Raw genomic sequence first — 104,617 nt, 5'->3', positions numbered from 1 at the left:
TGCCAAGGAATGAGAAATTCTTCTTGGTCTAAGTGAACTAACTCTAAACCACACTACTGGACACCACAGTCACCAAGGGAATGCCTTGCTCTGATTGGCTGCAGCCTGAGTCCCTGAGCCACTCACCAGAGGGATGGTGATGCCATGACCAGCTTGAGCAATCAGGAAGGAAATAAGGAATTATTATTATTATTATTTTGCTGAGTTACTCAGGCTTCCTGAGAAAGGGTTCAGAGGGTGTGCTCCCTGCCTTGAGAGTTTGATGAGAGCAAGAGACCTTAAACCAAGAAGCGAATAACGATTGTCATATATGCTACAGAGGAGCATGCAGTGAAGTTTCTGGAAATGGTTCCCTGAGGAAGGGTTTATCGGTCTGAGATGAGAGGATGAGGGGGCATTAACCAGTTGACAGGTGGAGGGAGTGGTCCCTTAAAGCAGCAGAAAGGCCCTTCCCACAGGCCAAGAAGGTGGTACATCATGTGTTTGGAGCAGGGACCCTCAGCCTACAGAGGACATGAGTCAGCCTCTCACCACCCTCAAAATTTGAACTCACTTGTCCTGGTACAGGGCCCAGGAATCTGCATTTAGAGTCAGCACCTTGGTGCTTCAGGTGAAAAAACTTATGGATCTCATTGTGAGAGACACTAGTTCAGAAAAAAAAACAAGGTCATTGTGGCTGGCACACAGAGATGTGGGGTAGACCTAAACCCAAGGTGGGGCAGATGCTGATCCTGCAGGACCTTGCCTATTGGGGGTGACGATTTTCTCTTCACTTTAAGAGTGGTAGAAAGCCATTGGTGGGTGTGAGGCAGGAGTGATCCAATTGTATTTATATTTAAAAAGATCCTCTCCAAGAGTGTATTAGTTACTATTGCTGTTTAAAAAAACACCTTAGAACTTATAATGAACCTGTTTTGTTTTGCTCACAGATTCAGTGGGTCAGTAATTTGGAAAGGGCAAAAAAGGGATGGTTTATGTAGGTTCTACCATGTTTGGGGCCTTCAAGGCTGTAGTACCTCGGAAGCTGAGAGGCTGGAGTCATCTGAAGACCTGCTCACTTACATGCCTGGTGAGGCAGGATTTGAGGACTAGGACTGCTGACTGGAGCCCCTCAACGGAGCCTCTGTGGCTGGGGCATCCTCACAGCACGGTGGCTTCAGGGTAGCTGCGCTTCTTATAAGGTGTCTCAGGGCTCCCAACACAAGTGTTCCAGTGAACAAATGGAAGCTGTGTGGCCTTTTCCGACCTAGATTCAGGACTCCTTCATTCCTCAGTTTAACCTGCATTCATACCCTTCAGTTTCCCCAGCTGATCTTTTACTTTTGTGCCTTTAAGTAAAACATAACAACTGTTCAAGTAAGCCAGGTCCTCTAGTGTTGGGAGTGTATTTGCCCTTGTGGTTTTTCTGATCTTGGGTCACTCCTGCAACTTCCCTTCATTGGTGTGGCACATCAGGGAGGGGAATCTCATCTCTTTCCCTGGTTTAGGGTAGAAGAGACACTGTGGGCACCTCTTTGTGGTCCCCAACTCCTTGCTGTGTTCCATTTGTATCATCACGGGGTCCAATGAAGAGGGGCTGAGTGGGAAGACAGGAGCTCACATGACTGTTTCTTGGTGATGGCACTGATCTAGCATTTTCATAGGACTGCAAAAGAGCAAGTGGCTGGGTTCCCTTTTCACTGAACTGAATTGGAACAGAAGAGCCTTAACATCTTTCCTAACTGTCATGTTCTAGGATAAGCATAATATCCTAGAGAGCCTGAAATCTGCACAACCAGCATTAGATATTTCTACATGGATTTAGGAGTTTGTCATGCCATTTTCTTTAAGAAACTCATCTTCAGAGCACACCTGGTTTCCTTGAGGATAAGAAGTTACACAAGGGAAAGGGAGGGAGGACAAAACAGATGACCAAAGGACCATGGCTCTTGACCCTTGTCCAGTACAGCTACCGGCTGGCTACATGTGTTGACTGAGCACTTGAAATGTAGTTACAGTAAATTGAGAAGTGCTGCAAGTGTAAAATGCACACTGGATTTCAAAGATGTACACAGAAAGCATGCAAAGCATCTCATTAATTTTTAATACTGACATGTCAAAACAGTAATTTTGGGGATATGTAGGGGAAGTATTAATTTCACCTGTTTCTTCTTTTAATTTTTTTTTTTTTTTTTTAAAGATGACTGGTAAGAGGATCTTAACCCTTGACTTGGTGTTGTCAGCACCACGCTCTCCCAAGTGAGCTAACCGGCCATCCCTCCTTCTTGCTTTTCAAATGGGACTACTAGAATATTGAGTTACCAATGTGGCTTGCATTGTTTCAGTTGGACAGTGCTGCTCTCCACTATTTATTCTGACTTTCTTAAATGGCTTTTAAATGACATGTTAATTACTAAAAAAGACATTCCACAAGGGCACTGAAGAACAGTATTGGAAGACTGTTTGCAACATGGTCCCTCCAAAAGAGAAATTTCAAGTTAACTGGTAACTTATACCCCAGTATTATGATTAGGAAAATCAAACTGACTGATAAAACCACAATTGATGGCTGAGACCAAAACCAGCCAATGCGATTTCTAATGAGGGTGGCAAGTCACTGTTTAAAGGCTGTGACTGTCAGGAAGACTGTTATTTGTGGATTCAGGGAACAGTGAAGTACTATGGGCCTTCCAGTTAAATTGATAAAAGCAAAAGCTTACTAAGCAGGATGATGAATCAATGAAAAAACAGTTCAAGAGAGGATTAACTTGTACATTTCCCAAAAGAGATAGATCTTCCAAAACAGAAGGATCCACAATGAAGCCATTGCTCATGAGATGATGGCATAACAAATAGAAAAATCTCCTTTTGTAAAACAGCAACACCTGTGTTCCAAATGCCTGTGAGCACTGTAGAGAAATTTATAGTGAGAACAGAGCAGCAAAAGCCATCTTAGAGTCTGTGAGACTCCACAGAAGTGGCTTTACATTTGGAGTTTTCCCATATAAAGCTTTTTGATCCCATTGCATACAAAGGTTAATTTACAGCAAAATAATGCAGAGAATAACTTCAAAATCTGTTTACAGTGCACTGATACTTTTAGTCATATAAAATTCAAATCTGTGGGACTGGCAGCCACATACCATGATCAAACAATTTATATACAAATCAGAAAGCATTGTACTGAGATAGTCAAGTATCCATGGTGATTCCATAAAGATGCCACTTTCATCTGTGGAACGGTCTGCCATAATGCTTTTTTGGAGAATATTAGTCAACTTGTACTATTCATAAGCACTACCCCTCCCCAAGAATGTAATGTGCAATAAAGGCAAATTTTGATTTCAATTGGTTTTTATATGAAAGGCATTTGCTGGGTTCCTTACCACTTTGAAAATCTCTGGTTTAGAATATGCTGAATCCTTGGACAGAGACTATCCCCAGATCCACTACCTTTGTTCCATTTCTCTTGTGTAGGCACTGTAACGTAGCATTAATGGGCACTCAAGGTTGAAGGTCCTCAATGTTGATTATCTCCACATTTCCCAACTCTTTGGATCTGGGGATGGATGACTAGAGCTCAGTAGTCCCACAGTCATTTCTGTCAGTGTGAATTCTGAGGGTGTCTGAGGAGTGTGTTATGTGTGAGGGCCTGTGTATAAATATGTTGGTGGTGTTTCTCACATCTAGAAAGGGGTGAGCTATGGCTTAAGGCTTTCCTACATCCCCAGCACATGTGGAGTGGGTCTAGCCAGTATGAGTTCTCTGGTGCTTGGTGAGGGAGGAACTGTGTGTAAAGGCCTTCCCACAGTCCCTGCACTCATACGGCTTCTCTCCTGTGTGGATCCTCCGGTGCTGAGTGAGGTGAGTGCTCTGCCTGAAGGTCTTTCCACAATCCTGACATTCATAGGGCTTTTCCCCAGTGTGTGTCCTTTCATGCTGGCTGAGTGATGAGCTGTGACTGAAGGATTTCCCACATTCATTGCACCCATAGGGCTTTTCCTTTGTGTGGATCCTCTGGTGTTCTATGAGAAGGGAGCTCTGGCTGAAGGCTCTGCCACACTCAGTGCACTCATAGGGCTTCTCTCCTGTATGGATCCTCTGATGCTGAATGAGGGGAGCAAGTTGGCTGAAGGCTCTGCCACACTCATTACATTCATAGGGCTTCTCCCCAGTGTGGATTCGCTGATGTTTGGTCAGTGATGAGCTGTGGCTGAAGGCCTTGCCGCAGTCACTACACTCATAGGGTTTCTCCCCTGTGTGGATTCTCTGGTGCTGAGTGAGGTGTGTGCTCTGCCGGAAGGCCTTCCCACACTGACTGCACTCGTAGGGCTTCTCTCCTGTGTGCGTCCGCTCATGCTGGCTGAGTGAGGAGCTGTGGCTGAAGGTTTTCCCACACTCATTGCATCCATAGGGCTTCTCTCCTGTGTGAATCCTCCGGTGCTCAGTCAGGAGTGTACTCTGGCTGAAGGCTTTCCCACACTCGTTGCACTCGTAAGGTTTCTCCCCAGTGTGTGTTCTCTGATGCTGAATCAGTGGCGTGATCTGGGTGAAGGCTTTTCCGCACTGGTGGCACTCATAGGGCTTCTCTCCAGTGTGGATTCGCTGGTGTTTGGTCAGGGATGAGCTGTGGCTGAAGGCCTTGCCGCACTCTCCACACTGGTAGGGTTTCTCCCCAGTGTGGATACGCAGGTGCTGGGTGAGGTGGATACTCTGCCGGAAAGCTTTCCCACACTCGCTGCACTCATAGGGCTTCTCACCTGTGTGAGTCCGCTCATGTTGGCTGAAGGAGGACCTAAAACTGAAGGACTTCCCACATTCACTGCACTCATAGGGCTTCTCACCTGTGTGAGTTCTCTGGTGCTGGATCAGTGGGGCAATTTGATTGAAAGTCCTCCCACACTGAGTGCACTTATAGGGTTTTTCCCCAGTGTGGATTCTCTGGTGTTTGGTAAGTGCTGAGCTGTTCCGGAAACCTTTCCTGCATTCGTGACATTCATAAGGTCTCTCACCTGTGTGTGTGCGGTGGTGTTCAATGAGTGCTGAGCTGTGACTAAAGGCCTTCCCACACTCCTCACATTTGTAGGGTTTCTCTTTTGCACAGGATTTCTGCTGAGCATTTGAGTCTGGTTTTTCCCTCTTTCTATGTGTTCCCTCCGTGTGAGGGCCCCGTCTTACGGGAGTCATTAGTTGAGTTGGGAGACTGGGGTTCAAATGCAAGTTTTCCACAAACTCATTTCCCTGCCGCTGCTCCTGAGTGGATGTCTTCAAAGGTGTGGTGGCTGCCTGCACCACACGGCTCCCTGGGCTCTCACAGCTCCATTCACATTGGCCCTTGGTGTCCTCACCCTTGAAGAACCACAGACCATCCCACAAGAACCTTTCTACCAGGACAACGCTGTTGGATATTTCTTCAGTGATGACTTGCTTTGGAGCTGACAATTTGTTTTCAGGTGTGGTTTCCAAGTCTAAAAGAAATGAAAACTTGTAATGTCCCTTAATCCCTGCTCCAGGGTAAAAGAGTTTGTGGTGGGTGGGTGGGAACAAAACTGATGATTTTGAAAGGTTTAAGGCACAAGTAGTTTCGACAATTCAAAAATACAGTTTTGCAAACCAGGAAAGGAGCAGAAGGGAGAGGAAACAGAGAGCATAACCAGGATGAGGCTCGTATAAGGGTTATATAAGGAAGGAGTTTGCAAGGGAACACAGAGAAGGAGGGTGGGGAGACAATGCTGAGGAGGAAACATTCAGGGAAAATATCTACCGATGCACCAGGCTTGGAAGGAACAATGCAACAGCTGTGCCCTGGCTAATGTAGCCCCCACAATGCCAGGTGGCAATGGGGAAAAAGCCACCAAGTCGGGAAGGACAACTCAGCCCAGCCCTCCCATCGCTGAGATCCAGTTTCTTCTTGGTGGCATATCATTGTTGTACCACCTCACCCCAGATGTAAAGAAAACTATCAGCTCCCCAAAACTGGAAATAGTTGCAACAGCCATCACTGGGAGGATGAATAAATGACCTGTATTACAGGACTTTGATCTGATTTATTTTATCTGCCTCACTAACTGGGATCCCCCAAGGGCAGGAACTTCTGTCCACCTTGGCCACCAATGTACCCACAGCTCACAGCAACAGCTCAATAGACATACTGAATCAACAGTTACCAAATGCTCCTCCTTCTTCCTGGCAGACTGCCTTTTTGCCCTGGTACCCAGTCCTTTTGGCACAGCCATGGCTTCAGGGTATGGCCTAGAGGAGTGATATGGCACCTTTCCCGTAATATGTCATACTCCAGTGAAAAGTTAAAAAAAAAAAAAAAAAAAGGTAAAGCCAGGTGTGGCTGGCAAACTCGTGGTTCCCAAAGATGTCCATGTCCTAAACCCCAGAACCTGTGAATATGCTGTTATCTTATATGGCAGGGAGGAACTAGGATTGCTGATCATCTGACATTAAGATGGAGAGATTATCCTGAATTATCTGGGTGGGCCCAGTGTAATCACAGGGTCCTTAAATGTGGAAGAGAAAAGCAGGAGGGTTAGATCAGAGTGACATGATGTGAGCTGATCAGCCATTGCTGACTCTCAAGATGGATGAGGCCATGAGCCAAGGAATGTGGGCAACCTCTGAAAGTGAGAACATGCAAAGAAATGGATGCTTCCCTTGAGCCTCCAGCAGGAACACTACCCTGCTGACACCCTGATTATAGCCCAACTAGATCCATTTTAGTCTTCTAATCCCCAGAACTATAAGATAATTTGCTTTGCTTTAAGCTTCTAAGTTTGTGGTAATTTGTTACAGCAGGAACAACAGGAAGCTAATATACTGGGTGAGGGCTGACTGTTACTGAGTCTGGGAGATCCTTTTGTGACCCCCACCTCCACTGGCCATCCCTTTTGGAACCTGGGGATGGGCCACTGTTCGAACAGAGTGAGGGCCTGATGCCAGCAGGAAACTGCTGGTCAGGGAGCAGGGATGCCCCCACTTCCTAGAGTTGCCTGCTGGTCCCAACAGCAGAACCACCCAGCCAGCCTACAGGCAGAGCCCAGTCTGGACCTACCACCCACAGATGTATGAGTCATAAGTGATTCTTTGGTTTACACCACTGAGGTTGAAGTGTTATGCAGCAAGAGCTGACTGATGCATCGCCCCAGGGCCTTTGCACTTGCTGTTCCCTCTGCCTGGAATGCTGCTGTCTCATACTGTCTCATGACTCAGGCTCCAGCTCACATGTTGCCTCCTTGGAGAGGCTATCCCTCACCTCTTTGCTAAAGCCCTCCCACCTGCAACCTGGTTTCTACCTTGTCACTGACTTTCATCTTCTTAGCCATCATCACAATCTGTAATCATCATTCATTGTTGTTATTATTTTATCTATTTATTGTGTGGGACCCCCAGCCCTCCAACCAAGAATATAAACGCAGTGAAGACAGGAATTTGGTCTAACACCAAAATGGGTGCTTGGTGAACCTTCACTAAAAGACTGAGATGTCAACTTGCTGTGAAGAATTAGAGAGCAGACACAGAGGGAAACCTCGATGAGAGGTGGACAGGCTCCTCCTGGCCCTTCAGGGCTCCTGCCTCACCTGGACACACGCCTTGGGGAATGCTGGAGTCCACTGCCCACGGTTCTGCCTCCTGCTCCAGCAGGGAGATGACATCCGGCTTCGGAAACCAATGTCCTGCTCAGGAGGAGATCCACAGGGTGAGCGTTTGTATCCCAGGACCATCTCTGACCCTCTACCTACACTATACCTTTAGTCCTGCAGGTCCCAAGGGGCTGGAGCCTCCAAATGGCTGCAGCACAGTATTAGCCCCTGATGTTCCTTGGGGACTCTATTCCCCCACTCTCAGTCCTTGATCCCACCCTGGTTCTGGGGTGGACGTGACACAGGCCTGATCACAGAGCTCTGCTTTCTCCCCTGCCTGCTGGCAACAATGACCATTGTGAAAGGGACCTCGTGACCAAACCAAGACCTGGGACCTTTGATAGATGCCTGGAATATAGACCCTTTCTTTTCTGTGGGTCTCAGAGCCACAGAAGGCACCCTGAGAGCTGTCTTGTCACCTCCAGAGTGGTTCATCTGGGAATGGAACCAGAAAGAGGTTGCTATGGTCTGAATGTTGGTGTCCCTCCAAAATTCTTATGTTGGAATCTAATACCCAATGTGATACTATTAAGAGGTGGGGGCCTTTGGGAAGTGATTAAATCATGGGGGCTCCACTCTCATGAATTGGATTAGGCTTGAGGGAGCTCTCTTGCCCCTTCCACCATGTGAAGTTGCAGCAAGAAAGTGACATAATGACAAAAAGACCCTCAGCAGACACTGAATTTGCTGGCACCTTGATCTTGGGCTTTCCAGACACCAGAATGGTGAGCAATAAATTTATAGTTTATGAATTAATTGTTAATGAATTAATTATGTCTAAGGTATTTTGTTATAGCAGTTTGAATGGATTACAATGGAGGTGCAGAGGGAGGAGTCAAAGGTCTACCCAGGGATTTTGCAGTCATGTGACCCAGTGCGTCTCCCTCACCCCATGCTTCTCTGCTTCAGGAGTTTTCAGGTTGGGTCTGGTCTGTGGCTGCTAATATCGATCCTGATTGATATTTCATACACTAAAACAGTCAGGTTCCTGAAGCCAAGACACAGCCCAGGTATTTGGTTTTAAAGCCTAGCCCTATACCCATCTCTCACCCAGGAGAATTAGAATCTGTGCTGGGGGCAGACCATCAGGACATGGTGTGGCCTTACCCACAGAGACCAGGAGCCCAAAGGTCTCCAGCATCACATCGCGGTACAGGGTCCTCTGGGGGGGTTCCAGTTGCCCCCACTCCTCCTGGGTGAAGTCCACAACCACGTCCTCAAAAGTCACTTGCTCCTGAAACATCATACACTAGTGTCTTCAGCCAAGCCACACCTGGCACTGGCTCCTGGTAGGGACAGCAGTGATTGGGGGCATCAGCCAGGCTGGGGAGGATGGAGTTCTCTTGGGTCTGGGGGTTTGGGTCAGGTTTTCCTGTGGGGCCTGTTGGGCCTGCTGATGGGAGGGGGTGTCTTAGGGTGTAAGAGGCCATGACCCTGTTTCCTGTGATTTAGCCAGTGAAAAGTCTTGAAATAAGAAATAGTGCCAAAGAATCAACAATAAAGGAAAGGGGGTTGGCCAGTTAGCTCAGTTGGTTAGAGACTAGTGCTGGTAACACTAAGGTCCAGGGTTCTATCCCTGTACCGGCCAGCTGCAAAAAAAAGGAGGGGACAGTCATGGGTGTGGTGGGGCTCAGCTCGCCAGGAACTATGCTTTCCCAGAGGTACCCTCAGAGTCGGCAGCTGTGTCTGGGCAATAGGGGAGGGGGACATCTGGAAAACTGTCAAGTGTAATGGGAAGGGAGACAGGAGCTCAATCAAATAGCTCAGCTTCAAACTACGTCCTGATATGGGAAGAAAGAAGCCCAAATTAGTGAGGAAGAGAAGGATCACTCAGAAAACATAGTGGTGATAACTGTTTAGCCATTTAGGGGGAAAATCTACCTAAATCCTCACCTTTCACCACACCCTGGAATATATTCTAGACGAGTTATTGGAAATTTAAAAACCAACTCAAAAAAACCATCGCCCACATTACTAAGGGTTGCCCATGCCAGGCCCAGGGCCAGTGCTTCATTACATTTAATCTCATCAGCATCTCCATGAGGTTTGTGCTGCTATGAGCCCATTGTGGAGAGGTCAGGAGAGATTAAATGTCTTGCCCAAAGCTATAAAGCTAGTAAGTAGCAAGTCCCAGGATTAAATCTGGGTGACTTTATTATGAATTTGTTTACTATATAAATTAAATTCAAGTATATGAAGACCTACGTAGAAGTGGGAAGTCAATGTGGTAACCGGAGCATTTCAAATCAGTGAGCACATTGGGTCAACTAGCCATCTGTTTGGGAGAAAAATTTGCTGCCAAGCACCAGAAGGGCAGACTGAAAGGCACAGCTTTGGGCAACCTTACAGATGGGAAAAATACCCAAACTGTGGGACATGCCCAGCACGGTACTATCTACGTAAAACAAAACAAAACGAAGCTCTATTCCTATCTGTCCAAAAAAGTAAATGATACTTGAATTAAAAAAAGGGTGGGGGGGGGCTGGGGGAGGAGAACCGATAGATAGTGCTGGAACGCGGAAATAAAACCGGGTGGGGGGTCTCCGGCAGCAGTCCTCTGGTCTTTCATTTAACACTTAAATATTGGGGTAAAAATACAATCCTCGAGAAAGGCTGTGCGTTGGTGCGTGGTCGGGGGTGTTCCTGGGGTATTTCCGATTATTACACTTTCATGTGATTTCTGACATTTCCACAAGAGGCTGGTTTCTTCCCGGTGGGTGGGATTAATGTTATTATAACAGGGCAGGTTCCACCCCTTCTGTCTCTCTGCCCCTCCTTCCCTCGAGCTTCCTCTCTAGGGAGGCGGCATTCGAGGCACCATCTTGGAATCTGAACCGCCAAACCTGCTAGCGCCTTCATCTTGGACTCCTAAACCTCCAGAAATGTGAGTAAACAAATCTGCGTTCATTATAAATTACCCAGCCCAGACAGGGATTGATGAGCGATGTTTTCCAGCACAGCATGGGGGGAAGTCTTTTCGGGGGAGGTCCTTTCAGAGGAGGTGACTGAGACCGGGGGACAGGCTTGGAACTGGCTAAAGCACGCTCTTGGCTGGGTGAGGGCAAAGGCCCTGAGGCCAGAACAAGTCTTGAGGGCGCCCCAAGTCAGGGCTTGGGAGGCCTAAGGGTGAGGATGGCGGGATACTCACTTGGGCCCTGGCGGTGCGGAGCCCAGCGGTCATTCCCTCCTCCTCCGGAGTCTTCGCGGGAACATCAGCTTCAGTTCTGTGGGGAGAGGGGATGTGAGAAGTTGCATGGGCCCCTGTGGTGACTAGAGACCCCAAGCCCCAGAGTGGGGTGCAGCTGCGCGAGTCTGGAGCCCCGCACCCAGGGCAAATCCAATAGCGGTGGAACTTTGGCTTGGCATTTCCCAAGCGCCTGCTGTATGCTCGGTGTTATCCCAGGAGTTATTCTGGATGCTGGTGAAGGACGATCTCATATTTCCCACCCGTTCCACAGATAGGGAAACTGAGGGCTGGGGAGGGCAAGAGGGACACCCCACAGTTGAGCAGATGATTTCCAGGGTGATTATTTCCGTAATTATGACGGAATGCCAGATCATCTTGCTATCGCTTGGTGTGCCTCAGTTTCCGTCTTCCATAAAACAAGATGGTGACCCAGCGCCCATCCTATGGGGCCGTGGTAGGGATTATAGGAATTAAGGCATGAAAGGGGCTGAAAATGGAGCCTGGCAGCAGTATATGAGAGTCTTCAAAAAGTTCATGGAAAGACTCATATTATCTTTTAATTTCTGTTTTTCCATGAACTTTTTTTTGGTGCCTGGCCAGTACAGGGTTCCGTCCATGAACTTTTTCAAATATCCTCCTATACATATGATGGCGATTGTTGCCATGAAGGAAGGCTGTCACTTCAGTGAGCATCTATTTAGCATCTAGTGCATGCAGTGCGGTGCAGGCTCATAGATGACTCCGTGGTAGGAGCCACCCTCCAACCCCGGACGGTCCACCAACGCAGGGGGCATGCAGGTCAGGCTGGCTCCAGTCTCTGAAGGGTCGAGCCTGTGCCCCCTAGGCCCGCAGCGCCCGTTCCCTCCCGCCAAAGCTAGGACCCCCACCCCTAGCCCAGCCCCTCCTCTCGCACCCCGAGATCCCCTAAAACCGGGCCTCGCCCCCCAACACCACCGAAGCGACCCTCTCCAAGCCAAAGCAGCGAAAGGAGTAGACACAAACGCGTGTGGGTGGGTATCCGACCCGGCCGGGGCTCCGGGGAAGACCCTGAACCTCCTCCCGTCTTGGCCTCCCCGTCCTCGGCTTCCCAGATCTCACCGGCCGGACGGCGAGACAAAGGCCACGGCGCCACCACCTGGGACTGCGCCTGCGCACGAGAGCGCCGGACTACATCTTCCAGAGGGCCGCGCGCGCACTTTGTTTTTCACGCACTCATTCCCCCCCCACCCCACCCCCCGTCCGGGATTTTGGAGCCGCGGCAGCAAGGCATGGGAGCTGAGCGCGGACTCGCGGACCCCTCCAGAGTCACTTTTCCGTCCCCACTCACGGCTAGACTGTAGGACAAAGGCCAGAGCTGCACCGCGCAGATGGGCTCCAAACTACAACTCCCAGAGGACCGCGCGCTTGCTTCCGTTCGTCTCCTTGCTCCGGTGCACCCTGCTCGCACTTGGAGTGCGGCCCCCAGACCCCCGCCAGGCTCAGCCTCGCCTCCCTTCCCCAGAACACTCCCACAGCACACTCCCTTGTCAAACGGCAAGGCCACGTCGACCTCCTGGCCGCGCCTGCGCAAACGGGTGTCGAACAATAATTCCCGGAGGGCTCCGCGCGGCTCGCTGTGCATCTGCCCCGCCGGTCCGATTCTTGTGGATACGTAGTTTGGTCACCCCCATCCCCCCCAGCTTCGTAAATATTCGCCGCCCGCCCCCGGCATGAGGGGCGTTGCGAATGTCGTTCCAGCGCTTGTGGAGCGGGTGACTGACTGGGGCGTTAATTTAGACAGGGCAGTCAGGGAGGACATTGAGCAGAGGCAGTGGAAGGTCTTGGGGTATAATCTCGCAGGCAGAGGACACAGGACCTGCAGAGGCAGAGGTGGGGAAACGCCTTGGTGTGTTTGAGGAGTGGCAGAGAGTCAGTGAACAGGATACTGGGAATATGCTGCTTTCATACTGGAAACCTTACCATGAACTTTATTGTAAAACAAAGCAGTGATTAAAACACACATTTTAAAACAAAAATATTCACCAAAATCCCAAACGCAGGAGCCATTTGCTCTTTGCCGCATTGATCCGGCCATGGACAGTTTCCAGGATGTATATTTATTATGTGGTCACAGGAAACATCACGTGCAAGACACTTTAACATTTATAACTACTTTCTACATTAACATGTAATTGTCGAAATTGTGCATTTGAACAGCAGCATAATAATCAAAGCTGATGTGCCCTTGCTGACTGAATTGCCATTTTCTGAACATTCACCAGAGCCTGCCTGGCGGCTAGGTGGGGACATTCACTATTACCCTATTAGAAGTGGACTCACTTTCACCCATGTACATCAAACACCCATCGAGCAATGAGTGGAGATGATCTAAGAAAACCAAGGCTAAGCTATGTGCTTTTACCCTTTTAAGAGAGTACTGACTGATTTCAGTCAGGCAGGGCTTGGGAGCTGGATTTGAAGCTGAGAAAAAGGTTCACGACATAGGCTTTTTTTTTGACTGAAAGAACTCTGACTCCAAAAACAACAGAGAAGACGATAAGAATTCTCATGTTAGGGAAAAAAACCTAGCTGGTTACACTTTCTTTACACACACAGACACTTGTAAAGAGTTGGCTGGTTCACACATGTTAAAGACTTTAAATTTCTTAACCCCCTAGAAACAGTGTTATGAAAAAATAGGATCAGGGCCGGCCCGTGGCTCACTCGGGAGAGTGTGGTGTTGATAACACCAAGGCCATGGGTTTGGATCCCATATACGGATGGCCGGTTAACTCACTGGTGAGCGTGGTGCTGACAACACCAAGTCAAGGGTTAAGAACCCCTTACCGGTCATCTTTAAAAAAAAAAAAAAAAAAGAAAAATTAGGATGGCTCAAAGTCATAATGCACTGATGTAAACAAAGCAAAGGCAAACTTACTGGCTTTTCTTTAAAGGTGTCCTGTATATTCAAAGACCATAAAGTCCCACATTTCTGAGTGTCATACTGAAAGCCAGCCTACTCTTTACTGCAGTAAAAAGCTTTAGAATATACATTAAAATGCCATTTTTCAATTTCCTCATCCACAAATAAATGCAACAAATACGTTTTTTGTTAACTTTTTCTTCTGTAAAATGTGTACTCTTTTGTCTTTCCCTCAGCTTCCTTTTTTTTTTGTCTTTCTCGTGACCGTCACTCAGCCAGTGAGCGCACCGGCCATTCCTATATAGGATCTGAACCCGCGGCGGGAGCGTCGCTGCACTCCCAGTGCCGCACTCTCCCAAGTGTGCCATGGGGCCGGCCCCCTCAGCTTCCTTTTTACTGGATCAAACAGCATGTACAAACTTATAAATCACGATGAAATCTTTTTTTCCGAAAGGCCTGGGTGCTTTTTTTGGGCAGCTGGTCAGTGCGGGGATCTGAAACCTTGACCTTAGTTTTGCAATACCATGGTCCAAAACAGCTGAGCTAACTGGCAGAGTCCCAGTGATGAACCACACCTGTGTTGCCACACTGGACTTGCCTGCCCAGGAGGATGCACCCTGGCCCTGATGTGTGGCCAGGTTGCTTCGTCAAACTCCCTCGGACTTGCCCGTTTCCTTCCTCTACATTCTAATCCTTGCTTTTTCCCAGCCAGGTTTCTTAAAGTTATATGCCTGTAGGGGCTGGGCCCTGTCTAAAGGGGCAAGGCTACTTGGCTCCAGCCAAATGGTAACATGTGGACTGGTAAGCTCAGTGTCCCAGGTTTGGATTTCTCAAAAGAAGACAGATCTGGATTTCTGTGTGAAATCTCTTGATTTTTACAAGCTGGCAGGGATTTCAAAGGTTTTAAAAACACTCTGCCAGTCATATAAGCTGAAAGCTGCCCTTGTGCTGCCTGCCCTCATTGTGGGTGGAGTCTCTTCCTTCTCTCCTGCCCTCTCCCTTCAAGACCATGGTATAGCCACTGGCTGGGCCCTTTTCAGGCCATTCTTGGCTTCCTCTCTTAGCTCTGCCTGCTTCCTCAATGCCAGCACTCTCTGCATCTACAGCGCAGTGGTTACCTCTGCATGGCCTGAGACAGAACCACCCCCCCCCCCAACGAACCTGAACAATTGTGCTGCAAATCAGTATAGCTTTCAAGCAATTCTATCAGCATAGCATGGATAGCGCAACTGTATCACATTGCATTTTTGTGTTAAAAGTTAATTCGTTCAACATATACATTTAAAATATACGGCAACATTTACAGCTCCCCAGATGTTCTTTCTTTTTTTCTCTCTCTCTTTCTTCATTGTGGGAGTTTCAAAACCTAGCAGTGTCCAGCCCTTCTCTGATCCTAGATGCCTTGGCTGGGATGGGGAGGAAGGTGTTCTCCAAGACTTTGTTCCTCCAGGGCGTGAGCATCCAGAACCGGGCCGAGCAGTTGCTCTGTGACAAGGGCTGGAGAGTGTCACAATGGGGGAGGGGGCGCTGGGGTCTTTTGGGGGATGCTGACAGAGGAAGGCACGGGGGGTGGGGGGGAGCCAAGCATGCTGAGATGGCTGTCACAGGTAGGATGAACATAAAGAGAAGAGAGGGGCTGGTGCTCTAGCTCATTATGGCTTGGGCAGGGTCTTGGGACTGGGCAAAGAACTCAATTTGGTGGCTTGCGTGAATCAGGGCAGCCGCTGTGATTCTGAGGAGTGGCTCTCCAGGCCCGGATTCTGAGCCACATCCTCGCCTCTATCAGCCTAGGCAGAGAGCATAAGTGGCCTCCAGGGCGCGGCCAACTTGCCTCCACAGAGGTCCATGTAGGGCTTCCCTGGCTGATAACCCCAGTCAGAGTTAGCGTCTTAGCAGGCGCTGAAGTTCACTTACTCATTCATGCACCGCTCATCTAGTCACTCCAGAGGGAGAGCTCTGTGCTGGGTGCAGGAAAAGTGTGGCAGTAGAGACTGTTCTTGACAGAGAGACAGAGGAGGCAGCCCACAAGGAGACCGGGGTGGGGTGGGGGGTGGGGAGTCAGCGTGGAAACAGGCCGAGGCAGAGTGGGTTAAGGATGCTAGCCTCCGCCACCGGAGTAATGGGGGCTGCAGAAGCACACTGGCAGGGAAGGACATGGTGGAGCTGGTCTGCTAGGTGTTATGTATTTCAGTGTCTGCATTTTTGAGGGACCCTGGGGGCTGCAAGCTAGGGATGGGACAGAGGGGAACGGCTGGAGGCAGAGTTTGCGTAGAGGCAGCTGCAGACTTTCAGGAAAGGGAGAGAAAGCCTGGGGTAGGACAAGCATAGGAGAAAAGAACAGAGATGGGTTGGGAGGGGGGTTTCTAGGGCACGCTATTGTTGCCCAGGGTGTCATCAAGAATTCTCTAGGGACTTGGAGTGTACTTGCCCCTCCAGGGACAGTGGGAACCCCAGAGGGGAGGCAGTTGGGTTTTTGTTTGTTTTTGCACAGTGAGAAGATGATTTCTTTGGACAAGCTCAGTTGGGGACGGAGGGACAACAGGCAGATACCTCTGGAGGGCAGTTGGTCTGTGGGACGCCCAGGCAGACATCTCTGGAGAGCCCCGTCTGGGTGTTCGGGGCCATGGCAGTGGAGGGAGCAGCCTGGCATGGGTCGGGCCGGTCAGTGCCCTTTGGGCAGCGGCACCCCACCCACAGAGCTGTGAATGCACCTTCAGTTTATGGGGATTGAAGTGGAAACTGCATGGAACGAGCCCCTGGCTCCCCGCCCCCAACAAATGTGGACACTCGCACTCCGTTCTGTCTCCAAGTATCCTGTACCTGAGGACAGACTCAGAGGGCTTTCAAGGGTAATGGGTTAACTGTGGGGCTGAGACGCTCCGAAGGAGAAGCTCCTCCTCTGCCGGATGGGAGAGATGGCTGCCTGGGAGGGGAGCTGGTGCCCACCAGCAATTAAGGCAGGGGGTAGAGCCAGAATCCCCTGTTGGGGACTGCAAGCAAAAGCTGGGGATGCCAAAGAGAGCCAGGAAGGAGGTCTGGAGGCCCAGCTGGGGAGAGTTCCGAGAAGGCAAGCAACAGAAGGCAAGTATGGTGGCGAGTGATGTGAAGGCAGCGGAGGGTCTGGTGGGACCTGTACTGCCCATGAGGAGCGTTGAGGAACAGGTCACGGGTGGGGGCGACTTGGTCAAGACGCAGCAGCGGGCAGGGCTGGGCAAGTCCAAAGGCTTTTCCAGTTGAAAGGCGACTTAGGAATGATTTAAATGACGTCTCTGCTTATGTGGATTCAAAGTCAACCCAACATTCTGTACGTCCAAGTGAAGTTGGAAGGAAAAAAGAAAAAGACGACAACTTTTAAGGCTTTCATTTGAAAGGGGATGGCTGAGAAGCTGAATCCAGGTGGGGACAGTCTCCCTACTGGCAGTGGGGCATGTGGACACCAGCCACCTGAGCCCTGCTCCAGCCAACCTGGAGAGGTGGCCCCACTCTTGGGAGATTATCTGTTTCTTCCAAGCAGACCAGAAAGCCAGATTTTTATGGTTTTAAAAAATGGCATCTATCATCAAAAAAAAAAAAAGTCATTCTGTGAGTAAAACAAAACATGCAGGTCAGTTTTGGTCAGATCTAAAAACCTAAAACTCGTAGAGACAAAAGCAGATTAGTGGTTATCGGAGGCTGGAGGGAGGGGGATGGGGAATGAGCGCTGATGCCTGCGGGGTTTTCTTCTGGGCAAGGTGAAAACATTCTGGAGCCAGGTGGTTGTGATGGTTGTACAACATTGTGAACGTACTTAATGCCACTGAACTTGTGCATTTAAAAATGGCTAAAGTGGTAAAATTTATGTTATGTGTATTTTACTATCCCCTCACACCCCCAAAAGAAGGGAAAAAGGAAAAAAAAGAAAAACAACCTTGTCTATCTGTCAGGTTCCCAGTGGTCTGGGCTGGTGGGAGGGAGGCAGGGGTCAGCTAGCCTGCATCCTTCAGAGTTGGAGCTGTCCCTGGCCAGCTCTTGCCCTCACCAACCTCTGGGAGGGATATGGACAGTGAAATGAAAACCCAGTGGCGGAAATCGCCGCCAGGTCAAGTGCTCACAGGGAAACTGGGTCCCCTGGAAAAGGCTTCTGAAATACAAGATGCTAATGAACCGCTTGCAAAACACAGCGTGCAGGATTACTGATGAGCTGAGACCCCTGGGGAAACCTCCCGTTGTGGAGGAGATGATGGAGGTTGCCGAGCAGTTGTCCGTGATCAATCCCGAAACAAGCATGCACAGCCAGTGTCCTTCCCAGAAGAGTCCCGTCGGTGGGAGAAAGATCGGTGAGGGCTGAGGGGTCTCCCCCGTCTGCTGGGGCCTGTCAGTCCCCCCTCCCCAAGGGACTCAGGGCCCAGGGGAGACAGAATGGCCCATCTCGAGGTTGGCTGGTCACATGTGGTCATTGGGTGCGTGGAGCTTCTGGTGGTCAATGAGGTGGATCATCCAAGGGAAGGCCTTCCCGCAGATGCTGCATTGGAAGGGCCTCTTGGAGTTGGGAGTGGCTTCACCCCCACCACCCCGGCGCCCCTGGGCCTGCTTCCTGGGCCTCTTGCTCCGGGAGGGTTTCTTCCTGGGCAGCTCCAGCAGGTGGATCTTGCGGTGCTCGGCAAGAACGGAGCTGTGTAGGAAGACCTTGTTGCACTCAGGACACGGGAAGGGCCCCTCCTCGCGGTGTATCTTCTGATGTTCGATGAAGTGGGTGACCCAGGTGAAGACCAGCCCGCACTCAGCACACTGGAAGGGCCGCCTCCTGGAGGGTAACTGTGGCACTCCTGAGACCCCTGTGGCGGCCTGTTTGGTGCCACCTTTGGTGTGTTTGAGAAATGACAGGTGGAGGCTGCTTTCTTCAGCATTCTCTGGTTTCTTTCTAGAACCACTTTTCAGAGCACTCAGAGACTTGGGGCCTGGAACCACACCAGACTGGGGGCTCTGGGCCATGGGCCCCTCAAGGGTGGGTCCTTTGCCACCCATCCCCTGAAGCGCGGTATCCATGGTGCCCTCTTCTGCCTGCTGGTCTGCACATTCCTGGACCAGCCTGTCCCTTCCACAAGGAGGCTCATCCCAGATACTAGGCTTCAGAGGAAAGTGAGCCAGGGAGCCTGGGGAGGGTGAGGGAGATGGGTTAACTGGTGTGAGAGGGACAGGGGCTGGGGATCTCCCTGGGACCCTGCAAGGGGTGTGGAGGGTCCCGCTGACTGAGCCAAGAGGCTCTGACTCTGCTCAGTAAGACCCCCATTCCCTCCATTCTGTCCTTATTTAAGATAAAAGGGCACATATTTGTGGGGGGCACACACCAGAGCCCTGACCCCTTGGTCCTCTCCTGGGCCAGCCCACTGGGCAGCTCCCTGCTCCAGCATCCTCAGTCTTTCCACCTTTGGCTTGGCCAGCCCATTCAGGCTGGAAGGCCAAAGCCCTGGTCATGGGGTGGAACAGTGTGAGTGGCTGTTCTGGGGGGTGTGGTGCTAGAGAGTCTCCAGATCTCAGTCCTCACAGTTGGTATGCACCGTTTCTAGGAGAGATTTGGAGTTCACCACCAAAGTCTCCAATCCCACCCATGAGCAAAGCCCCTGGCTGCAGGAGTGAGGTGGGGGTTAACATTTGGTCAGGCCCAACCTCCATTACAGGAGTCAGTCACTCACCGAGGAAGCTGGGGATGCAGGGCGCCTCAGCCTCCGCCCTGGAGAGCAGACTCCTCTGGGGCTGGGTGGGCTCTGGCCACTCGCCTTCCTCAGGGAGGCCCGAGGGGGCTGCTGCTGCTGCTGCTGCATCCAGGATCTGCTCCAGTGCCTGGAATGGCAAACACAGGCCTGCTCTGCTGCTGCCCCACAGCAGCCATCCTCCCCGACCGCAGAGTAGGAAGTCTCCTACCAGTCCTCCTCCTGGGAGGAGACTGCGCTACCGGTGAAGAGCAAGAATCCAAAACGGATGGGTCTGGCTTTATGTCCTGGCTCCAGCTACACTTGCTGTGTGACTCTGGCCCTGGAGCTTTCCCACTCTGGGCCTCAAAGGATGAGGTCCAGGCAACGTGCTGAGTCTGGCACCGTGCATGGGCTCCATAAACCTCCGCAAGAGGAAAAAAACATAGCGACATCTATCACTGCAAATCATGAACGTTGGAGAAAGTGTGTTGGGATAAACAAAAAGTGAGAAGCAACCAGGATTTGGTCAAGAACACATTGACAAGGCCTGTCTTGGATTGTCCTCTCTGCTTTCTGATGCCCCCACCCTACCTGGTGGCACAGGAGCCTGAGCCTTCTAAGGGAGGCCTGTGCTGACCCTGAGGGAGGGAGGGAGGGACGGAGGGAGCTGGGGGTGGAGTGGGGCAGGAAGGAGTTAAAGTATAAGATTCTTCCTGCTCTCAGGTTGGGAATATGTGGATGCTGTGTTTGCTGGATTATTGGTTTTTATTTCTTACTAAATGCTAGTTTTGATTGGAAGACAAACATCTGTGGGATTCTAAAATAGTACCCAGAGGAGCTGCCATCTGCAGGTACAAAGGCAGGACTCGCTTTAGTCCCTGGCCTCTGGGACCCTCATCAGTGTAGTCCAGCCTCCTTTCTGCTTCTTCCCACTTGGTGGCAGAGACTGTAATCAATGACAGGGGAGGCGTTGCATGGAAAGAAGAGTGGGTGATTTGTGTGTGTGTGTAGAGATGGGCATTTTTCATCCCTCTGACTCTAAAGCAAGGGCTGCCACTGAGAGCATCTGAGGAGCTAGTGACACACACAGGCTGGGCACAGAAGCCAGGACATCCCTGGAGCCATATCTGTACCTCCAAAAACAAAAACATCCCCATAGTCCCGTTGGGCCACGAGGATCTGACCTGACCTGAGTTCTGATCATTCCAGGGGGGCTCAGGGTAGTGAGTGAGTGGGACTCAGAGATACAGATCTCAGGGACTGGGGAGACTGGAGGGCGAGGAAGATGCACGGGAGAGCAGGCGCGCCTTGGAGGGTCCTGATGCAAACCAACCAACCCAGAAATAAGAAAGCAAGGATAATGGGGAAATACGAACACCTGCTGCTCACTGCTGTTGCACGATTACAGCTGACCCTTGAATGACGCAGTGTTAGGGGCACTGAACTCCTGCGCAGTTGAAAATCCACATATAGTTTTTTTTCCTGTGTGACATCCCCAAATGGGCACATTTATTTTGTATAAAAAGAAAACAAGATCTTTGGGGTTTGCGAGAGAGAAAAAGATTGGGGGAGGAGGGAATGGAGATATTTTCCAATTCACAAGACAGGAAAAAAAAATCGCTCAGGGACCTTAAAATAATTTGAATTTCAGTGTTACAAAGACATGTATCCCATGTGACACGCCAGGCAGGCAGTAGAAGTCTTTTCTAAGTGCGTTTGTTTTTTGTTGCATCCATCAACAAGATCGCTTTCACAATCCCGGGAGAGGCCTGTTTGTTCGTCCACTCCCACTTTTGAAATTTGGATAAAAGTTTGAGAAAGCTAGACACCCGCGGCTCTGACGCAAACCAGCAAGGAGCATGGGGGAGTGCATCTCTTCTCTCTAGTTTTCCGTCTCCAGGTTCCAGGCCTTTTTGACAAGCAGCGTTGAGCTTCCCACTTCTGCGCCTGAGAATTAAGAGCTATTCCGGGGAGGGGGATTTGGGTCCTCACTGACGCTTTGCAAAGGTGCACATCTGCAGAAAGGTGTGCGCCTGCAGAAGGGAGGTTGGCGGCTCGGTGGAGGTGACAAACTTCCATCCTCTCTTGTCTTTTTTGTGACCGGCAGCACCGCGCTCAGCCAGTGAGTGCACCGGCCATCCTTATATAGGATCCGAACCCGCGGCAGGAGCGCTGCTGCGCTCCCAGAACCACACTCTCCCGAGTGCGCCACGGGGTCGGCCTTTCCATCCTCTCTTGAAGGAGCAGTTGCTGGGCCTGGGTACCTGATGGACAGGCCGAGAGGCTAGAGACCCACTTGGACCCGCTCGCTCTGCCCTTGCATCTGCCCGAAGGGGCTGCGTATAATTTGTGACTCCCCCAAAACTTGACTACTAATACCCTCAACGCTGCCGGCACCAGGAGGAAAGAGGGGGCTGCAGAGTTGGCCTCACCTGGAAAGATATGAGGGCTTTGGCATCCAAAGCCTTGGCACAGAGCAGGGACTACCTCCGTGTGAACTGGATGGTGGCCGAGTTGGTGCAGTTTCTGCTGAAGGACAAGAAGAGTCCCATCACACGCTTCGAGATGGCGAAATACATTATCGGAGACCTGAGGATCTGTTGCCAGAGATCACCACAGGGGCGGCAGAGCATCTGCAGTATGTCTTTGGTTTAGAGCTGAAACAGCTTGACCAGAAACATCACACTTACATCCTGATCAACAACAGGATGTAACACTTCTTGAGGGGAAGGATCTGGGAGAACATGGCCCCAGACTGGGTCTCTTAGTGAAGATCTTGGGTCTTCTCTACATGAAAGGTAATAGCGCTAGGGAGGCCCAGGTCTGGGAGGTGCTGCCTTGGTTGGTGGTGCACTCCTCAAAGTATCACTTCCTCTTTGGGTTGCTGAAGAGGCTTATTACAGAAGATTTTGTGCAGCAGCAATACTTCAATTACAGGCGGGTGCCTTGCACCAATCCACCCGAATATGAATTCTCTTGGGGTCCCCGAAGCAACCTGGCCAAGCTCCATAAGGAAGAATCCCAGCACTGGCCAGCGCAGCATCTTGAGGTCCTAGCAGATGAGGCTGACAGGGCCAGAGCCAAGACCAGCATGAGGCTAGGTCCAGGGCCAAGACCAGTACTAGAGCTGGCATCTGCCACTAGTGAGGGCTGGTGAGAAGGTGGCCAGTGGGAGCCTGGTGGGTATGGAAGCTACTGTCTTGAGTCTTATGTAGTATAGGTGGAGGCAGGGCCATTATCTGTAAAAATTATGTAACTTTAGGATTTAGGTTTTATATCTTGTTACGTTTTGTTACATTTAATAAGCTGTTAAATTGCAGTTTATAAATGATATTGGTGTACTTTTTCCTGTAGGGTTTTGTTATAGAATTTTGCTGGTCTTCTAAAACGGATTGAAGAACTTTGCATTCTATTTTGTGATCTTGAAAGATTATGCAGCATCGTAATGCTGTACTTTAATGTTTTGAAGGAACTCAGCAGTATGGTGATCTGGTACCAGGAAAAAAAAAATAGCCAGTGGGTGTCTAGCTTCCCAACACTTTTTGCCTAGTGTATTAAGAAAAACTGACTCACATGTATTTCTATCTGCCTAGCTATTATGTGTAGAGAAAAATTAAAATGCAATAAATTAGAAGTATACTCTGGTACAGTTTTTTAAAAAAGAAAATCATAAGGAAGAGAAAATACATTTATTGAAAAAAATCTGCATTTAAGTGGACCCATGCAGTTCAAACCCGAGTTGTTCAAGGGTCAGCTGTACCTTTAATGGTTTTAGTTGAGGCAGCAGTGGTGCTAGGTTATGCTGAAAAAAGGGAAAGAGTGGAGTGACATCACCAAATTGGTGGAGTAGGAGATACCAGCTATCATCTCTCCACAAAAAGTCAACTACAGAGAACTATTCACAAACCACAATTGCCCAGAGGGCTCAAGGGCTCATTAAAGAATCTGCAACAACACAGTGGAACAAAAATTGGAGAATACACACATAGAAGGGATCACTGGTGAGATCTGCATACCTGAGAATGCCAGGAGACCACTAAGGACTAAGAAGAGAGAAGGAAAAGATCAGCATCAGCCACCCAGTCCCACCCGGGACCCCAGCCATATGCTTCACAGAAGACACCGGCATCATTTGCCACTGAGGTAACCAATAGCCACTGCTGCCATCCACATGGGGACTCTAGGAGCAACCTACACAGGACCTTGGGGGTGCTACTCTTTGGGGAGCCACCTGCCAGGGCCTTGGGGAGCCACATGACAGGGCTTCGGGGTGCCCCCACCAGGACCTCGGGTCACCACCCTTCAGGACCTTGGGTTGCCACCTGCCAGGACCTCAGGGAGCCACTGCCAGTGCCTTGGGTTGCCACCTGCCAGGGCTTTGGGTTGCCAACCGCCAGGGCCTCAGGGAGCCACCTGCCAGTGCCTTGGGTCACCACCCACCAGGGCCACCAGAACCTTGAGGAATTATCTGCAAGGACCTCGGGGTGCCACTCCCCAGGATGTCAGGGAGCTACCCACTAAGACTTTGGAGAGCTACCTGCCAGGACCTTGGGGTGCTACCCACATGGGGACTCTGGGAGCTTCCCACATAGGGACTCTGGGGAGCTACTCCTACAGGATTTCGGGCAGCTTAGCTCCATGGAGCTTTGAGCAGCTACCTTCACAGGGCTTTATGGAGCTAGTTCACAGTCTTGCCCTGGAGCCAAGCGATCCAGGGCTAAGTGATTGCTGAGGGTGCCTACACTCTGCACAACAGCTTAGCTGCTGTAGACATAGAGAACTAGGTCCTGCCCCAACCCCAGAGCTGCTCTAACTCTTTACTCGCCTATGCTCCCATTCTCGCCTGCCATTCTCAGCTCCAGGCTGCTTGACAAGCAAAGCTGCCTCTCATATTATCACCAATGTGGCAGCAGGAATGCCTGTGCTCCGGGCACCGGTGCCACTACTGCCCCGGATTTCAGGGCTGTAGTCCCATACATGCATCAGGCCTCAGTTCTGTGGCTGCTCCATGGATGCCATTCATTAGACACTAGTGGATGTCACTGTAGTTGAGCGCATAAGCCAGACTCAGTGCCAAGAGGGATCCCCTTAGTCACAACTTCACCAGTTGACAGGAAAAGAGATTGGGAGGACCTTAGCTGCCATCCCTATTGAAGATCTCCAAAATAGGAGTCCTTAAAATCCAGGCAACTCCCTGTAGTGAGGGGGGACGTCATGCGAGCACATCTGTGATTTCCGTGGTGAGTCTGGGATCTGCGGGCAGATGCCACAGTAGCTAGTGGTGGGCAACTGTGGTCCACCCAGGGCAGATTCCCCCATTAGTGCTCAGGGCCCACGAACTTTATCTTGGGGGAGGGACAGAGTTTCTCAGGATAACGTTTTAATTTCTTTTAAAATCAGAAGGGAGGAAAAAAAAAAAAAACACAACATGATTACTCCAGCCTAGAATATATTCATCTTTCTACCAGCATGGTCATAAAACATAATTTTTAATATTTTAAATATTATGGAGGCTCACTAACCGAACTTTCGATATTATTTTTATGGGGGTCCATAAAAGCAAAAATACCTAGGAATCATAAAAGTCATAAGGGAATGCCCTGGGTCCATTACTCTCCTGTGTGTACTTTGGTGTATGTAGTATATATTTGTTTTCCTATCGCTGCTGTAACAAATTATGATGAGTTTAGTAGTTTAAAACATACACATTTCTCTCTTAGGGTTCTGGTGGCCAGACACCTGAAATCAGTTTCACTGGGCTGAAGTCAAAAGTGTTGGCCAGGGATCCTTCCTTCTGGATGCTCCGGGGGGAAATTCCATTTCCTTGCCTTTTTCAGTTTCTAGAGGCCATCACATTCTCTTCCTTGTGGCTCTTTCTTTCATCTTGGACTGATGGACAGTGACCCTCTCTCAGTCACAATGTGACCTCTGGGAATTCATGCCTGCTTGTTTTAAACCCAATTAGCACTCCCCATAGGAAACATGCTTGAGTAGTACCCTGGACTCCATAAGGCTTTGGTCTTCAGGTCTCACTTTGTCTTGTTTCCCATGATTAATATCACTCACTCCAGGGGAACTACTGGTTAGAGTGAAATGGAGGATATTCTGAAGGCCTTGCTGGGTCTGAATAGCTTGTTGCTGAGGCAGAAGGGGGTAGCCTCCACCGTGGGGCTCTCAGGTAGATACGGGGCCAGTGCAATGGCTTAGCAGATTGTGTGTGGGACTCACACACTGACTACCTACTGAGTTGAGGAGGCAGTATTTGAGGCTAGATTTTCCTCATAGGGATGGGGTCATTAGGATCTGCGATCCCTATGTCGCAGCCTTTTCTTGCTTCTGTAGCGCTTCATCCCCTGACCCTATCTATGGGTTACCAAGGGTCTAACCTCTGGCGCATGATGGCAAAGTACTTAATGACTCAAATTAAAAGGCCGGAACATCACATTCCCAGCCATCCCAAGACCAGTGAGGAGGTAAACAAACTATTAAAGAAATGTAAAGTGTCTACCCGGGGCGTCTGGGCTCTGCTTGCTGTAGCAGCCCATCAACATACTAATACTCTATTGTTGTGCTTGGGAGGGCGTGAGGCCGCGCTGCGTGGTCCTGCCACAGTTACACTACTGGGGCAGGAGCCAAACCCAAGGTCGACTGGGACAACCCAGAGAGGGAGGCGGTTGCCTGCAAACGGTGCCAATGGGAACCACTGGGGTCATTTGAGACCACCAGGAACTTGTCACGTTTATATCCAACAAGAAGCAGGGGGAAGAAAAATATTTTAGAACTGGCTGGTTAGCTAAGTTGGTTAGTGTGTGGTGCTGATAACATCAAGTTCTGGGGTTCGAACTTTGTACCGGGCAACAACAACAAAAAATTTAGCCGCTTAGAAATATAAGCCATTCTAAGGATTTTACTTTAAGGGAAAAAAAAATGGTGAGAAAGGGACTGATTATCCTGTGATGGGGGCTCCCCAGGGAGAGGATACTGCCTAGAGAAACTGGTCCCCTCTTCTTCTCCCCCTTATCCACCAGAGACAAAAAAACTAAGAATTTGTGGCTTCAGGCAGCTAAAAGTGCAAGAGGGGAAAAAAGGAACTTTAAATTTTAAGTATTGAGTAAATGCCAGGTTGAACAAATGTAATGCTGCTAGCTCTATTTTGATTACTTATTGATTTGCCGATAAAACTATAAGAGCGGCAGGGAAAAAAAAAAGGTAATTAAATAGATTATAAATATATAATAAATAGATAAATTGTGTGTATGTATGCATAATGTATAACAACATTAAAACAAATTTCCTTATTTTGATCCAGTTGGAAATGCAAATTTTGTATACTAATTTATATACTAAAGAATTTATATTACAAAAGATAAAAAAAGGGCAGTGATTGGCTTTTATGCCTGTACAACACAGGTTCTAATCCTAACATTTGCTAAAATGCACATATTGACAAAATTCATGGCCTCAATCAATACTGGGGCTGTAATTATTGTTATATCTGGGGATTCCACTAAGTTTAAACCCTCTGCCCTATGATCTTGAGAAGGTAACAAATACAACATTTAAAAAGTGGGTATGCTTTGCATTCACTGTAGCCTTGCCTGCATTTTTCTCAGTCATAGTCTCCATTGCTGTAAAATATTTTATATTGGGCATAGATGCTCTAACACAATAAATAATAACATTAAAATACGTTTTTGTCTCTTACAAATTGTCTAGATAAAATAGGACCCCATGAGCACCCAGGTAAAGTAGTTAATATGGCCCAATGTAAGTTAAAACAGGGCCTGCATGGATGAAGACTTATTACTGTATATACGGAGCACTTCGAAAAGTTCATGGAAAAATGGAATTAAAACATAATAGGAATCTTTCCATGAACTTATTTTTCCAGATAGGCTGGACCGCTTAGATAACACATGCCTCAGGCTTCAGGCTCCCTGACTGTTTCCAATTTTGCTCCTGCTTGTTTCAAATTGCCCAAGCCTAGGGCGTTCCTTGGACACTTGTGCACCCCATCCTGGACCCTAATAAAGGCATGTGCCTCGGACCCTTGCTCGCGCTCCCTCTCTCTCCATGCGCTCCCTGAGTACTGTGTGTGTAAATAACAAAATCTTTATTTCCACCTTGTGTCTCTTCTAATCACTGAAGGAGTGCTTTTTTTTTTTTTTTTTTTTGTGACCGGTAAGGGGATTGTAACCCCTGGCTTGGTGTCCTCCACACCACACTCAGCCAGTGAGCGCACCGGCCATCCCTATATAGGATCCGAACCTGGGGCCTCGGGGCTACCAGCGCCGCACTCTACCGAGTGAGCCACGGGGTCGGCCCTGAAGGAGTGCTCTTCATTTTAAAGATCCTAAATTAAAACAGTCCCCATCCCCAATACCCAACATTATTTAAGTTACTGATTCTATTCAACAGTTGGTAAATATTTTGCGCTTATAGATTAATTAACGTGTTCTATTCAGTGCCTATTTTGACAGCCTTTCAACTCCACTCTGCCTTTGCCGCAGAGGACTCAATATACCTTTTCCAGGCTACCCATGGGCTACCTCGACGGCTTTGTCACCGCACACAATCTTTGCAGACAAGATCGATGACATCCTCCTTTTTCCGGGACTCATTTGACAACTAAGCAACCCATCTTCCCAAGTTCTCTTGGGGGAATGCTCCTGCCACACTTCTGGTGTGACTCCAGCCGTGTGTTCGGCTGGTGAACCGCCATCCTAACGAGTATGTACCGATGTGTCTCATCGTATTTTTAATTTGCATTCCCTTGATGGCTAGTGATGTTTAGCATCTTTTCTTGTGCTCACAGGAACGTTTTCATTTTGAAAAGGGAACTATGAGACTCCTTTCCGCCTTCCAAGCATGCACGTAGAGAACAGGTGGAAGCCAAAGACGCTGTGAGGCTGCATGAGGATGATGTGGAGGGGCTTTGAGGGGAGGATGACAACCTCAGTCGTGGCCCCACACAAGAGGTGGGAGCATCCTGGGGTTGACCAGGCTGACGGGGGTGTGCTGGAGGGACTGAGGTCCCGACACAGCCAGGAATTGGGAGGAGACAGGATATAATGAGAACATGGTCCTGAAAGTCTGCTCAGTGCTAGAGGAAAGGGGGAAGTGATTTATTTTTGTTGCTGCTGTGGTCTGGATGTTTGTTTCCCCACAAATTCATATGTTGAAGCCCTAACCCCCAAGGTGGTGATGGTATTAGGAGGTGGGGGCCTTTGGGAGGTGATTAGGTCATGAGGGTGGAGCCTATGAATAGGATTAGTGCCCTTATAAAAGGGATCCAGAGAGCTCCCCATCCTTTCCATCCTGTGAGGACACAGCAAGAAATTGCCGTCTGTGAACCAGGAAGGGGTCCTCATCAGACAGTAGATTCACCACACCTTGATCTTGGACTTCCCAGCCTCCAGTATGATGGGCAATAAGTTTGTTGTTTATAAGCCACCCAGTCTATGGTATTTTGTTACAGCAGCCCGAACGGAATAAGACAGTTGGGAAAGGCAGTCTCACGGGTACAGTCTTTTGATCCATTTTCTAGATCACATGAGTTTAGTTAATTGCTGTGGGCCTAGAGCACTTCCTTATCAAGAGTTCTCACAGTTTGTGCTGGGCTTTTTGCCTTTGTGTGGGGGATATCTTTCCCTGTTTCAGACTCAATGTGGGGTTTGTCATCCTGCTTACACGTGTGCTTCACCTGGCCCCTGGCCCACCCACTGCTAGGTCACACCCTCTGCAGGGAGCAGGCGGGCTCCTCCTGCTGCAGCGCAAGAAGGGTGGCATAGCTACTAGCCCTAGAGCGTCTGCAAGGAAGGACCTGCCGGCCCCAGGGCATTGATGCCCACCACGTACGCTGTTCTTGCTTTGCCTCTTCTCTGCGTGAGGAAAGCGTTGTTCCATCTGGTGCTTCACTGTGCTGCGTTTCCCTTGGCGACTCCAATACTAAGATGCAGTGGGCAGAAAGTGTTGGGACTTATACTTCAATAGGAGGGACACATGCTGTTTGTTTGACAGCTTTTACATTTTTGTTCTTTGCGATTTACCTATTAATGCTGTGCCTCCCACATGGGTCTGCGTGGTCCAACCCCCAATTTTAATCTCCCTAGCCATACCAATGTTCTCTCGGTTCTTGACACACACCTTTGTGTGAGCAGGTCTCACTGCTGGGGAGGCCCTCTCAGCGTCTCTTTCCCAACCCCCTCCAAGAATCCACAGAGTTCACTGGGAGAAGATTATGACAGACACTAACTCTACAGGTGAGGTCGGGGCAGCACCAGGAATCTCTTGATATAGCCAGCATCTGGCATGGTTACACCAGATATGAGGACAGGGATCTCACTGCATGGCTAGTGCCTGGTGAACGACTGACTGAGGGCCGGGGTGGAGGTGGACAAGGATGTGTATGGTGGGATCTGTGATGGCTGGCTTGGCTAACCCATACTTACTGCCTCTTGCCCAGCATTAAATCCCAGGACTTTTTGGGATTTGTGGGGCAGGTGAGAGGTATGGAGGCTGCACTTCCTGGAAGTGCTGGGGACAACCTTGCACAGTCCTTGAGCTTGTTGGAGCGGTGCACACGCCCCATGGATGCAGGAGCACGGAGCTGGGGGCCCCGGGCTCACCTGGGATGGGTCTCCCTGGGACCTCACGCTCTTCCTGTCTTCCTCCTCGCTGATGCTCCTGTCCTGGCAGTTGGCAGAGTTCAGAGATGCCAGAACTGGGTGGGAGAAAGGGATGGTGAGAAAGTCCTGTCCTTCCCAGAGCCCCCAATTCTCTAGACCTCCTTTTCAGAGGGCATCCCTACCCAGGAACATCCCTGCAGACCCCCAGTGAGGCCCAAGCAGTGTGCCAGAGCAACAGCAATGCTACCGCTTCTGTCCCTCCAACAAGTTTCTAGAAGCAGCCCCATGCGCCCTGCCCCAGACCTTGCCCCTGCCATGGCTGCTGTATATGAGCCTGTGGTGACAACAGGGGCAGCCAGGACTAGTCCCCTCCTCACCTGACACTCCACCCCAGAGGCCTCACAGAATCCCACGAGTACATTCACTGCAGCACCAACTAACTTGGGGAGCCTGGACACTAGCCTAAGCTTCCCCAACCAGACAACCTTTAAATGCATGCTGAAATATTACTGCGTGGGCGTTGCTGTCTTGCAGGAACAGTGTACAATGCGCAATGCACACGCTGAGTGTACAATGTGCAACGCACAATGCACAGGCATAATGTACAACACGTAATGTGCACTGCACATGCACAATACACAGGCAGAGTGTATGATGTGCAATGTACAATGCACACGCACAGTATGCAGTGCACACGTACAACGTAGAGGGAGAAAGTGCACAACGTACACAACGTGGAGCGAGAAAGCAAGAGCAGAATGACATGTACGGAAGGACACCATTTACAGAGGGGCCTTGGGAAACAGAACTATATACAGTCAGCCTGTGGGTTCTGCATCCATGTGTTCATCCAACTGCGGATCAAAAATATTTGGAAAAAAACGGATGGTTGCGTCTGAACTGAACATGTACAAACTTTTTTTTCCTTGTCATTGTTCCCTAAACAATTCAGTGTAACAGCCAGTTATGTGTCACTTAACAATGGGGATACGGTCTCAGAAATGCATCATTAGGGCCGAGCCCGTGGCGCACTCGGGAGAGTGCGGCGCGGCGACGCTCCCGCCCCGGGTTCGGATCCTATATAGGAATGGCTGGTGCACTCACTGGCTGAGTACGGGTCATGAAAAAGACAAAAAAGGGCCGAGCCCGTGGTGCACTCGGGAGAATGCGGCGCTGGGAGCGCAGCAACGCTCCCGCCATGGGTTCGGATCCTATATAGGAATGACCGGTGCACTCACTGGCTGAGTGCCGGTCACGAAAAAGACAAAAAAAAAAAAAAAAAAAGAAATGCATCATTAGGTGGTTTCCTCATTGTGTGAACATCGTAGAGTGTACTTACAGAAACCTAGATGGTATATAGCCTGCTACACGCCAAATCTATATGGTATAACATTGCAATTTTAAGGGACCACTGTTGCATATGTGGTCTGTTGTTGACTGAAACATAGATATGTGGCAATATATGGTATATGACTGTATTCGCATAGCATTTACATTGTATTCGGTATTATAAGTAATCTAGAGATGATTTAAAGTACTATACACAGGAGGATGTGCGTAGGTTATATACAAATATGACGCTATTTTATATCAGGGACTTGAGTATCTGTGGATTTTGGTATCCTTGGGGTGTACTGGAACCAATCCCACTTGTATACTAAGGGGTGACTATACTGTTATGGATCCAAAATAAGAGGAAAAAATACAAACACATACGTGCAATAAAAAATCCAAGGCAGAGGCCACATCTGGAGGTGGTAGTGGAGGGGAGTGTGGCGGCCAACAGGCACAGGGGAGTTTAACTCCACAGTGTGTTATTTCTTTAAAAACAACCCAAAGCCAGCCTTTCGATAGGTTGAGCTTTGGTAAGGCTGGGTGGCAGGTCTAGGGGTGTTCATTATAGCAATTTCCATATAGCTTCATAAACTCGTGTCATATAAGAAGCAGAACACCGCTTCTTGGGTGGGTTGCTTGAGCCCACAAAGGGACAGAAGCAAGTGCTCTTTGGCCCCTTTGCCCCAGGAAAAGTGAGTTCAAAGGGCTGATTTATCTGCCTTGCATGTCTTTGCGACACCATTCTGCCCCTTCCAACTCTCAAAGGGCTACACTTGAACCTCTGCAAAGTATGACTCCGAAAACTTTCCCAAGCATGTCACCAGCCGCCCCTGGGCAGTGTAGAAACCCAGGAACCTGGTTTTCTGCAAACTGCAATGCTTTCTTTAACGGAAGGTCTGGAGATGTCTGGGCCACTGCTACTGCAACTAGCGTGGATGGGATGGAGACTGACAGGACTAGAGTGACCTGAGACTAAAGGTCATGAGCATGTTGGGTCAAGCCCTGCCATGATACCATGGACTCATCGCTCATAGGCCACAGGAAGAGGGTCTGTTCTTCTCCCTCTCTCCAGCCTCCTTTTCTCTATTTTGCCATTGACACCTGCACACAAAATAGTCTTTCTCATTCCCTTGCCTTTGCTCCTGCCTGGCATCCTTCCCTCTCCCAAACATTCACTGAGACTTTGCTCTTCCTTTCGGAGTCTTCTCTATTACACATTGACATGACTGGCTTTCACTGTCTACCCTTGTATCCAATTCCTGCACTTTTGTCAACATTACTAGGAAAGAGAGAGCCCTATTCCTTGGGACTGGGGCATGGGAGGATGGAAGCTCGACATGGGTCACAGGGGCAGGGACAAAGCCCTTGCAGGGGAAAGAGTGAGCCGCGTCAAATTCACACCTGGACCCTGCAGCTCTCTGAGCCAGCAAGTTCCCTCCGATTGCGGACCTTTCTGGGACATCAAGCTCTGTGACAACTGCAGACCTAGGTGTCCATCCCCACAACCAGCTTGGGAGGCTAACAATCTCCAGAACTCGTGCACCGATGGTTCTGTGTGGCTAGGAGGAAGTGGCAGTGCTGGCGTCCTTCTGAGGGAGAGCAGACAGTGAGAAGGCAGGGGACGCAAAGCCACAGGCAGATGGATGCTTGGAAAATGGCAGGATCTTTAATCATTGAGCGAGAAATATGAGGTAGACAAGGTGTGCGGCACAATGACATTTGTGTGTAAAAAAAAACCTTAAAAACACAAGCACGGGGCAGGACAAGGGGACGTTTGCTTGGACACTGCTGGTTGGGAGGGGGACAACAGGAAGCGGTGGGAGCAGGGGAGGTGGTTGCCACACTCGAGTCTGAGAGGAACGGGGAGAAGCTTGGTCCTGGGAGACATGGGCTGCATCTGCTCTTCCCCCTGCCCAACCCGGAGCCCCCCAGCCTGCAGCCTCTCACCTTCCTGCCCGCACATCTTTGTGAGGTCCTCCACCAGGCTGGCAGCCTCCCTGCAGTTGCGGGGGCCCTGTGACTGCACCCAGGTCCTCATCTTGCTGGGCAGCGCGCCCAGGAACTGCTCCAGCACCAGCAGGTCCAGCATCTGCTCCTTCGAGCGGGCCTCAGGCTGCAGCCACTGGCGGCACAGCATCCAGAGCTGGCCTAGTGCGAAGTGCGGCCCGCCCGCCACGCAGTACTGGAACTGCCGGAAGCGCAGGCGCTGAGCCTCGTTGTTCTGGGGGCTGACTGGCTGAGCAGCCCTGTCCTGCTCATTTGGGGCTGGGGTTTGGGGACCTCTGGGGAAGGTGAGGGCTTTGACCAGCGGGAGCATCTCTCTGGCTGCAGGGCCTCTCCAAGGGTGTGTGTGTGTGTGTGTAAGGGAGATTGGATCCCAGGACAGTACGGTGGTTCAGCGGCTCTGGACAGAACCAGGTGGCAGCAGGCGGGTGTGGTCAGCAGTCAGGAGCCTGCAGAGAGGGGCAGGGACAGAGAGGCCACATCAGATGGTGACGCTCCCTGCCCAGTATGCCCTCTTGGCTCCTCATCTCCATGCTTTGACCACCTGCACCCCAAAGAATTGACCTGTGCTCTCCCCACCTCATTCTAACCTAATGTTCCTCATGCAGCTCACAGAATACATGGTGCTGAGGACAAGCCACTGGCTGCCCTAGGGCCTTTGAACCTGCTGTTTCCTCCCAGCTGCTCATCCCAGCTCAGATGTCCTGAACCCCATCCTCAATGTGCTATCTTCACAACCCCCATCCCTTCCTGAACACATCTCTTTTCCTTAATTAGTTTAGTATCTATCTCCCCTTCATTCAGTTAGTCATTCAACACACATTTACTCAGGAGCTGGGGGAAAAGGAACTCCTGCCCTCGTGGAGTGGCCATTGCTATCCTATGGAACTTCCTACAAGGATGGAAATGTTCCCTATCCGTACTGTCTGATTCAGTTGCCACCAGCCACCTGTGGCTCCAGAGCATTTGAAATAAGGAACTGCATTTTAGATTTAAATTCTATTTAAATGGAAACAGCCAGGTGTGCTACATAATAATGATAGCTCAGCAGAGGTCTCCTGAGGTGTTGTCTTTGTTGTCTTCCTCACTTTTCCTGCCAAATCCTGGCTGGGGCAGGGGGCCCGTGAGGAAGGCCAGGGGGACTGGAGGAGAGGGACTCTAATGACAGAGGGAAAGTGGGAAGGGCAATGGAAATAAAACTTTTTGTGCATTTCCCAAGCTCACTGCGGTCAACATATAACTGAAAAAAGGTAAAAGTTAAAATAAAAAGAAAGGAAAAAAATGTTAAAAGTTATAAAAATAAAAATGAGCAGGGATATTTTAGTTTCTTTTTTAACAACTGTACTGTGCGTTGATCCACTGGTGAGAGTATAAACTGGCATGCCCTTTCTGGAAAACACAGTGGCACCTTGTATATCAAGAACATTATGGAAGTTGGTATGCTGCAGAATCTATCTGAAATGTGGACAAAAATTTAGGCACCAAGATTCACTATAAAAGTGCCTAACAGTTGAGCTTGGTAGGATCAGTTATTCATGCCCCCTCCCACCCCTGCCCCAATCACCTGATGGAGTATTCCACTGCAAAATACAGTAACATCATAACTTGCTCAAGGGGATATAGACATGATGTACAGATGATATGAGGCGCAGGGGGAAGTGGGATGCAAAATTATACGAGTATCTTAAAAGGGGACACTGGAAAGAGGCCCACGATTGCTGGCCACCCAAGTGCTTTGTTTCTTCATACTTCTCTCAGTCTCTTCCAAATGGTGCCACGATCATGTGTGACCTTCATCAGCATGGGGGGAAAAAAACCAAGAAATCTTCAGGAAGTATTTTTAACGATATGAATAAATGCTTATGATAAGACAAGTGAAAAGGGGGGAATTCCATGTGATTTTCCCTTTTTGATCCTCTGGTACATCTTTTACGTATTCTATAGTTCTCCTGCGTGGGTTTTACAATCAGGGAGAAAGGACAGGTGCACGGAGGTAGAAAGGGCGACTCACCAGGACTGTGCCCTGCCGGTAACTGGTAATCTTCGAGCTTGCTTCCCCTGCCACCTGCACCCTGACTGGGAGTTTACAAACTTGGTCATCCCTGCTGAGACCACAGGCAAAAATACTCTTATGCTGTAGTAACAGTTTCATATATGTATTTTTGAAAAAGGAAAAAAGGCCCATTTTGCAGCTCCAAGCAGTTCCCTCTGCCCTGGGGTCTCAGACCTTATCCTTTCTCCAGCGCTCAGGGAAGCCTGACTCAGGCAGATTCCAAGGTTTAGGGCCTCAACCCCTCAGCATCCTCCAGGGTCCTGGGATGAGTTTATGGGGAATTTGGGGTCAAGTGCTGCTCTTAGCTGAAGACGTCAGAAGTCTTTGGGTGTGTCTGGGGTCTATGTCGGGGCTGATGTCTCTGTGTGAGGGTCCTGGGCCAAAATGGGAGTTCAGGGCTGATGTGGGGGTGGGGTGGGGTTCCTGGGCTGATATGGGAGTCCTGAAAGATGTAGGGGGTCTGAGATGATGTAGCTAGTGAGGAGTATCTGCGGCACCCATTTGAGGTGCTGTGGTGGCCCTGGGGTCCTACACTGGGCGGAACTTGGATTGATGTTGGGTGTGTATGTGTCTATGTCACTTGGAGAACTCAAAGACATGTGCAAGGGCCACGTCCACTTGGAGTGGACACTGAGATCTGCAGCCCAGACCCCAAGTTGTGCTGGGGAGAGAAGCACAAGGGCTTTGCAGTTGACCCTGGATGCTTATTAGTGGGTGAATAGGTTTGAGACAAGAGTGGGGCTGGGGGTTATAAGGGACTGGGTCAAGCAGGAGCTGGGAGCTTAGAATGACACACAGGAGAACTCCATAATTAAGTGATAAATAAATGGGCTGGGGAAATGTGTGAGGGCAGCAGACTGTGGAGGTGGGCAAGCGGCGACGGTGGATCCGGGGTTGCTGGTCAGGTGGTGGGGGGAGGGTCCAAGACTGCTGGTTCAGGTGGAGAAAAGAGCTTGGACTGGGCGAGTGGCGTCTGGAGTGGACAGGGGAAGAGTGGCTTTCTTCCCCAAACTGGGGTAGACGCCAATTGGGGCCAGAGGCCTTGCGGAAAGGGGGGCCCCGGCCCTCTCTCCACGTAGACCTCTGACCCCCAGCACCTCAAGCCCCTCGCGCGGACTCCAAGCCCTCCCCCCCCGCCCTCTGCCTCCCCGGAAACCGCGGACCTCCAGACGGGCTCCCCGATCCCGGCCCCACCGCTGGCCTTGGGCCGCGACCCCCCCCCCCCCGCCCAGATCCCAATTCTTCTCCACCCGCGCTTCCTCTAACGCGATCCCCGGCCAGCTCCCGCCGACGTGGCGCCCGCGGCCCGCCCCGCCGCTCCTCCCCGGGCAGGCCGGCCCGACGGGCGCACTGACGGGACAGTGGGACGGGCGGGCGGCCGGCCAGACGGGCCGCGGCGCACTCACCGCGCGCGGGGTCAGCTCGGACCTGGGTCGCTCAGTTATGGCGGCCCCTTGGCTGGCGAGCGCCCTGCCGCGCTGGCGGACCACAACTCCCAGCAGCCTGCGCGCGGCGGGCGGCCGCCATTGGTCCATTGGGGCGCGCGTTACCGCTACGTCACGCGCCGCGGGACTCTCGACGGGGGCGATGTTGTGACGCACGAGGCTGGGAGGGCCAGTTTGAGGCCCCCTGGACTCCCTTTACCTCGCTGTGCACGCGAGTAACCCCGGACCCTGGATTCGGTTGCTTTGGCAACGGGTCACAGGATCAGGAGAGCAGTGACGATGGAGCGGAGGATGGGGCACCGTCTGCTGGGCGGCTTGAAAAATGCAAAAATTCCAGATAGAGAGCAAACCTTTTTTTTTTTTTTTTAACTGTCTCATATTACTATGTTTTAAAAAAGTTTTTAATATAAATATGTTTAGCATACGTCCCAGAATAGGATGGCCAGATTTAGCAAAGTACAGGACTCCCAATTAGACTGATTTTTCAGATAACAGTAATTTTTTTAGTATTAGTTTCATATTTACTATATTTTGAAAACATTTTAATATAAATATATTAGTATAAATAATTTTCAGTGTAACTATGTCCCATAGTATGTGTCCCGTAGAAGGGTTGCCTGATTCAGTAAAAAAAAAAAAAAAAGGCAGAAAGCCTAGTTAAATTTAAATCCCAGATAAACAAGGAACTCTTTTATTTTATTTTTTGAACTTCAGAATTTATTTAAACAAGAAAGCTGTCAATTTGAACAGGAGGGAAAAAGGAAATTTATTAAAAAAAAAAAAAAGAAAGAAAGAAAGAAAAAAAGAAAACATCCACAGGAAAACAGCCAAAGGCACACAGCTCATGTCGTGCCTTCCCGGAGCAGGGGAGCGGTCAGGAAGGCAGCCCGCAGCACTTGGGGTTGACCGGGGCGCTCCGCACACACTCCAGCTTCCTGAGTCCCACCCTTCCCCATACAAGGTGCTGCTGCAAGTGTGCACCAAACCCCAGCCGAAAACAGCGTCTCAGGTCTGAGAGCGCGTACGGGTGCGCTTAGATGGCTTCACGACGTGGGTGCCTACGACCTCGGTCTCTGTGGGAGGACAGCAGCGTCCACCAAGTGGTGCCTCCGCATGCGGGCCCCCGACCCCAGGAGCCACCCCGCGAAGGTCGCAAGAGTGAACGGTGAGCCAGAGGGGCGCCGAGTGACAGCGAAAAGGCACGAGTCCCTGTCCAAGTCGGTCACTTCTGTGACGGTTGGCTTAGTGTTTTTCTACTTATGACATCAAGGAGGTCAACTGAATTTATCTTACAATTCACCTTCTGGGTTGTTAACGGAAAACACTTAGTACAGAACTGCTGTTCTCATGTTTAGTAATTTTTAAACATCACTGGCTCTTATAAAAATTTCTTCCCATAGATCAGAGTCTATAAAACAGCGGGAATTTCACCAAGCATCCATACGTAGCTGTAACTCACGGATAGGTTGCTCCTACTGCGGTGGCCAATAATACTGTCTGGGGTCATGAAATCAGTGTCCCACGGTAAACACTTTACTCTGGGTGAAGACTGAAGATTGAAAGACACAGTTGCACGGTCAGTAGAGCAGCGGTGATCTCAGGTGTCTCGGGACGTTCAGCGGGAGGCACCCCGTGGTTCTCAAGAGCCCTCCTCTCCCTCTTTAATTTCGGAAATTCTGTCTATAGATTTAAGGGTTTCAGCAACAAGATTCGCCGTCTCAGCCCCGGAAACCAGCTGCTTTACGGAAGCGCGCGCACTGTTCATGACGGCGCGGAGGTGCTGCAAGACCACGTCGGCGTGGCGACCACGTCGGCGTGGCGGCCGCGCCACCGTCGGGCTTCGTTCTCACGCCGAAGGCTGGAGACCTGGGCCTGCAGCAAACTCATGTCCTGTTTCAGTTTCATGACGTGATTTTCTGCCTTTACAGCCCGTTTGGTCGTCAGCTCCGGGTTCCGTTCCACCCGCTGCACCACCGACTCCAGGTCGTGGTAGGCGTTCTCCTCCTCGACCATTTTTGCTTCTAATTTACGCTCAAGTGTTGTCCCCGTTTCTGTTTGCGTTTCAGAGAAGCTCTGAACCTCGTTCAGCTTTCTTCTTAGCTTAGGATTTTCGTCGTTCCGATGCCGGTCTCCTAGGGACTCTCCGTGAGCCTGGAAGTCTGTGCCAGGACTCCCTGCCGGAGATGGCAGAGAGACACACGACTCGGTGTCACTCACTGTCCCCGGGGGCAGAGACGCGGGCCCAGCCAACTCCGGTGGGGTGGAGACAAAGGAACGGTAAGTGCCGCAGGGCGACGTGCTGGCGGTGACCCTGGAGGAGTGAGTCTGCTCCACAGCGGATGGCAGGCCGGCCCCGCTCCACGCGTCGTCCCGGTCCTCCTCGTCCAGGAGGTCGCCAGCCCCTGCCGGGTCTTCGAAAAGCAGCTGCTGCTATTCCAGGCCATAGCCGACGGTTTGGGAGTTGTGGTCGCGACCCAACGAGTGCCTCGAGGCGTCCTTTGAGTAAGTCCTAGTGCTGGCTGTGTCCTCTTTTGACAGTCCGAGGTTCTTGGTTTTCAGGAACTCTTTAAAGGAGAAAGGATTTGCCTCTTCAAGATCTTCAGGTTTATCACATCGACAGTCCCGTCCCACGTCGCCGCGGACCCCTAGCCCGGCAGCGGCGGCGCCACGGTCCCGTCTCCGTCCCTCCGAGCCTCCTGCCACGGCCTCCGCTCCGGACGCCGGAAGCCAAGAAACGCTTTTTAGTATTAGTGTGCCATATTTACTATAATTAAAATTGTTTTTATCTAAGTATATTTTCTATAAGTAATTTTTAATACAAAGATGTTTACAATATAAGTATGTGCCATAACAGCTGCAAAATTGAACAAAATACAGGACAACACATAGTTAAATTTGAATTTCAGATAAATGATGAATAATTGTTAGTATAAATAGTCCCAATAGTATATTTGAGTCATGTTATACTAAATATTATATTAAATACTAATAGTATATCTTGTTATAATTATGTCCCAACATATATTTGGAACATATTTATGCTGAAGTCTAATATCAAATCCTCTCCTAAATATTAATGGTATTATTATAGTATAAATACATTCCAATAGTATAGTTGGAACATATATTTAAAATTATTCATTTTTTCTCTGAAATTCAGATGGGGGTGAGGTAAAGATTCAAGGAGGCTCGGCTGCTCTGGGACTGAAGTCGGGGTGGCTGGAACTGCCCACTCCCAGGAGGAGGAAGCAGAGCGTGAACTAATGAAGGAGATGAGGACCGCACCCTTAGGGACGAGGGACTGAGTGCTATGTATCTGGGGCCAAGTGGATACCCCATTCTGATGAAGCTCCCCCAGGAAGTTTTATAAAAGTGAGCCTTGGCATTGGTCCCTGAAGCTGATGCTGATTTAGGCTCTGGGAACAGGACTCTCCAACTGGGGAGTTAGGTTGAGTTAGGATTTACAACCTAACTCCCTAATTGGAGAGGAAGGGAATAAAAGTGGGCAGCTGGGCAGGATGGGATGTGACCTAAGCGATAAGAAAGACCATAAAACAGTCCATAAGTTCCGGGCATAAGAGATGTTGTCTCAACATATATTTATGAAATGTCTTTACAGGATAAAAACCAGAACTTTCACATCCCTCTGAATGTGCTGATCAGAGGTAAACTGTAAGAAGGAATAGATGGATAAGAGCTGGAAGACTGATAGCAAGAACCGAAAGCGGCTTCTGTGTTCTCCGAGATCCTGCTTCTTTGTCCTTGGAGACTCAGCCAATCAGAACTGTCCACGAGCTATGCACACAGCCTCTTTCCCAACCCCCGACCCTTTTCTTTTAAAAGCCCTTGCATGTCAGCTGTTGGGGAAAATGGGGTTTTTCTGAGTGTTAGCTGCCTGATCTCCATTAGATGGCCTCGTAATTAAAGCTTTATTCTTCCCACTGCAACTTGGTGTCAGTGTTTTGGTTTTATCTGCATATTGAGTGAATGGATCCAAGTTTGGTTCTATTACACATCCACTGGACAGCTGTTTATTGAGTGTCTGTATTTACCACGTATTGTCTTGGCACTAGGGGAGGGAGCACATCAGTGAGTAAGACTGACATGGCTTTGGCCCTTCAGGAGCCCATGGTTCTGCAGGCACAAACCAGTAAATAAAACAGACACTTGCTGGAAGTACAAGTGTCTGGAAGAAAGTAAAACTGTGCCTGGAAATAGAAAGTCCCAGGAGTGGCAGGGATGGCTGCCCTTAGTTGGGTGGTCAGTGTGTGCCTCCATATCATTGCCTGCTGCTGGTCCCTGTAGTGTTGTACAGGAGTGCCCCCTACACATAAAAGCCACAGGTGGGAAAACAAAATGAGGGTGCTAGGGGCTTATTATTTTCCTTGCTGTAAATTAGGCAGTTGTAATAACATGGGTCCCCTGGTTCATGTTCTTGGTAGCTGAAATTGGCCTGGTCCTTTGGGGCAGTGAAGGCTCAGAGTTTATAACTCTGCTACCACTCGGGGACTTGCCCTTAAGAAAACATTGACTTAATCTGTTTCTAGAGTCGGGATGAAAAACATCATAAGCCACCTGAACTCTAGATCTATTGGGGGGCAGCCTGGCACCAGGCAGAAGTTTCCTAAGTTTTTGTAAGCAGCAGAAACCTTCGTCCCAAATAGAATTTTGCTCAAAACCCCAACTTAAAAAAATAAATCAGCTAAAAGTAGAACTGTTGTGGTTGCCAGGGGCTAGAAGAAGGGAGAATGGGGATTCTTTTTGGGATGATGAAAATGTTCTGGAATTAGATTGTGGTGATGGTTGAACCATTCTGAGAATATACTAATAACTACTGAACTGCAGACTTTAAAAGTTGAATTTTATGCTATGTAAATTATATCTCAATAAAAATGTTATTTAAAAAATGCAGAACTATTCAGGCTGAAGCAGCCGAGGAAGACCCCGAATGCCAGTTTAAAGGACCCCTCTTTAAAGGAGGACCTCATATGGCCTCATCACACCCCAAAATCAACTCCAGATGAATCTGGGGCCTGGAGTCAAAAGTAAAACATTATAACTTTTAGTAAGAATTATTTGAGAATATTTCTAACTTTGGGATTAAGGATGGATTTTGTAAACCAGACACAAAAAGTGCTCACCTTTCCTACCCCAAGGTTATTAACTTTAGTCACCATGCAGTTTAATACATCTGGAAACTTTTCCTACTGTCTCACTGAAACATTGTACCCTGTGACCTACATCTCTCCATTTCCTTCTGTCCCATTTTTTGGCTATTCTGAATGATGCTGCTGTGCACATCTGTGTACTAGATTTTATAGGGATGTTTGTTATCATTCTTGAGAATATAGGTCCCTAGAAGTGTCAACCTAAAAGCAAACAGAGATACACTCTCAAATAAAGAGTTTAACCAGAAATAGAGCACTGCAACGGGAATAAACGTATTACAGAAACTATACGTATATTCAACAAAGTTGAAGTAAAAGATTTTAAAGAAAAATGCTGGAAATTTACGTAATTAATTTGGGATAATTATTTTTGGCTACAAGGATCAATAACAAGAGTGGCACCAGTCCAAGGTTGGACGGAGAGTTGCTGGGCAGATGTCATTTCAGAAGTATTCTTATAAATGTTACAATGGCCCCTGTGCAAGGTTGTGGCTTTGCCAAGTCCTTTGTTATATTTCTTGTTAACAGGCATAGTGCATGAGATTCCTTTTCTTCATGGGCTTCCCTGGCTGTTTTTGTCAGGTTTTTTTTTTTTTTTTTTTTTTTTTTTTTTTGTGACCGGTAAGGGGATTGTAACCCTTGGTTTGGTGTCGTCTGCACCACGCTCAGCCAGTGAGCGCACCGGCCATCCCTATATAGGATCCAAACCCGCAGCCTCGGTGCTCCCAGCGCCGCACTCTCCCGAGTGAGCCACGGGGTCGGCCCAGGTTTTCTTTTTTTTTAATACAGTGACTCCATTTTGATTCCGATCACTTTCATATTTCCTCTTTGGATCAATATTTTTCTCCCAAAAACTGCTGATCAATAATCCTGGTTTTGCTGTCCCTCTGTGCCAGGATAAGCTTGCTCTGGGTTGCTGGTCTGGTCCTGTGTTGAAGGGAGTGAGTAGTGGGTAGGAGTCTGTGTCCCAACCCTCTTTGCCACATTTGAGCAACAAGGGAGGTTTGAAGGGCTCTCGGGGAAAGTCTACATGAAGTTTATTGTTAAGTGCAATTTTGTCTGTCCTGTAGGTGTGCCATCACATCAAAGTGTTGGGCCAGCATTATTTTGTAGGGGTTGTATTTCTGCAAAAAATTTAACAGGTAACAGGAACAAAATTCAAAAAGGGAAAATACGAAGTAAAATTAACAGTAATATGACAATCCTAGTTTGCATCATGGTTTTAAGCCACAAACCTCCGCTTAAAGACAATCAATTGAATAAAGCAAATTCCTGTTATCTTGTCAGATGGAAAAGGCAGGCATTAAGAGAGGTAAGAGTCTCTTTATGATACAAATCCTTGTTCTGACATCTCAGCAAAAGCTGTCTACAGTGTAAAACCATAAAAAAATTCTTGTCCTGGTTTGTAGTTTGAATATCTCTGGTTATGGCATTGAGTGATTTGGTGAACTTTCTGTGTAGCCCATTCATCAGGCACGAGAATTATTTCTCAAAATCTACTTAGTTTTAGTTTATAGGACTTCAGGAACATAGCAGTTTCAATTTTTCTGATTTTATAGAAGAAAGTTGTATTGGAAAAATCTGGAAGAATTTAGGATCTGGTTCAGTCTACAGATAGATAACGAAACCTCAAGTATAATGCACAGGGCTACAATTTAATAATAGGTGTATTATAGCTTTTCTTCAGAAACACAACTTTTTTCTCTGTCTTGATCATACAGGAATCCCAGATTTGAAAACCTCTCGTGGCCAGGAAGCCAGAGCAAGGCAGACTTTAAATTTTACCTATAGTCTTACACGGTTTCTGTGCCTGCCAGGCCGTGACAGTTTTATTTAATCACCGTAAGGCTGAAAACCCTTGAAGTCAGGCATTAATCCACATTCTCAAATATAATATTTCAGTCAAAGCTTTGGCTACATAACCAATATTTCCAGTTGTATCCTGTGATAAAGAGAGATCATAATCTTACTGAATGTATGTAAATAACCATATTCTCATAAAAAACTGTAAGAATACTAATGATTAGTTTTTGCATTTTGGAGGAATCGTGTAGGGAGAAAAAGCAAATTCTCTTGCATTTGTTCGCAATTGTATAGTTTACCAAATTGCTGTAAGTTATAAATAGCTGAAGAAAGAGAATTTCTTTAAATCTAGAAAAAATACTTAAGTAAAGAACCAACAATATCTTAAATAAAAGTCACAAAACATTATCTTTATTAGTTATACAATCTTATGTCATTACTTTTTGTTCTGCTTTATCTTGAAGCAATTTCATGAATGAGTTTTTTTATTAGAGTTATGGAAATTTTGTATTTTGTTATTAATAAGTTATTAGACACGTATTTAAGAGTACTTGTTGGAGTATTTTTCATGAATGTGATTGCTGATACCTTTAGAAAAAAAGCAAAACTGTATACTAGAGATTTAGAATAGCCATAGTTAAAATCTAGTGAAAGCTCATTATTATTATTATTATTTTTTGTCTTTTTCGTGACCGGCACCCAGCCAGTGAGTGCACGGGCCATCCCCCTATAGGATCCGAACCCGCGGCGGGAGCGTCGCCGCGCTCCCAGCGCTGCACTCTCCCAAGTGCGCTACGGGCTCGGCCCGTGAAAGCTCATTATAATCAGCAATTGACCAGGTATCATAGTTATTTCTATCACATACAGCATTTTAAGATAACAACCAGAATCATGACTGATAGCATCACATCAGGAACATCAGACTTATAAATTTCATATTCTCTAAAATACTTATATCAATAGCGCATTCATACAAATAGAACTTTAAAGAAGATCTAATGTAACAATTGAAACTATGACCGATGACATTTTATTTTTAAGAATTTTATATAATTTTGTGTCATTCATATCAACATACCCATAAATGTAACTGAAAAAAGATACAGTATCATTTATCATTTGACAATACTTTCTATACAATTTACCACATAAACCTAATCTTTTAATATGCCTACATGATGAGAGGTACATCATTTGAAGCTCTCCATGGGCCCAAATAAATAATCCCAAAGACTTAATTTAGAATTTTGATATTGGGGTAGCCTGCCAAAGAGGCCAAAAGGTTAAGAACACTTGATCAAAACAGGATCACAGGTCACTGGGAAATAGTAGTTATTTATTGTACCAGAGTGATAATCAAAGGCTTTAAGAGCAATATGGAAAGTTATACAGATGTAAAAATCTTAACCCTTTCAAAACTCAGTTTTCCCAAGCAATAAAAAAGCCTAATGAAGACAACACAGGAAATTATTTCGATAGAACAAAAATCTTTGTTTTTTTTGGCTGGTTACCATAAAGGTAAAGAAAGACCTCCTGCAGTGGGATTGCTTCTCCTTACGGGAAGTCCATTTAGATGATCTGAAAGTTGAACCCAAGGAAAAGGCATTTGGAATTTAATCGGACACAGGAAGAATGTGTCCAGGCTTATGAAAGTATCCCATATTACAGAGGAACATAAAACAAAACAAAACAAAACAAAACAAAACAAAACAACACAACAACAACAACAACAAAACCCAAAAACTAGTACTCTGAGCCAGGGAATTCATGGTTCTTAGATACAGCACGGGAAATTTTTTGAGTACACACAGGAATTTAGACACTTGCAAGGGTATAGAATTCAATTATACTGGGGGAGATATCTTTTCTAGGCCTTTAAGAAAGAACATTTCAGTGTCAGGCGATAACAGCAGAGTTAGAACATGAGAAAGAAAAGAAAAGAAAAAAGAAAAAAATGTCATAGGAGCTGATGAAAAATTAGAGCAGAGTTATCACCCAAGACGTCCTCCAGAGGAAAAAGAGCGAGAGCTGAACGCAATGATGTGTGACCTGCAATTCACGCACAGCAACATACAGCAAAGTTGAACTTCTGAGATAGAAATTTAAGGAGCTTCAGAGGAAAACTCTACCCGAATAAATTAAATTATCATGCTAAATGAAGAAGACAACATTTGCAACTTGAATCTAGGAGCTCTCAGGAAGACACGTGGCAGAAATAGAAACTGCAGTTTAGAAGATGGCTGTTAAAGAAACAGACTTTGGAATTAAAAAGGAAAACCACTTGCCGTTTTCCTAAGAGCAGATTGATGCTTCATGAAACCCTTGTTCTAACATAGGAGACCAAGTTTGGAGTTTTGTATCAGTGTATTTGTAATATCAAAGCTCAATATCTAGAAAGACTTATGATTAATTCCCTTCTAAATATAGCCAATACAGTGACACACAAATTCACTGTTCATGAAGCCTTTGCTGTCTACTCAGATCTTCACCGAAATGTTTTAGATTTACTGCTTTGTCCTATACTTATTCTTTTCTAAATAACCAGTCATTTTACTTTAGGACAAACATTTGCTACACAAGATTCTTTCTCATGTAAAATAATTGTTTTCTTTTACCTTTCTTAGACAAAATGCATCTTTATACCCATAACTTTCTTTATGAATCTCTCTCTTCTACTTACTGGTTCTTTTCTATCTTGTGTCTATTTTCTTCTCAAATTTACTTTATGAAACAATGTTTAATAACCTCTGAATTTAGACATAATTATTTTTTCTAAATAAATGAACACTTTTGTGCCTTATAATTTTTTTTTAACCAAAAAAGTTAGTTTTTTGAAAAACTTTGAATAGAGAATTATGTATATTAACCAGACTTATAAACTCTCAGTAATTTTAATTTCTAGTGAAAACCTAGGAAGCAATCAATTTTGAACTACCTGTCATACATCACTATTTTATAGGTGAGAATCATTTTACAGTTGTAGAAACATGTTTCCCCATAACTTTAATTTTGGTGTGTATTAGTGATCGAAGCATCAGGGAAATGGAAATCAAAACCACACTGAGATATCACCTCATGCCAGTTAGACTGGCCAGTATCTAAAAGACAGACCATTGGCTCTGGGCAGAATTGCTGGTGCTTGGGTGTGCTGACGGTACTCGGCTTGAATGGATGGCCCTGGGTGAGGTTCTCTTTCCTCTTTTCAGTGGGCAGAGGCTTCTCCTGGGTCCTTGCTCTTTCCATCTTTCCTCCTGCCTGGTAAAACAGAAACACCTGGATCTGGGTGTGGTGGAGCTGGTGGCACCTGGGCTGGGTGTCAGCAAGGAGTGGGACCCACTGCTGCGCAGGGAGTAGGGCGGCTGTGGAGATAGTACCCCGGGGGTCAGGGCACAGTGATGGCAGCAGCCACGAAGTCATGCTTACCTTTGCAGTTCAGGTGTTGGACTGCAAAGGGTGGGGCTACTGAGCTACTTCTCAGGAAGTGGGCAGGTCTGCTGGTTGAACCCTTGGTGGAGCACCCTGTTCCTCTGCTTGTGGGTAGTGGGTAGTGCCACTGGGCAAATGCGTGATGGGGCACCTGGGCTGGCCACCTATTGGGGCTGTGTGGGGCCACCCAGGCCAGGGTGCATTGGGGCACCTGGCTGTCTGCCTGTGGGGACCGGCGGGGCTTCTGGGTCTGCAGTGCATCAGGTCCCCCTGGGCTGGCTACCTGTGGGAGCCGCCCAGGCTGGTGCATGTTGGGGAGCCTGGGCCGGCTGCCTGTGGGGGTTGCATGGGGCTGCTAGGCAGTCCTGCAGTGAAGGCGCCTGTGTATTTGCTTCTGCGTCTTCTGGTAAAGGTGCTGGGTGGCACCATTTAGGGTGGAGTTGTCAGGCTACCTCTCTGAAAGGGGTGGATGTACTTTATTTCCACCAGCTCAAGGGTGTATTTGTTATGGTAGAGACCCATGAGCTGTTTTTCTGACTGGGGGGTGGTCTCAGGTGTATACAACTCCGTCAGCGGGTGGGGTGGGGACTAGGGGGAATAGGGTGTGGTTCACCTGAAGAGGGGCTGCCTGGGATGTGGGGGTGTGTCAGTTCAGCCAGACTAGAGTTGGCTTCGCAGGATGGAGGACAGAGCCCAGGCTTCTAGCTGCTGGGATCAGGGCACTGCAGACTCTCCTGTGAGTGTACTGGGTGGAGGGCATAGCCTTAATGTTGGGGAAGCACTGTGGTACTGGCCCCTGTGCAAGGTGCACTCATGTAATAGTTTAGGTTCCAAGATTCGGCTGATCTGTGTCATCTTGGGTCCTGAGGGTGAGGGTGGGAGTGCACTGTCCATGCTAATAACAACAGTGCTAGTTTTGGAGGGCACTGTCCACACTTGGCTCTGGACTCGTCCTGCCAAAGGATTTGTGGACCTAGGTGGTGAGGATAGAGGTTGGTGTGGGCCCTCTGCCTACCTTTTCATTGTGAGGGAAATGTTTCCTCCACTGATACTGGTGTCAGAGACATGGCAGCTGTAGCTGTGTGCTTCTCTCTCCTCTCTATGTCACTCTCCTGGGTTTTTGTTCTCTGCAGCAATCTCACCAGTCTCCCATCAGTGTATAGCTGTCTGTTAGTTGTTCCAGTTCTTTTCTGTGGGAGAAATGTCCCCTGGGCACTCTAGTCCGCCATCTTCCTTCCTCAGTCTTTTCTTTTATTATTATTAAAAATGTTGAGATAAAAACCTTTATACACAAATCTTTGTGTATATCTCTGATTATTTCTTAAAGACAAGTTCCTAGAAATTGCTCCCTTGGTCAAATGGATTCACAACACTCTCAGAAGTGATGGATATTATTAGCCTCACATTCCTGTTGGTGTGTCCCTGTCCTGTCCCATTTTCTGTCTTCCAGCCAGTCCTTCTACAGCAAGTGTTTGTGCTGAGCATGGTCTAGGCTTTGGACTTCCTGCTGGTTTGGGTGACAGCCTTTGCGGGTGGGTGTTGCTTATGCAGGCCATGATGCTCTCTCTCCTCTTATCTTTTCCCATTATCTGTTTTTCAGCAATGAGAGTGAGAGAGGCAATCTTCTCTTAATCTTGGATTAAAGCTTCACAGATGGTAGTAGATCTTCTCTTACTGGGGCGGACTGCAAGAGGGCCCTTTGTGGTACCAATTGCCTTCTTTATATCATGTATCTAAGTGAGTGATCGTTAACCAAGGCTAGTTCTTGCCCTCTTCCCCACTGCCATCCCAGAGAGTGGAACATTTATCAATGCCTGAAGACATTTTAGTTGTCAGAGCTTGGTGGTAAAGAGCAAGGCGTTGCTACTGGCATCTAGTCAGGAGAGGCCAAGAATATTCTAAACGTCCTACGTCTTATTGGCAATTCAAAATGTTCTTAGCTCACAAAACAAGTCTCAACAAATTAAAAAAAAATTGAAATCATATCACGTATCTTCTCTGATCACAATGAAATAAAACTAAAAATCAATAGCAAGGGGAATATCAAAAGCATACAAATACACGGAGATTAAACAGCATGCTTCTGAAGGACCAATGGGTGAATGAAGAAATTATGAAGGAAATTAAAAAATGTCTTGAAATAAATAAAAATAGAAATACACTATACCAAAATCGATGGGACACAGCCAAAACAGTACCAAAAGGGAAGTTTAGAGCAATACATGCCTACATCAAAAAAGGAGAAAGATTTCTCTTTATTAAAAGGAATTTATCTATTTTTAATTGAAATGTATTGATTGTACATATTTATGGGCCATAGAGTTCTATTTCGATGTGTACAATGTGTGATGGTCAAATCAGGGTAGTTAGCATATTCATCATAGCAAAAATTTATCATTTCTTTGTTATGAGAATCTTTGAACTTCTCTCCTTTAGCCATTTGAGAACATACAGTAAAATATTGTTAATTATAGATGCCTAGCACTACCGTACACCACTAGAGCTTATTTTTCCTGTCTAGTTATAATTTCGTGTTCATTAACTAACCTCTCACTATCCCCCCTCCTTCTTCCCTTTGCAGCCTCTAGTAACCACAATTCTACTCTCTACTTTTAAAAGCTCAACTTTTCTTTTTTTTAGCTCCCACATATGAGCAAGAACATGTTGTATCTATCTTTCTCTGCTTGACTTGTTTCACTTAACACAATGTCTACCAGGCTCACCCATGTTGCCATAATGGCAGGATTTCATTCTCTTTAGTGGATGAGTATACATATTTCCATGGTGTATGTATACCATATTTTCTTTATCCATTCTTCTGTTGATGGACTCCTAGGTTGATACCATATCTTGGCTATTGTGAATAGTGCTGCATAAAAATTGGGATGTGGGTATTTCTTTGGTATTCTAATTTCCTTTCTTTTGAATAAATCCCCAGCAGTGGGACTGCCGGATCATATGATAGTTCTATTTTTAGTTTTTAAAGGATACTCCATACAGTTTTTCTTAACAGTTGTACTAAATCACATTCCCACCAGTAATGTATGAGTTCCTTTTTCTCTGCATCCTCACTAGTATTTGTTATTGTTTGTCCTTTTGATGACAGCCATTCTAACTGAGGTGAGATGATGATATCTAATGGTGGTTTCAGTTTGCATTTCCCTGTAATTAGTGATGTTGAACATTTTTTCATATACCTGTTGGTCATTTGTGTGTCTACTTTCGAGGAAGTGTTTATTCCACTCATTTGCTTTTTTTTTGGTGGCTGGTTGGTACAGGGTTATGAACCCTTAATCTTGATGTTATAACACTGCACTCTGACCAATTGAGCTACCTGGCCAGCTTCATTTGCCCCTTTTAAAATTGAAATATTTGGGTTTTTTTTCTGTTGAGTTGTTTAAGATCCTTATATATTCTGAGTTTTAATTCCTTGTTGGATGGATAGTTTGAATATATTTACTCCCATTCCACTGGCTGCCTCTTCAGTCTGTTGATTTTTCTTTTCTTGTGCAGAAGCTTTTTAGATTGATGTAATCCCATATGTCTATTTTTTTCTTCTGTTGCCTGTGCTTTAGAAGTCTTCTGCATAACACTTTTGTCAAGACCAATGTCTTGGGGTGTTTCTGCTATGTTTTCTTCTAGTATTTTTATAGTTTCAGGTGTTACATTTAAGTCTTTAATTCATTTTGAGTTGATTTTTGTATATGGTGAGAGATAGGGGTCTACCCTTTTTCTTGTGCATATAGATATCCAGTTTTCCCAGCATCATTTATTGAAGAGGGTGTCCTTTCCCCAATGTGTATTCTTGGCACTTTCATCAAAGATCAGTTGGCTGTAGATGTGTGGGTTTATTTCTAAGTTTTCTTCCATGTGTGTTTTTATGCCAGTACCATGCTGTTTTGATTATTATAGCTTTGTAGGATATTTTGAAGTCAGGTAGTCTTCAGCTTTGTTCTTTTTGCTCAAGAATGCCTTGGCTACTTGGGGTCTTTGGTAGTTCTATATAAATTTTAGGATTGTTTTCTCTATTTCTGTGAAGAACATCATTGGTATTTTTATGTAAATTGCATTGAATCTGTAGATTGCTTTGGGTAGTATGGTCATTTTGACGATATTAATTCTTCCAGTCTTTGAACATGGATTATCTTTCCATTTTTTGTGTATCCTTTAATTTCAGTGTTTTAATCAGTGTTTTGCAGTTTTCATTGGTATCTTTCACCTCCTTGGCTAAAGTTATTCCTAGTTATTTTATTTTATTTTTGGTGGCTAATGTAAATGGGATTGCTTTCTTGACTTTTTTTCAGCTAGTTCACTGTTGGCATTTAGAAACACTACTAATTTTTGTATGTCGATTTTGTATCCTGCAACTTTATTAAATTTGTTGATCAGTTCTAAGAGTCTTTTGGCAGAGTCTTTAGGTTTTTTTATGTATAAGATCAAGTTGTCTACAAACATGGATAATTTGACTTCCTCTTTTCCAATTTGGATGCCCTTTATTCTTTCCTCTTGCCTAATTGCTCTGGCTAAAACCTCTGGTACTATGTTAAATAAGGGTGGTGAGAGTGGGCTTCTTTGCTTGTTCCTGTTCTTAGAGGAAAAGCTTTCAAGTTTTCCCTGTTAATTATGATATTAGCTGTGTTTTTTTTTAAAAAAAGTATCTGTGGCCTTTATTGTGTTGATATAACTTTCTTCTATACATAATTTGAGAATTTTATCATGACGTGATGTTGAATTTTTTTTTAAATGATAAGAATCAGCAAGTGAAAATGCACCAAATGTCTGAACTAGTAATTCATAGAAAGGGGAACTAGGATGGTCGAAAAAACTCATGGAAACATGTTCAACTTCTTGAGAAATGAAAACTGTGCCGATTAATTCCACATTGAGACTGATAATGATGGGCAAAAACCTTTAAAATTGTTAAAAGCCCTTAGAGTGGTATCAGCCATATATTCATCCCTCTTTGGCTGTCAGTTGGAATCATAACCTCCATCATCGCCATGATCAGTACCATCATCATTATCATATCCCCATCATTATACCATTATCACCATCACCACCATCATTATTCACATTATCATCATTACCATCAACATTGTCATCACCATCATCACCATCACTACCATAATATCACTATTATCATTAATACTATCACTACCACCATCATCACTATCGTCATTCTTATCACCACCATTACCTTAATTATCTTCACTATTATTATCACTATTAACACTATCCTCACCACCATCATCACCATACCATCATCATCACCAACATTATCATCATCATTTATCCTCATTCTCATAATTATTTCAAAACTGCTCTCATTTCCAGTTTTTTACTGTTATAAATAACACTGGGATGAACATCTTTACACACCACATAAATGATTTTTGTCTTTTTTTTCCATGAACGTTTTATTTTATTTTTTTAATGTCTGTGTAACAGGTGGTTTTATTTTAACCAATTAGTGTTTCTTAGCACTAATCTAGGGCTTCGAGAAAGTTATCTAACATGAAAGAGCACTGTTTGAAAAATCTTCTCTTTTTAGAAATGCTATTAGCAGAAGCATCAGCAATAACCTTTTTCTTGTTCTCTCTATATCACGCACATTAATTAACTCTTCCACCCTAAAATAATGTGTTTCCTGTTTGGGTGTGAGCTAACAGTATAATGCCCACTAAAAGGAGTCATAGTCTGAGCCCAAAGAACAAAGGAATCCACTCCATACTGTTTACAGGGAGTTTATTTTTGACAAGTGAGTTACTTACAGAGGTTGGGCAGTACTAATCCATTTGCTGCACAACTGTTTCCTCCACACCCTGGGGGTGGGAGAGTTGAGGCTTATAAGGGACTTAGAGACAAAAGTGGAGCTATGTCAAAGAGAGAAAGGCTTTGGGAGTGCAAGATTTCCAGGCACTCTGCAGCTTCCTGTTGCTTATCTTTGGGGTTGCCAGTGTCACTCCCCTTATCCTTCAGAAGCATAGCATTCTGTTCCTGTCCTTTCCTCAGTTCTTAAGTAAATTGTGCAAGGGAAAAATGATAACTTTTGAAGTCATGGCTTTGACCACCACAAGGATGGAGTGAGTTCTGACCAACATTCCTACACTCCATCCCCTCAGCACTGAGTGGCCCACACAATCTTATCTGCCAATCTTCCATGAGGGCCCTAGGGCCAGGTATTAAGAGGTGATTTGCATTGCTAAACCACATCAGCAGTGTAAGCAGCAACAAGAGCATAGAATCCCAACTAGACACAGAAAGATGTTAAGAACAATTGTTCCTCAGCTTCCATGGAGATAAGCAAGCCACTGGGCAAATGCATCTGCAAAGGAACTCTGTTCCACAAGATCTATGGCCTTGTTCACGTGGGAGAGCAGACCAGTCACACTGGAGTCATATGAGGGGATTTACATACAACACTTTTCTCCAACTAAGGCAGAAGTTCTCCTGTGTGCTGCAGTTAAAGTATCTAATGCCATCCTGTTTTGTAACGTCACCTTTCTCATTTGAGGAGTCTCTTGATTTTAAAAGAAAATGCTCTGACGGTAGTCATTCGAAGTAATAGCAGCAAATTTTGCCAGTGTTGCTATTTCTGTTTTGCACTAATTCCAGCATATTGAGGAAAGAAGATTGATACCAGCCGCTCCCACCAGGCTATGCTCCAAGCCCATCTGGACTTGAGGGCTGGTAGATTATGCGAAAGACAGTGAGCCGAGACGCTGCGTACTGTTCAAGCTTTATTAAAGGAAAAGAATCTGCCGGGCTGTGCCCAAAGTGGCAGGCAGCCTGGGGCTGCCCTCAAAATGGAAGGCAGCACCAGGTGTGGTGGTGAGAGAGCTTATATAGGGCATCAAGGGTTGGCTGATACCATCAAGGAGGGGCATTATGCTAATATGGAAACTATGTGACCAGGGTGGAGAACTGCACCCTTGCAGAAGCAAAAGGGTTTCTGTTAAAGTAAGGAGGCTTCTCGTCAAGGGGAAGGGGGGAGGGGTTTGGTGCTGGAGTGGAAGACATGGCCAGCAGCTATTTTGTGCTTATTGTGTGCACAATGGCACCAGTCATGTCCAAAACCCATCATTACGCAGCACTTCAGGCAAGATGTCATATATCCTACCAGGCAGGGAGGCAAAGCCTAAAGTACATCAGCTAGTTTACCCATAAGGTCGATAGGGCCAGAGATTAGTTCTACATATCCAGACACCATTTTTAGGTGTCAAGAAATCTCCAGCTCTGACTGTTTTGTTTTCTCTTCCAGTTCATTCTGTATTTAACACTTCATGTACAATACAATACGATAGGCAGGGTGTGGTAACCATCGCATGTTTTTAGGTGGATGCCTGGAGTGGCTCATTCTTTCAATGCAAAAAGGGGCCTTGGAACATAAAATTCCATGTTCAGCACATACCCATTCCAGTCCATCCCCCTTTGAAGCATTAGTTCTCTAACTAAATAATATACATATCATTTTGTGTCATCCAGATTGAACAGTGCAGTGGGTTTTGTGTTAGTATTTAAGGTTTTAAAGGATCCTTAGGGTGAGTGGTCACCAGTTCCACCCAGAGTTTCCATTCAGTTCTGTTAAGGGGGATAACCTTCCACAGCATCCCTTCTGAATGGGACATTGGCAGCAATCCACACACCTGAGTGGTTGTGAACTTCAGCATAGGGGACAGCCCGGGACAGAAAGGCATTCCCCAATGTTGCAGGTAGGAATCAGAAGATGAGGACGCAAAGGGCAATAACACAGATATTTTAAGGGCATTAAATAAGGTAGGTCTTCATCGAATGGTAACACAGTTGCTGTTTGAGTACCACTGGATAACACCAACCCTGGTTTGGGCATTTTTCTGGGTGGGCGATACCATATATTTTGGCCTTCAATGTTACTAGTAGGTATAGGCATATCATAGACAGGGGCCTCAGCTGGAACCCATAACAGTAAGCTAACTTCTGGCCCCTTCTTTATGAATCCTGGGGAGGCTATAGTCATCAAGGTAGGGCCCCCATTTTAACAAAAATGGGGACTGAGTGTGATGCCAGAGGTAAGGCCATCCCCCCCATGGAATGAGAGTACTGATCCATTAGGGAGGGGGATAACATTTTATTTATTTATTTATTTATTTTTTGATTTATAAAGAAAAATGAAATTTATTGCTTACATTTTCTGAGGCTGGGAAGTCCAAAGTCCATCTGGTGGTGGCAACAGTGACCCAGGGGTCTCACATTGCAAGACGGTGGGAGCAGAGAGAACAAGACAGACTCTCCTCTTCTTTCCAAGCCCTCAGAACCACGCCCCTGACCACCATTTTTAATCCATTCACTACTGCACGGTCCTACAATTCAGTCATCTCTTCAAGGCTCCACCTTCCAGTTACCATAATAGGATTCCCCACCCTGTTAACAGTCACAGTGGGGGCTAAGTTTCTAATACATAAAACTTGGGGACACAATTCAAGCTTCAATGAGTTTTGGGGGGACATAATTCAATCCAGTACATTCTGCACCTGGCCCCCCCAAAACTTGTGTCCTTTTCACATGCAAATTCATCCCCATTCATTTCATCCCCAGAGTCTTAAATTGTCTCAACTCAAAAGTCCAAAGTTCAGAGTTCTATCTTGTAACTTGACTGCATGTTCAATGACCTCTGCACACTGGTGTGGGGTTTGGGTCCCCATGTCCTCAGGCAGCTCCACTTCTATGGCTTTCCTGGTCTCAGGTGAGACTTTAGCTCTCACAGGCTGGCGTTGCACCCTGGTGACTCCAAAGGTCTGGGGTCTCTATGGCAGTCCCGCTTTCATGGCTCCACTGGGCATGGTGCTGATGGGGTTTCTCTGCTGCAACTTGGACCCCACATTTCCACTCGGCATTGCTCTAGCAAAGGCTCTATGTGGTGATTCTATCCCTGAGACATATCTATTCCTCGGCCCCCAGGCTTTTCCACATATGTCCTTTGAAATCGGGGTGGAGGCTCCTAAGCCTTCACAGCTCTGGCATTCTGTGAGCCTACAGACCTAACATCATGTGGATGCTGCCAAGTCTTCTGGCTTGTGTTTTCCAAAGCTGCGGTTCCAGCCACACATGGGGCCAATTTAGCCGTGGCTGGAGCAACCAAAGCAGCTTGGGTGCTAGAAGCAGCTATCTGAGGTGGCACTGAGCAATGAGCCTGTGGAGGGCACCTCACTCCTGTTCCTGAAGACCATTCTGTCTCCCTAGGCCTTTGAGCCTGAAATGGAAGGGTTGGCCCCCAGAGGCTTTGCAATACCTTCAGGGCCTTTCCCTGCTTCTCTTGATAATCCTGTTCTTTTGTGTTAATCTTCTTAACTAATGGTCACTGGGCTGCACCACTGCATGCTCTCTGCTTCTCTACCACATGGCCAGGGTGCAAATTTTCCAAAGCTTTATGCTTTGCTTCCCTTTTAAATTCTGGCTTTACATTGTGCCTTTGCCACCATAACTCAGAGTAGACTGTTGCAAGTAGCCATGCAACTTCCTTAATGCTTTGCTGCTTACAAATTTCTTCCACCAAGTACTTTGGTTCACAACTCCTAAGTTCCAACTTCCGCAAAGTCCTAGGGCATGGACACAATGCAGCCAAGTTCTTTGCCAGTTCACAGCTAGGGTGATCTTTGTCCCAGTTTCCAAAAAGTCCCTTCTCATTTACATCTGAGACCTCCTTAGAATGGTCTTTATAGTCCATATTTCAATTAGCATTCTGGTTGCCACCACGTAACCAGTCTCTAAGGCATTCCAAACTTCCCTGGTTTTCTTGTCTTCTAAACTCCCACCAGCAGCTAAGCTTTTCCTAGCCTCTTCCTCCAAATTCCTCCAGCCTCTCCTCAACATCCAGTTCCAAAGCTGTTTCCACATTTTCAAGTATTTGTTATAAACAACACCCCAATTCTCTGGTACCAATTTTCTGTATTAGTCCATTTATGTTGCTTATAACAAAATACACAGAACTGGGTGATTTATAAAGAAAAATGAAATTTATTGCTTACAGTTTCTGAGGCTGGGAAGTCCAAAGTCCCTCTGGTGGTGGCGACAGTGACCCAGACGTCTCATTGCAAGATGGTGGAAGCAGAGAGAGCAGAGGGTGGGGGAGATACCATTTTAGTTTCCAGTGTATTAAAGTATTACCAGGTGGCAGGTCCTGTGGCAAACAAAGCACAAGTCCCTCATCCTGCCAGATGGGCCACTGTTCTCCCTTGTACTTGTACCTTTAGAGCTCTGGTTATTGGTATGTGTTCTGTGAGCCAGTTGTATGCAGACGTGTACCCCACAGTGCAAGAGTTCCAGGCACTCTGCAGCCTCCTGCTACTTGGGGGATTGCTGGTGTCACTCCCCTTATCTTACAGAAGCACAGCATTCTGTTTCTGTTCATCCCTCAGTTGCTAAGAGACTTGTACAGGGGGAAAATTGTTACTATTGAGCCATAGTTCTGAAGGCCACAAGGATGGAGTGAGTTCTGACCAGCATTCCTGCACTTCCCATGTGTTGGTAATAATATTTTATAAGCATGCTTTAGATTAGAAATCTCAAGGAAAATGAATCAGGAGAGTTTAAAAATGCTCTTTGCTGCTTGTAATTTCCTCCATAAACTCTTTTAGATAAAAGTCTTGGTAAAATTACAAATGGCCTTATTAATAACACAGAGCAGCAAGTCCAAGACCCAACAGAGCTTGTTTACAAACAACTGGAGGGACATGAGTTTGTACTTTATGTGAAGACACTCCTTCCCCCTTCACTGGTATGCTTCAGGTTAACATTGGGTGCATTCTTAGAACTGTTGGTTTTTGATGTCGAGTGGTGCAGACTGTCCTTCACGATTGTCTCTGTCCTCATAGGCTCAACCCAGGTGCTGAAGGCAGGCCTCAAGGCGGGGATTTTACTGAAAGAATCTCTGGTGCCCACTAGAAGCTGTCACCCTGGGAGTTGTTCGGGCAGAAATGACACCAGCAGGGAGACCCAGGCTCCCAACTTCTGTTGCTGGTTCATAAATCATCTTGTAGTAGGAGCAGTTGGATCAGTAACAGATACTCATAAGACACATTTCTATAAAGATTTTCACTTCTCTTGTTGTTGTTACAACACTGTGCTGTTGAATTTTTTTTGGTCTCAATAGAGAATGAGATGAAAACAGCACGTTTATCTATTATAAACAGATGTGTGGTTCAGACCAGTGTGAAATGCTACTGAGCCTTGGTATGTGGACTAGAGGCAAGAGGGTGCAGTGGAAGCTGAGGTGAAACAGAGAGAGCCCCAGCTAAGACACAACTGCTGCTCGGCCCCTAGCCCATGTCTGTCTGTCTGGTTTCCAGTCCAGCGCCACAGGATCTTCTGAACTTAAGGAGAAGCTAAAAATCTGAAGTCTCTAACACGTTGGTTCTCAGCAAGAACCAGTTGTCCCTCACCCCCCCCGTGGTACATTTGCAATGTCTGCATACTTTTTGGTTTTGAGTGGTGTCACTTTGGCATCCACCTGGTAGAACATTCTACAGTACTCTCAACATCCCCTAACCACAAAGAATTATCTGGTGCAAAATGTCAATAGTGCCAAGGTTGAGAAACTCTGATCTATGTAACATAAAATTTCTCCATTGTAAATAATGCTTTCTGCAGCCAAACCAAGCACCTCTGTGGGCCCCATTTGCTACCACTGGGGTGGAAAGCAGTGTTGCCCTCATATATTAAGAGGGTGGGGGACAGCTACAGGAACAGGTGAGCAGATGGTTAGCAAAGCTCATTGGTGTCCTCTTGGCACCACAGTTCATTTTTCTAGTGCAGTGTTTTCTCTAAAGTGATGAGCTCTGGTATTTCTCACCTTTATCTGATTTGTGTCCTCTTTACTTTTTTTTAAATAATAACTTCATCCACATATAATTCATGTATCAGTAAGTTTACTCTTTAAAATGTATAATTTTGTGTTTTTGTATATTCACAAAGTTGTGCAAGCATAGCCACTACTTATGTGCCTTTTGTGTCTGGCCTCTCTCACCTAGCTTGATGTTTTCAGGTGTCAGCCACATTGCAGTACATATGGGAACTTTATTCCTTTCTGTGGGTAAATAATATTTCATCGTTTGTATGAACCGCTTTTGTTTATCCATTCCTCCATTGATGGGCATTTTGTACTGTTCCCACTTTTCGGCTTTTGCAAATAATGCAGCTGTAATATTCACGAGCAAGTTTTGTGTGGACGCTATTATTATTTCTCTTAAATATGCACTGAGGAGTGGAATTGGTGCATCATTTAGTAACTCTGTTTCTGTTTTGAGGATCTGCCAGACTGTTTTCTAAAGCAGTTGTGCCACCTTATCTTTCCACCTGCAATGTACAAGGGTTCCAATTACTCCATATCCTTCTCACACACTTGTTATTTTCTTTTTTGTTTGTTTTTGTGTTTATAAATTTTTTTTTATTATACCCATCGTAGTGAGTGTGAACAGTTGTCTACCTCACTGTGGCTTTAATGTGCACGTCCTTCACGGCTAGTGATGTTGAGCGTCTTTTCTTCTAGCATAGAGAGCTGTAGGCACATCTCACCTGGTGGTGAGCACTCACTTTCCTGCTCTGTGTTGGGGAGTTGCTCACAGCCCACCCTCCCTCCCCTGCCTGGACCTGGCCTCCCTGACCACAGAGACCCACCTGTTAAGGCTGGGCCAGCCTTTCATCTGCCTTTTGGGGATGAACATGCCTTGTCCCTGCCTGGTATCCTCTACTCAGTGTCCCCGGTGGACCTAGGGAATGAGATGTTTTCCCAGGGCCAGCTGAATCTCTGGGGAGTCCCCCTATCTAGATGCTGCCAGCTGAAGCATAAGGGGTCAAGAAACTCTTTGCCTCTTGTATCCTCCTAGGGCCTTTCTCCAAAAACAGTGACCTGGAGACCCCAAGCACAGCTGCTCTTGGGCTTGCTGGGTCCCTGAGGATATAGTCAGAACTCACCTGCCCACCTTACTGAAGTCTACAGATGAGGCCCAAGAGCTCGTACCTTTTGCTTATGGGAAATGAGAAAGCCATGGGAGAAGGAAGTCAAACTTTTAATGGCCCTGGGATTTAGTGGCTGCCCAGCCTGAGCTCAGGATCCCCATTCTTTTTATGGCCCAGAGTTTAGTTGTGTCTCCAGCACCCAGGTCTCACACTGAGTGTGAACTCTGAGATAAAAAGCCCATTATGGTGATGTGGGGCCCTGCACAAGGGCTGCTGTGTCACTGGCTGTTCAGCTTTTCTTTCAGGCATGTGGCTGTGCTCTCTGCTTCCTGCCTCATGGGAGCTCTCTCCGGGGCCACCCTTTCCGGGACAGCAGGTTGGCGGTTGCTGGGGAAGAGCCCCTGCTTTGACCGTCCGGGGGATGTGGTGATCGGGGGCAGCTTCTCCATCTTGTACTTGGATCAATTCACCCAGTTGGATTTCACTTCTCCGCCAGCTGAGTCGGCATCTTCCAGGTAACCGGCTGCTGACGTTGCTGGTGGGAAGCCCTCATGTCAGAGGGCACCGTCGGAAGAAAATCTCTAAAACCTGTGGCTGTGGCTAATTCTCAGAATCCCAAGAATATGGCCAGGGTTCATCTTGTCTGTCTTGGCTGGTCAGTGTGTCTCCCAGACCCTATCTCAGGATCTCTCTTCATCTTTGCTTTCTTGTTTGTACCAGTCTCTGTCTGAAATGTGTGTTGCTTGATTCCTCCTTGTGCCGCATATGTCACAGAGCCCAGGTAGGGATTCTTGTCTCTCCTATCCGCCACCACCCCTTGGTGCTTAAAACAGCACCAGTCACAGGGTAGATGTGTTTGTTGCATTAATAAATACTTGTGGGAATAAATAAATCTCTTTATAAGTTGATTAACATCAGGGGGTTCTGTCTACCTGTGTGTGCCCATCACCCATTTTCTGTACCAGATTTCTCAACGTGTCTTTGCAGACCAGAGTTCCTGACATAGTCATTTTGGGTATTCTTTTTATTTTAATGCATATGTTTAGCTTTATTATAAAATTGCCAGTATTTTCCAAAGTAAGAGCACCGTTTTGCGTTCCCACCAAAAACATGTGAGACTTCCAGTTGTTTCTGAATCTTGCAATCATGTGCTATTTCCCATTTTTTTTAACTGAATAATAATTGTACATATTTATGGGGTACAGTGTGATGTTTTGGTATATGTGCACATTGTTGAATGATTATATTAAGCTAATCCACATATTCTTCACCTCGCATACTTATCAGTTTTTTGTGAACATTTAAAATTTACTGTTATAGCAATTTGAAATATAAATTAATTATGATTAACTCTAGTCACCATGCTGTCCACTTTTGTCTGTCCTGTAGGTGTGCTGTTATATCAAAATGCTGGGCCAGCATTATTTTGTTAGTAGTTCTATTTCTGCAAAAAATTTAACAGATAACAGGTACAAAATTTAAAAAGGGAAAATACAAAGTAAAATTAATAGTAATATGACAATCCCGGTTTGCATCATGGTTTTGGGCCATAAGCCTACACTTAAAGACAATCAATTGAATAAAGCATATTGTTATTATTTTGTCAAGTGAAAAAAAGAAATTAGAGACTCATCATGATAGAAAGTCTTTTTCTGATATCTTAGAAGAAGGCTGTCTGTAGGGTGAAGATGTCAAAATTTCATACTGGTTTGCAGTCTGAATGTCTCTGACTATGACTCAGGTGTTTTGATGAACTTTCTTTGAGACTTATTCATCAGGCAATAGAATAAAGCAAATTGCTGTTATCTTGTCAAGTGAAACAGGTAAGAATTAGGAGGGGTAAGATTGTCATAATGATACAAAGTCTTGTTCTGATGTCTTAGGAAAATCTGTCTACAGTGTGAAACCATAAAATAATTCTTGTCCTCGTTTGTAGTTTGAATGTCTCTGGTTATGGCACTGGGCAATTTGGTGAACTTTCTGTGTGGCCCATTCATCAGACACAAAAATCATTTCCTAAAATTTATCTAGTTTTAGTTAACAGGGTTTCAGGAAAAGAGCAGTTTCCATTTTTAGTCTCCATTTCTATAGAAGAAAGTTGGATTGCAAAAACCTAGGAGATTTAGGATCTGGTGCAGTCTACATGTAAATACAAATACTCAAATACAATGTCCTGGGTACAATCGAATAACAGGTGTATTATAGCTTTCCTTTAGAAAGATAACTTTTGTCTCTACCTTGATCACATAGGAATCCCAGATTTGAAAACCTCTTATGGCCAGGAAGTTAAAGCAAGGCAAACTTTAGGTTTTATCTACACTCTTAAGATTTCTGCCGCTACCAGACAGTGACAGTTTTATTTATTCATTGCAAGGCTGGAAACTATGAAGTCAGGCATTTTATGCACATTCTCAAATACAAAATTTCAGCCAAAGCTTTGATAATATAGCCAGTGTTTCCAATTGTATACTGTTATAAAGTGAGAGCTTATTCTTTTTGAACATATGTAAATAACCATAGAAAACAATTGCCACAGAAAACAAGAATATACCTGATTAGTTTTTCAATTTTGAAGGAAACATGAAGAGAGAAAAAGCAAATACTTCACCTTTGTTCACAAAAGTAGTTTACCAAATTGCTGTAAGTTATAAATAGCTTAAGAAAGAGAGTTTCCTTAAATCTAGAAAACAAAACATTTAAGTAAAAAACCACCAATATTTTAAGTGAGACACAAAAACATTATCAGTTATTTAAACTTATGCAATTGATTTTTTGTTTGGTTTAATCTTAATTAGCAGTTTCACGAACCCATCAGTTTTCTTACCAGAGTTCTGAAAAATTTTTATTTTACCCATTGATCCTAAAGTTGCGAGAAACCTATATTTAAGAGTACTGGTTAGAGTCTTTTTCATGAATCTAATTGCAGATACCTTTTGAAGAAAAAAATGTGGATAACAGAGACTTAGAATAGCCATAGTTAAAATCTGTTGAAAGCCATATAATTGACAAGGAAATTTGGTTATTTCTATTGGGGGGGCCATATGCAGCTCCTGCTGGGGTCCCTATTTTTAAAAAAATTATATCATGTTTTATCATTCATATCAACAATATACCAACACATATCACCAAAAGAAGATCTAGTACCACTTCTCATTTAACAGTACTTTCTATACAATTTACCAAATAAGCCTAAGCATTAAATACCTCTGTAAGATGAGAGGTACATCCTTTGAGGATCTCCAAGGACACAACTGAAAAATCCCAAAGACTTAATTTAGAATTTTGACATTGCAGAAGCCTGTCTAGGATGTCTATAGGTTTAAAACACTTAATCAATACAGGATCACAGGTCACTGGGAAATAGTAGTTATTCATTTAACCACAGTGGTAATCAAAGGTTTTAAAAGCCAGGCAGAAAGTTACATGGATGAAAAAAATCTTAACTCTTTCAAAACTCAATTTTCCCAAGCAATCAAAAAACCTAATGAAGATGACACTGGAAATTAAGTTGATAGGACAAAAATCTTTGTTTCTTAGGCCAGTTAACATAAAAGTTAAAAAAGTTAAAAACAAAACAAAACAAAAGAACTTCTGCAGTTTGATTTTTTTCTTTTTATGCCCATTTATATAATCTGAAAGTTGAACCTGATGAAAGTATATTTTGAATTTAATTAGGCATGGGAAAAATAAGTCCAAGGTTATGAGAGTGCACCACATTATAAAGGAACATAAACAACAACAACAAAAACGATTACTGTGAGCTGGGAAATTCATGGCTTGTAGAAACAGCATAGGAAGTTTTCTGATTACATGGGACAATTCAGAAACATAAAAAAACCCTCAAGACTGGAATCAAATTATACTGGAGGAAAACATATCTTTTCTAGGCCTTTAAAACAGAACACTTCAGTGTCAGATGATAACAGCAGAGTTAGAACCAGAGAAAGAAAAGAAAGAAAGAAAAAAAGGTTATAAGAGTTGATGAAAAACTTTGAATTATCACCCAAGACCTCCTCAAGGGGAGAAAGAGACAGCTGAAAGCAGTAATGTGTGACCTGCGTGATAATTAATACTAGATGTCAACTTGACTAGATTAAGGAAGACCTAGAAGTCTGGTAAAGCGTTATTTTTGGGTGTGTCTGTGAGAGTGTTTGCAGGGGAAACTAGCATGTGAGCATGAGTGGATGCTGTGGATTGAATGTTCCCCTAAAACTCATTGAAGCTTGATCTGGATTATAACAGTGTTAAGAAGGTGGCAGGCAAATCAGACTATGGCAGTGTTGAAGATTGGGGCTTTTAAGAGGTGACTGGATTGTGATGACCATGCCCCTGTGAATGGAGCAATTCATTCATGGAGTAATGGTTTAATGGTTTAATGGGTACCAGGGAATGGTTCTGATGGCTTTATAAGGAGGTTGAGTGAGCATGTTAGCTCTCTCTTGCCTGCACCATGCTCTCCATGTGATACCCTGGTCACTACAGAACCCTGTAAAAAGTTCTCACCCAGAAGAAGGCCCTTACCAGATGTGCCCGCTGGACTGTGGACTTCCCACCCTTCAAAACTGTAAGAATTGAATTTTATTTCTTATAAATTACCCAGTTTCAGGTATTCTGTTATAAGCCACCGAGAGTGGACTAATACAGAAAATTGGTACCAGGAGTGGTGTGTTGCTAATGATGAATGCCTGAAAATGTAGAAGCGGCTTTTGAACTGAGTGATGGGCAAAGGATGGAAGAATTTGGAAAATCAGGCTAGAAAAGGCCTAAATTCAGATGAGGGCTCAGAAGACAAGAAGACTAGGGAAAGTTTGGAACTTTTTAGAGATTTGTGATGGTGACCAGAATGCTGATAGAAATATGGATATGAAGGCCATTCTGAGGAGGTCTCAGATGGAAATGAGAGCTTATTAGAAACTGGAGGAAAAGTCACCCTTGTTATAGAGTTGCAAAGAACTCGGCTGCATTGTGTCCATGTTAGGGGCTTTCTGGAATGTGAAACTAAAGAGCGATGAATCAGGGTATTTGGCGGAAGAAATTTCTGAGCACAAAGCATTCAGGCAGCTGCATTGCTGCTTCTAACAACCCATGCTGAGTTATGGAAGCAAAGGCATCATGTAAAGCTGGAATTTATAATTAAAAGGGAAGCAGAGGGTAAAATAAATTAGAAAACTCTTAGCCTGGGTATGTAAAGATTGGAAAGTTGTGTTTGGGAGCAGAAACTAAGAGTGTAGCCCAGGACCATCTGCTAAGGAGATCACTGCATAGAGGAGGGATCATCTAGAGAAAAGAAAAGAAGAAAGACCTTGAAGGCATTTCAGAGATTGCAGGCCCAGAGACCTAGAGAGACAGGATGGTTTTGAGGAACAGGCCCAATACAGCTTGCACAGCCTTGCTACCTAGGGCCACCTTGAAAAGCTGCTTTCTCCATTCTAGCACAGTGCTCCTTGGCTGCCCCAGCTGTAGCTAAAATGGCTCCAGGTGCTTCTGAACGTGTTGCTTTGGAAGATGCAAGCCAGAAGCCTTGGTGGGGTCCACATGGTGTTAAGTTTGCAGGCTCGCAAAGCGCAAGAGCATGGAGGCATAGTAGCCTCCACTCAGATTTCAAAGGATGTATGGAAAAGCCGGGGGGTCCAGGAAGATATTTATCGCAGGGGCAGAGTCACTGTGGAAAGCCTGCACCAGAGCAATGCAAAGCAGAGATGTGGGGTTGGAGTTGCAGCAGAGAACCCCCACCAGAGCCATGCCCACTGAAAGCTGTGGGAGAAGGACCACCATTGAGACCCAAGAACTGTAGAGTTACCAGTGTGGAAAGCCAGCCTGGGAGAGCTGAAGCATTGGCTGAATCCAGGAAAGCCATAGGGACAGGGGCTTCCCAAGGACTTGGAGGCCCAACCACCATACAAGCGTGCAGAGGATGCTGGACATGGAATCCAGGCAGATTATTCTCCAGCCTTATGATTTAATGCCTGCCTTGGTGAGGTTTGAACATGCTTAGGACCTGTTACTCTTTTCTTTTGGCCTATTTCTCCATCTTTGAGTGGAAATAGGAATGCTGTGCTTGTCCCACCACTGTATCTTGGCAGTAGGTAATTTGTTTTAATTTCAAAGATGGGACTTAAGACTTTTTTGAGTCAGTGCTGGAACCAGTTAAGACTTTGGGTCTATGGGGATGGAATGAATGTATTTACATGTGAGAAGAAAATGAATTTTGGGAGCCAGGGGTGGAATGTTATTGGTTGAATGTCCCGCAATAGTTCATGTGTTGGAAACTTGATCCCCATTGTAACAGCATTAAGAGAGTGAGAAATCCAATTATGATATTTGAAAAGTGGGGCCTTTAAGAGGTGATTGAAAATTGAGGACCATGCTGTCATGAATGGATTAATACACTCATAGTGTAATGGTTTAATGGTTTAGTGAGTTGTTACAGGAGGGGCACACGTGGCTAAGGAGAGCAAGTGAACATGTTAAAGCTCTCATCATTCTTGCCATGTGATACCCTGGTCACAATGGGACTCTGTACAGACTCTTTACCAGGAAGAAGGCCCTCACCAGATTTGTCCCCTGGACCTTGGACATCCCAGTCTCCAAAACTGTAAGGAATAAATTTTATTTCTTTATAAATTACCCAGTTTCAGGAATTCTGTTATAAGCAACAGAAAACAAATTAATACAGCCTGCAATTTACATATGGTGAGATACAGCAAAATTGAACTTCTGAGATATGAATGAGAAGCTTCAGAGGAAAACTCTACCTCAACAAATAAAATTACCATTCTAAATGAAGAAGATAGTATTTCCAAGTTGAAACTAGGAAATCTCAGGAAGAAATGTGACAGAAATAGAAACTGTCTGCAGTTCAGAAGATGTCTGTTAGAAAAACAGACTCTAAAAAATTAAGATCACTTGCAATTTTATTAAGAGCAGATCAATACTTCTTTTTTTAAAAAAATTTATTTTACTTCTCAATATACATTGTAGTTGATTTTCATGCCCCTTTACCCGTTCTTCTCCACCCTCTCCCCTCCCCACCACATCATATCTGTTCATTTGACTTAAAAAATTCAAGGAATTTTAGTGATTGTTGTGTCTTCTCCCCCCTTATTTGTTTTTGTGTTTATTTATTTATAGCTCCCACAAATAAGTGAGAACATGTGGTTCTCTCTCTGTGCCTGACTTGTTTCACTTAATATAATTTTCTCTAAGTCTATCCATGTTGTTGCAAATATGTATTTCATTCCTTTTTATAGCAGAGTAGTACTCCATTGTGTAGATATACTAGTTTCTTTATCCACTCATCCGATGATGGACATTTGGGCTGGTTCCAACTCTTGGCTATTGTTAATAGAGCTGCAGTAAACACCGGAGTACAGGTATCCCTTCGGCCTGATGATTTCCATTCCTCTGGGTATGTTCCCAACAGTGGAATAGCTGGGTCATATGGTACATCTATCTGTAATTGTTTGAGGAACCTCCGTACCATTTTCCATAAAAGATGCATCATATTGCAGCCCCACCAGCAGTGTATGAGAGTTCCTTTTTCTCTGCAACCTCTCCAGCACTTATCATTCTCAGTCTTTTGGATATTAGCCATCCTAACTGGAGTGAGATGGTATCTCAACGTGGTCTTGATTTGCATTTCCTGGATGCTGAGTGAAGTCGAGCATCTTACCATGTGTCTGTTGGCCATTCATATATTTTCTTTTGAGAAATGCCTATTCAGCTCCTTCGCCCATTTTTAATTGGCTTATTTGTTTTTTTTGCTGTAAAGTTGTTGGAGTTCCTTGTATATTCTGGATATTAATCCTTTGTTAGATGTATATTTTGCAAATATTTTCTCCCACTCTATTGGTTGTCTATTTACTCTGTTGATTGTTTCTTTTGCTGTGCAGAAGCTTTTTAGTTTGATATAATCCCACTTGTTTATTTTTCCTTTAGTTGCCTGTGCTTTTTGGGTCCTATTCATGATGTCTGTACCCACTCCTACTTCCTGGAGTGTTTCCCCTATGTTTTCTTTAAGGAGTTTTATCGTTTCAGGATGTATATTTAATTCTTTAACCCATTTTGAGTTGATTTTGGTATATGGTGAGAGGTACGGGTCTAGTTTCATTTTCCTACATATGAGTATCATGTTTTCCCAGCAGCATTTGTTGAAAAGGCAGTCTCTTCCCCAGTATGTATACTTGCTGCCTTTGTCAAAGATCAGATGGCTGTAGGCATATGGGTTAATTTCTGGGTTCTCCATTATATTCCATTGATCAGTGTGTCTGTTTTTATGCCAGTACCATGCTGTCTTGGTTATTATAGCTTTGTAATATCATTTATAAGTTGGGTAGTCTTATGCTTCCAGCTTTGTCTGGATTGCTTTGGCTATGTGCGGTCTTTTGTTATTCTGTATAAATGTCTGGGTAGTTTTTTTCCATCTCTGAGAAAAATGTCATTGGAATTTTGATGGGGATTGCATTGAATCTGTGGATCTCTTAGGGTAATATGGACATTTTCACAATGTTAATTCTTCCATTCCAAGAGCATGGGATATCTTTCCATCTTCTTGTGTCCTCTTAAATTTCTCTCAGCAGTGGTTTGTAGTTATCTTTGTAGAGATTTTTCACATCCTTGGTTAGCTTTATTCCTAAGTATTTTTTATTTTTTTGGTGACTATTGTAAATGGGCTGGCTTTCTTGATTTCTTTTTCTGCATGTTCCCTGTTGGAGTACAGAAATGCTGCTGATTTTCGTGTGTTGATTTTGTATCCTGCAACTTTGCTGAAATCATTTATCAACTCTAGGAGTTTTTTTTTATGGAGGCTTTAGGCTGTTCAATATGTAGGATCATATCATTTGCAAACAGGGACAGTTTGACTTCATCCTTTCCAATCTGCATGCCCTTTATTTCCTTCTCTTCTCTGGTTGCTCTGGCTAGTACTTCCAACACTATGTTGAATATGAGTGGTGAGACTGGGCAACCATGTCTAGTTCCTGTTCAGGATGATGTTGGCAGTGGGCTTATCATAAATGGCTTTAACTATGTTGAGGTACTTTTCATCTATGCCTAACTTGTAGAGAGTCTTTATCACGAAAGACTGTTGAATTTTGTAAAATGCTTTTTCAGCATCTATAGAGATGATCATATGGTCTTTGTCTTTGCTTTTAATTGATGTGGTGTATCACATTTATTGATTTGCATATGTTGAACCCTGGGATGAATCCCACTTGATCATGGTGTATAATTTTGTGTATGTGTTGCTGTATTCTGTTAGCTAGTATTTTATTGAGGATTTTTGCATCTATATTCATCAAGGATTTTGGCCTGTATTTTTCTATGTTTGGTAGAACTCTGCTGTGAACCCATCTGGTCCTGGGCTTTTCTTTGTTGGGAGCCTTCTGATAGCAGCTTCAATTTCTCTTGTTGTTAACAGCTTCAATCTCTCTTATTGTTGTTGGTCTATTCAGATTTTCTATATCTTCTTGCCTCAGTTTTGGTAGTTTGTTTGTGTCCAGAAATTTATCCATGTCCTCCAGATTTTCAAATTTGTTGGCATATATTTTTTATAGTAGTCTCTAATGATTCCTTGTCTCTAATGATTTCTGAGGTGTCAGTTGTAATATCACCATTTTCATTTCTAATTTTTGTTATTTGGGTATTCTCTCTTCTTTTCTTAGTTAACCTTGCTAAAGGTTTGTCAATTTTATTTATCTTTTCAAGAAACCAACTTTTTGTTTCATTGATCTTTTGTATTGTTTTTTGTGTTTCTATTTTATTTAGTTCTGCTCTGATCTTAATTATTTCTTTCCATCTACTAACTTTGGGTTTGGATTGTCTTACTTTTCTAGGTCTTTAAGGTGAAGTGTTAGGTTGTTTATTCGCCATCTTTTCATTCTTCTGAAGCAAGCATTTAATGTGATAAATTTCCCTGTTATTAACTGGGACAGTATTACCGCTTTTGCAGTATCCCACAGGTTTTGGAATGATTTGCTGTTATTTTCATTAGTTTCAAGAATTTTTTTGATTTCCTGTTTGATTTCTTCTTGGACCCACATGCAATTATGTAGAATGTTGTTTATTTTCCATGTGTTTGTATATTTTCCAGGTTTCATTTATTATTGATTTCTAATATTAATCCATTGTGATCAGAAAAAATACATGGGATAATTCCAATTTTTTTGAATTTGTTGAGACTTGCTTTGTGACCTAACATGTGGTCTATCCTGGAGAATGTTCCATGTGCTGATGAGAAGAATGAATATTCTGAAGATGTTGGGTGGAATGTTCTGTAGATATCTGCCAAGTCTAATAGCTATAAAGTGTTGTTTAGATCTTGTGTTTCTCTATTGATTTTTTGCCTAGATGATCTGTCCAATGATGAGAGTGAGGTCTTCAGGTCCCCTGCTATTATGATGTTAATGTCTGTCTCTTTCTTTAGATCTAATACTGTTTGCTTTATAAATCTGGCTGCTCCAACGTTGGGTACATATATATTTATGATTGTTATGTCTCCTTGTTCGATAGATCCTTTTATCATTATATAGTGTCCTTCTTTGTCTCTTTTTATGGTTTTTGCTTTAAAGTATATTTTATCTAATATAAGAATAGCTGCTCCAGCTCATTTTTCATTTCTATTTGCATGATATATCTTTTTCCATCCTTTCACTCTTAGTCTATGTGTGTCTTTACAGGCCAAGTGAGTCTCTTGAAGGCAGCATATTGTTGGGTCCATCTTTTTAATCCAGTCAGTCAGTCTGTGTCTTCTGAGTGGGGAATTTAATCCCTTTACATTTAACGTTATTATTGAAAGATGCTGATTTACTCCTAGCATTTTATTGATTTTTGTTTAGATGTCTTAAGTACGTTTTGTTCCTTTATTTCTAATTTTCTGTTTGTCTTCTGTATTTGTTGGTATCTTGGGGTGATAGATAAACGATTTTTTTCTCTTTTGTTAGCATTGTGGTTTTGCGGGTAAGTATTGTTCTTTCTTGAATATTCATGGCAGTGATGGTTGTTTTTGTGGTATCAAACCCAGTACATCCTTGAGAATTTCTCTTAGGGCTGGTCATGTGGTAGTGAACTCCCACAGTTTTTGTTTGTCTGAGAAATATACTATTTGTCCTTCATTTTGGAAGGATAGCCTTGCTGGTTAAGGTATTCTTGGCTGGAAATTTTTGTCCTTTAGTGTTTTGAGTATATCATCCCATTCTTTTCTGGCTTTTAGGGTGTCTGATGTTATTCTGATTGGTGCTCCCTTATAGGTGACTTGCCACTTCTCTCTTCTCTTGCAGTTTTTAAGATTCTCTCTGTGTCTTTGAGTTTTGCCAGTTTGATTATCACATGTCTTGGAGAGGACCTTTTTGGGTTGAATGTGTTTGGTGATCTTTGGGCTTCCTGAATCTGGGGATCTGTGACTTTCCCTATACCTGGGAAATTTTCTGCTATTATTTCATTGAATATGTTTTCAATGCCGTTTCCTTTTTCCTCCCCTTTTGGGATACCCATGATTCAGATATTTGAGTGCTTAAGGTTTTCTGTTATCTCTCTCGGATTTTCTTCAATTTTTTAAATTCTTTTTTCTTGTCTGCCTGTGTTAATTCAAACAGCCTGTCTTCAAGGTCAGAAATTCTCTCTTCTGCTTGTTTTAGTCTGCTGGTTAAACTCTCTGTTGTGTTTTTTATTTCAATGAATGAATCCTTTGACTCCACAAGCTCTGCTACATTCTTTTTTAAGGCACTGATTTCTTTGTACATTTCTTCTTTCAGATCCTGTATATTTTTTCTCATTTCATTGTGCTGTCTGAGTTTTCTTGTATCTCATTTAGTTTCCTTAGAATTGTTACTCTAAATTCCTTGTCAGTCATTTCAAAGACTTCCTGTTCTAAAAGATCTAGTGCTTGAGAGTTATTTTCCTTTGGTGGTGATGTACTTTCTTCATTTTTTTATATATCTGGTATCTTTCCTTTGGTGTTTTTTCATCGTGGCAGGGGGTATCACAGTCCACTTGTTTCACCCTGATGTCTGGCTTATATACAAGGTTAAATGCAAATGTCTCCCTAGTGGGACGAGGTCCCAGCTCAGAGAAGAAGCATAAAGGGCTGCAGCCAACAGCCTGTCACTTTGGCATCAACCCTGGGTCTCCCAGATCAATACTTCTTCAAAGGCTTTTTGTTCTAACATAGAAGACAAAATTTTTAGTTTCATATCAGTGTATTTTTAATATCAAACCTCAATCTTTAGAAAGACTTAGAATTAATTTTCTTCTGATTATAGTCAATTTAATCAGAGACAAAATTTTTATTCATAAATTCACTCTTCACAAAGCCTTTATGACCTGCTCAGACCTTCAATGATGTTTTAGACCTATACTTATTCTTTTCTAAATAACCAGTCATTTTACTTTAGGGCAAAGTTTTACTACTCAAGACTCTATCTCATACAAAATTATCCTCTTTTCTTTTTAACCACCTTTCCAAAAATACATCTTTCTACCCATAACTTTCCTCACAACTCTCTTTTCTACTTACTAGTACTGTTATATCTTGTTTCTATTTTCTTCTTAAATTTACTTTTTGAAACAATCTATGATAACCTCTGAATTTAGACAAAGTTTTTCTTTTTTCTAACTAAGGAGCACTTTTATGTCTTAGTTATAATTTTTTTTTAACCAATAGCGCTGTAATAAACATAGGAGTGCAGATATCTCTTCAATGTGCTGATTTAATTTCTTTGGGTATATATCCAACAGTGAGATTGCTAGATCATATGGTGGTTTCATTTTTAATTTTTTGAGGAACCTCCATACTGTTTTCCATACTGGCTGTATATTTTACATGAGTGCTTATTTAGCCAGCCTGAACTGAATTCTTTAAGAGATTTTTGGCTGACTACACCAGAGTTTACCATGTAGATATGACATACAATATAATACTTGCATACATGTGTAAACACACCAAAAACATATATACAAACACACAAATAAAGACCTTGTAGCTTTCATTTTAGAATTTTAGTCATGAGATAGTAATACAAACTTACCAGTTTATGAAAGACTTTTGGATTCAAATTATTTTTAAGACAAAATGAGAACCGTTCACATGGCTAAACTTTATTTGCCCTGATAGGTAAACTAGTGAAGGCTGGGGATCAGATTTTAGGTAAAGCAGTTTTTATCACTGTTTGATTTTAAGAAAATCTTTGTACCTTTTTTTTAAGGCTAGGGTTGAATATTCCATGTTTACATTTTAGCTAGGACTGGCTGAACAAGCTTATCTTTTTTTGGTCAATCTGGATTGTTTGAACAGTCAATTTGGGTGGGTAAGTATTTTTAAAAAGTTATTATTTTAATTATTTTTTTTCCTTCACTTTTCTCTGACCCGTGCGTGGCAGACAAAACAATTTTTATGCTGGACAGAGATATCTTATATTATTGCTCTGAGCTCAAGATTCTGATGGATTGGATCTGAGACCTTAACTTTTATAAACATTTATAGAGTTAATTGCTAGATTGTCCTTCAAATAACTGTTCTATTGCCTTAAGCAATTGTTAACCAGGCAAATCTAAATTCACATTTTTAAAAGGTATCTAAGTTTCTATGTTTGGATTACCACGAAGCTATTGTAACTTCTGAAGCCATTAATTTAAAAGCTGTTTAAGACCATTTTATAAAAATCTTGGCTGGAATATCATAAGCAGTGAGTTTTATCTCAATTCAAAGTAGGCAGAGAAAAGAAAAAAATAGAGAACATAGAAATCTCTAAATGTCAGCTCTATAGTTGTAGTCTCTTAATTTTGGTACTAAGAAAAAACAAACAAGCATCTTGAATGATCCCTGTGATGGTTATTGATTTAAAAATGTGCAAGAGAAAAAGTGATATAACTGGCTTAGAAAACCTGGCATGGCTTAATGTTTGAGAATCCTATTTCATCTTTCATTAATATCCTGAGAGCAAAGATCTTTTAAATCTTATTAGAAAATGTTAGAAGTTTAGACCAACATGTTTGGTGGTGGCGACTATTCTGGCTGCTCTTAATTAGCCATTCTATGCCCATAATTTAGAATATTTAATACTGCTCTTGAAAGATTTCCAGAAACCCAAGGGGAAAGAGCCAAATCATTCAATACACCCACAAATGACCCTAAATGGAACCCAAATCAAAGTGTTCACAAGAATTTGAACCTGATATGCAGATCAAACAAAATATTAAATCATATGTGCAGAATTCAAAAATGAATTCACGAGAAAAGACATACTTCAGAGAATGTAAATTCTGTAGAAAACTAGAGTACTCAAACAAAAAACAGTTGTTTTTATACCGTAAAGGACTTTCCAGAAAAGACAAAAAGCCTTTTATCATTCTAGAGGAGAAGTAAGGTCCTTTATTTAAGGTAGCCTTATAACCCAAGCAATTCCTGAATAAAGTAAAAAAGCCTCTATGGAAAAGGTAGGCTCAGCTTGAGAAAACACTCACCAAAAAAAGAGAAAGTTTAACTGTGGAAGAAGAGAACTCAAAGGGCCCAAGTCAGGAGAGCACAGCACTTCTAAGAATTGCCACTTCCCCCCGAAGGGGACTTTTACTCAGATCCTGTTTCTGAGAACCATTTATGTCAACCTAAATAAAAGAGAGTCTTTCTAAAAAAAATAGTGAATTTAACTGGGAATAAAACATTGTAATGAGAATATATGTGCCAAACTATGTGCGTATTCAGCAGAGTAAAGGAAGACAAAAGGTTTTAAAGGAAAAGTGATGAAGAATTACATAATTGTTTTGGAGTAATTATTGCCTACAAGGATCAATAACAAGGATGATGCCAGATTGAGGTGAAACAGATATTTGCTAGGTAGATATTTTTGCAGAAGTATTTTTTGTGCTAAGGTTTTACTAAGCTTCTATGCAAGGTTGTGGCTTTGGAGAGTCCTATGTTATAGTTCTTGTTATCAGGTGTAAGTGCTTGAGAACCCTTCCCTTCATGCCCTTCCACTGCTCTTTTTGTCAGGGTTTCTTTTTGTTTCTTTTAAACACAAGTGATTCCATTTTGATTCTGACAGCTTTCACAGGAGTCACAGACTGCATCCATTCTTCCTCCTTCTGCACCAGTACCAAATGATAAGGCGGGCTTCTCTTTCTTTCAGACTTTCCAGGTGGAACTACCTGGTGGCCCAGAGTTTTGTATTTGCCATTGAGGAGATCAACAGGGATGCCCGCCTGCTGCCCAACCTCATGCTGGGCTTCTCCATCTGGAACTCTGGGGACTCTGTGCACGGAGCCCTCCATGAGATGATGGGCTTTCTCACGGGGCAAGAGGAGCCGATTCCGAACTACACGTGTCAGCTCAGCATTCCCCGGGTTGCGCTGGTTGGAGACACTCGGTCAGTCTTGTCTGTTGCTATGGCCAGGCTTCTGGGGCTCTACAAATTTCCCCAGGTGAGTCATGGCACAAAGTCTTTGTCCTTCACTAGCAATAATGAAGGTAAGAATGACAATGGACATGCTATTGAGATGCTGCTGCTATGAGGCCCGATTCCCAGCTAAAGCTCTCCATGCCTGACACTATTCTCCTCCCTATAACCTTGTTTTGAGAGTCCTACAATCCCTGCTGCATTCATGAGGAGATGAGGTTTAGAGAAAAATAAATGATGGATCCAAGTTCACCCAGCTGGGAGGTAGTGGAGCTGGGATTTGAATCCAGAAAATAGAGCTCATCCCACCAGTGTAAACTCCACCCTGACGGTGTTTCCAAAATTTCAGGCCTGCAGTGTCATTCCTACAATAGTGGTCATACCCAAAGGTCACCTTTGCTTTTCAGCTCATATTTTTAACAAGTTAGTTGAGAGATACTTTGCATACTGTACAATTCACCCATTTAAAGTGAATGATGAAGTGACATTTAGTGTGTTCAAAGTTGTGCAACCATCACCACAATCAATTTAAGGACAGTTTTATCACTGCACAAAGAAACTCCAAACCCATTAGCAGTCACTTCTCATCACATGCATCCTCTGGCACTCACTAATCTATGTTCTGTCTCTGTGAGTTTACTTTTTCTGGACATTTCGTATAAATGGAAGCTTATGCTATGTGGTCTTTGTGACTGGTTTCTTTCACCAAGCATAATGTTTTCGAGATTCATCCACATTGTAGCATGTATCAGTGCTTCATTACTTTTTGTTTATGATTAATATACCATTGTATGCATAGAACACATTTTGCTTGTGCATTCATCTACTGACAAACATTTCAGCTGCTTTTTTAATTTATTTTTGAGAATTGCATTTATTAATAAGCAATAAATCTAGGCATAGTACTAAGGACTTCTACATACACCAATGAACTCATTTAGTTACCACATTTCTGAGGAGAGGTTAACTATGAAAGCAAGCTGCAGGACTTTCCCCCAGTCGTCTGACTCTACCTCCAGTGCTCTTCGCCAAAGCACAGTTACTTCCGCAGTGTAAATAAATAAATACAATAAGAGCCTTAGGTTTCAAAACACTAATGGTAAGTAAGGTAACATTTATAGAGCTCTTCTTAGAAAGTCAGAAGATTATTTGCTATTGAAATAATTTTTGTTTTCTCTTCATAATGTTTAAAATAGTAATAAATGTGAAGTAAGGGGAAATACAGTGAACTACTTTATTAGGACCCAAAGAATTATCAATAAGTTATCACTTAGTATATATTATGGCATATCATTGTTTTCAAAAGCTCTTTGTACTGAAATGGGACACCACTTGGAGCAAACCATTACTCTTCTCAAAAGTGAGGAGAATGACATCCAAAATATGGTCTCTGCACTGACTAAACTTTTCCTCCTTACCTATGGGTGGAAGTAATAAACCAACTGTCTATTAATATATCAAGAGGTTAAAATGGCTGCCAAGAACTAGAACATCTCTTGGTAGTAGCAAGAGTTTTTAGGTTTGGAATGATTATCAATTTCTGTGGAAACTATTAAAATCCTCTCCTTTGGATGAAGACACTATGAATGTCACTACTTGACTGTGACAGACAAAGGGAGTTGAATTAAGAACATTACTTTATACAATGGGCCAAAAATGCCACCTCCACTCCTAGAATATATATATACATATATGACTTAAAAATTCTCTCTACTTTCCATGATACATGTAATTGGTATTTTAAATACATACCTGTATGAATACAAACACACACATATTTGAAAACCACAAAGAAAATACTCATAATTCATTTTCTTTTGAGCCATTTCTAGCTCCTTTTGTTTGCACAGGTGCCTGGTCAGAATCTCATCTTGTAATATTCTGGCATTCCATTCTTGAGAAAGTTGCCTCTGGATGTCATTTTGCTCTTCTACAAGCGAGAGGTACACTTCATTAAGTTTTGGTCTCCATGGAAATAAAAAGCCTAAAAGCTTAATTAAGAGCAGAAACTTATAAAGAAAAAAAAAAAACTGTTAAAGAACTAGCCTATTAAAGCACAAGGACCTTTATCTCACATGGATTACTCAAATTTTAATGGCAAACAATAGCTAAATTTTTCAGAGTAAAAACAGTTCTTAAAAAGAGGCAGACATAGTATTGTGAAATAAAATTTCCTTACAAAACATTTAACTAGCATATATATTGTTACAAGTCATATTTATTCTTTATGTCCCTTGTCCAATCCCTCCCGATCCCCCTCTCCCTCTCCCCTCCGACCTCTGATAACCCTAGATTTCTTCTCTCCTTCTGAAAGAGTAATGGTTACTCTGTTGATTTGTTGCCTAGATGACATGTCCAATGCTGAGAGGTGTGTTCAGGTCCCCCAATATGATGCTTCTTCTGTCACTCTGGAATGGGCTTTGTGGAGAGAGACATCCTCTTCTTTTCTTTGGTTTCTGCTGGTGACTCTCCTTGTGTCAATGCACTCCGGTGGCTGGTGGACCATCTGAGTGGAGGTTGTGGCATCTAGCTGCTTTTGTGGCAGCCGTGGTTACATGTTGTGGGCCACCTGCATGGAGGTGATGCTTTTGGCTTGTTCCTTGGTGCTGGTAGTGTGCCTGGTTGTGGGGGGGGGGGAGAGTCCAGTCCCCAACTCCATACCTCAGGTCCCTGGGCGGGACCCAAGGCACTGGCTGTGTGTCAGCTGCTTTTAAAAAAAAAATTGGCATTGTGAACAGTGCTGCTATGAGTATTCATGCATAGGTTTTTGTGTATGTTTTTTTTTCTTTGTCTTTTTGTGACTGGCCATACCTTACTCAGCCAGTGAGTGCACCGGCCGTCCTTATATAGGATCTGAACCCATGGCGGGAGCACTGCTGTGCTCCCAGCGCTGCACTCTCCCGAGTGCGCCACGGGGTCGACCCGTGTATGTGTTTTTAATTATCTTGAGTGGAGGAATGAAATTGCTGGGTCAAATTACTCTATATTAACTATTCAAGAAACTGCCACAGTGTTTTCTAAAGTGGCTGCACCATTATAGTTCCTACCAGCATTGTATGAAGATTCCAGTTCGAATTCATCTATAAATTTGGGTGAATTTCTCTCTCCTTAAACTCCTTAAATTTGCAATGTTTCCTGGCCTGCCAGTAGGGGGCTTTCTCTTTAACTATGAAGTTGAGACCTCTTGTAAGTCACAGAACAGTTTGAAGAGACATTTTTGGGGAGGGCTTTGTGGGTATCTGTGCCACAAAGGAAGCCCAACCATTGCTTTTTCTGGTGGACTTGTCATATTTATTCTCAGGTGTGATACTCCAGAAATGGGCTTGATTGCACAAATAGTTTAGTTTTAACCCGATTAAAAAAGGGATGATTTTTGATTATTTATTTATTTTTTTAAGGAATGATTTTCATAGTATATCTGTAAATAACCATATTGCTGTTATAGATGTTTTGAAACCGAAATGATCAATACAGGCTGACTTGTCTAAAAATTCAGTCTGATTACCTCAACTTGAATTCTTCATCAAATGCTTCTGTGCTGGAGGTTTTTGTAGGAAGCTTTCTTTTTCTTTTCTTTTAAAGTCAAACACATTTAAAGGATTAGAAACTATTTCTTGAAAAGAACCCAAGAAACTCTTGTTTTTTTCATATATGTAGGGTTGCCAGGAAAAACTCAGGACCCACAGTTAAATGTGGCTTTCAGATGAACCACAAATAATTTTTTAGTGCAAGTTTGTCCCTAATATTGCATGGACTGTACGTATAGTAAAATATGATTAGTTGTTTACCTGAAATTCAAATTTAACTGGATATCTTGTTTTTATTTGCTAAGTGTGACAGCCTTACCTCCATGAGACTGAGTCAGCCTTACCTGTCTGTAAAAACTGATTTGACCAGAGCATGTTTACATTAAGACAATACAACTTAATGTAACTTATTTCATTACTTCTCTCTGGCAGCAGGAGAATGTTTTGCACTCAGACATGAAGAACTGAAGATTTTTATCCATTAGAGACACTCAGAGACCGAGCAGCTTTATTCTACCTCAGCCATGGATCAAAAGGAAACAGACACAAAACCCTGTTGGCAACATCATGAGTGGGTCTTATTTCTTGTGGGGCACAGGGAGTAGTCTCTTTCTTGACAAATCAACAAACATGCAAAAATTGACCAGACAGGTTTTCTGTCATTTCTCACCCACAGAGCACTCATATTCATTGTACGTACTACAAAGATCACAAAATGGTCAGGCCACATGAGCACCACCCATAAAGAATAACCTATCAGCTCTGTGCAAACCAGAACTAGAATCAGAACCCAGCCAGACCAAGACACAGAAACATGAAACACTGTATGAGGGGTCCAAAAATAAGGAACACTGAGAGGAACAAAGATAAAGTTCAGTTGCTTTTTGGGATTTGTTCCAGAAGCTGCAAAAGAAACATGTCTGGGCTTAACCAGCCAGTGAGAAGCGCAGAGCAGGTGAGCCCACCTGGACATCTCGGTGGAACCTCCACAACTCTCAGAGCATTATTTCCAAAAACTATCATGCAGACTCTCCAACAATGAGGAAATAATCACATGACAGATTTATCTAGGGATGGCTAGTTAGCTCAGTTGGTTAGAGCACGATGTTATCACACTAAGGTCAAGGGTTTGGATCCCCAAACCGGCCAACTGCCAAAAAAAAAAAAAAAAAAATTTATCTAACTTGTGAATGAGGAAAGAGGAGGATGATTAATTTGGTTTATACATCACTATTTTTAAAAGTGTTATCTAGATTGTTCTATAGTGTGTTAGGACCCCCTACTCAAAAGTGCAGAGAGTCATCATCAGCTGTGAGATTGTTGAAATGCAGATTCATGGGCCCCACCTTCTCAGTCAGTACCTGCACCTTAATGAAGTCCCACATTAACATTAAAGACACTTCGGGCTAGGCCATCTAACAGCAGCTGCTAATGTTTTCTTTTAAAGAACTGTTTGTGTCTGAGGCTCTGCTAGAACTAAGGTGACCATTTGCCCAGGACTGAGGGTGTTCATAAGATGCAGGACTTTTAGGAACAAAACTGGGAAATTTAGTCAGGACAAGTTGATCACCGTCACACTGTCCTCACAATGCTTGCCTTTTCTCCTGTAAATCTGCAGATTAACCATGCCTGAGCTTCTGGTTTTCACCCCTTCTCCTCTGTCCTGACCCCTTTCTGCACAGGTCAGTTACACATCCACTCTGGCCAGCCTCAGTGACAAGACTGAGTTCTCATCTTTCCTTCGGACCCTGGCCAGTGACATTATGTTCTCCCACGCAGTTGCCCAGCTGGTGGTTCACTTCCGCTGGTCCTGGGTGAACATTCTGGCACAGGACGATGACTTTGGGCAGCAGGGCAGCTCTCTGGTGACCCAGGAGCTCATCCAGGCTGGCATCTGCATCGAGTTCCACCTCTACATTCCCTTCAGACAGTCCTTGGAGAAGATCAATGCCATTGTCCAGAAGATGGAGAGCTGCACTGCCACCGTTATTCTGGTTTTCCTGAGCAACTCGAATTTCCAGCTCGTCCTGCAGGGTTTGCTGGACCGTGGTGTCTTTGGCAAGGTCTGGGCCAGTCAAAGCACTTTGCACACAGCACTCGCTCTGACCATGCCAGGCATCTCCCAGGTCCTCCAGAGCACATTCAGTCTTCTGCAGCGCAGCATCCAGGTCCCCGGCTTTCCCGAGTTCCTTGCTCACCTGCACCCCACCTGGACCCCAGAAGACCCATTTATAGAAAGGTTCTGGGAGATCACCTTTGGATGCACATGGCCACACAGCAACCTGGAATCAGCAGGGAACAGCACAGTGTCAGGGAAGGTTCAGTTTTGCTCAGGGAATGAGAGTCTGAGAGGCCAGGTGTATCCCTTCCAGGAAGTGAGTAAAGTGGACATAGCATACACAGCGGTCTACAGCATCGCGCATGCCCTGCAGGACCTGGTGGCCTGTGAGAATGGGGATGGGCTGTGTGCAGACACTCGGCACTTGCAGCCCTGGCAGGTGAGAAAAAAAAAAATGTGTGCATTAGATAATTCAGGGAAGGGCAGAGAGTTGCTGGTTCACTCGAAGCTTTGGACATAGAACAGAGATAGCACTGAAGAGGGGCAGTGGACTAGGAGTCCAGGGTCCACGCTATCAGTGTGACCTCAGATGAGTTATGTCCCTGCGGGGTTGCTTGATTCAGCAAATACAGTGCCTACTTAAATTTGAATCTCAGATAATTAGTGAATAGGGTTTCTAGTTTGTGTTTTAAATTTTTGTTTTGGTAAACAATGAATAACATTAAGTATAGGCGTGGGGCAAATTTTAATTTCAGATAAACAGCAAAGAATTCTTGGTATAAGTATATCTTAAATATTACATGGAATATAATTATAGTAAAAAGAGTCATTTTTTTCTCTGAAATCAAAATTTACCTGAGATTTTTGTATTATAACTGGCAACCCTACTTCTACTATGTGCCAAGTGCTACTCTAAAGACCGAATATACATATGATTATGAACAGGCTGGGCAGTGACGTTTGCTGACCTTTTAGAAGGTGGGGATGAATAGGAGCCAGCTCTGGGAAGAGATTGATGGCATTCAGCACATGCAAAAATCCCAGTATGAAAATAAGCGAGAAAGGCCACACAGCTGAAACAGAGAAGTGTGGGAGACTTGGCTAAAGGATTGGGGGTGACTAGGTGGGCAGGTGTCAGGCTGTGTAGGACTTGCCAGTGTTTGGACTCCATTCAAAGTGTAATGAGAAGGCTGAAGATGACAGTGCACAGCCAAACAGAGTCTCTGGAGCCAGGGCTTCCTAGTGACTTTTGTAAGTTCTTTCCCCATTGAAAAAATATGAAAAATTCCATTTTATGAGAACCTTGGCATAAGGATGAATGTAATCAGGGATGGATTCATTATTTGATATTCCCTATTACTGTATTAATGTTTTCTTCTGATCAGGTGACTGGATAAGGAAAATGTGGTATATATACACAATGGAATATTACTCTGCCATAAAAAAGAATGAAGTATTGCCATTTGCTACAACATGGGTGAACTCAGAGAAAATCATATTAAATGAAATAAGCCAGGCACAGAAAGAGAAATACCATATATTCTCACTCATCAGTGGAAGCTAAAATAATAAACATATAAATAAAAGAAAGAAAGATATGACATTCACAATACATTGAACTTTCAAAAGGATGACTGAAGTCACTAGAAGCGGGAAGAGAGGGGGGAGAGAGGAATGGGGAAAGAGCCTCCAATAGCAATGACAGTGTATCTTATTGAATATAATAATTATTCTGATTTCAGCATCACATAGTGCACATGGATGCTGATGTTTGACTCTGTACCCCATAGATATGTACATTCAACTATGTTATAATTTAAAAAAATTAAATAAAAAAATAAGTTAAAATCAGAACATTTTCATGAGACCCCCAAAATATCACTGGCCATGTGCCTCCTGTGCCTAATGGATAAGTCAGCCTTGCCTGGAGCATGAGCTGCTCATCAAAGTGGCCAATGTCTTGAGGCCTTTTGAACACCCCCCAGGGACTGGCTCCAGCTGATCTATAATGTCACCCCTTTCTTCCCCAAGCTGCTTCTTTCCCTCAGGGATGTGAATTTCAAGACCCTTGATGGGAGAGAGATTATGTTTGATGCCAATGGAGATTTAGTTACAGAATTTGACATACTTTATGGGCAGAAGACCACCGAAGGCCTATTCCACTTTGTCCACATAGGAATAATTCACCCTGGAGCCTCTTCCAAGGATAGAATGACAGTACACTTGATGAAGGAGGATCTCCAGGTGAGTTGCCGGGGTGTACAGATGACCCAGGTCCTGGTGTATTAGAGTCAGAGGGAAACTCAGAGGCTAATGGTCTGAGTCCTTATTTGATGCATGAGGTGGATGTGGTTTAAAATTGTGCCAATTGTAACTCAACTATGCTGTTTAGCCATGTAAGATCCTTAAATTGGGAGGAAAGCATTTATTCACCATCAGAAATGAAAATATCAGAGGCACAGAAGCTGAATTAGAGTCTGCGCCAGGAGTTTCCTCAAGTGTACTTTTGTCTTGTCTGTACTGAGGGATCTGCTCAGCAAAGAGGTGAACAGTGTGTCTGGGAAGATAGCAACACACTTCTCCAAACATGTTGCCATAGAGCATCAGGGAGGTGAGCAAAACAGGTGTTCCCATTTGATTTATTAACGTTAGTTGCTGTCTTGGGAAAAGAGTTTCTAGATGTCCACTCTCGTGCACAGAAAAACCCTGGCTCTCTGGACAACGTAAGTGGTTATTTAATTCCCTCCACTGCAACTCATCTTCCTTCATTCTTGGCGGCACCTCCAGTCAGTGTTGTCTTAAGGTTTTCCACGTGAGAGTCAGACTCCCATCTCTGGACCCCTCAAACCCAAGAGACACAGGCTAACTGTTCAGAGGATTCTTTTGATGTCCCTTTCAATTGACTTGAGCTGGGGAATGCCCTTTGCTCCCTTCTGAGGGTAGAAGAAACCTACCTTTTCACACGCCTCTCAAAGGCATTGTCACCCCATCCTCCCTTTCCATAACTCTTGCCTGGATGTGATAGGTGGGATGAGGGATGCAGAACCATCTCTTTGTAGGACCTGTGTAAATGAGAGGATAACTGGATGTACAATGCAAGGTTGTGTGTGCATGTATGTGTGTGTGAGTGCGTGTGTGTAGGCTTAGCACCTACATAATTTGGTGAAGGATTCTCAAAGACAGTGGGAAGGTGCCATTTCACATTGTATTACTAAGCTTTTCCACCATCAGCCAGAAGAGTCAAGTGGAGCTGCTGTTGAAGGTTTACCTTGTTTCTACATTCATGGGTGCCTCTCCAGTCTGGCTTCCTTGATGTAACCGAGATGATATTTCCCCTGAGTGGAGCCTTGTCTTGTCCATGGGATGAGTCTTAACTGAGTCAAGTCTTGACTGCTTCTCTGGGCTGATTTAGTATAGGACCTGTGCCCTGTGTTCCTGGGCTGGCTACTAATAACCCTCCTGCTCCTCTGTCCTCAGGTCCCCAGCTCTGTCTGCAGCAGGAGTTGTGCTCCAGGATTCAGCCAGATCCCCCGACAAGGATTCCCCCACTGTTGTTTTGAGTGCAGTTTCTGCCCGGAAGGACAGTTTGCAGACCAAATAGGTGAGAGCTTCTGGAGTCTGAATTTTGAGGGACCATTAAGGCACCTCTGTCCTCTCAAATTTTCAATCCATTGAGTTGTTGCACAATCTCTCCCTTCTGTGAACGTTGGACATGGCAATACTGGCCAGGAAGCAACTCTGAAAATTATTTTTAGGTAAACATTCTATTGAACTCTATCACACAGGCAAATGTATGAATCATAATTCTGCAGCTCAGTAAATTCTCATCTAGGGAGCACTTAATGTCTTTGCACCCTGATCAAGAAACAGAGCATAACCTGTCCCCAGGAGCCCCTTGTGTTCTTTCCAGTCATTGCCCCTTCTGAGAACTGCAATCCTAACTACTATTGGCCTCAATTGGTTTTAGCTGAATTTAACCTCCCGTAAGTGGAATTACACAATGACTGTTCTTACGTGCCTCTCTTTTTCCTCCACGTTGTGTTTGTGGGACTCATTACAGTGATCATGTGTACTCGTAGCTCTCTCATCCTCATGCTTGGTAGGATCCCACTGTGTGAAATGCCATGACTTCTTTATCCATTCGACAGGGATGTTGGATGTGAGAAGTTCCTGATCATGAGCTATTATGAGTAGTGTTGCTATGTCTTTTGGGGACAGACGGTTGAATTTCTATTGGGTGTAGCACTGATGGGGCACAGGTAATCTTTCTGGGGCATTACTCTCTCTCTACCTCATCCTCAGCAGCCATTGGGTGTTGGGTCTTTTCATTTCAGCCATTCTGGTGGGGTGTAGTTCTCACCCATTATGGTTCAGAGCAGTAATTTTAAATAATCTTCAAAGGAAGGATGGCAGAATTGGTAAAAACTGTTGTATTGGTTTGCTAGGGCTGCCATAACAAAATACTACAGACGGGGTGGCTTAAGCAGTATAAATTTGCTTCCTCACAGTTCTGGAGGCTAGAAGTATAAGATTATGGTGCTGGCAGGTTTGGGTTTTTTTGAGGCCTCCCTCCTTGGGCTGCAGATGGACACCTTCTTGTTGTGTCTGCCCATGTCTTTCCTCTGTGTTAATCTGTGACCTGATTTCCTCCTCTTATAAGGACATCAGTCATATCGGGTTAGGGCCCAACCTAATAAACTTATTTAACCTTAATTATTTCATCTCCAGTTTACCTATCTTCAAATACAGTACGGTCACATTCTGAGGTACTGGGGTTTAGGATTTCAACATATAAATTCTGGGGGAACACAACTCAGCCCATAACAATTGCTAATGAGAACAGTTCCTGCTACTTATGTAGAAAACTATTAACCATAAACTACATAAAAACATTTTTATGCTGTGGGCGCATTTCTTTGTGACTCAGGCTTTCACGTGGCTTACCCCAGCACTGGTAACTAAGAATAATTCACAAGTACATTAATAGGTGTGTAATGCTCATAAGAGCGCTTGGCCCATAGGGAGCTTCTCTCCACATAGCTGGTGTTACTATTAAGTTGTAGATGTGAGGTCTGCATGTCTCCCACAGACATGAAGAGATGTCTTCTGTGCCCTGAGGAGCAGTACTCAAGCCCCACCAGAGACCACTGCCTGCCTAGGATGGAGACCTTCTTGGCCTTTGACGAGCCCCTGGGACTCACCCTAGCCTCCATGGCACTCATACTGGCTGTCCTGGTGCTGCTGGTGTTTGGGGTGTTCCTGAAGCACCGGGACACACCTGTGGTCAGGGCCAACAACAGAGCTCTCAGCTACATCCTTCTTGCCTCACTGACCCTGTGTGCCCTCTGTCCTTTGCTCTTCCTCGGTCGTCCCACTGCTGCCACCTGCCTTCTCCGCCAAACTATCTTTGCTGTCGTGTTCACTGTGGCTGTCTCCTCCATCCTGGCCAAGACCCTCACAGTGGTCCTGGCCTTCAGGGTCACCAGGCCAGGAGACAGGGTCCGGGTGTGCCTGCGACCTGGTGCCTCCACCTTGGTGGTTCTTGTTGCCTCCTTCATACAGATTGTTCTCTGTGGGGTCTGGCTGGGCATCTCCCCCCCATTCCCAGACAGGGACATGTCCTCCAAGCCCCACCACGTTGTCATCTACTGCCAGGAGGGCTCTGGTGTTGCTTTCTACTGCATGCTGGGCTACCTGAGCATTCTGGCTGTGGGCACTTTCTCTGTGGCCTTCCTGGCCAGGGGTCTGCCTGATGCCTTCAATGAGACCAAGTTCCTCACCTTCAGCATGCTGCTATTCTGCAGTGTCTGGATGGCTTTTCTGCCCCTGTACCACAGTGCACGGGGCAAGTCCACCGTGGCTGTAGAGATCTTCTCTATCTTGGCCTCCACTGCAGGGCTGCTGGGTGGCATCTTTGTCCCCAAGTGTTATATCATCCTGCTGAAGCCTGAGCAGAACACCCTGGTCAGGTTAAGGAGAGGACACCAGGCTCATCTGGAAAGCAGAGCAAGGAATGTCAGAGAGGACGTCTCCCCAGACCTCAGCCACAAGCCTCATGAACCAGGTCTTGCTGAAGACATCGGGGCCATATGATTTGGGTTCATTGTTTCTTTGAGGATGAAGAGAGAATTAAAAGACAGATAAAGAGATGGGAAAAGCACGTAGAGCAAAATGCTAATGACTGTTGGTCAAGATGGTGGACATATGAATGGTCACTGACTACTTTCTTTGGATGTATAGCTGAAAATTTTCAGAATTAAAAAAGTTTTAAAAGGTTGATGAGGTGAGGATGTGGAAAAATCAAAGCTTTCATCCATTGCTGGAGGCAGTGGAAAATGGAAAATAGTCTGGTGATGAACTTAGAGAAAATAATGTTAAGTGAAGTAAGCCAGGCACAGAAAGAGAAATACGGCATGTTATCACTTATACGTGGCAGCTAATAACTAAATAAACAAACAAATAAATAGAAAAAAGACACAACAATCACAATAATTCCTTGAACTTGTTAAAAGAACAGATATGACATTGATGGGTGGGAAAGGGGGAGGGGGGAAGGGAGGAATTGAAAAAGGGCCATGAAAATCAACTACATCGTATAATGATAAATTAAAAAAAAAAAAAGTTGAAGGGTTAATGTATGCATTATGATATAAAGCAGTATTATTTTCACATGATTCTGCTTCAACCTCCCCAATAAAACAAATGAACTGTGAAAAAAAAAATGACAAGAATCACCAAGAGAAAAATACAAAAATGCCTGAAAAGTTAACTAACAGAAAGGGGATCTAGAGTGGTCAAGGACTCACGGAAACATATTCAACTTCTTAAGAAATGAAAGCCATGCTGATTAATGCCACAATGACACTCATAATGATGGACAAAAAGCCCTTAAAAATAGAAAAGCCATTAGAATGGCATCAGTCATATAGCCATCCCTCATTGACTGTCAGCTGGAATCATAACCCCCATCATCACGGTTACTCTTGTTGCTACCATTATCACTAATTACCATCACCATCACTATCACCATCACCATCACCACCATCAGCACTGCCATCATTATCATCACTACCATTATCATCCCTATTAACATCACCATCACCACCATCATCACCATCATCACCACCATCATTAGTCACCAGTATCATCGTCACTATCATCACCACCGTCAATACTATCACGACCATCCTCATGGTTACCATCATTGTTATCATCACCACCCTATCATCATCACCATCATTATCATCACCACCCTATCATCATCACCACTACTATCATCATCACCATCATTATCATCATTTATCCTCATTCCCATAATTAGTCCCAAACCATTCTCATTTCTAGTTTTTTACTATTGTAAACAGCACTGTGATGAACATCTTTACACAGAAGTTGCATGATTTTTCTCTGTTTTTTCTACGAACTCTTTTAGATAAAGGTTTTGATAGACTTACAAGTGGCCTTATAAATAACATAGAAGGAGAAGGCTAAGATCTAAAAGAGTTTGTTTCCAAACACAACTGGGGTACATATGTTTGTGTTTTATGTGAAAACACTATTTTCCCCCTTCACCATTACACTTAAACAGTGGGTACATTCTTAGAGCTGTCAGTTTATGATGGAGAATGTTGAAGAGCATCCTTCAGAATTATCTTCCTCCTCATGGGCTGGACCAAGGTGCTGAAGGCAGGTATCAAGGCAGGGATTTTACCAAAAGCTCCTTTGGTACCCACTAGACAGCTATCACCCTGAGAGGGCTGTCCAAGCAGAGATGGCACCAGCAGGAAGACCCAAGTCTCCATCTCCTTTGGCTGGTTCACAAATCATCCTGTAGGAAGAACAATTGGACCAGTCAGATATTCTTAAAAAACACATTTCCACAAAGATTTTCACTTCCTTTATTTGTCTTAGAACACTGTGCTCTTGGAATTTTCTGTCTCAAAAAAGAATTGGATACAAGAAATGTTTGTCTGTTCTAAGCAGATGTGTAGTTTAGACCAGTGTCAAACACTACTGGGCCTGGGTCTGGGGATTGGGAGGTGAGGGTACAGTGGAAACCGAGGTGAACCAGAGAGCAGAACCCTCTAGCCCCTAGCCCATGTTTGATTGGTTTCCAGTGATGCAGGATCTTCTAACCTGGGGGATGGGTGGTGAGAAGAGAAACCAGATATCTGGATTCTCTAATGCATTGGTTGTCAACACGGACTGGTCCTCCTCTACCTCCCATGGAACACTTGTTAATGTCTGGATACTGTTTGGTTGTCACAACTCAGGGTGAGGGATGCCACTTTAGAATCCATCCAGTAGAGGCCAGGGATACTGCTAAACATTCTGCAGTACACTAGCCCCTAACCACAGAGAATTGTCTGATGCAAAACGTCAGTAATCCATGGTTTAGAAACCCTGATCTAGCCAATGTAAAATTTCTCAATTGTAAATAATACCCTCTTCAGCCAAACGGTGGATGCCATTTGCTACTTCTAGGGTGGAAAGCAATGTTGTCTTCATATACTAAAGGTGTGGGGAGGGGAGGTTGCTAAAGGAACAGGTTAGCAGATGGTTAGCAAGCTTCATTTGTGCCCCCTTGGAACCAGAGTTCTTTTCTCTAGTGCAGTGTTTACTCCAAAATATTTCCCACCTTTGTCTGATTTGTGTCCTCTTTCCTTTTTCTTTCTTAATTATGTTTTAATTTTTGACAGTTTTTTTCGTTGAAAGATCATTTATTATATATATTTGTGGGGTACAGAATCAAATATCAATACATGTGTACAATATGTGTTGATCAAATCAGGATAATTAGTATACTCATGTTTACCAAATGTAATCAATCTTGGTGACCCTTAACTAGTTTCTTGCCAACCCCCCTCCATCTCCCCCTTTCCCACCCCTAATAACCACAGTTCTCCTTTTTGGGGGAAAGTTTAATGCATTATTGTGATTCTTTTCTTTCCTTCTTTCTTTTCTTTAACTCCCATTTATGAGTGAGGACATGTGGTATTTCTCTTTCTGTGCCTGGCGTATTTTGAAATAGAGCTCCCTACACCCTCATAACGTACACTATCTGCTTCTGCAGAATTGCTTGCTTAACCTAAGTAACTGCATTTTACCTCCGTCTGACTTGCAGACTATTCCCCCTTCTGCATGAGAAGCCATTAACCTTCTCATAGAAACAAAAACCGTTGCATAGAAACAGGAGCCATACACAGCAAACTATTACATGCGAACAGGAACCGTACACAATGAAAATTTGTATGCTTGATTGCTCTAACAGCTCATTTTTGGCTTCTGTAACCTAGCTACTTAGCTTGCTTTGTGCACGTGGACAAACCCATGTGCCAACGGGATATGATTTTTGCTTTTAAAAACCCCACAAGACCAAGGCCAGGGGCCGTTCGCCCTTGGTTGCTCCTTGAGAGACGGTCACTGGCCAGCTGGAGTGAATAAACTGCCCTTTTCTGCATGAGTGGCGTGTAAGTGCATTCTTGTGGGAGGGTGCCTCACAACAATTCCAATTAACATAATTTTCTCTAAGGTCATCCATGTTGCTGCAAATGGCAGAATTTCCTTCTCTTTTATGGAAGAGTAGTATTCCGTTGAGTATATATACCCATTTTCCTTATCTAGTCATCTGTTGATGGATATTTAGGTTGATTCCAACTCTTGGCTACTGTAAATAGAGCTTCAACAAACATGGGAGTGAGGGTATTCCTTCAACAGGATGATTGCCATTCCTTTGGGTATATACCCAGCAATGGGATTGGTGGGTTGTATGGCAGTTCTATCTGTAGTTGTTGGAGGAACCTCCGTACTGTTTTCCATAATGGCTGCACTAATTTACAGTCCCACCAACAGTGTAGGAAGCTTCCCCTTTCTCCACATCCTTGTCAGCATTTATTATTCTCTGTCTTTTTTCTTTTTTTTTTTTAAGGATTGCAGAACATTTTTATTTACCAGGAGACAGCTGTGGATATATATAAGTTTTTTATGATTATTTTATTTTTTTGTTTTACTTCTCAAAATACATTGTAGTTGATTTTCATGCCCCTTTACCTATTCCTCTCCACCCTCTCCCCTCCCCCCCACATCATATCTGTTCACTTCACTTAAATACTTCAAGGAATTTTTGTGGTTATTTGTCTTCTTCTCCCTCCCTTATTTGTTTGTGTGTTTATTTATTTATTTTTAGCTCACAGAAATAAGTGAGAACATGTGGTATTTCTTTCAGTGCCTGACTTGTTTCTCTGTCTTTTTGATAATAGCCAGTCTAACTGGGGGGAGATGGTATCTCATTGTGGTTTTGATTTGCATTTCCCTGATGCTGAGTGATGTTGAGCATTTCTTCATGTGTCTGTTGGCCATTTTTATATCTTCATATGAGAAATTTGTATTCAGCTCCTTTGTCCATTTTTAAATTGGGTTACTTGTTTTCTTACTGTTAACTTGATTGAATTTTTTTGTATATTCTGGATGTTAATCCCTTGTTGGATGCATAGTTTGCAAATACTTTCTCCCATTCTATAGGTTGTCTTTTTGCTGTTAATTGTTTCTTTTGCTGTGCAGAAGCTTTTTATCTTTTTTTTTTTTTTTTAAAAGATGAACGGTAAGGGGATCTTAACCCTTGACTTGGTGTTGTCAGCACCACGCTCACCCAGTGAGTGAACTGGCCATCCCTATATAGGGACCAGAACCCACGGCCTTGGTGTTATCAGCACCACACTCTCCCAAGTGAGCCATGGGCCAGCCCATGAAGCTTTTTAGTTTGATATAATCCTACTTGTTTATTTTTTTCTTTTGTTTCCTGTGCTTTTGGGATCATATTCCTAAAGTCTTTGCCCAGTCCTATATCCTGATGTGTTTCCCATATGTTTTCTCCTAGAAGTTTTATAGTTTCAGGTCTTATACTTAAGTCTTTAATCCATTTTGAGTTGACTGATATATAGTGAGAGGTATGGGTCTAGTTTCATTTTTCTACATATGGATGTCTAGTTTTCCCAGCACCATTTATTGAAGAGGCAGTCTTTTCCCCAATGTATATTCTTGTTGCTTTTGTCAAAGATCAGTTGGCTGTAAGTATGTGGGTTGATTTCTGGGTTCTCCATTCTGTTCCATTTTTCTGAGCGTCTGTCTTTATGCCAGTACCATGACATTTTGGTTACTATAGCTTTATAGTATAGTTTGAAGTCAGGGAGTGTTATGTCTCTGGCTTTATTTATTTATTTTTGCTCAGGATTGCTTTGGCAATTTGGAATCTTTTGTCATTCCTTATGAATGTTAGAATTGTTTTTTCTATTTCTGTGAAGAATATCATTGGTATTTTGACAGGGATTGCATTGAACCCGTAGATTGCTTTGGGTAATATGAACATTTTCACAATGTTAATTCTTCCCATTCAAAAGCATGGAATGTCTTTCCATCTTTTTGTGTTCTCTTTAATTTCTTTCAGCAGTGATTTGTAGTTCTCATTGTAGAGATCTTTCACCTGCTTGGTTGAACTGATTCTGAGGTATTTCATTTTTTTGGTGATGCTGTAAATGGGTTTGCTTTCTTGATTTCTTTTTCTGCTAGTTTGTTATTGGAGTATAAAAACACTACTGATTTTTGTATGTTGATTTTATATCCTGCAACTTTACTGAAATTGTTTATCAGTTCTAAAAGTTTTTTGGTAGAGTCTTCAGGTTTTTCTATATATAGGATCATGTCATCTTCAAACAAGGACATTTTGACTTCCTCTGTTTCAATCTGGATGCACTTTATATCTTTCTCTTGCCTGATTGCTCTGACTACTACTTTCAATACTATGTTAAATAGGAGTGGTGACAGCAGGCATCCTTGTCTTGTTCATAGTGGGTTTGTCATATATGGCTTTTATTGTGTTGAGATACTTTCCTTCTATACCTAATTTGCTAAAAGTCTTTTTCATAAAGGGATGCTGAATTTTGTAAAATACTTTTTCTTCATCTATTGAGGCAATCATATGGTTTTTGTCCTTGATTTAGTTGATGTGGTATATCACATTTATTGACTTGCATATATTGAAACATCCTTGCATCTCTGGGATGAATCCCATTTGATCATGGTGTATAATTTTTTTGATGTGTTGCTGTATTCTGGTTGCTAATATTTTGTTGAGGATTTTTGCATCTATGTTCATCAAAGACAGTGGCCTGTGATTTTTATTTTTTTATTGTATCTTTGTCTGGTTTTGGTATCAGGGTGATGCCAGCCTCACAGAATGAGTTTGGAAGAATGGCTTCTGTATCAATTTTTTGGAATAGTTTGAAGAGAATTGGTATTAATTCCTCTTTAAAGGTTTGGTAGAATTAAGCAACAAAGCCATCTGGTCCTGTGCTTTTCTTTGTTGAGAGACTACTGATTACTGCTTCAATCTAATTGCTTGTTATTGGTGTGTTCAGGTTTTCTGTGTCTTCTTGGTACAGTTTTGGTAATTTGTATGTGTTGAGAAATATATCTATTTCCTCCAGGTTTTGAAATTTGTTGGCATATAGTTGTTTGTAATAGTCTCTAATGATTCTTCGTATTTCTGTGGTGTCAGTTGTACTGTCTCCTCTTTCATTTCTGATTTTCTGTTATTTGGGTCTTCTCTCTTTTTTTTAGTTTGCCTTGCTAATGGTTTGTCTATTTTGTTTATCCTCTCAAAAAACCAACTTTTTTTTTATTGATCTTTTGTATCATTTTTTGGGTCTCTATTTCATTTAGTTCTGCTCTGATCTTAATTATTTCTTTCCATCTACTCATTTTGGGGTTGGATTGTTGTTGTTTTTCTAGTTCTTTAATGTGTAACATTAGGTTGTTTATTTGAAAACATTCTATTCTTTTGATGTAAGCCTTTATTTCAATAAACTTCCCTCTTAACACTGCTTTTGCTATATCCCACAGGTTTCAGTATGAAGTGTCTTTATTTTCATTAGTGTCAAAAATTTCTTTGATTTCCTGTTTAATTTTTTCTTGGACCCATGGTTCATTCCGGAGCACGTTTTTAAATTTTCATGTGTTTGTATAATTTCCAGACTTTCATTTGTTATTGATTTCTAATTTTAATCCATTGTGGTCTGGAAAGATACTGGAAATGATTTCAACTTTTAAAAATTTGTTGAGACTTGATTTTGACCTAACGTATGGTCTATCCTGGAGAATATTCCATGTGCTGATGATAAGAATATATATTCTGTAGTTGTTGGATGAAGAATGTTTTGTAGATATTTGCCAAGTCTTATTGGTCTAAAGTGTAGCTTAAATCCTGTGTTTCTCTGTTGATTTGTTGCCTAGATGATCGGTCCAATGCTGAGAGAGGTGTGTTCAGGTCCCCAACTATTATTGTGTTGGGGTCTATCTCTTTCTTTAGGTCTAATAGTATTTACTTTATATATCTGGGTGCTCTGGTGTTGGATGCATGTATATTTATGATTGTTATGTCTTCTTGCTATATAGATCCCTTTATCATTATATAAGTCATTATATAATGGTCTTCTTTGTCTCTTTTTATGGTTTTTGGTTTAAAGTCTATTTTATCTGATATAAAAATAGCTACTCCTGCTCATTTTTGGTTTCCATTTATGTCATATATATTTTTCCATCCCTTAATTATTAGTCTGTGTGCATCAAAGAGTGACAAGGAACCCAGGCTCTTCACACAAGATCTTGAGAGCTAGTCCACATCCTCAACGTCCCAACTAACCTCAACGAGAAATCATTAAGTGCCCCAGTGACTACACCACAGAGGCACTCACACGTAATTCTGACATTTAATATGGCAGATGTGCCCATACAGAGACTACAGTACAGAGTCTACCCAGAACCAATGCTAATATATCTTACTCAACAATCACTATAAAACACATCTATAGGAGGAAATCTCTCTCTTAAAGTCCACTTCAGAGTAATAGAAGAAGCAACTGCTCGACTGGATGACTAGGAATCAACGTAGAGAGAACAGAAATATGAAAAACCAAGGAAATTTGACACCACCAAAGGAATACAATAATTCTCAAGTACCTGGCCCCATACAGCAGGAAACCCTTGAAATGTCTGAAAAGGAATTTCAAGTAATAGTTTTAAACAAACTCTGTGAGATACAGAAAGACTCATTTAGACAACACAATGAAAAAAGAAAAGCAATCTAGGACTTGAAGGATGAAATTTACAAAGAGATAAATTCCATAAAAAAGAATGTAGCAGAACTCCTGGAACTGAAAGACTCAATGAAGTAAAAACTACAATGGAGAGTGTAAGCAGCATGTTAGAGCAAGTGTAAGAAAGAATTTCTGATCTTGTGGATAGTACTTTTTTTTTTTTTTTTTTTTTTTTTTGTCTTTTTCGTGACCGGCACTCAGCCAGTGAGTGCACCAGCCAGTCCTATATAGGATCCGAACCCGCGGCTGGAGTGTCGCCGCGCTCCCAGCACTGCACTCTCCCGAGTGCGCCACGGGCTTGGCCCTGTGGATAGTAGTTTTGAAATAACCCAAGCAGACCAAAAAAAAAAAAAAAAAAAAAAGAAATGAGAACCTAAGAGAGCTAGCAGACCACTATAAGCACACAAACATTTGAATCATGGGTGTTATGGATGGGGAGGAGAAAGGAAAAGGTATGGAAAATGACAGTGAAATGAAATAACAGTGGAAAACTTCCCAGGTATTGGTAGAGATATGGACTTTCAGATCCAAGAGTCTCAAAGGTCCCCAAACAGGTTCAACCCAAAAAGGTCCTCTCTAAGACACATTGCAGTCAAACTGTCAAAAGTCAAAGACAAAGAGAGAATCCTAAAAACAGCAAGAGAAAAGTGTCAGTCACTTAATAAGGGAGTCCCCATCAGACTAACAACAGACTTCTCCACAGAAACTCTACAGCCAGAAGAGATTGGGATAATACATTCCAAATACTAAAAGAAAAAAACTGCTAATCAAGTATACCTTACCCAGCAAGGCTATCCTTCAGAAATAAGGGCAAAAACAAAAGCTGCAGGAGTTCACCACCACACGACCAGCTCTACAAGAAATCCTTTAAGGGATTCTGCACCTGTAACCCAAAAAACTATAATCACCACCATGAATACACTAGAAAGAACAAACACCACTGGTAGAGCAGATATGCAAACGAGAAAGAAAAAGAAACTATACCATACCACTTTTTTTTTTAAATAACAGCTTTATTCAGATACAATTCATTTACTATTAAGTTCACTCTTTAAAATGCACAATTCAGTGTTTTGGTATGTTCTATATTCACAATCTTATATCTGGCTTCTTTCACCTAGCTTGATGTTTTCAAGGGTCAGGCACATTATAGTATGTATGTGAACTTTATTTCTTTCTATGGATAAACAATATTTCATTGTTTGGATATACCACTTTTCTTTATCCGTTCCTCCATGGATGGGCATTTTGGATTGTTCCCACCTTTTGGCTTTTATAAATAATGCTGCTATAACATTCAGGTGCAAGTTTTGTGTGGACGCTATTATCATCTTGGTACAATATGTACTGGGCAATGGAATTGATGTATCATTTAGTGACTCTATATATGTTTAACATTTTGAGGATCTGCCACACTGTTTTTCAAAGTAGTTAAATTAAATTAATAAATTAGTAGATAAATTAACTATGTTAAATTCCCACAAACAATGCATAAGGTTTACAGTTTCTCCATAACCTCCTCAAATACTTATTTACTTCATTTGTTTTTCTGTTTAAAATTTTTTATATTATACCCATTCTAGTGGGTGTGAGCAGTTGTCTACCTCATTGTGGTTTTATTTTGCACGTCCTTCATGGCTAATGATGTTGAGCATCTTTTCTCCTAGCACAGAGAAGCACAGCGATGTCTCATGGGATTGTGAGCACTCACTTTCCTGCTCTGTGTTGGGGAGTTGCTCACAGCCTCCCTTTCCCGCCTGGACCTGGCCTCCCTGACCACAGAAATCCATGAGCTCAGCCTGGGCCAGCCTTGGATTTACCTCCTAGGGCCGAACATTACTTATGAGATCTGAGACCCTCTACTTGGTGGCCCTGGAGCAGGAGGTGTTTACCCAGGGCCACCTCAAGCTCTGGGGATGTCCCTATCTCCAGATGCTGCCAGGTGAGGCATGAGGGGTTGGGAAGCTCTTTGCTTCTCTTACCCTCCTGGGACCTTTCTCCAAAAACAGTGGATTGTAGACCTTGAACTCACCTGTTTCTGGGCTTATGGGATCCCTGTGGACACAATTGGGACTCATCTGGCCTCCTCCCTGAAATCTACAGATGAGGCCCTTTGCTTAGTTACCCTTTGCTTTGGGGAGAAGAAGCCATGGGAAACGAAAGTCAAACTTTTAAAGGCCCTGGGGTTTACTGGCCATCCAGTCTTAGCTCAGGATCTCTGTTCTCCCTACGGCTAGGGGTTCCAGGTGTGTTTTCAGCCCCCAGGTCTTGAATCAAGGGTGAGCTCCCAGATAAAAGCCCCTGTCATCATGCAACTGGGTCCCACACGGTGGCTGCTGTGTTACCGGCTCTACAGCTTCCCTTCCGGGCATGTGGCTTTGCTCTCTGCTTTCCACCCTCATGGGAGCTCTTTCTGGGGCTGCCCTTTCTGGGCCAACAGGCTGGCGGCTGCAAGAGAAGAACAAACGCTTTGACCGTCCTGGGGACGTGGTGATTGGGGGCAGCTTCTCCATCTTTCACTTTGATAACATCACCCTGTTTGATTTCACCACTCCACCGGCTAGGTTGGCATCTAACTCGTAAGTGGCTGCCAGAGAGGCTGGTGGGGAGCCCCTAAAGTCAGAGGACACCTTTGGGAACAGTTCTCCAAGGCCTGGGACTGTGACTGATTCTCAGAATCCCAAATGTATGGCCAGGGTTTGCCTTGTCTGTTTGAATACTGGCCATTTCGTCTCTCAGGCCCTATCTCAGCACCTCTTTCTGTCTTTACTTTCTTGTTTGTACTTAGCTCTGTCAGAAGTGCGGATTGCTTATTTCCTCATTGTGCTGCCTGAGCCCCACGCGTCAGGCAGGGATTCTTGTATCTCTTGTTCACTACTGACCTTTGGTGCATAGAACAGCACCAGGTACTGTGTAGGTATGTTTGTTGAATTAATACTTACGGAGTAAATATTTTATAAGTTGATTAACATCTGGAGTTTCTATTTATCTGTGTGTGCCCAATGCCCATTTTTTGTATTGGATTTCCCAACCTATGTTTGCAGTCTGGAGTTTCTACATAGTCATTTTAGTTATTCTTTTCAATTTAATGCATATGTTTAGCTTTATAAATATATTGCCAAAGTGTTTTCTAATTGCACCATTTTGTATTCCCGTCAGAAATGCATGAGACTTCCAGTTGTTCCACAATCTTGAGATCATGTGCTATTGTCAGTATTTTTTTAACTGATGAACAATAATTGTATATATTTATGGGAACAAACATTAACGAGTACCTATCATTTAATCTAAGATAATATAATATAAATAAATATTTCATATATAAATGTTTATATTTGCATTTACCTAAATTATTTATTTTTAACAATTACACCTAGATTTCTTATGAAAACTGAGATATTAGACAACCTAGTTATCATTTTAACTTACTTCCCTGTTAGCCATTTTTATAGCCTGTAAATAGCAGGTGTTCACCTCAGGAAGAAGCTTAAAGTTAAAAACATGAGTGATTTTACTGATAACCCAGAAGACTCAGGAGTTTTCATTAAACCAAGAATATTAACAGTCCTACTTATCAAGAATTACATAATCAAAGATCATTCTGTTTTAGGCTGGGTTTATAGTTTTATAAACTTAAAACCTTTATCAGAGGTGTCCAAGTGTGAGCTAATGGAATAATGCCCACCACACTGATAAGGGATCCTGAAACCAAAGAATGAAGTAGACAACTCCATATGGTTTACAAGGAGTTTATTGTTAATATTATTATATCGATGGGTAGTTCTGCGCAGCTGCTTTCTCCACACTTTGATGGGGTTGGGAGAGTTGGGGGAGAGTTGAGGCTTATAAGGGACTTAGAGACAAAAGTCGAGCTATGCCAGAGAGAGGGGCTGCAGAAGTGGGAGATTCCCAGGTGCGCCACAGTCTCCTGTTGCTTATCTTTGGGGTTGCCAGGGTCACTCCCCTTATCTTACAATCTTAGCATTCTGTTCCTGTCCCTCTCTCAGCTGCTAAGCGATTTGTGCTGGGGAAAAACTGTAACTGTTGAAGCCAGATCCCCAAAGACCATGAGGGTGGAGTGAGTTCAGACCAGCATTCCTACACAGAGGCACGTATAATCCTGTCTGACTAGTAAATTCATGCAAAAATGTATGCTGACAGTTTTGAAGACATTTCTATTTTTATTTTATCAATAAATTTGAAACCAACTTATGTATCAAAGCTTTACTTAAGGCACGTGAACTAAAACCATTTAGGTTAGTTGCTATATATTTTATATAAGAGCTTATGAAGCCAGTCTGAACAAAATTCTTTAAGGGATTTATGGCTGACTATGCCAGGGTTTACCAAGTAGACACAATATGCTACATAATACATTCACATGTGCATAAACACACCTAAACAAAAACACACACCCTAACAGAATAATGCCTACCGTTATTCTGTTAATAAATACATATAGATTTTGTTTTAGAATTTTAGTCATGAGATAGTAATACTAACCTACCAGTTCACTAAAAGGCAATTGGATCCAAATTATTTTTAAGACAATATAAGAAATGTTCACATGGCTAAATTTTATTTGCCCCAATAGGTAATCTAGTGAAGGCTATGGACCATGTTTCGGGTAAAGCAATTTTAATCATAGTTTAATTTTTAAAGAAGTATTTCTCCCCTTTTCCCCTTTGTTTAGGGTTAAAGTCTCAATGTTTCCATTTTAGCTAAGACTGGCTGACCAAGTTTATCTTTCCTTTGTTGGTCTGGTTTCTTCAAACAGTCAATGTGGGCAGGGAAGTATTTTAAAAAGGTTATTATTTTAACTTTTTTCTTTGGTTCTTTCTGGCCCATGCATGGCAGACAAAACAGTTTTTACGCCGGGCAGAGATACCTTATATTATTGCTCTGAGCTCAAGTTTCTGACCTATTGGATCTGAGAGCCTAACTTTTATGTTTTTAAAAATTACTATTTCATTTTATTTCTTTTTAATTGAAGCATAATTGATTATACATATTTGTGGGGTACAAAGTTGGCTGTCAATAGTTGTGTATAGTATGTGATGGTCAAATCCAGATGGTTAGCTTATTCATCATTACAATACCTACTCATTCTTTGTGTTTGTTAACCAATTTCTCATTAATTTCTCCTTAACCACCTCTCTCCTCCTCCCCCTTGTCACTTCCAGTAACCACAGTTCTGTTCTCTCCTTCTAAAAGTTCAACCTGTTATTGTGACTATTTTCTCTCTCTCTCTCTCTCTCGTTCAGTTATTTATTTGGCTCCCACTTATGAGTGAGGACAGATGGTATTTCTTTTTCTGTGGCTGACTTGTTTCACTTAACATAATTTTCTTCAAGCTCATCCATGTTGCTCTGAATGGCAGAATTTTATTTCTTTTTTATGTGAGAGCCTACATTTTATAATCATTTATCTAGTTATTTATTAGATGATCAATCCTTCAATTGACTGTTCTATCACCCTAAGCAATTGTTAGCTTGGAGAATCTAAATTTATGTTTCCCAAGGGTGTCTAAGTTTCCAAATTTGGATTACCAGGGAGCTGTGGTAATTTGTAAAATCATTAATTAAAAGCTCATTTATGATAATTTATTAAAAATCTCAGCTGGAATGCCACAGGCAGTGAGTTCTATCTCAACACCTGCAAAAGAAACAGCAAATTAAAAGTAGGCAGAGAAAACAAAAACAAAAGCAAAACACACACACACACAAAAAAAAGAGAGAGAGAGAGAACATAGAAGGTCTAGATGTCAACTCTATAGTTGTGGTCTCTTAATTTGGTGCTAAGAAAAACAAACTTGGACAGTCTGAATGATCCCTATGATGGCTATTGATTTAAAAATGTGCATGAGAAATAGCGATGTAGCTGGCTCAGAAAACTTGGCATGCCTAATGAAATACTGCCATTTGCAACAACATGGATGGACCTTGAGAGAATTCTATTAAGTGAAGCAAGTCAGGCACAGAAAGAGAAATACCACATGTTCTCACTTATTGGTGGGAGCTAAAAATTAATATATAAATTCACACACACACACACACACACACACACACACACACACACACACACACACACAAAACCGGGGGGGGGGGAAGAAGTTATAACAACCACAATTTTTTGAAGTTGATACGACAAGCAAACAGAAAGGACATTGTTGGGGGGGAGGGGGGAGGGAGAAGGGAGGGAGGTTTTGGTGATGGGGAGCAATAATCAGCCAAAATGTATATCGATAAAATAAAATTAAAAAAAAAAAAAAAAAAGAAAAACCAAACATTAACTGTGAAAAAAAAAATAAAAATAAAAATCCCATTCCATTTTCCATTTCTTATTAATCTCTTGAGAGCAAGGAAAATCTTTTAAAACATGTCAGAAAATGTCAGAAGTTTGGACCAACATTTTAGGTGGTAGCAACTATTTTGGTGGCTGTTAATTTGTCATCCTATGCCCACCATTTAGAATATTTAATTTTACTCTTGAAAGAGCAAGAAACAGCTCTAGAAATTAGAATATTTAATTTTACTCTAGAAACAGCAGGAGAAAACAGCCAAATCATTTACAGACATTCATAAGCAACCCTAAAGGAAGCCAACATCAAAGTGCTCACAAAAATTTTAACCTTGGGGTGTAGATCAAATAAAATATTAAATTAGGCACGCAGAATCCAAAAGTGAATTCACCAGAAAAGAATACCACACAGAATATAAATTCTGTAGAAAACCAGAGCACTCAAACCCCAAACAGTTGTCTTTACACCATAAAGGACTTGCCAGAAAAGATGAAAAGTCTTTTATCTTCCTGGGAGGGATGTAAGGTCTTTTGTTTAAGGTGGATTTATTACCAAAACAATTCCCAAATAAAATCAAAAACCTCTATGAAAAAGGGAGGCTCAGCCTGAGAGAAGACTCACTAAAACAGAACATGGTTAACGGTGGAAGTGGAAAGCTCGAAGGGCTCAAGAGAGTAGTGCACATTGATTCTAAGAATCGCCAGTTTCCTCTGAAGGTAATGCTTACTTCAGATCCTGCTTCTGAGCACCATTTATGTCGACCTAAATAAGAAACAGAGAGAGGCTCTCTAAAAAATAATGTTAAGTTGAACTGGGAATAGAACATTGCAATGAGAATACATGTGCCATAGTGAACTATATGCACAGTCAGTGAAGTAAAGGAAGACAAAGGGTTTTAAAGGAAAAGTGATGGATGATTACATAATTGTTTTGGGAGCATTATTCTTGGCTACAAGAATCTATAACAAGGGTGATGGCAGTCTGAAGTTGTGTTACCGAACCCAAGTCTAGCTGTCTTAAAAAAGACTCAAAAGCCAAATGCTGGTGAAAAGGAAAGGCAGCTTTATTCAGCTGAGGAGAAGGTAGGTTAATCACCTCAAAAGCTCAGTTTCGCTGAGGGTTTTTGTTTTTGTGTTTATTCTCTTCACCATCTCTAACTTCTGGTTTTTAATCTTTTTTCCTTCTTTGACACAAAGTTTTTAGTTACTCTGGAAAAGAAACTAAATGACTTTTCTTTGGGTTTTTAACATTAACTGTATATAAATGAACTATAGATATTTAAAATATACATTTACTAGCTAGTTACAGTGTTCAAATCACAGGACTTATGATAAGTAATTAACATGATGATAACTCTCAGCAACTATCTGGATGTAAATGTGGAGAATTATTTGATTATTTTATATATAAATACTGTTTAAAGAGAGCTGGATTGTTTCATTTATATATATTTATTTATTTATATTGTGAAAAGAATTCTTAAAAATGGATTAGAAAAATCTAAGCAGAAATTTGGTGAAGGACATGAGCAGATAAGTGACACCCCCCAAAGAAATGCATGGTGGCTAATAAGTATATTCTAAGATCTGCAGAAGGGAGAGTGGCTGGCCCTTGGGCCCATCTCAGGACCCTCAGGTGTCTTGGCTAGCTCTGTCGCTTGCCTGGATGTGAGTGGGGGCATGGCCAGGGCCCTTGACCCTGTTCACTGAGGGGTTTTATGGGGTAAGAAGCAGGAAGTGAGAAGCAGGAGGAAAGGGAATGTAAGCTGTGGGAGCTCCCTGCAGTGAACCAGGTGGGGTTTCCCCAAGACTTCATCTGGTTTCTGTTCTTGTCTTGATGTTATCTTAGGGTTCTGCAGGATTTTGATTTGCTCTGGGGTGGAATCAGCTTCTTTGCAAAGTCACCATGTAGCTTTGATGGGCTCTGGCTGGTGTTGGAATTCTGCAAGTCTCAAGAAAGAATTGTTAGTTTTGTGAGATACTGATTAGCTTTCAACAGCCTTGTTTTTCTACTTAGCATGCAACATAAGAAAGTCAGGGGATGGGAGATAAAGAAAGGAGGAAAACCTGCGTATTTAAAAAATCTTCTCACAGTCCAGGTGGTTTTAGGTCCCAACATGGCTTCCATCCTGCTCACTCCAACAGCTGGACAGACAGCTGCTAGGTAGATGTTTTTGCAGAAGTATTTTTTGTTAAGGTTGAAATAGTTGCAACTATGCAAAGTTGTGGTGTTGCGGTCCTTTGTGATAGTTCTTGTTATTCGGCATAAATGCATGAGAACCCTTCCCTTTATGGCCTTCTCTGGTTCTTTTTGTCAGGATTTTTTCTTTCTTTAAAAAAAAAAAACAAAAGTGACACCATTTTGATTCTGACGACTTTCACAGGAGTGACAAACTGCATTCATTCCTGTTCCATCTGCACCCATGGCAAATGAGGAACATGGGCTTCTCTTTCTCTCAGACTTTCCAGGTGGAACTACCTGGTGGCCCAGAGTTTTGTATTTGCCATTGAGGAGATCAACAGGGATGCCCGCCTGCTGCCCAACCTCACGCTGGGCTTCTCCATCCGGAATTCTTGGAACTGTGTGCACGGAGCCCTCCATGAGATGATGGGCTTTCTCACGGGGCAAGAGGAGCCGATTCCGAACTACACGTGTCAGCTCAGCATTCCCCGCGTTGCGCTGGTTGGAGACACTCGGTCAGTCTTGTCTGTTGCTATGGCCAGGCTTCTGGGGCTCTACAAATTTCCCCAGGTGAGTTATTTCAAAGCCTTTGCTCTTTGCTAACAGTAATGATGGTAAGGATGACAATGAAAATGGTATTGAGACACTGCTGTTGTGAGGCCAAGTTTTCAGCTAATGTTCTTCAAGCCTGATGCAATTCTCCTCACCATAAACTTGTTTTGAGAGAACAATAAACCCCCCTACATTGACGAAAATCTGAGATTTAGAGAAAAATCAATGATGGGTCCAAGATCACAGCTGGGAGGTAGTGGAGCTAGGATTTCAATCC

The 104,617-nt window shown here is 43.8% G+C and overlaps 3 protein-coding genes and 2 pseudogenes across 3 annotated transcripts in view; 3 read left to right on the top strand and 2 right to left on the bottom strand.

Annotated features, from left to right (window-relative positions):
• Positions 1-2,117: 2,117 nt before the first annotated feature.
• On the bottom strand, positions 2,118-36,868 carry ZNF135 (zinc finger protein 135). Its single transcript, XM_063089955.1, has 12 exons — positions 36,816-36,868; positions 33,300-33,805; positions 30,018-30,112; positions 19,390-19,537; positions 18,144-18,849; positions 12,263-12,377; positions 11,951-12,149; positions 11,818-11,908; positions 10,777-10,852; positions 8,736-8,862; positions 7,566-7,661; positions 2,118-5,447 (listed from the first exon to the last, which is right to left on the bottom strand). Exons 2-12 carry the CDS (start codon positions 33,667-33,669, stop codon positions 3,727-3,729), a joined length of 3,744 nt encoding a protein of 1,247 aa, XP_062946025.1. The 5' UTR covers positions 33,670-33,805; positions 36,816-36,868; the 3' UTR covers positions 2,118-3,726.
• On the top strand, positions 21,832-22,546 carry LOC134371672 (melanoma-associated antigen F1-like; annotated as a pseudogene).
• Positions 36,869-38,493: 1,625 nt separating the features above from the next.
• Positions 38,494-47,561, bottom strand: LOC134372461 (endosome-associated-trafficking regulator 1-like; annotated as a pseudogene).
• A 12,959-nt stretch (positions 47,562-60,520) lies between these two features.
• LOC134372460 (extracellular calcium-sensing receptor-like) lies at positions 60,521-87,249 on the top strand. The gene is made up of 6 exons (XM_063089954.1): positions 60,521-60,699; positions 75,304-75,595; positions 80,780-81,595; positions 83,188-83,400; positions 84,634-84,757; positions 86,246-87,249. The coding sequence occupies exons 1-6, from the start codon at positions 60,521-60,523 to the stop codon at positions 87,247-87,249; spliced, it is 2,628 nt and encodes an 875-aa protein (XP_062946024.1).
• A 10,427-nt stretch (positions 87,250-97,676) lies between these two features.
• LOC134372459 (vomeronasal type-2 receptor 26-like) overlaps positions 97,677-104,617 on the top strand; it is a 16,814-nt gene continuing 9,873 nt past the window's right edge. Inside the window, exons 1-2 of the mRNA XM_063089953.1 lie at positions 97,677-97,885; positions 104,067-104,358. Of these exons, the coding sequence (XP_062946023.1) occupies positions 97,677-97,885; positions 104,067-104,358 (501 nt within the window). The remainder of the gene's footprint in view (positions 97,886-104,066; positions 104,359-104,617) is intronic.

The sequence above is a fragment of the Cynocephalus volans genome, chromosome 3 (genome assembly GCF_027409185.1).
Source record: "Cynocephalus volans isolate mCynVol1 chromosome 3, mCynVol1.pri, whole genome shotgun sequence".
Taxonomy (NCBI): Eukaryota; Metazoa; Chordata; class Mammalia; order Dermoptera; family Cynocephalidae; genus Cynocephalus; species Cynocephalus volans.
This window is presented reverse-complemented; position numbering and strand designations above follow the sequence as displayed.

Coding starts and splice junctions, on each gene's coding strand:
- LOC134372460 (XM_063089954.1), top strand. CDS start 60,521: ATGGGAGCTCTCTCCGGGGCCACCCTTTCCGGGACAGCAGGTTGGCGG. Junction 81,596..83,187: donor GGCACTTGCAGCCCTGGCAG/GTGAGAAAAAAA, acceptor TTCTTCCCCAAG/CTGCTTCTTTCCCTCAGGGA. Junction 83,401..84,633: donor TGATGAAGGAGGATCTCCAG/GTGAGTTGCCGG, acceptor CTCTGTCCTCAG/GTCCCCAGCTCTGTCTGCAG.
- ZNF135 (XM_063089955.1), bottom strand. CDS start 33,669: ATGCTCCCGCTGGTCAAAGCCCTCACCTTCCCCAGAGGTCCCCAAACC. Junction 12,150..12,262: donor GTCTGGGGGCCGCACTCCAA/GTGCGAGCAGGG, acceptor TTTGTCCTACAG/TCTAGCCGTGAGTGGGGACG. Junction 7,662..8,735: donor TGGGCTCCTGGTCTCTGTGG/GTAAGGCCACAC, acceptor CCTCCTGAGCAG/GACATTGGTTTCCGAAGCCG.